A 144,179-nucleotide genomic window follows, 5' to 3' on the forward strand; every position below is an offset into this window, starting at 1 on the left:
CTCCAACTCCATAACTAATTCTCTGCACAACAACTAATGTCTCTCTACAATGTATACTTGATCACATCGCTGTTGTCCCTAAGACACTTAAAGAATTTCCATTGATTAATGGATAAAGTTTAAGTTCCTTAGAGTGGCATATAAATACCTTTATGTCTGATACAGTCCTCCTTCATATCTAATTTCTCTTCATTCTCAGGCACATCTTTTACTCTAATAAATATATATTATACTTCTTCAGCATTTTGTACCTTTATTCACCTTGGTCTCTGTAAGATCTCTTCTTCTACATCTAACTTCTCTTCACTCTCAACCTCATATTTTATACTCTAATCTATAATAATAAATGTGTAATATGCTAATTAGACCAGAGGTCCTTCTAGTCTTCCTTCCAGATGACCTTCGAACGAAACTGGGGTTGTGAGGAAAGCCTGAGTCCTGGGTGCCTCCGGGCAGCCAGAGGGAAGTCCGGGTCCCGGGTGCCAGAAGGAAGCCGGTGCCGGCAGCCAGGGGAAGGAAGGCCTACTCTTGCAGAAATTTTGTGCATCGGGCCTCTAGTAACTATAATAATATTCCTTTAACATTTTGTGCCTTCATCCACCTTGATCCCACCCATCTTTTTTTTCTTGGCTAATCCTTATTCATTCTTCAAGATGTTGTTTTCTTCTGAGAGTCATACATTAACCTAATGTTGGACTAAATGTTTCTCCATGCTCACAAAATACCAAATGTATAACCAAATTGTCCTTACTACTTATGACAATACATTATGTGTCAGTCTTAGCCACTATTTAAGTGTCTCTATTTTATCTTATTCTATTTTTTTTTATGTTTAATGTCTAGTTTAGTGCCTGGCATGTAGTAGGTGCTTAGAAAGTGTTTCCTGATATAAATTGAGAGGTGTTGTGAACATTACTTTCATGGGGCATGACTTAAATTTTGAGGTTCCTCATAATTGCACCTTGTTAATAATTTTACAATTGTTTGCTTCATTCATTTCTGAGGCTTACTGGGTAAGGGTAAGGAAGAGAATAAGACATGTCTCAATCTGAAGGAATTTACAAGTGTAATCAGGATGTAAAATATTTGATAGTCATTAGTTAATTACATATATTGCATGTTTCATAAATACACATACATAATTTATGATTTTGTATGCATTAGTATTGTATATACATTCAAAGATGCTTAAGATTACTAATGGTATACCAGGTATTATGATAGACACTGAGTATTTGAAAACTAATAAGACATGATCCTTCCCCTCAAGGAGTTTGCAATCTAGTTTGGGAGTGAACTGAGGAGCAATCAGAAATGTACAGTGCAGTGTGATGAATGCTTTATGTGTCAGGCCATGTGCTGGGCACCAGGAGTACACATGAATGAGAGAGTGCTCCTTTCCTTGTGCAGCTCACACAGAACTATCACAATGGATGGAGCATCCAGTTCAGGCCAAAAGAATCAGAGAAGGTAGAAATGAGTTTAAGTTGAGAAGTGGACAAAGATTTCATGCAGGATATGGAGTTTGACATTAAAGTGAAATGGGTTATGGTAGACTCATCAAGACAAAATAAAAATCGCTTAGGATAGATAAAATATAATTGTAATTAAATCACAGTACATATTTTTATTTCCATTCCTTTATGTAAAAGAGAAGAAAAAACCCTAAATTTTTTGTTGCTCTAGCTATTTTAACTAGTTCTTTCCTTTCATTCACAGTCAAGTTTCATAAGTGAAGTTTATCTATGAAAATTATGCATGATATTAAAAGAGTAGTTGAAGCAATATAAACAATTCATTATTGGAAAACACTGACTTCTTTCTGAGAAAATTTATGCTGCAATTTCTCTTATTTACCTGTGTTTCAGAAAGCAAATACCTTTATACTCCCCCACTGACAATAACTTGAATAGGATAAGAAGAGAAAGATAGCACCCCACACATTAATGATACACTATCAACATTCAATTGTGTTTCCACTTCTCAGTTAGACTTTTATTGGGTTCTGGTTCCCTAAAAGTTTATAATATTTTACATAAGAAAATATCAAAGTATCATATGACATTAGGTCATCTTCCATCTAATCAGTGAGAATAGTATTTTAATTTCTATGAAATTAATAAGCATTGAGGATCTCCAGTTTAAATGATTTTGAAAATTGAACCAGAAAGCAATAATCTGAATATCAAAATGGAAAATGGCCCTTTTGCTCACTTAGAAATTATTTAAGCATAACTCAGATTGCCAGTGGCTCCCAATGGTTAGGTACATAACCTTGAGAGCAATGTTAATGCTACATTCAATGTAGGAGGATTACACTGCTTTGAAAAGTTCTTCTTTTCTGAGAGTAAAGCCACATTGTTGTTGAATTATGTTTTCTTGCTTATTTGGCCCCCCAGGAACAAATGGCACACATGTTTATAAAAAGGCTGACTGAGCCCTGGCGTGTTTGGCTCAGTGGCTAGAGCGTTGGCCTGCGGACTGAAGGGTCCCAGGTTCCATTCCAGTCAAGGGCATGTACCTTGGTTGCAGGCACATCCCCAGCAGGGGGTGTGCAGGAGGCAACTGATCAATGTTTATAATTCTCTATCCCTCTCCCTTCCTCTCTGTAAGAAATCAATAAAATATATTTTTTTCTGAAAAAAGCTGACCGAGGTAAGTGATGTGTTTGTGGTGATAGAGTAGAGAGAAACAAACTGGCCAGAGCAGACTCTGAGGTGAGGGCATCAGTGAAGCATGTCCCAAATTACCAAAAGAGAGAGCAACACTTTTGGTACATTTTCTAGGTTTGAAATGTCACTCTATCTTTAAAAAAAAAAATTATTTTATTTTATTTTTTGAAATCATTTTCACAATTCATTTCATTTTATTTTTTCATTTTATTTTTGGTGTTGACACTATTACAGATGTTCCCATTGCCACTCCCCACCCCTTCCCCTTTCCTCTCCCCCACCCCCCGCCCTTTGCCCATCTCCCCCCAGCCCCCACCCCCTTCCCTCTGGCCATTACCTCACTGTTGTCTGTGTCCATGGGCTGTGCAAATATGTTCTGTGACTAATCCTTTCACCTTCTTTTATCCAGTCCGCCTCCCCCCTCCCTTCTGACAGCTGTCAGACTGTTCCAGGTATCTATGCCTCTGTTTCTATTTTGTTCATCAGTTTATTTTGTCCATTAGATTCCAGATATAAGTGTGATCATATCTTTTTTTTTAATAAAATAGAATGGTGAAATTATCCAGGAAATACAGTTTATTGTTGGCCTTCTCCATCTCGCAAAAACATTCACAGGTATTTGCTCTAGAAGATTTTGAAAAGGCTTTGGCCTCTTTCAGCCTAGCAGACATACTATGATTGCAATTATGACTAATTTTTAGAAGCTATTTCAGACCTATTAAGCAAGCAGAAGGCAATGATTAACTGGCTTCCCTTCCCTAGGCCTGTTCAATAAATGTAAAGAGCTCCTGAGGACAATTCAAAAGGAAAACCATGCTCCGATTCAGCTTCTTAGCACTGAGTGACTGTACCTGATTTCATGCTGGGGCTTATGTAACAATGCCCTGCTGATCATATGAGCTAGTGGCAAACCACGGTATCTCACTGAGCTGCACCTCATACAGTGACATCTTATAACACAGAATATCAACAGAGGAAAAGAAATCTTCCCAATTTTTGTGATTATAGGGATTTTTAAGTAAAATTCATAATCACCACCTTCATTATTATTGCTTCTACCAAGTGAAAATGACTATTATAGCAAGTATATGTCATGCCACTGCTTCGGTGCGCCAAAATGAAGAACAATATAATAAAGAGGCAACAATAGTGCTCCCATTCTAACAAATGGTAGACTAGAACAACTTCTTAAGCCTTCCATCAGAAAGTACTTAGAAGTGCCAAATAAATTATGACAAATTTTAGGTATAACTAAGTTTTAAAATAAAAAAAGGAGTCCCCAGTGACAAAATCAATGGGGAAATGCAAGTCAGGACATCAAGCACACCCTGGCACTGAGACAGGGAGAAGAGGCTTAAAATAGTGGTGGACATGGTGCTATAGAATAGGAGGAAGTTAAAGAGGTTATTATAGTTCATAACAGCTAGGAAATTGGGTTTGAATTCCCAATATAGATAAAGCATAACCTAAGTAAGGCAGAGAGTTGTACAATGAGAGCCCTCTACATATACTTGGAATTAGTAAGGGGTTGTCATAAACGAGGAGCATAACAATGATGAGTTCAGCGTCTGGTTTGGGAAAGATGGTACTGAAGCAGTGCTCTCACAGATACCTATCAACACGGAATGAGTCACACAAAAGAGGTGTACTTAGGGCATTGAAGAGAACATAAAAGTTGGTAGATTGTAGAGGAGAGGTGAAATTTTGGAGAGAATGATATCAAGTGAGTTACTTATTCTTGTAGTATTTAGTGGGGCAGCTAGAACACCATTAAAAAGCTTTCAGTTTTTCTGGGACAAAGAACTAAGGGATGAGTTTGGGGCAACTTCCTCTGCTGGAAAACCAGGAAAGAACCCCATAAGAGAGAGAACAAGAAAGAGGGAGCCCCAAATCTGTGTATAAATTCTGCTCCCAAATCTGGCTAACGTCCAAATCACAGATGGGTAGGAACAGGCTCCAGCAAAGGAGAATGTTATGAACCTGCAAAAGGCTCAGGAAGGACCTTGAGGTGAATACACATTGAACAGGCTAGAAAAAGCATAGCAAAGCTGATCAGAACTGAACTAGAATTTAGACCCCACCCTCGCCCGCCCAATCACAGACAATTCCTTGATTAGCAAATACATGGGACAGATACCAAGCAGCTTAGCAATGACTTAAACAACCGAACTAACATTGGAACCACCACTAACACCGAAAGGCAAGGCAGTACTTATAGTCATAACTGAATCTAACGTTAGCCTTACATTGCTGAGAGGATTTTAACAGAACTCAGAAGCATAGCATTCAAAATGTCCAGGGTAAGATATGAAATTACTCAATCTATCAAGAACCAGAAAACGTCTGAGACTCAAATGTTGGGAAGCTATAGGAACATCACTACGCGCGTATGTTTCTTTTGAGAATGCAAATTGTTATCAACACCACATGGAGCAATCTGGTGATTTGAGATTAAGGTTAACTATGGCTATAACCTATGAATGAGAAATTTAACTTTTATGTGTGTTCCTTGGAGAAACTAGAGTAAATGTGATTAGAAAGCATGTGCAAGTATGTATTAAAATAAAATAATTCTAATGGATGAAAAAGTGGAAACAATTTAGCTTCATGGGATATAATGACAGGGAATTTTAAAATACAAAATGACTGCATATTGTTAATGGTTACCTACAAAACAGTTTAAAGATGTGATTAGAGCCAAACCGGTTTGGCTCAGTGGATAGAGCGTTGGCCTGCGGACTGAAAGGTCCCAGGTTCAATTCCGGTCAAGGGCATGTACCTTGGTTGTGGGCACATCCCCAGTAGGAGATGTGCAGGAGGCAGCTGATTGATGTTTCTCTCTCATCGATGTTTCTAACTCTCTATCCCTCTCCCTGCCTCTCTGTAAAAAAAATCAATAAAATATATTTAAAAAAATGTGATTAGAAATGATAAACTAAAAATCATGATAGTAATTGCATTGAAGGAGGAGGGAATACGGTAAGAGTATAACAGTGTCTGTGTTGCTAAGGTTTTGTGTTTGATTGTTTTTAAATAAGTAGACCAGAAGCAAAGAAAAGTTAATTTTCAAAAAGAAAGGAAATACCACAGTTTCTTATAACTCCTATTTAGACATTTTTATACTCCTTTTTACCCAGTGGTATTTGTTGTGGTAGTTAACTGATTTATCTATGGATAATGAAACAAAGGGAACAAAAATGCTCTCACACATATCCCCTGCTTTTAGCCATCATTCTTAGGCTAGGCGAGAACCTGATTGGAATGTATATACTTAGGTTCTTCCTAATTTTCTATGAGTTGTTGTATGACTCAGAATCTCTGCTTTCCAATTTCTGACACCTGATTTCAACACTAAGGTTTCTTCTTATTATTAAATGTTTATTATGGAAAGTATTATATATGCTCCCTATTCTTCCCCATTGACCCCTTCTTTCCTATCCCTGTCCCCCACCCCAGGCCTTCACAACCATATTGTCTGTGTGCATGGGTTATGCATATATGCATACAAGTTCTTTGGTTGATCTCTTCCCACCCACCTCAGTCTTCCCTCTGAGATTCCACAGTCTCTGACTAGCTGATTTCCCTTAGCATAATACTCTCCAGGTCCCTTCATTCTGCCACAAAGGGTAAGAGATCTTTCTTTCTTGTGGCTGCATAGTATTCCATGGTGTAAACATGCCACAGCTCTTTTATCCATTCATCTACTGATGGGCACTTTGGCTGTTTCCAGATTTTAGCTATTGTAAATTGAGCTGCTATGAAAACAGGGGTGCATATATTCTTCTGATTGGTGTTTCGGGTCTCCTAGGATATATTCCTAGAAGTGGGATCACTGGGTCAAATGGGAGTTCCATTTTTAATTTTTTGAGGAAACTCCGTACTATTGTCCATAATGGCTGCACCAGTCTACATTCGCACCAGCAGTGTGCTGGGATTCCCTTTCCTCCACATGCTCACCAACACTTGTCATTTGTTGATTTGTTGATGATAGTCATTCTGATAGGTGTGAGGTGATACCTCATTGTCATTTTCATTTGTATCTCTCTGATGTTCAGTGATTTTGAGCATTTTTTTTCAAATGTCTCTTGACCATCTGTATGTCCTCTTTGGAGAAGTGTTTATTTAGGTCCATTGACCATTTTTTAATTGGATTGTTTGTCTTCCTTTTGTTAAGTTGTATGAGTTCCTAGTGTGTTTTGGATAATAAACCTTTATCTGATGTATCATTGCCAAATATGTTCTCCCATACAGTGGGCTCCCTTTTCATTTTGTTGATGGTTTCTTTTGCTCTGCAGAAGCTTTTGATTTTGATGTAGTGACATTTGTGTATTTTCTCCTTAGTTTCCTTTGCCATAGGAGATGTATCCATAAACATATTGCTATGAGAGATGCCTGAGATTTTGTTGCCTATTCAATATAATCCTTATTAAAATACAAATGGCTTACTTCACAGATCGTGAACAAATACTCCAAAAATTTATATGGAACCAAAAAAGACTCCCAGAGCCCTAGCAATATTGAGAAAGAAAAACAAAGTTGGAAGGATCAAAATATCTGATATCAAGTTATATTTATTACAAAGCCACTGTAATCAAAACAGCTTGGTACCTGCACAAAAACAAGCATATAGATCAATGGAACAGAAAAGAGACCCTAGAAATTGACCCAAGCAATTACATTCAATTATTACTTAACAAAGGAGGCAAGAGCATACAATGGAGTCAAGACAATCTCTTCAATAAATGGTGATGGGAATATTGGACAGATACATGCAAAAAAATGAAACTGGACCACCAACTTACACCATACACAAAAATAAACTCAAAATGGATACAATAATTAAATGTAAGTCATTAAACCATAACAATTCCTAAAATTTCTTCTTTTAATGCGACAATGGCTTCACCAGGGCTAGAACTGCCATGTTAGAGATGTTATAATTTTCATTCTCCCATGCATGCTTTCAAACATTTTAGGGCATAAGTGAGCATCATTAGAATGCCTTTTCTTGCTCTTCTAAAGCAGTTCACGTTAATTGTGGAAGAGCTCTATAAACCAAGCAGTCAAAAATAGAATGTTATAGTGCAATGCTAGGCAACAATTGAAAATAATGACATGGAAATATGTTCCCAAATACTACTAGGTAAAGAAAGAGTTTTCAAATCCGTAGGATGATCCCAGTGACATAAAATTATGTTAAAGTTAACAATAATTTTAAGTACATGCATGTATAGACACTTATTTCTCCAGGGTAGGAGTAGAAGAAAACTAGGTTTATCAAAATGTTAACGGTGTTTATAACCAGTTAATGGAATCCATGGGCACATTTTTTTTTCCTTACTGTATTGTCTGTTTTGCAATGGATGTTTTTCTTTTGTAATTTATAATGTTCAGCTTCAGACTGAAGGCAATTAATTTAGATAAAATAAAACATCAGAAATAGTTTTTTTAAGTGCCCACTTTCTAGAAAATTTGAGGGAAAGTTGAAGTGCAATCTCATTACATTTATGGCTGATTCAAAAATAGTTCAATTTAATTTTATTTCCAAATTTGTAACTGAATTTGATTTTGAAAGGAATGCATATTCCAGCCTTTGTGATCATCACTTTTAGTACAAACATAATATAAAATTTTATTTCAATTTTAGTTCTGCAGTCAAAGTCTAGGCTAGAGTGCTTCTTTTATTTTCTAGAGTATTTCTAAGATTAGAGGATCCAGATGACTTCTTTGCAAGAGGAATGATTGTACTTTCCTCTATTTGTAATATCAACAAAGTAGTATTTTTGTGGGTACTAATCACATGGAATTAAAAAAGGAAAACATTTTATTACAATATAAAGAGAACTTACCTACCACTCTGTCCCCAAGTAACAAATAATCAAAAGTATTTGCTTAAGAAACAGGGAATTTGTAAAATATTTACTCTTCAGCATTTGGGGTATACTTATCTCGAGTATTTTGATGCCATTTGCCAAGAAGGAGACTGAGAACACAAATATGCTTGCTACTATGATATTTTTCTCATTCATTTCCTGCTTAGCTTTCTCATCTATTATGCATTGGATTGACTTTTTTGGTACTTTAATAGAAGGGCAGTTCCCAGAGTTTTTTTCTAAGTTTCTAAAAATGAATAAAGTGTCAAACTATGAACCCATGTTTCTATATAAATAAGGTGTTTATCTTACACCCAAAATATGAACCAAAAATATGGAATTCTAAGTAGCATGTCATTTGGACATGGGTAGGTACAATCTCTGAGTCTCTGTGATTCACACAGTTGTGTTATTATGACTTGAAAACAATACAACTTGAGTTAATAAAAAGGTCTGGTGAAGAATTATTCAGTTAGTCTAATTTGGCATTTTTTCAACTCTATTTCTCTGTACACATTTTGTTTATTTAAAGGTGTGCTGGAATTTTTTTTAGACTGCTGTTTCCCAGATTGGTTAAGATACTTATGGAATCATGAGAGCCTGTGCTGTAGCTGTTCCCTTTTTCTGCATAGTTCTTCATCCAGGTATCTGCTTTGATAACTTCTTCACCAAGTTCAAGTCTTTGCTCAATGTTTACCTTCTCCATATAGCTTTTCTTAGAGACCTTAATTAATTCTGCAAACTCCCTCTACTAACATTTTCTCCCCATTCTCATTCTCCTAATTTCCCTTATTTTCATCTATGTTTTCCTATTCCCATAGCAGCTCTCAACTTCTACCAAACTATATAATTTACTTATTTCTTATATTTGCTGTCAAATGTATATTTCTTCCTCTTAGAATGCAAGACCTAAAGAGCAAGAATCTTTGTCTAACTTGTTCAATAATGAATCTCATGTACTGAAAATGCTTCCTGGCACATCCTATCTAAAAAAAGAGCAACATGGTAATTGGCGTACGACCGCTACCCTTCCCATTGGCTAATCAGGTTGATATGCAAATTAACTGCCAGCCAAGATGGCGGCCAGCAGCCAGGCAGCTTGAAACTAACATGAGGCTTGCTTGCTTCAGTGATGGAGGTTTCCAACGTTCCCGCCTGCCGCTGCAGGCCTCTGAGCCTGCAGTTTAAGAAACTATGTAACAAATATAGAAGCTAAACAAAACCTCAGAAACCTCCTTAGCCGCTGGCTTCAGCCAGCAGGATCGCGACATTGTAAACAAAGTCCAGAAACCTACTTTCAGCAGCGGAGGCCTAAGAGCTGGAGCCAAGCTTCAAAGCTAAAGCTGGCCCAGAATAAAAACAAAAAACGAAAAAAAGGAGAGGTTGGGAGCTTCAGTCACCCCCAGCCTGAAAACAGCCCTCAGCCCCTCACCCAGACTGGCCAGGCACCGCAGTGAGGACCCGCAACCTGAAGGGTGTGTGACCAGCTGCAAACAGCCATCATCCCCTCACCCAGGCTGGCCAGGCACCCCAGTGGGGACCCCCACCCTGATCTAGGACACCCTTCAGGCCAACCAACCGGCACCCACCTGTGCACCAGGCCTCTACCCTATATATTAAAAGGGAAATATGCCTCCCAGCACCGGGATCAGTGTGACAGGGGGCGGCGCCCAAACCCCCTGATCGCCCTGCGGCTCTGTGTGTGACAGGGGGTGGGGCCACAACCTCCCTATCTTCCCTGCTCTGTTCATAACAGGGGAAGGCGCCCCAACCCCTTGATCAGCCCTGTTCTGTGCCTGATAGGGGGGAGCTCCCCAACCCCCTGATCACCCTGTGGCTCTGTGTGTGACAGGGTGTTGCACCCCAACCCCTTGATAGACCCTGCTATGTGTGTGACGGGGTAGAGCCATAACCTCCCCATCGGCCCTGCCCTGTGTGTGACAGCGGCGGCGCCCCAACGCCCTGATCCACTCTGCTCTGTGTGTGACACTGGGCAGTGTCCAAACTCCCCTATTGGCTGTACTCTGTGAGTGACAAGGGGGAGCTCCTCAACCCCCTGATAGGCCCTGCTATGTACGTTACAGGGGTGAGCTCCCCACCCCCCTGATGGGCCCTGCTCTGTGAGTGACAGGGGGCAGCGCCCCAACCCCCTGATCAACCCTGCTCTGTGGGTGATAAAGTGTGGCGCCCCAACCGCCCCCCACGGGCCCTGCTCTGTGTGTGATGGGGTAGAGCCATAACCTCCCCATAGGCCCTGCCCTGAGTGTTACAGGGTGTGGCGCCGCAACCCCCTGATCCGCCCTGCTCTGTGTGTGACAGCGGGAGGTGCCCCAACTCTCCTATCAGCCCTACTCTGTGAGTGACGGGGGAGCTTCTCAACCCCCTGACAGGCCCCGCTCCTTGCGTGACAGTGGGGAGCTACCCAACCCCCTGATGGGCCCTGCTCTGTGCTTGACAGTTGGGAGCTCTCCAACCCCCTGATCCACCCTGCTCTGAGCGTGACCCCCAACCCCCCTGATGGGCCCTGCTCCGTGAGTGACAGGGGGCAGCACCCCAAACCCCTGATTGGCCCTGCTCTGTGCGTGATAGGGGGTGGCGCCGCAACCTCCCCATAGACCCTGCCTTGAGTGTGACAGAATGCGGTGCCCCAATCCCCCAATCGGCCCTACCCTGAGCGTGACTGAGGGTGGCATCACAACCTCCGGATCCACCCTGCTCTGTGCATAACAGGGGGCGGCGCCCCAACTCCCCAATCAGTCCTGCTCTGAGCCCAACCAGGGGCTGCACCTAGGGATTGGGCCTGCCCTCTGCCACCCGAGAGCAGGCCTAAGCAAGCAGGTCATTATCTCCTGAGGGGTCCCAGACTATGAGAGGGCACAGGCCAGGCTGAGGGACCCCCCCCTCCCCCCCGAGTGCACAAATTTTTGTGCACCGGGCCTCTAGTCCTATATAATAAAAGCCTACTATGCAAATCAAACAAATTGCAGAATGACTCTTGGAATGACCAGTCACTATGACATGCACTGACCAACAGGGGGCAGACACTCAACACAGGAGCTGCCCCCAGATCACAAGCCCCAGGCCAGCCACAGTGGGTGCCAGCAGGCCCCCCCTAATCACCCTGTGGGGGGACAGGGCTAGTGGGCAGGCGGTGCCAGGTGGGCCAAGGTGGGTGCCAGTTTGCCCCCACCAAGATCGCCCCACCGGTCACCCCACAGATCAGTCCTAATTGCTGGCCAGTCCTAGGGACCCTACCCATGCACAAATTTCATGCATCGGGCCTCTAGTATATATATTATTTTTTAAAATAAAATGATATTTCAATGAAATGTCAGATGATTTTATTGTTTTAGGAAATTATGTAATATAGCATACCCTACTGTAACTCAACTTCAAATAATATTTCCTGATATATTCACTGAACAAAGACACTACCGTTACCCCAGCACACATGAATTCGGTGATGGACAGGTTACTGCTTAGGCATCTGAATATATCAGTGGTCATATTACAGTCAGTGGTCATTTTTAGCAAGATTTCCTTCTTTGCTGTAGAGACACAGGTCTTTTACAAAGGAATATTTTAACCTAAACGTGCTTCTCAACTCCAACACATAGCCTGATAAGTTATGCCCTCTCTACTGTAGATATATAGCTGCAAGAATGAGGGAAAGAAGGAACTATAACACAGTCATGACTTTTTATTTCAAAAAGTTAGAAACCAGAGAGGCATGAAGGCCCCTATTTGAAGATGTTCTTTTACAGCATCTTACAGTTATGTGAGAAATTAATGCAACAGAAATGGAGTGAGAATAAAAGATCTAATCAAGCCAGAGATCCTTCACAGGGTATTCCTACTATCTCAAGCGGCTGAGTGAATGAGTTGTGTCCAAGTGGCCGTCATTCAAGAAAATCTCAAAGAATGACCCAGCATTGCAGAACATGTATTTGGCTGGCTCCAGCTAGCTAGTCTAAGCCATAATAGAAGGCTCTCCCATCTGAGTGCTGCTCAGGATGATGGATGGTGTGTAAGTGCAGCCTGATTAGTGTCTTGGGATGAACAGGGAGCTAATGCAGGAGAGTCAGCGGTTTGTAAACCTATTACCCACATCTTGGATGAATCTGACCTTTGCAGAGCCAGTGTAGATGACAGTACAATACATAACTCTAAGGAAAGTTTGTACTTCAGTTTGAATAAAATTTTAATGATGAACCAATAGCAGAATCTATAAGTATCCATACATAGCTTTTCTGTCTTTGATGTTTTGTATTTGGCTAGGACTGCATATTTCACAGATGTATAGAAAAAAATATATATATTATTTGGGTACCCAATTTTTTTTTTCTTCGAATACATATTGCTGTCCCTGGCTAGGTAGCTCAGTTGGTGAGAGCATCATCCTGAAACACGAGGTTGTGGGTTCAATATCTGGGCAGGGCACATATAAGAAACAACCAATGAATGCATAAATAAGTGGAACAGCAAATCAATGTTTCTTTCTCTTCTCTCTCTCTCTCTCTCTCTCTCTCTCTCTCTCTCTCTCTCTCTCCCCCTCTCTCACTCTCTCTCTGTCTAAATCAATCAATCAATTAAAAATTTAGAAAGAATACTTATTCCTGTATTTGTGTATGTGTGCATGTATCAAATACTTCAAATAAATAAATCTTAACAAAAGTAGAGCTCTGTTAAGTTGTACAATTTAATTGTCAGTAACCATCTTGAGGTCTATTTCTTGGGTTAAAAACACATTTTCTTTTTAAGCCTTTGAAGTAAGTCCTCCCACTGAGCAGAGAGGCAGTGCAACATAGTTGTTAACAGCATAGTGTTAAGTGGAGTCAGCAGTCTGCTGTTCTGAAGCTAGCTTCACCACTTTCCAGCTGCATGACCATGGCCCATTACTAGCCAAATTGTCACTCTTCCTCCATCACAAAGGGAGAATACTTCACAGAGCTCTTGTGAAGGTTCAGGTGATAATATATATTTTAGGAAGTTTAGTGCTTTTCCTCCACATTCTTAGTATCCTTTGTCATTTCGCTGGGTTCTTCCCTCTAAGCTCATACCAAAGTCAGGGTAGATGGTTCTTCATTGCTATGGTTGAAAAAATACTAAAAAAGTAATGGTAAATCCACACACCTATACATGATATCTTCACCTATGAATTTGCAATTGCCTCCTTTTTTATTCCGAAGCATCCCACTCTGAAATGGCTTAATTCACTTCATTTTTTTTCACTTTGTAAAAAATTATTACTCTTCCCCCTCCCCTTTGGTATTTTGTATTTTCTAGGATTACATATTGAATGCATAAATGTTGCTGAGATAAAAGGAAACCAACTTTGGGATTGATAAAGTGGCTCCAGGAAGGATAGCACAGGGTAAGCACTACACAAATCTCAGTAAGGTGTTGGTCCCTGTCACCTGTCACTTCTGCACACGTTTGGAAGTTCCTTGAGTCCATTTCACTGCCGGGGTCCAACCCCAGTGGGTCCAGGGGTCCCCAAAGGTGTAGACGGAGTCGGCGAAGAAGGAAGGACACGGAGACAGGGTTCAGTTGATCAGCAGCCTAGCCAGGATCTCCAGCCAAGTTCTGGTCTCGATTTCCAGAGAGGTTCTGCTTCGGATCTCCAGAGAGGTTCTGTAGCCATGTTCCCTCGCTAGGTTCTCCAGTCAGGTTCTGTCCAGGCTCTCCAGTCAGGTTCAGTGTCCAGGTTCCAGTCAGGTTCTCCTGCCAATCTCTGTAGTCAGGTTTAGTCCAGGATCCCTTGCCATGTTCTCCCGCTAGGCTCTGTCTCTAGGCTCCTACTAGGTTCTGTCTTCTCAATTCTGTTCTAAGTTCTGAGTCTTTCTGTCTTGTTACAACTGTATTTATACCAGTTGATTCAATCCTATCAATCTCTATTACAAAGGTTAGGGCATTTCTTATCTCCATTCCAGGGAGAAAAGATTATGTAGTTTAAGCATGATTGTTCGTAGTTAAAGGGATTAATTACCCGCCTGGCACTTAGTTGAGGGGTTTTATTCCCTCCCTAACTTCAGGGGAAAATCCCTACCTGGGGATTCAACCTTTCTCGGAGAGGTGACTTTGGTTAAAACACAGCGCCAAGAAGGTGAGCAAACATATTAAGAACCGTATGCCATATATGCCAGGTCCCTTAAAACAGCAAGGATGGACCAGCTCCCGGCATTTCACTATTTCATGTCTCTTCTACTGGCTCACACCATCCCATGGCCTCTCTCTTCATGGAGGGCTGTTCAAAGCTACTTACCCAGCTAACTTAGCTCATTTACTGTTCTCCACCAATAGCTTCTTGCCTGCTATCATCCCCACCTCTACCCCCACACTCTATAGAAGAGATCACTTCCTCTATTCTGCTCAACTTATTTTAAGCATCCTTCTAACATGATTCTTCCAGCATGACTTTACCTGCTGTCTTTGTTCCCAAGATGCCAGATCCCAGCGTCCACTGCCACAAGCAGGGTCTCATCCTCTAGGAGTCAATCTCCGCTGGATGTTTCCCACCACAGAGCTTCACTGCCAGATGGAGGGTCAGCTTCTCCTGCCCTGGTCCTCATCTAATTCCAGGGAGTCAGCTGCAATGAACAATGTGTGTGTTTACTACATCTGAAACAGAATACCATAAAGATTTGGTATCAAATACCTGAATGTGCACCCTAACTTTACCAACTTGCCTTTTGATTATTACTTACTACCTGATTTTGAGCAAGTTGTTTCTCTGTGCCTCTATTGTCTCATGTCTGAAATGAGATCATCTAAGAATCCTTGTAAGGCTATTATAAAGTTTACTAGAGGCCCGGTGCACAAAAATTTGTGCACTGGCGGGGGTGGGGGGTGGGGGGTGGTGTCCCTCAGCCCCACTTGTGTCCTCTCACAGCCTGGGACCCATCGGGAGATAACGACCTGCTGCCTTAGGCCCACTCCCAGGTGGCAGAGGCAGGCCCAATCCCTAGGTGCCTGCCCCGCAGCTCCTGGTCGGGCTCAGATCAGGGCCGATTGGGGAGTTGGGGCGCCTCTCCCTGTCACATACAGAGTAGGGCCGATCAGGGGGTTGGGGAGCTCCCCCCTGCCATGCACAGAGCAGGGCCAATCAGGGGGTTGGGGAGCTCCACCCTGTCACCCACACAGCAGGGCCGATCAGGGTGTTGGGGAGCTCCCCCCTGTCATGCACAGAGCAGGGCTGATCAGGAGGTTGTGATGCCACCCTTAGTCACGCTCAGGGTAGGGCAGATTGGCAGGTTGGGGCACTGCCCCCTGTCACACTCAAATCAGGGTCTATGGGGAGGTTGGGGCACCGCCCCTTTCACCCACAGAGCAGGGCTGATCAGGGGGTTGGGGCACTCCCCCCTGTCACACTCAGGGCAGGTCCAAAGGGGAGGTCGCAGCTCCACCCTGTCACGCACAGAGTAGGGCCTATGGCGGGGGGGTTGGGGTGCCGCACCCTGTCACACACAGAGCAGGGCCAATCATGGGGTTAGGGAGCTCCCCCCTATCAGGCACAAAGCAGGGCTCATCATGGGGTTGGGGTGCCTTCCCCTGTCATGAACAGAGCAGGGCTGATAGGGAGGTTCTGGCCCCGTGCCCTGTCACACACAGAACCTCAGGATGATCAGGGGGTTTGGGTGCTGCCCCATGTCACACTACTCCAGCGGCCAGGAGGCCTCTCAGCTCCGCTGATCCCGGTGCTGGGAGGCATATTACCCTTTTACTATATAGGATAGAGGCCTGATGCACGGGTGGGGGCCAGCTGGTTTGCCCTGAAGGGTGTCCTGGATCAGGGTGGGGGTCCTGGGGTGCCTGGCCAGCCTGGGTGAGGGGTTGATGGCTGTTTGCTGCTGGTCACACCCCCTTCAGGGTGGGGGTCCCCACTGGGGTGCTGGCCAGTCTGGGTGAGGGGCTGAGGGCCGTTTTCAGGCTGGCGGGTGACTGAAGCTCCCAACCTCTCCTTTTTTCCTTTTTTTAAAAATTCTTGGATTTATTTACCTTCTGTGGTTGTCACTGGAGCTGAGAGCCAGCTTTAGCTGTGAGACCTCAGGTGCTGAAAGCAGGTTTCTGGCTTTGTTTACCTACTGTTTTTGAAACTTTGTTGCGACTCCAGCTCTGAGATCCCAGCTGACTGAATGCAGGTTTCTGGGGTTTTGTTTAGCCTCTATATTTGTAACAATGTTTCTTAGACAACAGCTCAGAGCTGGGCTGCGGCAGGCGGGGAATGTGGGCTTCCTCTGTCACTGGAGCAAGCAGGCCTCCTGTTCCCATCAGTAGCCTGGCTGCTGGCTGCCATCTTGGCTGGCAGTTAATTTGCATATCGCCCTGATTAGCCAATGGGAAGGGTAGCGAAGGTATGGCTAATTACCATGTTTCTCTTTTATTATATAGGAAGTTAGATATCCATGTGCTTGAGCAAAACCTGGCACATAGGAAGCACTCTATCATTATTAGTTCTCATTATATTTAAATAATAATAAAAACAAACAGAAAACTCTAACAGTCAATAGATCCATTTTCTTTATTTAAAGTGTCCTAAGAAAGGCTGGCCAACATGAATGACATTTCTCCTTTCATAAACAAGTTAATGGGAAGGTTTATTATTGATACGGAATTTTTGGACTAGAACACACGGTGTTCCCCTGGAATGGGACCCAGATTCTTTGTCCGTAGGAGTCAAAGAATGAATCCACGGACAGAGGGTAGTATAGCAAAGGTGGAGATTTATTGAAGAACAAGTACAAACTCCTCCATTGGGAGAGGGAAAGAGTTCACAGAATGGACTCCCACGTGGAGAGGGGACAGGGGTCCCACTGAGTCCCTTTCCCTATGGCTTATAAAGGCTGCAATCCCCTCTGATTGGTCACTATTCCCTTAGGCTGGATACTATAGTAACTCCTGGGCTCAGAGGAGGAACCCCCCTTCCTCATTGTTTTCCTATTCCCTTTGGGCTTTCTTTTTCTTCCTGTGGATGAGGGGCTTCCTTCTCTTTATTTTGGAAATATAGACCTTTTGCTATTCCCAGCTCCCTCATTCTATGGACATGTACCTGCTGCAGCTTTTCAGCTTCCCTATTCTATGGAAATATATCTTCTCCTGCATTGCAATCCTGTGCTTCCTCCATGGTCCTCTTAATTTCCTCAATTTTCCTTTTCACCTCCCAAAATTCCTGTTTCATTATAATTAAATTTGGTTTGAGAACTGGCTCTAAAAGGCTTCTCTCCTGTAGTAATTCTACCCGAATCTCACCTTATAAGAAAGAGATTATGCATCTGCTGGGGAGGAAAAGTCCATATGATATGGATTTTCTCTTTATCTTTCGAAAGGTAAATAATTCCCTTTGAGACACAGCTCTGTAGGCCAATACCAATTTGCATCTCTCTCTCATATGAATTTCCTTGCTTCTCGGGGTTTGAACTCTTCTAAACCTTGGTGCAGTGTTTTAACCAAGCTTCTCTACAACACAAATTGCCTTCACTGCTATTTGATCATAGAGTCAAGGAAAAGCAGCATCTATGGACCCAGAGGAAATATTTCTCCAACCTTAAGGGGTTGACTTTTCACTAATTGGCTAATTCATTTTTTGTCCTTTCACTTCAACTGTCATGGGATCAAATCTATTGGAAGTATATTTGTTTGACTCACCAAAGAATGTGAACTTTTCCTGCTCCTTTATCTTTTTCATGTAAATTGAAAATGAATGTCCAGTTACCAAAATTACAGCTCATTCGAGGTTATATTTACTATGCTGAACTATTTTAGCAGTACCTCTAGTTAAATTGGAAATTGGAAAATTGTGCTGTTAAGGGGATTTTCAGGCACAGTTAATAATTCAGCTACCTGCACACCTGGGCAAAATAAATAGCTTGCCGACTGCTTGTTGGAAAAGTCACTGCCAATTATATTATTTGAAACTTTAAATGTACCCGCTCCTCCCCCCTAACCCCCCCCCCCCCTCCACACACACACACACACCAAAATGTTGGAATTATCTGTAGGAAAGCAGGGAACTGCTACAGCATTATTTCATTACTTATCATGCATTTGCTTCTTAAAGTTTGGTACTTAGTGTTTTTTTAAGAAGGAAGAAAATAAAGGAAGCATACCCATTACTATGGTTATTTCCCTTCAATTCCAAACCCTGCAGGAATTCTAATACCAGATATTAGATGAGAAGGAATTCTGCTCTACGCTTTAAGCACAACTAAACAAATTACCTCAAATATCTCTTTAGTAGGAATTCCAAAGAACCAGGTTAATGGTCAGCATTGATGTTTAACAACTAATTTCTTTTGTTTACTTTTTTGAGGACCTATTTTGTGAGAGGCACTGTTCTAATCAGTTGCATACACAGTGAATATAACTGTTAAAGATTTTGCCCTTGAAAATGGGATTCCACTGCAGGAATGGGGATGGGGAAGGGCAGGGAAACAGACAATGTCATAAATTTGCTTAAAAATATTTTTATTGATTTCAGAGAAGAAGGGAGAGGGAGGGAAAGAAACATCAATGATGAGAGAGACTCATGGATCAGCTGCCTCCTGCACGCCTCCCACTGGGGATCCAGCCTGCAACCTGGGCATGTGCCCTGACCCTGAATCAAACCGTGACCTCCTGGTTCATGGGTCGACACTCAACCACTGAGCCACGCCGGCCGGGTCAATATGATAAATGTAATAAGTAGTTATCTTGGTATGTTAGAAAGTGATATATTCTATTGGAAAAGGAGATTGAGAAAAAGTGAGTCCAGAGGAGGGGAAGAGGGTACAGTTTAGAATGGTAAGGGTGAAATGGTAATGCTGTAGAAATGGTGCATGACATGCCCATGAGGGGAGGTGGAGGAGTGGCAAGAGTGAAGCTATATAGCTCTGTTTTCAGCATGGAAGAACTGTCTAGTTATTAAAAATACATCTTCTTCTCCAGAGGCAGAGAAGCATTGATCAGACTGTCCTCAGAGGGAAGGTAGGGGAGGGTGGGGGAAGGGGGAGAGATCAACCAAAGGACTTGTATGCATGCATATAAGCCTAACCAATGCACACAAACATCGGGGCCTGGGGGGGGGCAGTGAGGGCATGAGTAGCGGGAGTGTGCGGGGGGCAATGGGGCAATAAGGACACATATGTAATACCTTAATCAATTAAAAAACAACAACATCTTATTCTCCCCTTCTCCCAACATCTGAGGGCAATTCCTGGACTCTTCTCTCAGTGTGGAGGTGAAATAAATTATACAAAGATACTGTCCAGGCTTTCAGATCCTATAAGTTCCTGCCTAATTTAAGCTCCTGGGGATAGTATGTTTCCCATTAGCTGTCCCAATCCACAGCGGCTGGAGGAAGAAAGCATGGAGTGTGATACGCAGTTCAGTTCAATAAGCACTTATTAGTACCTTTTATTTGCCTAGAACAGCTTTACTCAGTTTACGTGAGAGAAAGATGCAGAAGTTCTTAGGAAGCCTTCAGCTGTGCTGGAAGACAAACCACAGGCCCATGAATATCTGTACACGCATGTAAGGTGATGCTGCACCAATGTTGTGTACAGACTCACGTGTGAAAGGGAAATATCACCGTGCCCTGGACCCACGCCTGACTTTTCTGGAAAAGTGAGGCCAAGGTTAGACCTTTGTAAGCTTGAGTGTGGTGAGAACGCCAGTGGAGGCCATTGGAGAAGGGACAACAGCCTTCCATGAAGACAAGGAGGCTCCTGGGATAGTTAGTTAAAGCGGAGAAGTCTGTCCGGGATTCAGGATGAAGAGCCATTAGCCAATAGACTAACGTAAGGATCTCCACATTCCCATCTTAGATGGGGGCGTGGGGGTGGGGGGTGGGCACCCAGTGAGACACACAGTTGCAGCAAGACCTAGAGCTGGACTGGAGGAGCCCAGTGACAGAAGTGATTCTCTTGCCTAGCGCCTAAGGAAGGAAAATGGAGACTAAAGGTACCATCTCCAAAAACAGAAAGGCGCCTTCCTTTCTTCAATGGCATGGGCAGGTCCTACCCGTCAAAAAGGATGGCTTCACTTTGTTGTTGTTATAATCATGGACTTTGGACTCCAGTCAGGGACAAATTTAAATACCAGGGGTTCCTCTGGAAGGGAAATAGAAACAAAAAATGCAAAGCTGCTAGAACAAGGCTACCACAGGATACCCCTTTACCAGTCCGCAGGCCCGGGGTGCTCAGCAGTGGAGCTGCCTACACCCAGTTCCTGTGGGCAACTCCAGAAGCTGGTCAGTCTGGGCCAGCGAAGGTCAACCCCAAGCAGCTACCTTGGTGCAGGAGTAAACTGAGAATTGGGGAAGGAGTGGGGTGGGTCTTGGGGTTGACAGTCTTGGGCTCTTTCCACTGGTCCCCCAGGTCATCATGCCCTCATCTAGACTCACCCCATCCCACCCCACCTCACCCCCAGGCTTTGGACAGACCCTTCCTACCCAAGGCTCCCAAAAGCACAACCTCCCCCCTCCTCCCCCCAACAACCCCCCTCCCTCCCCCACCACCTCCCCCTGCCTGCCCCCTCCCAGGGGCCGCTAAGACCTGGAGAGGTGGAATTGCTTTTGGAAACCCAGGGCCAGGGCAGCGCAGGGCATGCTCATTCTGCCGCAGCATCTGCTGCTGCTCGCGCTCAACTGCCTTGCCACTGGCTTGGGGGCTGGCGCGGGAGCCACTGGCCTCGCTGCCAACTGCTGCGGGGCTTCCAGAAGGCAGAGCGCCAACCACCTCTGAGCACCAGTCCCCCGCCCCGCTCCGCCCCGCTCAGCAACCGCCTCCCACTCCCCGTCCTCTGGAGGCGCTGCTGGGCGGCTGTCTGCTGGAGCCTCACCGGCTCTGCCATCCCCAGCCCAGGACCTGCGAGTGAAGCCAGAGCCCGGAGCCGCTCTGGCGCGGGCCCTTGCCTGTCGCTTTTTTCCTGAAGTGGGGCCCTGGCGGAGTTCCTCCTCCGCCTCTCCCTGCAAACGCCATGCGGAGCGCCATGGGCTTCCTGGCGCTGTGCCTGCTCCTCTGTCTTCACGCTGCAGGTGAGGGGCTGCCGGGCAGAGCTGGGGAGGAGGCAGGGGAAAAGGCACAGGCTCAGGGACTCTAGGAGCAGCCTGCTGGGCAAAGGAAGCCTTAGGAAGGCCAGGCGGGACCCTGCTGGCGGGGAAGGGGTGAGGGAGGGAGGCATGCACCTGTTGGAAGCCCAGGGCCGAAAACTGAATGTGAACTCAGCCCTTGATTTTCCGTTATCTCCTATGAGTAATAGGGAACATGTGCCCTCTGAATACAGGTCTGCCTCCCTCCACTCCATCTAGGCCTCCTGGTCCTATTTCTAGGCTATGCACTTGCCTGCCAATTTCTTCAGGAGACAGACAAGCCATCCTGCAGGAGTCACCTTTTCTACTGCAGCGGTTACATCCCTAAGTCTCTTGGTTTAGCTGAGAGCTCAGAGGGATGCATTGGCTGTAACCTGAGGGACCACAGTGTAGCCCCAAAGATGGAAATACATGGTTCACGGGAAGGATGCCGCCCCAGGCTCCTTTGGCCCTGGCCCTTGTCACTCGCATTTTCTAAACCAATAAGAGGAAGGAAAGGTTTGAAACAGGACCCTGTCGTCTCTTTCAGCATCATGGTCAGACTATATGGCAGAGAGGTTTTAGGAGCCTTACTGTGGCAGCAGTGTTCCCTGCAGTAGTCCTGTAGCAGCCAAAGACTAGGTGTTGTCCCTGAGTTTGCTTGTCATCCAACCACGCATATACATTCATTCCTTCAACTGACATTTATTGATTATGCACTGTGTTCCAGGGTAATGGATAATGGTTGTGAAATGATAGTTCTTGTGGTATCTTTTAAAAAGAGCGGGTGAGTCTTTTTCTATGTTTACAATAATGAGGGTCAAATATGGTACTTTCCTATTTCTAGCTACTGCTATTTTAATGTACTGTGAATCTCTTGATCAAGGAATGTATAGGAACATTAAGTCTATAATTAAGTACACAGGTTAATTGTCATAATTATGATGTGATGTTGTGGAAACTTACATGGTTCTTTGGTACCTTTTGAAAACTAGAAATAGCTACGACTTGGTCATTAAATTATTTGCAAACAACTGTAGTGAATCCTTTTATTACCACATACATTTCTTTAATGTTAAAATATGAGATGAAAATATACACATTGGGCTGTTACTATTGTATTCATGTTTAGTGATAGCACTAATACAAACATTCTCTACCATAAAAAAGCACCTCAATTTTTACCAAGTTTAGAAATGATTTAGCTGATCTATCAAAAATATCAGTGTGGTTATTTTTAAAACTAATGTATAAACAATTCTAAAGATCACATTTAATATATTTTGAGAAGTTTATACCTTAAAAGTTATAAATAAACTTAAAAGTAAGCAGGTGGGAAACATTTCTACTTTTATTAGAGATCAACATTCTGGATGAGGTAAATAGAGGACTTTTATTCATCAAAAGAGTAATCTGGAAGTCTATACTACTAGGTTCTGTACCACCTGGAGCTCAGCTAAAGGGGCTGTATTACTAGTGACAAACAAACCCATCTATACTTTGACTTCTTAATTTGAAAAAAAAAAAATTATTCAACCAATTTGAATTTAATAAAAGCAATGAATTAAAGAGCTATTTTTATATTTCAGTTGCAAGATGCTTTATAGAAATTAATTATAATCATGTTTAATATAGTTCTTTCAATCGGTGTTTTTCACAGAAGATTGCAAGTTTAATATTGTAGTTGGCTTGCCAGATTCATTTTGAATGCATTTTAATTTTGAACAGCAATTTTTGGGTCACAAGCTGTCACCAGATTAAAATTCATCACATTTATCTAATAACATTGTTAGGACTTTTCATAGAACTCAAACAGACACAGATTTCTTGATCTAAGCTCCTGTGTATGTGGATCATAAGAAAGTGAGTGGGTGGCAGCTTCAAAGATCAAGAAGTCCCTGATTTCTCTATTTGTTGAATGTCTGAGTTTGTTTCTTTAACAGAAGGCTCTCTTCTGAGGATACAAGTGGGCTTTATATAGAAGGGAAATGAGTGCTATGTATTCAGGACTCTTTAACTGAAAAGCTAATTGATGCAATTTGGTTCTGCCCAGGATACCAGAAACTATTTCATGTTGGCAGAACTGATGACATGTTAGAACGCTTTAGGGATGGGAGAAATTGGCTGACAGGATGCAAATGCTCTTCTTAGCTACACCAGGAACTGTTGACTTTGATATAGTCCTTCTCGTAATGATAAGGTGGCAAGATGTTTTCAACTGGAGCGCCAACTCTATTTGGACGTGATTTTCTGAGTCCCTATGCAAAAACAAATTTTTACAAAGATCCTGACCCTCTTTGAGTTCTGATTGCCTCAATGGGGCTAAGTATTGGGGTCTGTTTGTAATGTCTAAGGCAGTGGTTCTCAACCTTCCTAATGCCGCGACCCTTTAATACAGTTCCTCATGTTGTGGTGACCCCCAATTTCATTGTTACAAATTGAACATAATTAAAGGATAGTGATTAATCACAAAAACAATATGTGATTAGTTATGTGCTTTCCGATGGTCTTAGGCGACCCCTGTGAAAGGGTTGTTCGACCCCCAAAAGGAGTTGCGACCCACAGGTTGAGAACCGCTGGTCTAAGGGTCCAGAAAGAGGATGTTGACTACAATGCTGTGGAGTTATCATCTCCGGATAAGATAATCCTAACAAATTACTGAGAGCATGGAGTCAACTCTACCCATGCCCCTGATTTTCATAGATGCCCTTAACAAGAAAAGTTGCAGCTACTGTCCTGCCAACTGCTTAATATGCAGGTGAGAAAACTAAGATCCAGTCAATGGTAGACAGTAAAGTGTTTAGTTTAAATAGTAAAATGCTATTTAACAGCATAATAAGGATGAAAACCCAGGTTTCAAGATCTGTGACTGCATACTTATAGAATCATACACTGGTTCTGATAGGTGTGACCAACATTGAGTTACCGGTGACAAATTACTTTTAACTAACTCTCCTCATTCTTTACTCGTTCTGTGAACCAATGTAATAATACATTAACTCCAGCTGAAAAGACCTCTTCAAGAGCATTCAAGAAGGCAACTAAAGCTACCCCAATAAACTAGATCCACAGGTAGCTTATTTTCTTCAGTGCTTGTTCTCTGTCTTTGCCCAAAGAACCATGTTCTGTTTCAGGAGATATTTATTTGGTAGTATTTTAGTTGCAAAGGAGTTAAGGTCTCGTGATATCTTAAAAATTCCCATGTGAAAGCTTTATTTATTTATTTTTTTAGTGACTTTTTCACTTAAAAAAAACCCACAGATACAGAACTCATTTCATTGTTTTACTCCTCTTCTGGTTCTAGAAAAGGTTGTTTCAAATTTCCACGTTGTTCTCACTATCAGCCTTTCTGGAGGGCACAAAGATGACCTTCAGTGTATTTTCTGAAGATGCCACTTCATTCTCAGAGAAATGCATAGTCAGTTTCTCTCTTCTTTGAGAGGAGGGTTTCTATGATGGAACCAGGCAGATTGGGGAGGTCATTTGTAGAAGCATCACCTTCAAAAGAACGGGTGGACTGATAGGAAAATTGTAGGTTATTCTTCAAGATTAAGATGTCTTTTCTCAATGAAGAGTCCCTTAAAATTACAGAATCAGTTTTTCCTGTTCAAAATAAGTCAATACAGTCCTTCTAATGGCCCAGGTCCTACTGTGTTCTCTCTCCCCATTATCTCTCTGATATTATCTCTCACTACTCTCCTCTTTTTTGTTACTCTCCTGCTTTTTTTTTTTGTTGGCTACCTCCTATGTTTTGCTTCTTCTTTGCCTGAAACACTTTTCCTCCAGGTTTTTTTCCATTGGCTTAATCCTTCAATTTCAGTCTTTACTCAAAGTGAGGCCCTCAGTGACTCTCCCATTTAATATTTCACACTCCCCCCTCCCCAAAATTCCAATATTCCTTCATACTTTTCTTTTTTCCCCTGATGTCTTTTACCACCTACAACACCCAATATTTACTTATTTGTTGTGTTTATTGTGGCTCCCCTTCTACCCATTAAAATATAAGCTCCTGAAGGCACAGGTATTTGTCTATTTCATGTACTACTGTATTGCATATTCTGCCCAGCCTACCATCTGGTAGCAGAGCTAGTGTAAAAGCTACCAAAGATTAAATAAATACATTGAATAAATAAAGACAGCACAGGGATATTTCTGGTCTCTTCTTTTTGCATTTAAATTCTTCTTGGCACCTATACAGGACACTTAAGCCACTTCCAGAATGAACTTCCACGTGACTTATTTATCCCAAACTCAAGTTGTTCCCCAGGAGCCTTGCATGCCCAGGGACATAATATCTCCAACAGACTTTGCTGTGATTGTGAACTCAAGGGCAACAGGGAGGGACTTGCAAGAGACCACAAATACTCATCAACTCAGTGGCAAAGCCCTTCAAACTGATTGCCAGATGCACAGCCCAAATGCCTGGCTGGTTGGTTACATTTTCACTTCTCAGGAAAATGCCTTATAGTAGAGGAATGTCTATAGCAACATGAAAGTGTTCATGTAGCTAACTGACAAGGAGGATTTCAGGCCCTGGGGCAAACATGTCTGTCTTTGGCACTTAAGGCATGAGGTATTTGTACATTGGAGATCACACATTCCTAGTACAATGGAGTTGCATATTCTGTTGGAGGTCACACTCTGACAAGCATCTTATAAAAATTTTGGGATGCATCATCTATATCAGTATCTTTTCTTTGTTTCTCATCTGGTTTTTTACCAACTGTAATCTTTATCCTGTCATCCTACTTTTGAACATAAGTAAGATGACCAGCTATTATCTTCTTCTTACAAATAAATATTTGTGGCATTTATCTAATTTGATCACTTTCTGAGTTTTGAAAACCCTCCTCTCTGATTTCCATGCATAGCCACTGCTTCCTAGCATTTCCAGCATTACTCACTAGCCACACCCAACTCCTCAGTTCCGACTTTTAGGTCGGCCTCGCCTCAAAGTATTATTTAATGGTTAGTGCTCTCTAGAATTTATGTATCCTTGGTATTTTCATCTTCTTTCTCTATACAGTCTTCCTGGATAATTACATTCAGACCTACAGACCAAAGATTCCTAAACTATATTTCCATCTTAGATATTCTCCTGAACTCCAGTTCTATAATTACAGCTACACAGGAGTCATGGAATATCCCACAAGCATCTTATATCCAATTGTTAATGCTCAGCACTTCCCATCACAATTGCTCTTATTTCCATGTTTTCTATCATTGTAACACCAGAATCCCCCAAAGTAACTAATTCTGTACTCTTCCTTTGCTCCTTTCATTCAAAAGATCACCAAGTCTTCTCACCAAGTCTAATCCGTTCTCATGCCCACATTACTGCCTTAGGATGGGTCCTTTTTTCTCATATAGTATCTTACTATAACCTACTATCAAATCCATCCTTCATCATATCTGAGGTGAAGCTTTAAAAAGCATACTTTTTAATATCATATTCTCTCTTTGTAAATATTATTAATACAGCTATTTCCTTTTCTCATAGAATGAAGCCTAAACTCATTTTCATGGCAAACTCTTTCACCATCACATCTTTCCTAACTCCATCCTTATTTCTTGTCATCATGTCCTCCTCTGCACACTATTATCATCTGAGATCAAATTTCTTTAGATTTGCCATGCCTCTCATCCTTGTCACAGACTGATCCAGCTATATCAAATACCCATATTCTACTTCTTTTTCAAGGTAACTCTTTATCCAATTTCAAATCTTGGCCAGGCATTGCCTACTATAAGAACCCTTCCTTTGACACCCACCTCATTCAAGTAGCTTTCCTATGTTTTCTTTTGGGGCCCTTCATATTCCTCTATTAATGTATTTAACCTGTATATTGAAACTTTTGAAGGCAATAACAGAATTGTAGCTTTTATCTCCATATACCCATTCCCTAGAACTATTCTTGTTACCTAGAACACCATCCAAAAATGTTCAATGAATGAATAAATGTATTCAAGATGTATTTGGCAAAATAAATTATAATAAACTAGACGTCCAGTGCACGAAATTGTGCATCGGTAGTGTCTCTAGTGATTGCCGGCTGCCGGCCAGGGCCTCCCTTCCCCAGCTGCCTGTGCCGGCCAGGACCTTCCTTCATTCCACGCCAACCCCCTGGTGGTCAGCACACGTCATAGTGAGTGATCAAACTCCTGGTCGGTCAGACTCCCAAGGAGACACTTTTGTATATTAGGCTTTCCTATATATAGATTATTTTATGTTGATAAAGGGATTATATCTCATTTTCATGATTATGAAAAGTAAAATTAACTTTACTGCTGCTCTTTCCATCCAACTTACATTTGCTGGTTACAAAGAAGTGGGAATGGGACAGAAAACTTCCATTTAGAAATAGTCTCTAAGATAAATTTGTGTTCCATGGGCACAATGCTAGTTGTAGTGGAGTTGTGTGTTGAACTCCTCCTAGACAGAGAGATATACTTATATGATTTTCTACTATTATTTCAGGATAGAAATGAGGTAAATGCTCTTATTTAAAAAGATTAAACAATTAGATAAAGTATAATGAGGTATGTAATTAGATATCTATATACTAAGGAATAGATCCAAAAGTCCTAACCCTGATTATTGATTATTATCCACTAGAGGCCAGTGCACGAATTTGTGCACCAATGTTGTCCCTCGGCCTGGCCTGTGGGATCGGGCTAGAACTGGTTCTCTGACATCCCCCGAGGGGTCCCGGATTGTGAGAGGGTGCAGGCCAGACTGAGGGACCTCACCGGTGCACGATTGGAGCTGAGGAGAGACGTGGGAGCTTGGCCAGCTGGAGAGGGACCACAGGAGGGATCCAGGGCATGTCCATCCTGTCTCACTCAGTTCCAATTAGCCAGACCCCAGCAGCAAGCTAACCTACCAGTCAGAGCGTCTGTCCCCTGGTGGTCAATACACGTCATAGCAAGCAGTTGAGTGGCCTTAGCATATCATTAGCATATTACGCTTTGATTACTTGAACGGACAACCAGATGCTTAGCATATTAGGCTTTTATTATATTATTATTATATAATAACAAACATGAGCCCCTTATACATTCACAATCAGGTGGGGGTGTGAGATAGTGGGTTTAATAAATCAAGATGATAGAAATCTAACCCTGCCTTGCTCCCCAAAATTTATAGAAAATTTATGAGTATTTGGATGGTTGTATAGTTTCTTTCTCTTTTTTATGTATAGACAAAGTTTTTATAGAACCATTAAGTTTTTGGATCCCACACATTTTTCTTATGGGGGACATGCTTATACCTGAAGAATGGAGACTGGTTTATGAATTATAAAACGCCACTTTTATGAGATTATGGGATCACACATCAAAAGCCCATTTATTGCCATTAGTATTAATGATAACATGGGTGTTATGTTTTATGGTAAGTTTATTGCTAAACCTTTTAAAAGCTATTTGTAAAGTCAAAAAAAAAAGAAAAACATTTTTTCCTTTAAAAGGGGATTTTGGCCTAGAAGTGCATTCCTCATCTTCAAAGCACTTACAAACACTGACACACTTAGCGTAGAAGATTTTAATAGCTTTGAAGAAAACTATTTAATGGTAAAATATGATTTTATGATCAACTTTCCTAATGCTTATTCACAAAATAATGTGACTGTGAGTGTCATTATTGTAATAGTATTTGCCAAAGAATGAAAATTAGCAAATTTATAGTGAATATTAGCACTTTCCATTTAAGTCATTTTTACTCATAATGACTATCTAGACTTTCCTCATAATCAAATCTCATTCCATTTCAATACATTAAGATGTTTATGTCCACTAAAATTGCAGCAGAATGGACCAACAACAAAGCAAAACTATTTTTTTACATGAAGCAACAGTCTAGACAATATTTTTTAATTGCACTGAAATAAATACCACATTTAGTGTTCCTCAAATTCTTTTCCCAATACTTTAGTTAAAAGCTCCATTTAAACATGATGTTAATAGACCCCGAGAGATGGAAGCATGGAACAGACTGTTGAATCTCAGAGGGAAAATGGGGAGGGTGGATGGGCAGGAAGAGATCAATCAAAGAAGTTGTATGCATTTATGCATAACCCCTGGACACAGACAATAGGGTGGTGAGGGCCTGGGTAGGGGGCGGGGTTGGCTAGAAGAAGTCAATGGGGGAAGCAGAGAGACATATGTAATACTTTCAACACTAAAGATTTTAAAAACAAACAAATAAATAAGCATGGTGTCTAGCATCTTATCTTTAGCAAATCCCTATTTAAATGAATGTGAAATACAATGTTTCCTGGTGTTTACCTGATGGTCTGTGAAGATGTGCACATAAGTACATTTACATAAATGCCATAAATCTGAATGATCTAGTTCCTATCGTACTTTGTGGCTTAGCAAGTTGTCCAGACTTGTCTGAGGAACCACCTCCCTAATTAGTCTCTCTAGGGACCCACACAGTGTGAGCAGTTCCTGCACGTGGCGGGCCTGCAGCGCAGATGCCCAGGCCTCCTGTGGGCTCACCGCTCTGGCAGTGCTTCTCCTCTGCTGACCAGCTGACTTTCTCCTGCTCACTCTGTGCAGCCCATGGAGCTTCCGGATCACTGGGCTCCAGGTTCACCTGGGAGGCTGCATGTGGTGCTGTGAACACTGAGGAAACAGGGCCATTTGAATGTTAAGGGAGGGGCATGGAGACAGGAAGACCCTACATTGGGGATGGTCAAACACAGCTTCAAGCTGTCCATGGAACTACTAATCCCTCCCCAATATCCAGGCCCAGCTACCCAGCTGCACCTGATTGGCCAAGACTCTTCTGGAATTCTGAGTTTATCTCAGGGGACCTATTATGTAGAACCCCAGTCTGACTCTGGTGGAGACTCAAGTCCATCAGAAAACTAAGAATTCAATTGTGGAAACTATTCCATGGTGGTGCCCTCGTCTATGCAAATCCAAGTTCACAGTCAGGCAGCTGTTTCAGTGCCTCTAAATCAGTGGTTCTCAACCTGTGGGTCACGACCCCTTTGGGGGTCGAACGACCCTTTAACAGGGGTCACCTAAATACATCCTGCTTATCATATATTTACATTATGATTCATAACAGTAGCAAAATTACAGTTACGAAGTAGCAACAAAAATAATTTAATGGTTGGGGGTTACCACAACATGAGGAACTGTATTAAAGGATCGCGGCATTAGGAAGCTTGAGAACCACTGCTCTAAATAGTCCCCAGCAGTTAAGAAGCTCCTTAGGGGAATTCTCAGGGCCATGGCTCTCTCTGGATACCTCCAGAGCATCAGGATTTCCCATCAGATGTCCACTGGTTACTTCTGAGTGATTTGCTTCCACAAACTGGAAATGCCTGATATTTAGAGTGCTTAAATTATAAATATAACTGTGCTGTTTGTTACTCTAAACCTGAGCACTAAATGAAGCTATGAAAATATAATAACAGGATCTCCTTTCAAGATACACATTGGATTTAGAGTGGTGACAAATAGATTTCATTAAAGGAAATGAAGGGAAATATAAATGGGTATTTCCTAAATCCCTATGATGTTTTAAACTCTATACCAGGTGCTTCTATAAGATAATCATTTCACACTTTAGGATAGAAAGTATGTTCTGAAATGACATGCTTGTTCTTTAGAAACAGCAAAAATATCCTCTACCTCATGTAGCATAGTAAAAAAACAATCAATCAAAAACAACAACGACGACAATTTGGCTCTATAATCTGACTACCTGGGTTTGAATCCCAACTCTGCTATTTACTGCTTAAATTCTCCCTTTCCTTAACTTAAAAAGAAGTAACTTTAAAGCCTTCTTTTGTAAAGAGTTCTTGCTACTAAAATGAAATTGGCATGCACTCATTTTTTACTAGTAGAACCTTCGCCTTATAAATTACAAATGTTCAGGCATAATTAGCAAGTTTCTCTTGGAGAGGGTAAATTCTGTCTTCCAAACTGAGGTATATCCTTCCTATATAATAAAAGGGTAATATGCTAATCAACTGAATGGCGGAACGACCGGTTGCTATGATGCGTACTGACCACTAGGTGGCAGACGCTCAGCACAGGAGTTGCCCCCTGGTGGTCAGTGCACTCCCAAAGGGGAAGCACTGCTCAGCCACAAGACTGGGTGATGGCTGGTGAGCACAGCAGCCTGCCTCTGCAGCAGCACTAAGGATGTCCTACTACTGGCTCAGGCCCGCTCCCCGCCATCTGTTGGACATCCGCCAAGGGCTCCTGGACTGCAAAAGGGCACAGGCCAGGCTGAGGGGACTGCCCCCCCAAGTGTACAAATATTTTGCACTGGGCCTCTAGTAAGAGAATAAAGTACTCTAATACTTAAGAGGCCCTGCAGTCATGCTCAGCCCTTCATCTCTCAGTCTCAGGGCTCAGGTAGGATTTGCTGTTTCAATATAATTCCTAATCTTATGAGAATTATTCATAAAGCCAACACTTCTTTTTCTTTGTCTTGCATCTAGAGCCCACTCTACAAACTATCTGAATTGACAACATCCAATGGGCCACACTGTGCCACTTCGGTTGCTGGATTCTCTCCATGTCCACAGACACCATGAAAACTGTGTGTTGCTTGGTTTGTGGACTCCAGTGTGAAGACCGTGCTCACATACCTTGTGTGTGTGTGTGTGTGTGTGTGTGTGTGTGTGTGTGTGTGTGTGGCAGGGAGGGCTGTGCTTCATGAAATCAGGTGTGCATTCTGGGAATCAAGCATCCTGTGCTCGCTTGAGTTAAGTTCTGCTGAGTCAGCATAAATTCCCAATGGATGCAGGGTCCATGCCTCTAGTCTAGGCCTGTCCTGTGTGTACCTGAAGCAAAAGTGCCCTGGTCCCTATACTTCACCCTGCAGCATCAGCTCCACCTGCTGGAAGCCCCTCCCCTCCCCCTGCCCCAACCAACCCCGCCCACCCAGACTCTGGTCTTGAAGGTTGCCCTCTGGAACTGTGTGCTCAGGCTGATCCTCCATTTCCAACTTTCTCCTTCCTCTCCACCCCAGTGAAAGAGTGTAGTTCTGGCTTCCCATTGCAGAGCAGTCTGTTTTCAACTGGCTACATTTTAGAAAAGATGTGAGAAACTGATCTACTCCAGAGAAGTAGCTGCTAACTGCATGGTCCTTCCCTAGCAATGTTGTTCATTTTGCCAGGGAATTATGAGTGTAGAAGTGTTGACCTGAAGGGCCTCCCTCCGGTTTCTCAATGCAGGCAAAGGAGAACAAGGCAGGGACCTCTTCCAGTGGCCTCTGGGACCGCCTTCCTCACCCTCCTCCTGCTCTGATGTCTGGGAGTTTATGTTTCTGTAGTATCATTACTGTGGCAATATTTTCATTCTTTCTATATTGTAATGTTCATTATGCTTTGTGTTAATATAATTACTCATCTATTTATGAGAATTATTCTTAAAGCCAACACTTTTTCTTGCCCAGCCAGTATAAAATAACAGAAATGATTTAAATCTCTATAGCTATTTGTAAATAATAACATCTCAGCTGTTTGCATAATAATAGCTGATGTGTAGAAATTCAGTTGTACACATGTACGGCTTTACTACTCAGTAAGTGCATGGGGAACTCAATTCTATGATTTCTGCAGAGGTTAGCATTTCTCCGCTTTCTTGCCATAGGATCATTTTTCTCCACTTCCCCGAGGGCATATCCTGCTGGAGGTCTTCTCTTAATGGCCTCGTAGAGTCTAGGAGACAGTAGCATTTACTCCTGTCAACTTCTCCTCCAGCATCCTTAGACTCAGTGCTTCAGGAACTGGGGGCAGCTGACAGCTTCTGCCTGCACCGACCTATCTCACTTCCTTCAGCAATCTGGGGCCACTGGTCTTAACCCCACCTCCTTTTCATAGCTATGTCTAGTCACATTGTCCCACAGGATGCTGTCCTAACTGTATTATGTTCCATCCTGGCACATATATCTACCAAATGAAAAATAACTCAATTAAAGCCGGGCAAAAATCAGGAAACGTGAAACCCTTTCATTGTAATTTTACCCCAGCACAGAGCACACAGCGGAGTTTTCCTGTCAATTCTGTGACTCCCAGATAGTTTTCCACTGTGCTGCTCAGCTTTCAATCGGTGGGATAAATAGGAAGGAATAAGGGATGCCTAGAGTAGCAGGCGTAGGAGCCACAGTTTCTAACGGAATATTTAGAAAACTAGGGGCCCGGTGCATGAAATTCGTGCACTGGGTGTGTGTGTGGGGAGGGGAGTGTCCCTCAGCCCAGCCTGCCCCCTCTCACATACTGGGAGCCCTCAGGCGTTGACCCCCATCACCCTCCAATCGCAGGATCGGCCCCTTGCCCAGGCCTGACGCCTCCGCCAGAGGTTTCAGGCTTATACAGGGGACCCCCATCTCCCCCTGAGCACTGGCTCTGGCCCCCACCCAGGCCTGAGGCCTCTGGCCCAAGAATCATGCCTGGGCAGGGGACCGCCATCTCCCTCTGATCGCTTGCTCCACCCCCCGCCCAAGCCTGACGCCTCTGACCCAGGCTTCAGGCCTGGGCAAGGGGACCATCATATCCCCCCAATCCCCGGCTCCGCCCCCCGCCCAGGCCTGATGCCTCGGCCAGAGGAGTTGACCCTTATCACCCTCTGATCACCAATCACCGGATCAGCCCCTTGACCAGGCCTGAGGCCTCCGGCAGAGGTGTCAGGCTTTGGCAGGGGACCCCCAGCTCCCCGTGGTTCCAGGCTCCGCCCCTGCCCAGGCCTAATGCCTCTGGCCTAGGCGTCCGGCCCGGGCAGCAGGGATCCGCAGCTGCAGTGGCCCCGCGATTGTGGGCTCCGCTTTAGGCCCAGGCAAGGGACCCCTAGCTCCCGGGACTGCCAGCTTAGACCGTGCCCAGCTCCCATCGCTGGCTCCACCCCTACTTCCTGCTATCACTGGCCAGGGCGGCAAAGGCACCTGATTCTCCGATCATGGCTGGGGGGCAGGGCAAAGGCGGCCCCAAGGCCGCCTTTGCCCTGCCCCCCAGCTCTTAGCTCCCCCCTGGGTTTCCGATCACTGTCAGTGGCAGGGGGCTTCTTCCTGCTTTCCCTTTCACCTCCCTGCATTGTGCCTACATATGCAAATTAACCGCCATCTTGTTGGCAGTTAACTGCCAATCTTAGTTGGCAGTTAACTGCCAATCATAGTTGGCAGTTAACTGCCAATCATAGTTGGCAGTTAATTTGCATATAGCCCTGATTAGCCAATGAAAAGGGTATCGTCGTACGCCAATTACCATTTTTCTCTTTTATTAGATAGGATGGGGCCTATTAATATCAAAGAATATGCAGGAAATGTTACAAGATGCCTTAATTAAAATCATTCCTTCTTCTTGCAGGACTCAGGTCCTCGCCTAGATAGAGGAAAATGGAGCTAGTTCTATAAAAATAGACTAATGACTTTGGTGTTGATTTATGTTTATTGTAAATATACTAGACACATCACTGGCCAAACATGTGCAGCATTTAAATAGTACTAGGGAATGACACTGCACCTCCACATGGGATTGCGTTTTCACATCTTGTGACCAGTGCATCAATTAGATTTTAGGAAAAACACTCCTCGAAGAAGCTGTTCTTTCAATACAAGCTTCTCCAAGTCTTTTTGGGGAGGGCCATGATTACAATTTTTGTAAATTCAATCATTGTTATCTTGTAAAGACCCTCATTTTATTATTTTAATATTTTTTAACTTTTTTATGACAATAAATGGTTGGAATATGATTTTTTTTCTTTGTCATATTGCTTGTTTGGTGTCAGGATATAAAACAAAACGAATGTGTGTACATACAAGTACAGACATATACGTTGGAACATAATTCAGGCACACACACTGAATTTTATAAAACTGGTTTTATAGAGAGAGAGCCATAATGGAATTTTTCCCAACACTGATGTAGGTTACTATTAAGATCAGTAGGAATGAGCAAGTTCTACCTGGGAGGTTATGCTAACAGACCTCATTTGCACATCTTAGGAAGGCTGGAGTGTTTATCTGGAAGATTCCCTGTAATTTCTGTGGGTACTTTTAATTGGAGATTAGTACTGATGACCTCTTAGGTTACTGATACCAAAAGATACAGAAAAACTGGAAGAATCTATACTAATAAAAGCCTAGGTGGCCCTCAGGCCCTTGCACCCTTACATCATCACAAGATGGCTGGCAGGGAGGACAGTTGTGGGCTATCAGGCTGGCAGGGGAGGGCAGTTGGGGGTGAACAGGCCAGCAGGGGAGGGCAGTTGGGAGCAAACAGGCTGGCAGGGCAGGACAGTTGGGGGCCATCAGGCAGGCAGTCAGGCGTGCAGTTAGAAGCCAGCAGTCCCGGATTGTAAGAGGGATGTCCAACTGCCAGTTTAGGCCTAATTCTGGTCCCAGATTGGAGAGGGTGCAGGTTAGGCTGAGCAACACCCTATCCCTCTCGCCCTCCCCCCCCCCCACCTCCAGTGCATGAATTTCATGCACCAGGTCTCTAGTAGTATTAATATTATCCCCCTTACATCCAAGGATGTCACTGCTGGAGATCCCTGCTCCTGGGAGTCCAGAAGGGTCTTTCCTTGTACTTAAGGAAAAACTTGCCTTTTTAGGAAAATAATCAGTACCATGTGAAGCCTAAGTGAATCAGGGCTTATTTTTTACTGAAGTGCATTTCTAATCTAGTGATATGTAAGAGTAACCTTCATTTTCTGATGAAAAAAAAAAAAAGCTTGCTAGTAATCTTCCCGGGTTCAGTGACTGGTACTCCTCCCCATTTCTAAGGCCTGTGGTGTGCCGTACACTGTGTTTAACTACAAAGGAGATGAGACATACCTTTATTTAGTCATTTATCATGTAAATATTTTTTGGATACCTATTGTTTTTTGGGAATCTATTTGTGCTGGATGCTTTTGTAGGAGTGAGTCAGAGACAGACTAAGCCTCCTGTAGCTTATACTCCAATGGGGAAAAAAGATAATCAAATACGTAAATAAGATGCTTATAGATCGCTAGAGGTCTGGTGCACAAAAGTCATGCACTCTTGTGGGAGGGGGGGTCCCTCAGCCTTGCCAGCGCCCTCTTGCAGTCCGGGAGCTCTTGGGGGGTGGCTAACTGCCTGTAGAGGGACCCATGGGGAACGTGTCTACGCTGGCAATCCTTAGTGCTGCCGTGGAGGCGGGAGAGGCTCCAGCCACTGCTGCTGCGCTCTCTAGCTGTGAGTCCGGCTTTTGGCTGAGAGGCGCTCGCACTGTGGGAGCACACTGGCCACCAGGGGGCAGCTCCTGTGTTGAGCGCCTGTCCCCTGGTAGTCAGTGAACATTATAATGACCAGTTAGTTGTTCCACTGCTCAGTCTATTTGCATATTAGCCTTTTATGCCTGTGGCATCTGGCCAAAGCCAGCTCTTCAACGTCCCCTGAGGGGTTCTGGATTGCAAGAGGGCGCAGGCTAGGCCAAGGGACCCCACTGATGCATGATTGGGGCTGGAGAGGGACACGGGAGGTTGACCAGCTGGAGAGGGACTGCAGGAGGGCTCCAGGGCATGTCTGGCCTGTCTTGCTCAGTGGCAATCAGCCAGACCCCCGCAGCAAGCTCACCTACTGGTCCGAGCATCTGCCCCCTGATGGTCAGTGCTTGTCATTGAGACCTGGTTGACAGGTCAACTGTCTCCCCCTGGTGGTCAGTGCGTGTCATAGTGAGTGGTTGAGTGGCCTTATCATATCATTAACATATTACTTTTTTAAAAAAATATATATTTTATTGATTTTTTACAGAGAGGAAGGGAGAGAGATAGTTAGAAACATCGATGAGAGAGAAACATCGATCCGCTGCCTCCTGCACATCTTCCACTGGGGATGTGCCCACAACCCAGGTAGATACCCTTGACCGGAATCGAACCTGGGACCTTTCAGTCCGCAGGCTGACGCTCTATCCACTGAGCCAAACCGGTTTTGGCTAACACATTACATTTTGATTGGTTGAACAAATTACCGGATGACCCGCCACTTAGCATATTAGGCTTTTATTATATAGGATAGTAAATGCCATGAAGGTGATTTAAAAGGGCCATGCCCAAGAAGGTATTGGGGTTGGGGGTAGTGCTAGTTTAGGCAGGATTATTAGGGGTGACATCCAGAGAAAATGGGAGTTTTAGTCAAGATCTGAACCAGGAGAAGAAGCCCATGAAAACTTGATGTAAAACACATTCTCGACAGGGGTAAGAACAAAGGCCAAGGCTCTGAGAAAGGAATAAACTCAGCATGCTCACAGAAAAGAAAGCGGGCCAATGGGACTGGAAGGTGGTGAATCAAGGGGAGAGGAGGTAAGGATCGGATTCTATAGGGGCTTGAGGAGTATGGCAAGGATTTTAGATTTTCTTCTGGACCCAATGCAAGTCCCTGGAAAGTTCCAGGAAGAGGATTGACATGATCTGGAGCACAGGACCAATGAACTAAAAGTGTTTTGGAATCATTCATGTCCCTGAGCATTCCTATCACCAGTTTATTGTCTAACCAACAGTCTGGGCACATGAACTGAAAAGGCTTATGTGTGCTTATGGGATCAATAGGACAGAATATCTCAAGTCAGAAATGTTTGGAGAAAACCTAGGATGAATGTTCACCCTGTCTGATTATGCTTAGCCTTCTTCATCTTGTCATGGGGAATAAAAAGCCTGGATTCTTTGGTCTGTCTGATTTAGAGGGGGTGTTTCTTCAGTGTTATCAAATAGGAATTTGAAGGACTTCCCAAAGGAGTTGGGAGCAGATGACACAGCAGGGCTCTTAAACACGTTTTTATCAGTGTCACCACCATTGTGAACAATGGGTTGAGAGTTCACCCCTTCCCACTCCTCTCACCTTCTCCATCATCACTGTTCCTTTGCACCTCACTCTTTCTCTTTCACACCCTATTAGCACTCTATTACAGTTGAGGAAAGGTGTTAACCCAAATTTCATCTTTCTTCTCAGTAGTAACCCAGGATGTGGGTAACACTGGTATTTCTCTCTCCTACCCCTTCCTTTCCCTCTTTCCTTTCCCCCCTGTTTCTTCCCCTTCCTTTCCCTCCTCTCTCCCAACTCCTTTTCTAGTAGAAGCCCACCCAGCACTTCAGAAAGTCCCACACCACAAATGTTTAACATCCACTAAGGTAGAGAAACAGTTTCTGAAAAGAAGATTGATAATTTTTTTTTCTGGATCATCAAGTTTATTAGAAAGTTTGGGAGAACCAAATACTTTAATAAGAAGTCCCACAAACATGGGAGCCAAGGAGCAGGGGAGGAAAGGGACCCATGAAAAAGTCCAGTCTCTGAAGTTTCAGTGGGGGCTGAGAAGTGGACTCTCAGAGAGAGCGGCTTCTCCTCTTGACCAGCAGGGGACGCCAAGCAGTCTTCCAAGCTCAGCAGGCATTCTTGAAATGATGCTTACCAAGACACCACCTGGATACCCTTTTTTTTTTTTTTTTTTTTTTTTTTTAACCACCCACACCACCCTTTACTTACCCCAGCTTCTGCTGCAGAAGCAGGACCTAGAATAGGGCTCCAGAGAGGGGTTTTCATTTGAAACTTGCCTGGTTTGCACTCCAAAGCGCTGAAATGCAGTCATTACCTGGGAACAGGGCTCTGGGTAGCATTGGGGGATCTCTGGGTCGCTGCCTCCTAGACTGTGCTGGGGAACCACTGGGTTTCCACCTCTCAAACAGCCTCAGGGGACAGCTGGGTCACTGCCTCCCAAACAGCGACGGGGAACGCTGAGTCATCGCCTCCCTGACAGCGTCGGGGGACCACTGGGTCGCCATCTCTTGGACAGCGTCGGGGGACCTCTGAATCGCCTTCTCTTGAACAGCGCCGGAGGAATTCTGGGTCCCCTTCTCTTGGACAGCATCAGCGGACAACTGGATCGCCTTCTCTTGGAGAGCCTGAGGGGACCGCGGGGTCACCTTCTCTTGAACAGCTTTAGGGGAACATTGGGTCGCATTCTCTTGGACAGCATCGGGGGACATCTGGATCGACTTCTCTTGAACAGCATCAGGGGACCTCTGGATCGCCTTCTCATGAACAGCGTCGGGGGACCTCTGGATCGCCTTCTCTTGAACAGCGTCAGGGGACCTCTGGGTCCCCTTCTATTGGGCAGTGTTGGGGGACCTCTGGATCGCCTTCTCTTGAACAGCGTCAGGGGACCTCGGGATCGCCTTCTCTTGAACAGCGTCGGGGGACCTCTGGATCGCCTTCTCTTGAACAGCGTCGGGGGACGTCTGGATCGCCTTCTCTTGAACAGCCTCGGGGGACCTCTGGATAGCCTTCTCTTGAACAGCATCAGGGGACCTCTGGGTCCCCTTCTATTGGGCAGCTTCGGGGGACCTCTGGATCGCCTTCTCTTGAACAGCGTCGGGGGACCTCTGGGTCGTCTTCTCTTGAACAGCTTCAGGGGACCTCTGGATCGCCTTCTCCTGAGCAGCATCAGGGGACCTCTGGGTCCCCTTCTATTGGGCAGCTTCGGGGGACCTCTGGATCGCCTTCTCATGAACAGCGTCTGGGGACCTCTGGATCGCCTTCTCTTGAACAGCGTCTGGGGACCTCTGGATCGCCTTCTCTTGAACAGCGTCAGGGGACCTCTGGATTGCCTTCTCTTGAACTGTGTCGGGGGCCACTGGGTCTTCTACTTTGGACAGCGTCGGGGGACCGCTGGGTTGTCATGTCCTGGACAGCATCAGGGGACCTCTGGATCGCCTTCTCTTGGAGACCGTGAGGGGACCGCGGGGTCACCTTCTATTGGTCAGCATCTGGGGAACACTGGGTCGCCCTCTCTTGAACAGCGTCAGGGAACGCTGGATCGCCTTCTCTTGAACAGCTTTTGGGGAACATTGGGTCGCCTTCTCTTGAACAGAACAGGGGAATTCTGGATCGCCTTCTCTTAGACAGTGTTGGGGGTCCGCTAGGTTGTCTTCTCTGGACAGCATTGGGGGACATCTGGATCGCCTTCTCTTGAACAGCTTCGGGGGACCTCTGGATCGCCTTCTCTTGAACAACGTCGGGGGACCTCTGGATCGCCTTCTCTTGAACAACGTCGGGGGACCTCTGGATCGCCTTCTCTTGAACAACGTCGGGGGACCTCTGGATCGCCTTCTCTTGAACAGCTTCGGGGGACCTCTGGATTGCCTTCTCTTGAACAACGTCGGGGGACTGCTGGGTCGCTGCCTCCTGGACTTTGTTGGGGTATCGCTGGCTCTTGGCCACTCAGACTTTGTTGGGGGAGGCCTGGAGCACAGCCAGCCAGACTGCAGCAGAGAAGTTCCGTGTCTCGGCCTGCTGGGCAGTGTTCTTCAATGAACCTTGTGCCCGGTGTTGGTGCTGATAGTGAGCCAAGGTCATGGTCCTCTTGGATGCATCCTTTCAGCCCTTCGCACGCCTCCATCCTTGGCTGCACCACGTGCTCTCACCTGGCACAGGCTGCCTTTATTTCTGGTGCCACTGGCCCCGAGCTGGTTACATCCATCCTGTGGCTCAGCTCCCAGATCACGTGCATGGCCTTCCTGGAGCTCCGCACCTGCACCTTTGAGGTAACTGTTGTCTCACCTTCACCGTCAAAAATTTTTAATTTTACATGGGTTGGACTTTCGTCCTTCTAAAACCTTTCTTCTTCTTGGGTGACCCACAGCAAGTCCATTTTGAAATGAATCTCCAGGCCCTCCTAACCCACCCAGGCCGGCCCTGGCTGTGTCCAGAGGGAGAGACTGGGCTGCCCCCATCACCCTGCCCATTGTGGAGACCGCTTTCATGGGCGGCTCCCCCTTTGGCTCCACCCGTGATGATGGTGCTCAAGACTGGGCTGCGGGTATCTGTCCTGAACGCAGTGCATTTGATTGGGGGAGTGGTGGTTATAGCTTCCATGCTGGATGGGGGAGTGGTCGCGTTCGACCCCGGGCAGTCTGTGTCTTCGGAATCCTCCTCAGCCTGCCCAGTGTGGAGGCCGCGTTCATGGGAAATTTCCCCTTGGTCTCTACCCCTGCTGATTGTGCTCCTGTGGCTTTTGTTGCCCATGGTGGTGGATCCCACAGAGCCAAGATTTAGCACTGGGCTGGGGGTAGCTGTCCTGAACTCAGGGCGGTCGGCTGGGGGAGTGGTGGATATGGATTCCACCAGGCTGCTTGTGGGAGTGGTTGCGTTCGACCCCGGGCAGTCTATTTCTTTGCTCTCCTCCTCAGCCTGCCCAGTGTGGAGGCCGCGTTCATGGGCGGCTCCCCCTCTGGCTCTACCCCTGCTGATGGTGTTTCTGTGGCTTTTGTTGCGCATGGTCGGGGAGCCCCCACGGCCGCGCTTCAGGACTGGGCTGGGGGTAGCTGTCCTGAACTCAGGGGGGCCGGCTGGGGGAGTGGTGGGTATGGTTTCCACCAGGCTGCCTGGGGGAGTGGTCACGTTCGACCCCAGGTAGTCTAGGTCATTGCTCTCCTCCTCAGCCTGCCCAGTGTGGAGGCCCAGTTCATGGGCAGCTCCCCCTGGGGCTCCCCGGCTGCTGATAATGCTGCTGCTGCGGCTGTTGCGCATGGCGGGGGAGCCCTCAGAGCCGCGCTGCAGCACTGGGCTGGGGGTAGCTGTCATGAACTCAATGGGGTCGGCTGGGGGAGTGGTGGATATGGTTTCCACCAGGTTGGGTGGGGGAGTGGTCACCTTAGACCCCGGGCTGTCTATGGGATTGGAAGGTTGTTCTGTTTTTCCTTCAAATGACTCACCCACCTCCTGGCTGGAGAAAATCCTCCTGGCCTCAAGGGAGGGGTAGGGCCTTACCCGGATGGTGCGGCCGGGCATCTTGGTCTGGGTCTCCCTCAGGATCCTGTATGTCCCCATCACTTTATTAAATGTCCTCTGCTTCACTGAATGCTCGATCTCTTCCTGGTTGAAGCCCAGGTCCAGCATCATTTCTGTGACGCGGGGGTCCAAGTCCTCCTGGGGTGGCTCGATGTAGGGCCGCAGCGGCTCCTCCTCCTGGCCCATGTTGAGCCAGGGGTCCTCCATGACCTCTTCCATGGTCGGCCTCTGGTTGGGGTCCACAGTAATTAGTCGTTTTAAAAAACTTTGACCTTTCCTGCTCAGGAAGTGCGGCACTTCGAACTTCCCCGCCAGGATCTTCTCCCTCTGCCTCACAATGTTGGCTCCCTTGAATGGCAACTTTCCCGTCACCGTTTTGTACAACGTCACCCCCAAGCTCCAGATGTCCGCTTTGCAGCCGTCGTAGTCTTGATGTTTGAAGATCTCGGGGGCCATGTAGTAGATGGTGCCGCAGAAGGTGCTCAGATTTTGGCCCTTCGTTTCTTTGGCAAAACCGAAGTCGGCCAGTTTCATGAGGCCATTAGTCTCTAATAAGATGTTGGCGGGCTTCAGGTCCCGGTGGGCGATGCCCCTGTGGTGGCAATACTGGAGCGCAGACACCAGCTGCCGGAACGCAGCGCGCGCTTCTTGCTCCGTCATGCGGCCATAGGTCTCCAGGTACTCTCCTAGGTCCCCTCCCCTCACGTGCTCCATCACCAAGTAAACCTTGTCCTGGGTGGCAATTACTTCAAATAATGAAGTGATGTTAGGATGATTTAAGGTTTGGAGGCAATGGGCTTCTTGAGGGAACTCAGGACAGCCCTTCCGACTAATCCCTTTTATAACCACCTCCGTGGTAGTTGGCACATGCCGGGCCAAGCTCACCATGGCCCCGGCTCCCTTGCTGATTGTTCGTTGGAGCACATAGTCACCAAGGAAGCGCAACTGGTTGACGGGAGGGGTTGAAACCTCAGAAGAGGAAGTTGCCCAGTCAGACGACATGGCAGCTCTAAGGCGTCCAAGTCCAACAGGTCACCGCAAGCAGCTTCCTGGGCTATAACGGACGAAATCCTCGGCCCAGACAGGGCCTTATATAGGAGTGGTTTGCAATTCCGTCACAGTGGCGCCTTATGAGGTCAGAGCAACAAATGGACCAATCACGGATGGGGAGTGGTTAGCAATTACATCACAATGGTGCCTTATGAAGTCAGTACAAGAAATGGACCAATCACGGCTGGGGATAAACCATAGTGGTTTTCTCACTTTTTGGTCTCATGACCCTTATACTTTGGGAACAAACAAAGGACACACACTTTTGTTTGTGTGGGATATTAGATTGAAATTTTATTAAAAATAAAGCGTGATAAGATGCGTGCACGAGGAAAATCTGACTTATTCTCATGCTTCACTTCTCAGTTCAGATATCCCTGATCCATCCATTCCTACCTGCCTCACTCAGGCCATCACACTTGTCATCTTCATAGCACTGACCACAGTGGGGCTGAGCCTTCTTTACTGTCTGCCTTTCCCATGAAGGGAAGAGCATGACTATAGTGTTCCCTGAATCTAGCACTGTGTGTGGTCACAAAATAAGTGTTTAATAAATGTTTGTTCACTGGATTAACAGAAGAGCTTGTGGTAACAGAGGAAAATATGGCCAAATGTTTAATCAAAGGGATTCATAAAAACGTTTTAAAAAATAGTTATGTTCGGTCCTCACTCAGCTTTGGGGGCAGATAACATGGGACAGAGGAGGGCTGAAGTCTGGGTTTCCAGGTGTGTGGTTGCTTTGTGAGACTGAGGAAAAGCCAGCTGGTAGGAGCCTCGCTGTAAAGATTAAAGAAGATGATTCGTCCTTCCACTGGTACTTGATAAGGATGCAATAAGGTTGGACCTGCAGTAAGGCTGCAAAGTGTTTTTACCTTTTAAATATCCATTTCTAGGTGACACAAAAGGCTTCTCTGGATGAAAGGATGTCTGCAGAGGTGCAAAGGGTGGGGTAATATGCTGGGGCAAATTCTACCCTTTATGGAGGCAGAGAGGGAGCAGGCAGGCTTGAGGACACTGGAGGAGCCTCTGGCACATTCTATTTCAAACTCATCTTCTAAGAAAAATCCTTACTTTCCGTACATTGAGTGTTTTAATCACATGTATGTTATTCAAGTAATCATTTCCTTTAACACTTCCCTCCTAAAGTCTCAGCTTTGTATAAAGGGACTCCTTAGAGGGATTATCAGCCTGTGATCTTCTCCCACTAGAACACTTTAGTTTGTTCATTTTTACCTTACTGCAGTGATGCTCAGCTCTTAAACATGATAGTTTCTGAGCTGACTGGGACCCAAATGGGGGACGTTTCATCAATTCTAGACAGATGTTTACAAGTTACAGTCAGAGATTACAATAAGCTCGGGAAGGAAAAGAGAAAATTTCAAAGAAAGTTGCCAGTGTTGACTTAATTATATCTATTTATAAAATTGTATTAATAGTTACTTAAATAATATCAACAGAATAGAATATTTTCTTAGCATAATGATCTCTTTCAGCAAGGTAAATACAGACTCAAAGATAAGACATTTAATGTAAAACTGTCAAGGGAGAATTCAAGCTCAAAAAAAAAATGAAAGAAATGGGCAATGATTTTTTTCAATATGCTACATCAATTATAGGCTTCTGATTGTGCCCAAATGAGCATATAGCTTTTTTATGTTTTCACTTTTTATTCCTTTTTACTTTCTTTTGTTTGCTTGTGTTTTTTTCCCATTGACCCCCTCCTCCCCACACCTCCCCTCCACAGCCTTCACCACACCATTGTCTGTGTCCATGGGCTATGCATATATGCATATAAGTTCTCCGGTTAATCTCTCCCCTCCCAACCCCAACCCCCACCTTCCCTCTGAAATTCATCAGTCTGTTCCATGGTTCAATGTCTCTGGATCTATTTTGTTCATCAGATTATTTTGTTCATTAGTTTCCACATATGAGCGAGATAATGTGATAATTCTCTTTCTCAGACTGGCTTATTTTGCTTAGCATAATGCTCTCCAGGTCCATCCATGCTGTTGCAAAGGGTAATAGTTCCTTCTTTTCATAGCACCATAGTATTCCATTGTGTAGATGGACCACAGGTTTTTTATCCACTCATCTGCTGATGGGCACTTGAGCTGTTTCCAGATCTTAGCTGTTATAAATTGTGCTGCTATGAACATAGGGCTGCATATATTTTTTTCTGATTGGTGTTTCAGGTCTCTTAGGATATGTTCCTAGAAGTGGGATCGCTGGGTCAAATGGGATTTGGTCTCCAGACAGAGCCCAGCCCTCCACCAACTTGGCCACTTAGACAATTGAACTACAGCCCATTCGCTGAATACCACAACCACGTCCTAAAAGACCGCAAGGGCATCCCCTTTCTGACTAGTCCTGCCCTCCTTGGTCCTCTCTGAGCTTCTGGCCTTGCCTTCTGGCCTCTGAGACCTCTGTGTGGTCTCACCTCTCCCAGGCAAGGATCTGGCCCCTGCTCAGGCAGCCACCTCCTCCCATAGCTGGGGTCAGGCACTGTTCTCTCCCAGGGAGTGCAGTCTTTGCTCCTGCTGCGTCCCATTGTGGGACCTATAAGGAAGGAGATGAAGCTTCAAGGTTAGCAAAGAGAGTTAGGTGGGAAGTACAATAAGTGGGAGGTGTAAAATAGTAATACTAACATAAGATAAATACAGGGCTCTGTGGGAATACGGGGAAGGGAGCTGATAATGCTGCCACTGGGTCAGAGATAGGTCCAGGACAGTTTTTCTGCTAATCACTTTCTCCAGTTTCTAAGAGAAACAATGGTCAGTGAGGCCGGATACTACAACTTGAAAGAGTATTAACAGCAGTATCCAGGTTTTCAGGGAGTTGAGTTTTCTGCCCTGTTTGCGGGTCAGTTTTAGAATGTGCTACAGCAGCTCACCATCCATTTCTTTCATTGTTATAACTGCATGTATGCAATTGCAGCAATACCTCTGCTGTGTCATTCTCTTTCTAGGTTAACAGACAGTCTTAAACCTCTGGATAACCCTACATTCCAAATACTTTGTTTTTTTTGTTTTTTGTTTTTAAATAAGCCAAGTATGTGTGTGTGTGTGTGTGTGTGTGTGTTCTTTGCATTGCAGGAGATAAGTCAAATGGAGAGAAAATTGGGGAAAAAGGAGGTGAACCCAAAATATTTTTACTTGATTTTTTTAAAAATTGGGCTTTAGGGGAAAGGTATTATGCCCAAGGATAAAACACACACCCACAAAATTGATCTAAAGAAAGATCAAGCCCCATGTCCTTAATTTTATTGGCATTATGCTCTAATCAACCAATGAATTAAGAGATGAAAGGACATTTCAATCAATTGTGGTCACAATGAAGTCAATGCCTTTTTCTGCAGTGGCAGTTTTCTAAATGCCAAAGAGCATTTTAAAATGATTTTGTTGAGATTACTTATTGGCAATTCTGCCTTGGTATCCGTGGAGGGAGTCATTTAATTCCCGTCCTCTGCGTTCATTCAGATGGTGTCTGGAAGGTAGGAGGAGCTATTTATACACACGTGCACTGGGAGGGAAGGGGCTCCACAACTCACCATCTAACTGCATGCAGAATCCTGGCATCGCTTGCTTTATCCTCTGCTGCGTACTGTGCCACCACACGTCTGCTACCAGGCACACGAAATTATGAATAAACGAAGAGTTGGCTCAGCCTCCACAGTGCATGACAAATGTTTTTCATGAACATTCAATTCATTTGTTTCTAATTTGAGAGAAAAGTAACCTCGTTTATGGCATTAATTTCCACTTGTCTTCCTCCCAGCAGCATAGATTGTTTATTTCTCTGATGCAGAAAAGCATAACTCTCTTGTTTGTCAGTTTTGCAAACTCTGTACATTTCCTAGGGAAACCTTTGCTGTCTTTACCACTCACTTGTACGGATTCCAGTGGGTGATTCAAATCTGTTCAAGTTTCATGCCACTGTCTGTTTCTTGTTCTCCAGGTTCAGGTAAAGTATTGCCTCTTCCAGGCGGCCTTTCCTTTGCATGTCCTGCAGTGCCTCAGCAAACCGAGCCTGGTATACAGTGGTGCTCACTGACTGCTTAGTGAATAATGGAGAGCTTCCTGGAATGTTAAGATTGATTTTTCTATCAGTATTTGAAATTTTATACAGTAACCAGAGAAATAAGCCATGTGGACAAATATTTTCCTTACTTACATTAATATAGTCCCCCCCCCCCCCTTACCAAGTAAGGTCTCACTGCACTAGCCTCAATGCCAATCCTGAACTATGCCAAACTTGCTTATTGTGTCAGGACCAATGCATTAAAAGAAATAATCACTTTCAATATATTTTGCATTTAAATGAACACTGTTGATAAATACTGAAATATCTCTTGAAGGATGGGCTATCTTTTTGGAGGGAACAGGCCTGTTTGGACAGTGACCTGGTATTTTTCTTAATCAGTCCTTTTTGATCTGGTGTTTACTTTGGACTTGTTAAAGTAAAAACTTTTTTGACACTTGTTAACGTGATGAGGAAGACTTTATTCAGGACTGTATTTCGATATAAGGCAAGACTGTTGCAATAGAGGAGAAAGACCAGACTCAACTCCAAATATAGCCAAGACAGCTGGGGATTTATAGCCAACAAGCAGGATGAGGGGTCAGTGGATGGAAATTAATAAGAGGAGACATCAAAGGGAGGGGATTCTTGCTAAACCTATTTAACAGGATTCTTGCTGAAGGCAGGCCAAGGACTAATATGTCAAACACAGGAGATGAGATCATTGGTCACATATCAAGGGAGATCACATATCAAGGGTGAGGATTCTCTCTAAACTGATTTAAGATTCTTGCTCAAACTGGACTTGGCAGGCTGAGGACCGAACGAGGCCGAAGTCTAGTAGTAAACAGTGCTCAGAGGAACCTGTCTACAGTTTGGCCAATGAAAGAGTCTTTGTCTACAGTCATTTTCTTGGCCTATTGAGCACCACTGTGTACCAAACCGACAGAACAGAGTGGTGTCTAATGGTGGTTTCGGAGCAGGGCACTCATTATGGCTTAAATTGCAGCTGTCAAGCATTGTTGTTGATTTTGTATAAATGTACTCACCCCTCCCTATGTCCTGCGTGCAGCCAGGTTGCTTGCATAGAAGCTGTTTTGTTTTTCTGATGCTATTTCAAGCTGTTGTTAATATTCTTTAATCCAACTATAAATACACCTTTTGATTCTTTTTCATTTTTAGCTTAAAATTTCAAAAAAAAATTGATGCACTTGGTTCACATTTCACAAAATCAGATGGTCTCTTCTTGCGCGTAGTTTAGACTGGATGCAGAGACTATCTTCGAATAGTTCCACAACGGAGAAAGTGTACACATTTATATTATTGGAGTATTTAATTCTAAAGCCACTGTATAAACAAGTTTTACCAAAAGCAACATATGTAAAGGCAATGTATACTCAGCTATTCTCCCCTTTCTGATTCTCTGTATTCCTCTCATTCCAGGGCTGCCTCCAGTTCTTTCATTCCATGCCCTTAATTGACCTTCACTTTCATACTCAACTCCCTTCTAGACTATCATAAAGAGAAAAGACCTGAAGGATTCCACCAGAAAGTGACTTAGAGATCTACCTCTTTCAAGTCATGTGCATTCTAGAGTAGTTATATCAGGCAATGTGGAATGAACTGAAGTGAAATCTTTTTTGAGCAATTGGAGATTATCAGCAGCCCCTTAAATCATAGCTCATTGGCAAAACCTAGTTGTGATTATGACTCTACTTATGACCCTGACCATAAATATTTTTTAAAACATATTGGCCAATGCCTAGTTTTTTCTATTTATTCTTCCTTTTCTGTAGAAGACTGTGAGCTCCTTAAAGTCAGGGTTCATGCTTCCTCACTTGTGTATTCACTACACAGCTATCTTATTCAATTTGTTTGTTGAATTATAAGCTTCAATAAGGCCCCTAACGTCTCTCTCATTCAAAAGTAAAAAAAGGACAAATTATCTAAAATTGTTCTTTAGTTTGCCATGATTTATTTTAGTAAAGAGATCAGTAGGGTATTTTCATTATTATTATTTTCTTTTCTGAAAATATATTTAATATAAATACCTTAACATTTATTTAATATTTGTTACTTTTCAGGCAATTTGATATAGATTATCAATAGACTATTTATAAGGTAGAATGAAATAAGCCTCCAAGGCAACATGAGAGCTATGAACCAACTATAACTCAAATCATTGTATAAGTAGAGAAACTCCAAAATCTTAAATCATATCAGCCTTATTCTATATAGCTCCCTTCCAGATTATTGATTTCAATCTTTATTTGTAACTTTATTTACAAATAATGTCAGGCTACCTAAGAAGGACAAGAATAGTACTATCATATACCCTTCACCTAGTTTCCCCTGTTATTAATACTTAACATTGGCTTTGTCATCCTCTCTCTCTTCTCTCTCTCCCTCCCTCCTTTCCTCTCTCTTGCATTCTCTTTCCCTCTCCTTATCCCTTTCTAGATAGATGATAGATAAATAGCTATCGAGGTAGTTTTGTGTGTCCTATCTCACAAATTCACATTCTCATGGGTGAAGAAAGGTAATTAAAGACATTAAACTAACAAGAAAAGATAATTCCAGACAGACAGCTATAAATGATTTAGAGCAAATATATTGAGTGGCACGTTAAGGTGTGTGTATGTCAAATATAACTCTTGTTGACAAATATATCTCTAGAGGTACGCACATCTCCTTTCTTAGTGAATGTGATACTGTATGAACAACAGCCCGCTTTGAACCAATCATTCTGAACTGGCATTTCCTTTGGAGGCACTCTCAATCTTTCTTCAGCCTATTGAGCCTCACTGTGTACCTATACAATAGAATAGTGTCATGCTGATGGCTATTTCTTGAGAAGGTAATTCATCATGGTTAAGCTTTAGAAGCCAACAAAATATATTAAAATTTTTGAATCATTGAGAATAAATTGCAGACATGTTGACTCTTTACCCCTAAATAGTTCAGTGTATGGTCCTTAAGGAATATTCCCTTTCTCACTCATAGAATGATTATTAATATCATAAAAATACCATTGCTACTATTACCTAGCATATAGACGAATTCATGGACAAACAGCCCTATAATGTCCTTTACAGCAAAAGGAAAAATGAAAGAAAGAAAGAAAGAAAGAAAGAAAGAAAGAAAGAAAGAAAGAAAGAAAGAAAGAAAGAAAGGAAGAAAGAAAGGAAGGAAGGAAACGTGCAGGCTAATGATTATTTTGTTTTACTTGGAACACTAGAACAGAAGGTCTACGAATATTTTATTGTTACATTGTTTTTCAGATACTTTAAGCATATTAAATTATTTTTTGAAAATAAGTACATATGCTAAATTTTGACACATTGCACCCCACATGCTCATAATATGTGCAGCCTGCTGGATTCATTTTCATGTGGAACTTAAGGTTTCTCCTGCTCCCTCTATTGAATTAAAAGTATCACATCCACTTAGCAGTACTAGTAGTAATGAGGAAGTACTTTAGCACTGTTCTGGATAAGATAAGATGTTAATCAACTGTGATCATTCATAGTGACTTATCTATGAGCATTGCAATATCCATAGAAATAAATCCAGGAGCTGAAACTAATGAAATACTTCTGTTATCGGTGGAAGTGGAGTCCTTGGGGTGCCATGAGAAAAGGAATTTCCTGAGGCCCCCACAGGAGGATGGGGTTTCATGGAAAGCTTTACTGATGATGTAAAATTAAGGGTGTGCCACTCCCAGGTCCCACCTCTGTCCGTCCCACCATGGAAGAAGTCCAATCTTGTCTTCAGCAGGGCCAGAATCAAAGCCACTGCTCACTGTTTCTGCCTCATATTAAAGTCCAGTCCAATCCAGCCTCTGGCTAGCTTAGCTTGTTCCCAGCCGCAGTCCATTGTGTGTGGGGTTCGCACAGCCTTGGGCCATGAGGCTACTTAAGGCCACATTGCTATGGAGAGAGAAAGGGCTAGCGCACAGGCGAGTGTGGGTCACAGAACAAGGGTGAGCAAGAGTGAACAAGAGCCAGCGAGAGAGAAAGCTCCTTTGGCCATTTTAACCAAAGCTTTTGCACACTTCTGAGGGGGTCCAACCCCTAGTCAGTCCATTGTAACCCAGGCTAGACTGGCAGGCAAGCACCTCCCCTGCATCACTCCAACTTCTACTGCCATGTACCTATTTCCCCTTTTGTTCTAGCCCTTCCCCCAGTGATCTGTAAGGAATGGGCCCGTGGTTGGTTCCCTGGGGAGCATAAAGCTGTAGCTTTCTGGTGAAGCTGCCCAGATGACCATGATTATAATGCTTGTCCTCATCTTTGCTCTCTTCCTATTATTAATAGTAACTAACTAATTATAATGATAACACTGCACCTATTCATAATCATGTATGCATCATACATTTCTTTATTGATTTTGTAAAACTCAGACATTATAACTTGGAAATTGAAAAACAGTGTTTATGTCAAAAATAGTTTTTGTTTAAATTTTTAAAAATAAATATTACACTTACCTTTTAATTTTGGTGTCTTACATAAGTTTCTATGAAAAAGGGGTTCTGTTTATAATGACATTCTAAAACAACTTAACTATGTCTGTGCTCTTCAAATGTTTTCTGGTCATACACCCAAAGTTTAAAAAATTGTTATATTCCCTCATGTGTATATGCTATCTTACTTATATAACAAATATCTACTAGTGTACTCATATTTTATATTCATTATGAAACTTATCCCTCCCCCCAAAAAATGCCAAAAAATATCCCAAAGAATGATGTAAAAATAAATATAAATAAAAATTCTCACAATTTCTGTCTTGACTGCATTGGATCATCTTATATACCCCCTTGAGGTTCTTGTCCCATGATTTTCAGTACTTCAAGTATGAGCTACTTTCTGCTTTGTTATCTGTTTCAGGTTATTGATTTATGGTGATGACTACTCTTATACTATACAGAGACTTGTTTAAAGGTCTTTTTATTTGAGACATGCTCACTCATTTTCATATACACCTACACAAAGGTCATTTCCCTTGGGGAGTGCTCCTTCATTCCATATTTGTTTGTAAATATTTGTGCACCATTGCATGACTGTTACATTTTTACTTGTCATAAAATTTTAGATAAGAAGCTTCAGGGAACATTTGTGATAGTGATAAGGAATGATGAATCAAAGAGGTGACTGAACAGAAAACTGTTTTTACCACAAGCATTACCACCCACCACCTGCTCCTAGAAAATGATTTCACACATTGAGAAGATAAAGAAAACTCTGGAAAGAGCATTTTTCTAAATTAGCTGTAATTTCATGTGATAAGGAAGTAAGAAAGACACAGCTAAAACCTACATATGTGTATATGTGTCTGTCAAGCATTTGCAAAATTGTTTAAGCCCTAGCAATCATAAGGTAACTAAGGTATTAGATCTTGGAGGGCAGGGCTCATGTTGTTCATTCTTTTTTTTTTTTTAAATATATTTTATTGATTTTTTGCAGAGAGGAAGGAAGAAGGATAGAGAGTCAGAAACATCAATTAGAGAGAAACATCGATCAGCTGCCTCCTGCACACCTCCTACTGGGGATGTGCCCGCAACCAAGGTACATGCCCTTGACTAGAATCGAACCTGGAACCCTTCAGTCCACAGGCTGACACTCTATCCACTGAGCCAAACCAGTCAGGGCAGTGTTGTTCATTCTTATGTGTTGTAATGTGCTTTTTCAGAAACCGGAGCTCAACTGTTTGTTGAATGAATGTTAGTGGATTAATGAATGAATGAGAATTTATACCTTTTCCCCAGATTCAGTACAAGTAATTTTGGTTATGACTAGCAACCTGAATTGCTTAGTACATATAAACTACCAAAAGTTCTGTATGCTCTTGGAAGTCTCAGTTTTCATGGTGCTAAATCTTCACTCCATTATATATAGTTTCATATATTTGCACTTCCCTGAAACTCTATGTTAATAGAAACTCAATTATTACAGTCTGACTTCTGACATTTTTAAACAGTTTTGTCTATGGGGTGCTGTATTATGGTTTTGTTCCCATTTTTCCTACATTAGGTATATTGACCTTCCTGCATATGTTGTTATGATTTTCATTAAACTGGCAACATATATTATTTCTTTAAATATTTTTTTCTCATTGCTCAACTTCTCCCCCCCCTGAACGCCCCCCCCCCCCAGACACACACACTTCAGAGAATCCAATTACATCCTATATAATAAAAGCCTAATATGCTAAGTGTCAGGTTGTCTGGTTGGCTGTTCAAACAATCAAAGCCTAATATGCTAATGATGTTAAGGCCACTCAACTGCTTGCTATGACATACACTGACCACCAGGGGGCAGACAGTCAACCAGTCATTATGACGTGCACTGACCACCAGGGGGAAGATGCTCTGACCAATAGGTTAGCTTGCTGCTGGGGTCCTGACAATCAGGACTGAGCAAGAGGGGCTGGACACACCCTGGAGACCTCCTGTGGTCCCTCCCCGGCTGGCCAACCTCACACATCCCTCCCTGGCCTCGATTGTGCACTGGTGGTGTCCCTCGGACTGGCCTGCACCATCTCGCAATCTGGGACTCCTCGGGGGATGTTGGAGAGCCAGTTTCAGCCCGAGCCCACAGGGGGAGTGCCACCCAGCCAGAAGCCAGGCTCATGGCTGGTGAGTGTAGCGGCGGTGGCAGGAGCCTCTCATAGCAGCACTAAAACTGTCCAACTGATGGCTTAGGGAGTGGGCCTAAGCCATCAGTCAGACATCCCCTAGGGCTCCCAGACTGGGAGAGGGCGCAGGCCAGGAGGGCTGAGGGACCTCTCTCCCCTCCGCCCCCTAACCCCCAGAACATGAATTTCATGCACTGGGACTCTAGTATATATATATAGTAGGCCATTTGACATTGTCCCACAACCAACTGAGGCTCTGTTCATTGTTTTCCTATCTTTTTTCTCCATGTGTTTTATTTGGGATAATTTCTATTGCTATGTCTTTAAACGCTCTAATCTACTCTTCTGTCTCATCTAATCTGCTGTCAATCCCATCCACTGTATTTTCTATCCTAGATAATATAATTTTTATCTCTAGTAGTGAAACTTGGGTCTTTTTTCATATCTTCAGTATGTCTTCTTAGAATGCTCATACTTTATCTTCTTGAGCATATCATTGTAATAACTCCTTTAATTTCTTTGTGTATTAAGTCTATATCTGTCATTTCTGTATCTGTTTCTTTTTTAATTTTTCTCTCCAATACGGATTACACATACTGCCTCTTTGTATGCCTGGAGATATTTTTTATTGATAACAAAAAAAAATATTCATATATTTTGTCTGGTTTTTTATTTGTTCTGGACTTTGGGAACTTTAACTGTGTGGGTGCTGGGTATTTTTGTATTCCTTACATATTTTAAGCTTTAAGTTTCTTTGTTAAATTCCCAAGTAGTTAACTTACAAACAGTTTGGTTCTCTAGAGACTTGTGTTCAAGACTTTGTCGATTCCTTCAAGACTTTATTAGGTGGCATCAGAGTAGTGTTTAATCTAAGTCAGAGGCCATCAAACTATAGCCTGCAGGCCAAATCTGACCCACTGTGGTTTTTATGTCTTGAGGGCACCACTGGAGCACTGTGAGTCACAAAGACAAAACTGAGACTTCTTCCTCCACTCCCAGAGCCTGTCACCCCACTGTTCAGACCTAGCATGGGTTGCCACATACAGGTTAGAGACCTCACTGTTGGCAACTGCTGAGCTTCAAGCTGTAGAATCTTAGTCTATGAGTCAGCAACTTATCAAGTCAAAACAATGGAAGTACTTACAAAACAAGGAAAAAACCTCCTTACCCTACTCACCACGTGACAGGGGGAGGGGCGGGGAGATAGGCTATCCATGTGGGCATGTTTTATGCCTAATTGCCACTTGCTGGAGACATTCTTGATAGGAAAGCACTGGCTTCAGGAGTAAGGTCTGGCCAGCATGTGGAAAGGGGAGAGTAATGTTATGGATCAAATGTTTGTGCCTCCCCCTCCTCCCAAAGTCTAATCTCCTTGGCCTTTTTGAATTCTAAACCCAGAGATTTCTCTGGGCTCCATTCAGGTTCTCCTCTCCCCAGTCAACAAGCTGAGATACTGGTGAGCCGCCCCCTTACTGCAGCGGTTCTCAACCTGTGGGTCGCGACCCCTTTGCGGGTCGAACGACCCTTTCACAGGGGTCGCCTAAGACCATCAGAAAACACATATATAATTACATATTGTTTTTGTGATTAATCACTATGCTTTCATTATGTTCAATTTGTAACAATGAAAATACATCCTGAGTATCAGATATATACATTACGATTCATAACAGTAGCAAAATGACAGTTATGAAATAGCAACGAAAATAATTTTATGGTTGGGGGTCACCACAACATGAGGAACTGTATTAAAGGGTCGCGGCATTAGGAAGGTTGAGTACCAGTGCCTTAATGGATTCCTTCTCTCAGGGATCACTGCCCTATGCTACCTGTTGTCCAATGTCCGCAAACCATTGTTGCATAGATTTTGTCTGGTTTTTTATTTGTTTCAGGTAGGAGGGTGAATCAATCCCATTTACTCCATGATGCTTGGAAGTGTAATTTTTTTACTTTTCAAAGTTGAAGAAACAAAATATCCATGGGATTTAAAAGTTTGATAAGTTCAAAGGAGACAGGAGCTGGATTTTGACAGAGATTTCTAGTAGGTTTAAGTTCTGTTTTGACAAGAAAGTAAAATGTCTGCCTTGAGACAAGCAGAGTTTTCAGAAGATTTCCCAAAGGACTTGTGATGGGTCAATAGCAAAATTATCCTTTGTCCCCTAGAAGGCTTTGTCAAGAGGGTTTAGTTTTCATTTCATCCTAAGGGGGTTTTGTACATTGTGGAAGGAAAATAGGTCAAGAAGACGGCAGCCCATTAGCCAATGCCATGAGCAGGATGATGGAATTGTGTGCTTAGGCAAAAAGATGAAGAGGTCAGTTCCTGCTGCATATATTAAACAGCTAGGGCATCACATATCATAGCAAAAGAAGTGTTGGCAAAAGCACTGGTTCTCAATCATGATTCTGAGACAATCCAAAGTGCAACAAATGATCTCAAAAAAATGTACCAAAATTCTCTCTCCCAGATGCTACAACTTAAAATTAATTTGCTACCCAAACATTGATTTTTCAGATAAAAAGATGGTCTAACCCGGGGTCGGCAAACTGCGGCTCGTGAGCCACATGTGGCTCTTTGGCCCCTTGAGTGTGGCTCTTCCTAAGCCTTAGGAGTACCCTAATTAAGTTAATAACAATGTACCTACCTATATAGTTTAATTTTAAAAAATTTGGCTCTCAAACGACATTTCAATCGTTGTACTATTGACATTTGGCTCTGTTGACTAATGAGTTTGCCGACCACTGGTCTAAACAATCAAGTAATTAAACTAGAGGTTGATTTTAAAGAACCAGAAAGGGAGAGGGTGTAATTTTCTTATTGCTGACTATTCAGTTAAATTTCTTTTAAATATATATATATATATATATATATATATATATATATATATAATTGATTTTTTACAGAGAGGATGGGAGAAGGAGAGGGATAGAGAGCTAGAAACATCTATAAGAGAAACATTGATTCAGCTGCCTCCTGCACACCCCCTACTGGGGATGTGCCTGCAACCAAGTTACATGGCCTTGACCGGAATCTAACCTCTGACCCTTCAGTCCACTAAGACAAACCAGTTAGGGCTATTCAGATAAATTTTAAATCTGTCCATGATTTATGAAATTGGAAGCACATCAGCAATAATAATACAAAACCCATTTAGTTTTATCTATAAGAAGAGCACTTTTGTGAAGGGCATGCTTCTCTTCCCCCTAAGATAATAAATATCCTTCTGAGAGAAAACACACAGAATTGATTCTCAAGTTACTATCTGAGTTCATTGTGACAGATTGCCAAGGGAAAAGAAAGCTTATTTTCTTCTTGTCATTAATAGTTAATTGTTATTGCACTTTCTCAGATGGGAGATGTGGGTTAGGGAAATCATATCCAACCTTTCTAAAAGTGCTGCAATATTATTAGAGGTGATCACGCAGCAGCAAAATAAACCTATTCTTTGGGGGACTAAATGGACTTGGCCTATAGATTTTTCCTTCTCCCTTTTTTTACAGCACCTTAGAGAATCACTCACTTTCATAAGGAGTCCATCTGGAGTAGTAAGTCAGTGTTAATGTTTCATGAAAGCTTTCCAGAAAACTTACATTGATGTACCTGTAATGCCTGCCTTTGGAGGGTAATGTGGGTGCCCGTGGTGATGCTTTATGCATTACTGAAATGTTTCTTTCACTCGCTCTACTGCCTGGTCTCTTGTGCCATTGTATTGACACTTAGAACAACATCTAACAGTACTATGAGCTCCTCTTTTAATCTGACACCTCTGGGATTTTTGGCTTCCCTAATTGGAAAGAAGAAGAGAAGAAAGGTGTCAAGAAGGTCAACTGGTGAAGAGAAAAAGCAGAATTTTAAACTGTCTTTAAACACAGTAGAAAGACAAAGAGATCTTTTTGACAATCCCTAGCAATTGGACAATGCATCTTAAAGGTTCTTGACTGAAGTAAAGTAAGCTAAAATGCTAAAACGAAGTAATGTCTTAGAAACAAGAAAATCTTGATGTAAATATTAGTAAATGCTAAATGAAACCATTAAAATTTTGCTTTATTTGCAGCTTTTGGATCAGGCAAAGTCTCTCCTTCACAGGGCAATGTAATGGCTAATGCTCTGGCACTAGAGTTGGGTCTTATGTTCACTGATTACAGCTATCTGACCTTGTGCAAGTCTTTGACCTCTCTGCTCTTCATCTGTTATTTCCTCATTGGCAGAGTGGACATGGTAATGGAACCTGCTGCATAGGGGTAAGGGGAAGTCAGTGAACTAGTGTATGCAAAGGATGCAATAAATGCTTGTATTACTCTTAATACTCCTAAATATCCAGTACAAGCTACATTTGTTTCAATTATCTGGAAATAGGCAAGGAAAGTGACTTGGAGACCAGAATTGCCCAGGTTGACAGGCTAAGATTTCTGCTGTATTTTGCATGGAAGTCAACCTCTATTTAAAAGTATTGTTTGATTGGGAGCACTTATTTAACAGCTACAGCATTTATTTTTGAGCATTTTGTTGGCAGGGGTGTTTTCCTCCCCCCAAAACCACCGAAGTTTATTAGAAAATGAATATTTCAACTTAATCTTTCAGACTATGAATATAATCTGTATATTCATTTTCCCTTTTTTAAGTTTTTTTTAAAATTTTATTTTATTGTTTAAAGTATTACAAATAAAGGGTGTCCCAAAATTCACCCGATGTACTTTTGATAGAAAACACATGTTTATAATTAAAAATTGTAAATTTTGTATTGATTCATAAAGTATACAGTATAGGGTTATGTATGAAATAGCATATCAGGTAAATGGCCTCCACGGCTTTGCTGGCACATACGCACTCTTTTGTTGAAATTTTCCATGACCGAAATGCGGCTGCTCAGGCAATAACAGTTAATGGTGCTGGCTATCGCGACATGATAAACCAGTTTTTTGTGCCGTGGAGGCCATTTACCTGATATGCTATTCCATACGTAACCCTATACTTTATGAATCAATAAAGAACTTACAATTTTTAATTATAAACCTGTGTTTTCTAACAAAATTACTTCCTCCGTGAATTTTGGGACACCTTTTAATGTCTCCTTTTTCCCCCCATTGACCTTAAAAATTTCACATTTTGGAACATGGTTACTGAACTTCTGACATGAAATCCAAACAAAATGAAGGTGAGTGTATCAGTTTGTAGGCACCTATCAATTCATAATAATGTCTCATGAAAATATTATTACAGAAGAGCCTCTTGTCAATATTGTATTGGCTCAGAAACTTGTTGTGTCTATCAGATGTAAGGATCTCTAACATCAATGCTGAGGATACCCTTTTCATCTGTGTTTTATTGTTATGAAGTGTTACTATAGTGAATCTTCATCTTCCTGTCCTCACTGTCACTGAGAAATCACAGTGATGCCCAAGGACACACTGATTTTTTGTTAGATGCTTCATTGCATATTCACGAATGTGCACTGCCCTTTAGGAGAACAAGCAGTTAGATCCTAGTTAATGCTGACAAGATAAGCGGTCATGGAATTGCCATAATGCACTTCAATTAGGTTTGATTTTCTTACCTGTGAGGTCTTAAAGCTAATTGACTCAGAGAGCTTTTGTCTTCCTGTGAAAGATAGACACTTAAGTATGCTATTTGTTAAGCAAAGAGAAATATGCCTGGCACTGAGATTTTCTTTGTCATTTACAATGCTAGATACATTCCCCCCAGGGCATTCTCATTCTAGTTGAGAAACTACTTAAATTCCAAACACATTTATCAGAGAAATGTTTTCTCAGTAAACATTTCTAGGCAACATTAGTTTGTGGTATAGATTTCATACTTATTATATATAAGAGCAGCAGCATTGCATTAATTCAATATTCAAGCAAGTGGTGCTTTAAATCCTATACTTAAGGAATTGTTAAAAAATTAGGTGGTCATTCTAAGGAGATTAAAGCATACTGACTGACCTTATACCATTGATTTTTGCATATACCTAGAAAATAAAGGGGGGAACCTCTGTGGAAACAATATTATGTCTACATTCTTAAAGACTGTATATTTTTTAAAATATGTTTTATTGATTTTTGAGAGAGGACGAGAAAAAGAGAGATAGAAACTTCAATGAGAAACATTGATCAGCTGCCTCCTGCATGCCCCCCACTGGGGATCGAGTCCACAACTCAAGCATGTGCTCTGACCAGGAACTGAGATGACCTTTTGGTGCATGGGACGATCCTCAACCACTGAGCACACTGGCCAGGCAAGACTAGCTATTTTTAATGCTACTACTCAAAGTTAGAAAACATATTGGACAGTTCCACCATTTGGTATTGGATCACTGACTTCTACAAAATAAATTCCAGAGACTGTAAGTGCTTTGAATCCTCCCATTCAACCATAGCAATTATTTACTAATTTTAGATGAAGTCTTTATTGGGACAGAACTACTGAAAATAACTTCAGGGTGGATCCTTAAGCAGATGCTTACCTAGCTGTATTTGCAGGGGAACAGCCCAAGCAAGAGTGGTAGTGAAACATGATGAGAAGTCCAGCTGTTTTTGATTAACAGCTGCCACTTGTTTATCTCTTCCTTGTGTGATACCTTACAAAAACAAATGACTAATACACCTTCTCTTCCAAAGTTCACCCAAGTAATGTGGAAATTGGCTCACTAACATTGCATTCGGCTTTGTCCAGATGAGACACTATAACAAGGAAAAATGTTAAAACCTAAAAACGGGTTGCACAGAATATCTTTAAAAAAATACAGCTTTGAGTAGTGCTTACATGTTGTTCTCCCTCTTAGTTGATCACATTGATGGATGAGACCATACTCAGTCAATTCAGAATTTATTAAAAGTTCAGGCAGTAAAAAAAGTAAATACGAAGATCAAGATATTTAAAATATTCCATCCAAGAATTTAAAGTATGTTGAACCAAACATTAATAATCTGCTGGTAAAGATAAGCAAGTAAACTGTATCCATTATGACTGCCTTCATCAGCAAGAAACAGAAAATTCCATTAACAGAGGCTCATGCAATAAATAATTTTAACTTCCCACATGGAAGAAGTCTGTAGATGAGCAATCTCAGTCAGATGCAGTATTTCAACAGCATTTCATCCCTTGGCTATGCCACCCTTGGCTTGTGCCTTCTAGCTTTGTGCTTCCCACCTCATGGCTACAAAGTAGCTGCCACATATCTGAGCATCATGTTCATTTTCAAAGCAGAAATGAGAAATGTAGGAAAGAGGCCTCTGTGATCCACCTTCAGCATAGTCAAGTTTGAGAGAAAACTGACAGCATGAGGCCAGTTGGTTACTGAATTTGCCCAGGGCAAAGAGGATGTAGGGAGGAGGGGAGAGGGTATAAAAACAAAGAATCCTGTACATGACCAATAACAGGTTTTCCAGGAAGATCCACCCACCACAGCTAGACAAAGGGAGGTAAAGACAACTAGCAAAGGCCTCCTCCCATTTTTTAAAATAACCCAATAGGAGAAAATAAGACCTGGGAAAGGTATGGGGGAAACTGTTAACCCCATAGTACTCAGCCCATGAGGAACCGGGGGAGGGATTCTTGCACACGAGGAATAAATAGCCTGTGATCACTGCTCCGTGTAAGCCTGTTCCACCGGACACCCACTTTTGCAAGACCACATTACAAGTCTCACTGTCGCCATACTTCTGTCTCTGAGACCATTATTTGAATTCAGACAGGTGACCATTTCTCACAAGCAAGAGGCAGAGAGCTACTCTCTGGTGCCTGTATCTTCTATAAGGAAGCATAAACTTCCCTATAAATGCCCTACATACATGTCGGAATTGTACCATGTGACCACACGTACCTGGAAGGAAGGCTGCAGAAATGAGTATTTCGTTTTTCCAACCCCTGCGTGGGAAGCGGCAAAAAAGAAAAAAGGGAGTTGCCAATTGCTGTTGTCAGTCTCCCAATAATAGCTCCACGTATATCAACCAAGCAAGGCAGAAAGCAAATCAGCTGTAGGAGAGGAAAAGGACAGTTGCTGATTTGGGTTAAGGACACCATGGAAGTAGTACTTAGGCTGGGATTTTAAGCATAAACAAGATTTAATAGACGAGTTGGGGGCTACAGAACAATCCAGAACATGAGAAGCAAAGGAAAGACAAGGGGGTATAAAATTACATGGCATGTTGGAGAATGAGCAAATAGTAGTATGGTATGTTTAGATATCAGAGAATTGTATAAATGTGCTGGTAGGGAAGCTGTGTGCGGAGAACTTACATAGGAATTTTGAGATTCATTTATTGAGGACTTTTATTGCTGTGCTAAATAGCTTAACTTTCCACGGTTTTCCAACCACTGGAATCAAAATCAAACTCCATAGCCTGGCAATTGAGGCTCTGGAGAAATGTAAATGCACCTAGCCTGAATTGCTTGTTCATCCTTTTCTATCACTACCCCCCATACATATGTCAGTACCTTTAGCCAAACTCGATTTTTTTATCATACACACACCCACAACACACACACACACACACACACACATACACCACCCTCTTTGTATGTACAATGCCTCCTGTTATGGTTCCTGCAGTGTTCTCCCCATACTTTCCAAACTGAGGTTCTGTCCATCAAAGCCCTTCCCAATGGAGGTGGAGTGGAATCATCTCTGATCACCTCACCTCTCATTTGAACTATTATAGTATTTTAAATATGATTGTCCTTTGTCGGGAAGGGTGAACGGAGACAAACCAAACTCCTACTCCAGATTCAAAGCCTGGAAAGACCAATGACTCGGTCTCAGTTCAAGGTGTCTTTCTTCTCAGATGACTCCCAAACAAGCAGTCAAGCAGTGCCAGGATGTACATAGGGTTAGGAGGCAAGTGAGTGGACATAGTGCCCACTGTCTCCCTTGTCCCTCATGAAGTCATATTAGTAATTGGTGGTCAACTCATGCCATGGGGGTATGAAATGTTAGCAAATCTGAGGAGGCCACAGCCACAGGTTCAGTGCCTACACTGGGCCAGGGGATGGACAATAGGCAAGTCAGGGTTTGTCCATTACCATGTAAAGAATTTTTTGCTTCAGTATAATTACATTCCACTTTCAATTTCTGACCAAGATCTACAGATACAATCTTACCACATTTATTTTTCCAATTTTAGAAGATTTATGTATATATTTTAGACATTGTAACATAGAGGATTAGCAGCATAGGTTCTGGAGTCAGACCCCCAGAATTGAAATCTCAACTCCACCACAAGTTATGTGATCTTGAAGTAATGCACCTCAGTTTCCTCATCTATACAATGGGAACATTCAAAGTTTCCACCCTCCTTGGTTTGTTGTGAGAATTAAAGCCAGTGTCTCAGATTACTTACTGTTGTTTGTCAAATGTAGATCTTTTAGGGCAAAGACTGTATCATTCATGTTTTCTACTATCATCTTTAAAACTTGCTATGTGCACAGTAAATATTTGAAAAAATAAATGAATTTATTTATAATTGATTTCAGTGTTTCATGGCTCTAGAAATAAAAGCAACCAATGACACAGGGCAGCAGTAGAAATTTATAATGAATGGGCTCATCTCAAACAGAAAAGCATTCATCCCATGAAAAGGCAGCCAGCTCCACACCACTGGGGTGGAAACACATATTTTACAACCTCCCTGGAGGGCAATTTGACAAAATTATCAAAAGTACTTTGAAAAATCATGGATTTGGACCCATTCTAATTCCATAAATGCTAAGAAAGTGACACAAAGAATGTTACAGGATAAAATGGAAACAACGTAAGTCTCCACTGATAAGGATTATTTAAATTATAATAAAATATTTATATTATAATAAGATAAACTCATATTTTAACAGAGAAAATGGCATCATACATTAAGTGAAAACAAAAGGATAACATTGTACAGCGTTATAAACCTATTTCTTCTAAAAAATAATAAGAATAAGAATATATAACATCTTCTTTGTATTCTAGAAAATAAGCCTGGAGAGAGATACATAAAATATTGCTGGTCACCTTTTAATGAAAAGGTGAACAATCTTCATATTTTTTAAAAAAATTTCACAATGACTCAAAAACAAAAAAGTGAGCTTTCATGTAGAAAGAGCAATCATCTTGAGACTTCAGCTTTGACAAACACTAGTGCACAGGCCTGTGGTTCCAGCTGGTTCACACATCTGTCAAGGCTGTCAACAGTCTGTCCCTGGGTGTGTAGGCAGTGGGGCGTATTGTGGAAGCAGGGTACTAAGAAGCAGGCTGGTTCTGATCCCATTTCTGTTGTTAACTTCCTGTGTGGCCTTGGGCAAACTTGCTGCAATTGTAAAGAGCCGTATGGACATTCATATCAATATTGCTCTCTAATGTGGGTAGGTTAAGTGACTAGATCAGGGGTCTTCAAATGCTAAAACAAATAGCCCTAATCAACCTAAGCATAAAGAGCTTAACAAGAATGAAATACCCATAGTTATGCGTGTCCCACCCACCCAACACCCCCCCCCCCACACACACACACACCTGTGTGCACACAACCAAGACTAGAGGGAGGCAAAAAAGACGCCGAGGGCACAAAATGTAGGAGGCATTCACTCTCAGGGTCATGCAAGTAGACTATCTAATTTTAATGTCATTTCCAATCCCATTTCTAATCCCCCAAATGCCAAATATTTCATTTTATCTCAACCCTGAGTGAGTGCCCCCTTCTAGTTAACACCCTACACGCCTCTTCCCCAGCCCCTGGCATGCACATGAGTGCACACACGCAGGCACAGTTTGGCAGCAGCGAGGAAGAGGGATGGCAGATAGCTCTCTAGAGGGGTTGTCAAGGCGATAATGTTTCTTTATTGAATATGTGGAAATGACCTGCTTGCACGTAGAAAGAAGAAACTGCTCTGCCTACTGATAGGTGTTTGAGAATAATAGAAAATCGCTCTTTACGCAGACATGATCTTTTCCTGATTTTACTTCTACGTGACTTCATTGTTTCTTCATGGACATTGTTGTCTTAGCATCACCCCAGCCTTCCACATTAGAGTCCACAGGATCTGGATAGAAAGTTCCTATCCAGTGGTCCAGTGAAATCTTCCCGGTATCTTCTTACCACCAACTTCAAGCCTCACATATTTGTGGAGTACCTGTTGGACCCTGTCTACTTCAATTGATTGCTTCTTGGTGTTTCCACTTAGATCTAGTATCAAACTCTGGCACTTGAACTTGCTATTGACCTGGCACCTTCCAAGGGTGCTTCCTGTAGTTATTGCCTAGCTGTTCTCATGTCTATGATCTGAAAGTGCTACCTCTCCATGCCCAGAGTTGGCCGTTGGACTCCACTAGCCAGCAGGAGGTGCTGTAGGAATTCTGAGGATGAGACAGCAATCAACATGACTGTTGTTTTTGGCACATTGGCCAGCAGCAATTGCTTCAGTGACAAAATAGCTTGACCCCAACTCAAAATCTAAGATATGATATCCCTTTTAAATTTTGGGTTTGAAGACAAAATTAACAGTTTAGGCTGTTAATTTTGGCTTTTACTCTCTGAAGGAATGTAACATAAACCAAATGTATTCGCATGATAATTCACCCAAACACTGAATCATTCTTATGAGTTGAAGTAGGTCGTTCTGACATATGTAGACCAAAAGTTACCTTCATATTGCAATTTCAGGCCTAATGTTTCTTTAAATAAGGAATTTTCAAGCCACCATATTGGAAGAAATTTTATTTTGTGCTGAAACCAGTTGTAGTACTTCATTATGATCTCACAGAATCATATACTGAAAAGATGTATTTCAAAATATAGACACTAATTATAAATGTTGCAAGCAAAGAGAAAGGATTCCTGGCATGGAAATCTGAAAACCTGGGTCTAAACGCAGGTATCCCAGTAGCTGTGTGACCTCAGATGAGAAGCTGTCCTGCTCTGAGTTTGGCAAACCATGTTTATATTGAGAGAGATAGGAAAACATGAACTGTAATATCCCATTGCTTTAATATGCTTTGTTTATAAATGATTAACTAACAGATATTTGCAAAAAGTATAACAGTATCTTGGAAGTAATTAGAAATTATTGCCCCATCACTGCCATTAATATACAAAGCCATTTTGACCGTTGTATCATATATCAAATTCCCATAACTATACGTCAATTAAAATCTCACAAAATAAGGTTTCTACACAGATCTTCACAATATAATTTGCTCACCATTGCCTAAAACGAGTAAATGAAGCAGAAGTTTATGAATCATGAAAGGACATCTGTGAAAATGTTACTCTTTATGAAGTTGTGTTAACAGATTATGTTTGTAAAGACAGCTGTTTTAAGCTAGTGTTGCTTCTATTTTATGAGTAATTCAATCATTCTTTTAGTACTATTATTCATTTTAATGAGAACTCCATGTAATCTAATATTATTTTTCTTAGCTAACAGATAAGGGAACTAAAAGTGAGTGACAATTATTTGAATTGCACAAGTATTGCATTCACCAATGTGGACAAAATACAAACTGACTCATGTATGTTTCCAATAAATATTCTCTCAATTTGGTAACCACAATTCAATCTTCTACACCACACCATCTGTTTAAAGTTTCTACAAGTACAAGGAGAACGTAGGAAGTATGCAATCATAATATATTTGAAAAAATCTGTACATATATATGTATATATTATGAGAGAGAAAGATGATTTATTAGAAAGGATCGGCATACACAGTTATGGAGGTTAAGATGTCCCAAGATCTGCAGTTGGTAAGCTGGAGACCCAGAAGAACCAATGGTTCCAGTATGAGTCTAAAGGCCTGAGAACCAGAAGAGCCAATAGTGTAAATTCTAGCTCAAATCCTAAGGCTGAAGAAGACCAATGTCTCAGTGTGTGGATAAATAAACAGAGAGAGCAAATTCTCTCTTACTCAGCCTGTCTATTCTATTCAAACCTGCAACAAATTGGATGAGGCCCACCCACATTAAGCAGGGCAATGTGCTTTACTCAATCAATTCAAATGTTAATCTCACCCAGAAGCATCCTCACAGACACACACAGAATAATGTTCAACTAAATATCTGGGCATCCGTGGCCCAATCAAACTGACAAATACAATGAACCATCACAATGGTCCTTAAGACTGTGGAATTTAACTCTATCCACTTAAAGCTAAGAAAGCTGTATGCAGAGATATAAAGTGACTGCCTAACCAGTACAATTAGTGTGAGATCCAGGATCATAACCTAAATATTTACATTTTATGCTGTTTCATTATCACATTTATGATGTTTCATTATTACATTATATTTTTATTAGATTCTGATTCTGTATGCCAGAGTAATTCTTTTTAAAAACTGCCATTAAAACTAATTCAAACATGATCCTCTGCGTGTTGATGAATTCCACTTGTTCATGTGTGTCTTTGTGTGTGTATGTGTGTAGAGGTGGAGAATGTTCATGACTAATAGACATGTATCTTGAGAAAGTCATTAATACTCTTGATCCACAGTTTCCTCTTTAGCAGATGAGAATAATAATTGCATCTATCCCATCAGTTTGTTGCAAAGATTAATTAGATCAATGTGTTCAGGGTAAGCACTTAGAGTGACTGGAGCATAGCATGTGTTAACTTATTATTATTACTATTAATATTATTACTGATATAAAACCTAATAGGTTAAATTTCTCCTTATTCTTCACCCTTAACCTCATCCTCTTCTGCCCTAATCATTGGCTTAGTGCAATGATGGCGAACCTTTTGAGCTCGTCGTGTCCGCATTTTGAAAAACCCTAACTTAACTCTGGTGCCGTGTCACATACAGAACTTTTTTGATATTTGAAACCATAGTAAAACAAAGACTTATATTTTTGATATTTATTTTATATATTTAAATGTCATTTCACAAAACAAAATCAACCAAAAAAATGAGTTTGCGTGTCACCTCTGACACGTGTGTCATAGGTTCGCCATCACTGGCCTAGTGTGTGAGTTGGTTCCTATCTCTCTTCAATACTGTATCTCACTCTGTAAGTCCGCAGAGATTTCACAATCAAGCTTTACAGCACAGCGCAGAAAGGAGAACAGTGTGTCTGCAATGTAATGGGAAAGTGGTTTAGACAAACTGGAAGAAATAGGCAGAATCCAGGTTATACACCTCAGATACTTTATTATTACTATTCTTGTTAGGTTTGGGGTTTCTGCTTTAGCAAAACAGCCCAACCAATGTGTGCGTCCACATGCACTACAGTCTTACACTGTGCAATCCAGCAGCATATTTCAACATGGGTGTCATGTTTCCAGGTGCTCGCCGTACCTCCGGGTAGACAGGATGTTAGAGAGATCAGAATTCTTTACACTCTCTCCTATCGTTGTGACTATTGGCTTCTCTGGAATCATCTGCTACACAGTTATTTACAAGGAGCTGCTGATTCAAACTCCTGGGGGCACGGCCCTGCGGCTCTCTCTGAGATTCTGCCCCATGCCCTGTGCCGCTAGGTGGCAGAGTGCTAGAGACGTGGATTATTCTGGGTGCGAGTTTACGTACCAGGACTTGGACTGAGCTTATTTTATGAAAATCCACCTCTTCTTTGAAATGATTGCTACATCAAACATTTGAAGTCCTTTTTTATTTCTAGTCAATAAGGATATTTCCTGACATTTATTTCTCAGAAACAATTGACTTTTTGTTACCAAGCAAAACTTTGAAATACATAGGAAACATAAACATATCCATTTGAACATACATGGCCATGGTGTGAGAAATCAGTACTATAACATCTCCAATGACAAAGACATAGAAATATCACACCTGGACATTATTTATTGTAAGAAGTACATATAAGTGTTCTTCATGGTTCTCAACCTCTTTGAAACATCATTTTGCAATATATAAAGGTATATATTTCAGAGGGAATACACATGTGATACTTAGACGGCAATCAGAATCTTTAACTTGTGATAAGAAATTAAGAACAACGTACCCAAGCAGTTATAAAATAATGCATGGTGTGGTGTTATGTCTAGGTTTCAGTGCATTTTATTTAATACTAGAAGCCCAGTGCACAAAATTCATGGCAGGTATGGTCCCTAGGCCTGGCCTGCAATCAAGGCAATCTTCCCCAGCTGCCCACAGCTGGCCCCACCCTTGGCCAAAACCCACCCCTTGTGCCCCATTCACCATCAGGCGATTGGAGCCTGCCAGCCAGGGAAAGAGGCCAAGAGGTGGTCGGTGCGCCTCATAGTGACTGGTCCAGCAGTCGTTCTGCTGTTAGGGTCAATTTGCATATTACCCTTTATTATATAGGATAGGTGTATATAACATACATTTGACAATGTGTATATATATTTAAGGTAAGACACAGACTTACCCTGCATCACTAAATGGTGTAATTTTGTCTGTAGGTACACTGGAGGGGTCTTTGAAGGAAAGAGTAATGTGCAAACAGTGGTCAGGGAAAAACCTGGGCCTTAGACTCCTGATGGAAGGATCAGGTGCTCTTAAAAGTGCATTGGGATGACCATGCCTGAGTAAAGCCTGGGACTGGATATCTATTTCCTAGAGAAAGAGTATGGATGGAAAATACACAATCTCCAGGAAAGTAACCTAATGGAAGACGGAACACATTCTCATTTCCTTTGGAGAAAAGCTACAAGAATATAATACCACAAAAGCTAAAAGGGGAATGTTTCAAGGAGGAAAGAGTGGTTAACGGTGCCAAACAGCTGCTGAGAATTAGATGAGTAGACACAGTGTCTATTGGACCTGGCAAGACAGAGGCCATTGGTAATGACCTTTACAAGATTGGTTTCTTTCAGGTGTTGGGATCTGTGTCAGATGAGAGTGGTTGAAGAGTGACATTGACGTAAGGATGAGACAGAGACTATAGATAATTTGCGTGAAAATATTTTTTGTGATGGGGAACAAAGAAATGGACATTCAATAGAGAGAGATGTGGCCTCTCTGAAGGCTTAATTTTCAAGATGGCTTATGCATATTGGAAGTTTGTAGGAATCATCCGATGGTGAGGAAGGAACTGATGATGCAGAGGACAGAAGAGGAAGGAAATTTTTGAGATGAGGTCAGGGAATGGGAGCGTAAATGGAGGGACTTGCTTTTGATAAGAGCAGGAAAGAACTGTGGAGGCAGAGACGGTGCTTTAATAACCATTGCATGCCAAACATATACAGAGCTTGGTATATATTAGAAGCTCAATAAATATTTGTTGAGTGGCCCAAGTAAACATCCACTTCAAGCCTGTGAAACAAGACAAGCAGCAGGCCCAAAGAAAGAGTGAGGAGCAGGCAAGAGCAAAGAAAGGAACAGGAGTTATTCATACTCCTTTCGAGTTATTGCTTATTTTACTGGTACCTGTTCTTTATGATCCTGATCGGCTTAGTTAAATTTTTTTATTCAAACTGGAATCTCTTATATGTGAAGACACAGCCTATTTAGCATTTAGTCAATTTACTGGTTAGTTTACTTAGTGTCTATTGTGATTGCCTACCAATGTAAATTCTTAATTGGTAGAGAATTCTTGTGTTTGTGTTTTCTACCTTGTGTTCTATATTTGTATTTTCCACCGTGGTAATTCATTTTCATATCAATGGCAGGAGTCTAGTAAATTTGTTTTCATTATTATTTTCAGCACTGAAAAAATTAATTATATTAAGCCAAAACACATAATTTACAAATCACATCTCTATTTTGCCTTAAAGGAGCAAATTGGCACTTGGTAAGCCCTAATTCATAGTCATAGAGCCAGTGTTTGTTTATAAGCCTAGGAAAGCTTTAATGCCAAAAAAAAAAGTCTGTATACTCTGGTGAGATTCACATAAACTCACTTTTATTTTGCCTATGTCCAGTTGTTCAGGTAAAATGGAAGACAGCTGATTTATTATTAAAAATCTACTAAATGCATTTTGAACCTATGGACACAATACAATATTTTGAAGAGTTGTTATTTAGCAATTGCCTTCCTCAAAATACACAACAGCTGGCAGCACTCAAAAATTGAACCCCATAAAGAGATCACATCAAATAAGATATATTTGATATCAAAAATATTTAAGATTTTTAAAAAAATATATTTTTATTGATTTCAGAGAGAAAGGGAGAGGGAGAGCGACATAGAAGCATGAATGATGAGAGAGAGAATCACTGATTGGCTGCCTCCTGCCTTCCCCCTATTGAGGATTGAGCCCACAACCAGGGCATGTGCCCTTGACTGGAATCGAGCCTGGGACTCTTCATACCCTAGGCAGACGCTCTATCCACTGAGCCAAACTAGGTAGGGCAAGATGTTTACGAGTTTTTTTATATATATATCAAGAATGATTCTACTGATGTTAATAAATCATGAAACTTTGTTTTTGGAGTACAGAAAATAATAAATTTTGAGGCTTTCATATTTCTTTAATGTAATACAAACAAATTATATATACACTATGATGAAGTATATGACTAATGAATGATGCTATTATATTTTATCAAATGATAATATAAAATTGAAAAATAATATACTCAGAAGAATTCTGATGACTTAATAACAAATATGAATTTATTCTTACATGCCGGGAGCCGGTCCATCCTTGCTGTTTCAAGGGACCTGGCATATATGGCATACGGTTCTTAATATGTTTGCTCACCTTCTTTGGCGCTGTGTTTTAACCAAAGTCACCTCTCTGAGAAAGGTTGAATCCCCAGGTAGGGATTTTCCCCCGAAGTTAGGGAGGGAATAAAACCCCTCAACTAAGTGCCAGGCGGGTAATTAATCCCTTTAACTACGAACAATCATGCTTAAACTACATAATCTTTTCTCCCTGGAATGGAGATAAGAAACGCCCTAACCTTTGTAATAGAGATTGATAGGATTGAATCAACGGGTATAAATACAGTTGTAACAAGACAGAAACACTCAGAACTTAGAACAGAATCAAGAAGACAGAACCTACACGGAGCCTAGAGACAGAAGAACTTTGCTGGAGAGAGCATGCCCGAGGATCCTGGAGAGGGACTGGCCTCGGAGCCTAGAGACAGAGCCTAGCGGGAGAACATGGCAAGGGATCCTGGACTGAACCTGACTACAGAGATTGGCAGGAGAAACTGACTGGAACCTGGACACTGAACCTGACTGGAGAGCCTGGACAGAACCTGGCTGGAGAACCTAGCGAGGAACATGGCTACAGAACCTCACTGGAGATCCGAAGCAGAACCTCTCTGGAGATCCAGACCAGAACTTGGCTGGAGATCCGGGCTAGAGATCCTGGCTAGGCTGCTGATCAACTGAACACTGTCTCCGTGTCATTCCCTCTTCGCCGACTCCGTCCACACCTTTGGGGACCCCTGGACCCGCTGGGGCTGGACCCCAGCACTTACATATCTGATGAATGTAACATTTTATTCTAGAGTTATTGTGAAATTTTTATCATGGATTGTTGGGAAGTCATCAAAGATTGATCTCATCTCCCTTTATTCCGTTATGAAGCTCTTTCAACATCCTGATTATTTGCTTTGAAATCCAAAATCAATTGAACTTTCTGCAGACTCTGAGTGATACTTTATAATAGCCATCATATTTAGAAAGAATTTCAACCTCACACATAAGACATTTAATTTCATTTAATCCAGGAGATGTAACAAAAGAACCCTACCCCCACCCCCAAGGAAGGGTCATTTAAAAATGAGGCCTGAATGGTGAGAAAAAGTGAGGCAACTGAAAAGTGATAAAGAGAAAAGCATGTTGGAGTATATGGCAACCCCAAAGTCAAAAGAAACCAATATTGCTCTAGCCATGCCAGCGTGGTGATAAGACTAGCATTGGAGTCAACATATTTTTTTTTTTTTAATTTTGCAAAACATGCAGGAGAAAAGTCTCCTAGGCTTCCTCCCTGGAGTTACCTGGCCTGGGGTAAGTTTGCCCCAAAATTGTCACAGCTGTTGGCAGGGTTGATGTCTGCCTGTGTCTGTATCGAGTTTTCCAGGTTTGATGTGAATGCCACTGATTCCTGAATGGAGGACACTGTTCTCTGACAGCTGTGGAGTCTCCTCTTTCAGCTCCCAAGTGTCCTGATTAGCCTGATCCCTCCATGGGAAGCTCCGCTCTGTATAGCACCAAAGGAAGAGGGTTCCTCTCATACCTTTCTCTGTCATCCTTGTAGGATCCTTGGTTATCTGTGTGCCCAAAATTATATTTTAGTTTTCTTTTATTTTTTAAATTTCAGGCTTGATTTCCTGAGGGTTCTGGTACAAGCCTAGACCTGCATCCCTCTTTCCTCCTCTTCCATTTCAGTTGAGTCCATGGTAATCAAATCCCTCTTTTGAGACCCAACCTTCATTACTCTTAGCACAGGTTTCTTCCTAAGAAGCTCCATAGTCTCTCATGAAAATAGAAATATAGTTACTTCTAGCTGGGAATTCTTCTAGTCATGCCAGATTTCCTGAATCCCCAGGTGGACACACCAATATTTCAAGCCATGGTCATTCTCATATTAGTTCTATATTTCTGTCAGCTGAGCTTCCCAACAAACATCTTTCACAAGAGATTTTTCAATAATGTGATTATATGTGGTTTTTAAAAAGGCCATGTTTGATTCCAGAACCTCCACCTGGTGCCTATAAGGTGAAATAGAGACAACACATCTGGCTGAACACTCATCTCCCTTATCCCCTCAAACAGTGTAAATAGTTCAGTAATAAGGAAATATAACTATCTTGTAGGTATTTTAGGAGTTAGTGTTAATTTCAGTGTTAATCTTTATCTAAACAAGATATATTATGGACAATTTCGCCAAGAGACGAAGCATCATATTCTACACTAAGCCGAGTGGATCTAGCCTGTGCTTGCCTCCAACACAACAGCCGCATGACATAAGAGAGCATAATGAATTTACAGGAAGAAGGCCTGGTTATGAGCCCTGGTTCTGCCACTTATTGGCTGTCATTTTGAATTTCAGTTTCCTTATCTGTGAAGTAGATCCAAAAATATCTGCCCAGTTTCCTAATGACAACATAATGAATGGCAACATTTACTTACTGGATGCTAAGTTCCAGGCAACGTGCAAAACATCTTAGAAGCTATATCTTAATCCCTTCAACAACCCTTCAAGGTGGGTACCAAACATTGACCTTGAACAAAAAACCTCTGCAGCTTCATTTGTAATTGCCCAAATTTGAAAGTAACCAAGATATCCTTCAATAAGTGAGGGGCTAAATAAATTTGCGTTCATCCAGACAATGGAATATGATTAAATGCTAAACAGAAATGACCTATCAAGTCACAAAAGACATGGAAGAAACTTAAATTCATATTATTAAGTGAAAGAAGCCAATATGGAAAAGCTACATTCTTCGTGATTCCAACTATATAACAACCTGAAAAGGGTAAACTTTAGAGACATTAAAAATGTCATTGAAGGATGAATAGATGGAGCACAGAGGATTTATAGAGAAGTGAACATATTCTATGATATTCTAATGATAGACATATATCATTATATTTGCCCAAACCCATAGAATGTACTACCCCAAAAGTGAACCCTAATGCAAATTATGGACTTTACGTGGTTATAATGTGTCAGTGTAGATTCATTCATCAATTATAACCAATTTGCCCTATCTGGTTTGACTCAGTGGATAGAGCATCGGCCTGTGGACTCAAGGGTCCCAGGTTCAATTCCGGTCAAGGGCATGTACCTTGGTTGCGGGCACATCCCCAGTAGTGGGTGTGCAGGAGGCAACTGATCGATGTTTCTCTCTCATTGATGTTTCTAACTCTGTATCCCTCTCCTTTCCTCTCTGTAAAAAATCAATAAAATATATTTTTTTAAAAATTATAACAAATTTACCACTCTGGTGGGAGATATTGACAATGGGGGAAGCTATGCATGTGTGGAGACAAGAGGTATGTGGAAAATCTCTGTACCTTCCACTCAATTTTTCTGTGAGCCTAAAATTGTTCTAGAAAATACTGACCTTGATAGAGGTTAAGTAACTAACCCAAAGTCATATAGCTATTAAACGGAACAGCTATAATTCAGACCCAGCCCATCTCACTCTGAATTGTTGCACTTAACTGGTGTACTATCCTGAGTGGGAGCTAATGTTCAGATGTTCAGGAATGGTGTTAGCTCTGAAATCACTGCGGTTATTTTGCTCTGAGATAGGTGGCTGAAACCAGTTGCTTCTCAAGAACAGTAACTGCATTCTCTGTAACTGCCACCTGGTATCATTTCCCTGATATATACACTGATTTTATATTTTAAAAATCTATAACGTTTTCTTCAAAAGCCATTATTCACTATTATTTTAATGTCTCTGTACCACTTTACAGATGTGAACATATTTATATGGTTATAAAGTATACATTATTGCATTATGTATGCCAACTATACATCTTTGCATTATGTTTATTTCAAATAAGCACAGGGGACTTGAACAGGAGTGGCCCATGGGTGGAAAGCAAAACTAAGAAAGCATGGCAGCCTGCAAGCCAGGTGAGGAAAGACTATCAGGGAGAGGCATCCTTTTCAGTCACCTCCCCTGGATGTACCAGAATTTACTTCTCTTTCTACACTGGTGTTCATTTAAGTTGCTTCTGATTTTTAACTACAGTGTTGTCAATAAAAGCTTTGGATCTATTTTTTTTAATTCATTGCAATTGTTTCATTAAGATAAATTTCCAGGTGGGAATTATTGGGTCAAAGATCATGAACATTTTTAAGATTCTTGACAGTACTCCATTGCTTAAAAAAACAACAACATCAATTTACCAGGCCAGTAGTAATGTATAAATGATTAAGTTATGCTGCTGCCTTGCTAGAGTTATGACATATATCTTGAGGCCATAGTTCATGAAATCTGGGCAGTATTTCCACTACTTTTATTCTAACAGACTACTAGCTCCTTAAAGACAGAGATCATGTTTAATTACCTTCGTTCCCTCCTATTTTTTCAGAGCAAATATTTTACTAGCTATAATAATTACAGCATCATTTATCTGAAATCCCTCTTTATTAAATCAACATGGTGTGCATATGCTATAGGGGGGTTGGGTCATCAATTATAGAATTAAACAAACTTATATTTGAATCCCGGATTCATTCCTTGGACTTTGCTTAAAACACTTTCATTTCCCATCAGTAAAAAGCTGAATCCTATCTCTGCTTTCTAAATCGTGGTGAGGGTTGAACTATCTATCGAATCCCTAACACAGAGTAGGTACATTTTGAAGGAAATAGTGGAACTTTTATGACTTTATATCTATCATAAAATACCTTGTGGATATATAATTTTTTAAGACAGAAAGAAAAAAAAATCCGTCATGAAACATATCTATAACCCATGTAGTTCTTCTCATCTTACAGTTTTGCTAACTACCATAAAATATGTTCCCCATGAATTTCAATTCTAGTAAACTGTTGAAACAGTAAGCACCTTGGGTATCTCTTGGGAACACATAGGCTGCTACAGTAGACCTGGGATCAGCAGTGTCTCTAGAAATAGTACCAGGCAGTCACCCCCAGGTGAGTAAATGAGGCTTTGTCTCAGCGCTCCAGCTTAGAAAGCTTTATGATTAGCCCGGTTTGCTATGGTGAGGAAATAATACAAAGGACAGTACAAATGGAAGGCAAACTCATCACAAAATCCTGTCAATTTCCAAACAGGTAAGAGAAAATTTTTTATGATATAAACAATGCGAGTTTAGGAGACTGATGTCTGCGTCTGTTCATGTGCGTATATAAAGTGAGTCAGCAGAGATTCATTATGATATCTAGGGAAACAGCCTCAAAGTATGAAATTAAAAGAAAATGTCATGCAATAAATTCAAAATCTCTAAACCATAAAGAGCCTACCAGAAGTTTCTCGCAAAATTTATATCCATCCTAAACAGAATAGAATTCCAAATATATCCACTTGGCCAGAACTGAAAATTTTCATAAAACATAGTGGTGGAGAAGTTGTCATCTTTGTTTTGTTTGGTCTAGTTCCCGTACTGACCTTGGGGGAAAGATGACCACTTTCATTTGTGATAACTAGGAAGGGAAAGGAGAGGTTATGGTGGACTAAGTCACTCATTCTAGACATTATTTTGATAACACATCTTGGGGACCCTGCCTTTGCATTCAGACTTCACTAAAAGACTAGTCAGTATCTTCCATTGTAATCGGATGTGGGGGACCGTAAATGAAAGTTGGTGGCATGAGACATCCCTGAACTAGTTCCCAGCCAGGGACTTCAGCTTTGTTGTTTTCCACCAGTAAACCAAGAACCTCCTTATTGAAGCATGCTGTCCTCATAAGCATTGTGGCTCTCATTAAGAATTATGTATGAATTCATTAGTTAATTTGTATGGAAAGTGCTATCCTCGGGTGAAAAACCTCACAAAATGTTTAGTTCACTTAAGTTTATTTTAAAAAAAATATTTTGTTTCCCTCTGTGTTCTAGGCATTGTGTGAAGTCACGGGCATACAAAGAATAAAAAAAGAAGTCAGTTTGTGCGTTAAAAATAATATCATGGTTCTGGTGTTGGTACAAAGTTATAGGTAATTCGGATTTTATCTGTGGTCGGCGATGATGAATAACAATGTCAAAAAGAGTGCATCTGGTGTTTTCATTCATCTTAATAATAAAATTGGATTAACTTCCTGTCTGATTCAATATTGCAGAAAACAGTAATCAAGATGGCCCAAATAGATTTTCGAGAACCAAGATGGCGGCATAGGTAAACACCGGAGATTGCTGCCTCGCATAACCACTTCCAAAATACAACTAAAAGACGGAACGGACATCACCCAGAACCACAGGAAGGCTGGCTGAGGGGAAATTCTTCAACTAGAAGGAAAGAGAACAGCATACCGAGACTCAGAGGAGGCGCTGTGCAGAAAATACATAGGTGCGGAGGTGCGCGCGTGGGGCGGGCTGGCGGCTGAGGGCATGGTTGTCTGTTTCAATCGGGAGGGAGTCTCAGGCTCTGAGCTCCAGTTCTGGGCGAGTCTCTAGGGACCCAGACTCAAACGGGAGAATCAAGACTGTCTGGCATAGGTCTGAACTCGAGGGCAGCTTTCTCTCCGAGGTTTGCAGCGGTTGCTGGGACTCTGAGAGGCAGAGCCTCTGAGGACGGGACTGAGAGCAGCCATAACTGCTTGCTCCACCCGCCCTGTTGATCTTGTGGGACCTGCCCCGCCCAAGCCCTGCACAGAGGCATTTTCTGGATAGCCTCAGGCAAAGGCTAGATTAGCACCTCCCCAGAGGACAGAAGTTCTCTCACTGCAGACAGAGCTGATTCTCACCACAGCTAGTTGGCCTGGAAGTCAAATCCCCCCCAGTATTACCTACAACAATCAAGGCTTAACTACAACAAGACTGCACACAAAGACCACTATGGGATGCACCAAGAAAGCATAAAAAATGCGGAGACAAAGAAACAGGACACAAATGTCAATGGAGGATATAGAATTCAGAACCGCACTTTTAAGGTTTTTCAATAAATATCTAGAAACTGCCGATAAACTTAATGAGATCTACAAGAAATCTAATGAGACCCTTGATGTTGTGATAAAGAACCAACTAGAAATTAAGCATACACTGACTGAAATAAAGAATATTATACAGACTCCCAACAGCAGACCAGAGGAGTGCAAGAATCAAGTCAAAGATTTGAAATGCGAAGAAGCAAAAAACACCCAACTGGGAAAGCAAAATGAAAAAAGAATCCAAAAATACGAAGATAGTGTAAGGAGCCTCTGGGACAGCTTCAAGCGTATTCCGAATTATAGGGGTGCCAGAAGATGAGAGAGAGCAAGATATTGAAAACCTATTTGAAGAAATAATGACAGAACACTTCCCCTACCTGGTGAAAGAAATAGACTTCCAAGTCCAGGAAGCACAGAGAACCCCAAACAAAAGGAATCCAAAGAGGACCACACCAAGACACATCATAATTAAAATGCCAAGAGCAAAAGACAAAGAGAGAATCTTCAAAGCAGCAAGAGAAAGCAACTCAGTTACCTACAAGGGAATACCCATACGACTGTCAGCTGATTTCTCAACAGAAACTTTGCAGGCCAGAAGGGAGTGGCAAAAAATATTCAAAGTGATGAATACCAAGAAGCTACAACCAAGATTACTTTATCCAGCAAAGCTATCATTCAGAATTGAAGGTCAGATAAAGAGCTTCACAGATAAGGAAAAGCTAAAGGAGTTCATCACCACCAAACCAGTATTATATGAAATGCTGAAAGGTATCCTTTAAGAAGAGGAAGAAGAAGAAGGTAAAGATACAAATTATGAACAACAAATATGCATCTAACAACAAGTGAATCTAAGAACCAAGTGAATAAATAATCTGATGAACAGAATGAACTGGTAATTATATATATATAGTTATATATATAATCAGGGACATAGAAAGGGAATGGACTGACTATTCTTGGGGGGAAAAGTGGTGTGAGAGATGTGGGAGGAGACTGGACAAATACCGTGCACTTATGGATGAGGACAGTGGGTGGGGAGTGAGGGCGGAGGGTGGGGTGGGAAATGGGAGGAGGGGAGTTAAGGGTGGGGGGAAGAGGAACAAATGTAATAATCTGAACAATAAAGATTTATTTATTTTTTTTTAAAAAAAAGATGGCCCAAGTAAATCATTTGATTCAAGAAGTCAATCTCTATTTACCATAAAATATAGGGCTGCCAGAATTTTTTTTAGCATGTTTGCAGTGTGAAACATGAGCAAATAATAATCCCAAATGATACCTTGGCAATAATTTCAAAGTGGGATTTTAGGATTTAACAGCAAAATTTTAGACTAAAGTGAAATAAAAGTTTTCAGTGATGTTATTTTCATGTCCAGTGGGTATATCCTTTGTAATTGGAAGAATCTTAAGAAAGATGTTGTTTGTCAATTTTGTTCACCCAAATATCTTTCTGTACAGCTTCCAAAATCTTACATTTATTTATTTAAAGTAGGAGCGTGAATTACTAATTTGACAATTGATGCTGGATTATGTTGTATGAAATTAGCCATTTCTATAGTGAGCTGTAACAGGAGGAATTAGCTATATATTATCTCCTTTGTTTTCTGATCAATCCATGTACTTCTATCTAAAATCTAATAATTAGATAAGAGATATAGCAATCCTAATATCATGGCAACAATCATGCTCACAGAAAAACAAGAGTATACTGGGAGGATTGGCAAGTAATAACAGGATGGAATTGGCACAGTCACGCTGTGCATTAAAGCTATGCTGCAGACGACATTACTAAAGAGTCTTTTCAGGAAATGAGATGGTTCTCAGAGCGCTAATCACTAAAATAACACATTGTGGAAGATTGTGTGCTTATTATTCTTCTCCTTCTGCAAATGAATAAAACCACAAGAACACTGACAAAGACTTAGTCCACTTTCTGTATTTATTCCTTTTTAGTTACACAGAAAATTGTTAATTCTCACTAGGATAGAAAAGTCAAGATTCCCAAGAATAAAAGTTGAAAGGACACTGAATCATGGAGTTTTTATTTTCACCTCAAAAACACATGCCAATAGACTCATTTCATTTTATCATGTTTCTTGAAGAACTGGGCAGTTTACCAGAAGAGTGGAACACAGAATCCTACTACAGCCATCGAAGTGAAACATAATCTATGTCATGGAGAGAATCGAAATAAACTAAATTTATAACTTCCTTCCATGGAGCGTTAGACTCCAAACCACCCTTGTGATGGACTGTTTCAGAGCCTGTGGTCTTCCTGCCGCCCCACAGCTCAGGTGTTTTCATGGAAAGAGTTGAAATTCCCAGAAGAATATATTCCTGTAGATTGAGTTTAAGTACATAAACATAAAAGGGTGCCATCTCCTTCTTTTATCCATATCTAGGGCCTATGAGAATGGTTGATTTCTTCATTGTTTAAGTAGAATTTATATATTGATGGCTTGGGACAATCTCCGTTTCTGACCAGAGAAAGCTAATTGCTTTGGTTATGACTTTACCCTTGGACATCTGTTTCCAGGCCTCCCTAAACACCACTGAGTTTAGTTTGGTCGCAATTCTTAGTGGATAGGCAGATGTCTTCTCTCCTTTCAGGAAAGCTGCATGAGCGAAGTGGTTAGGGCTGTGATGATTAGAGCTTGTTGTCTTGGTCAGGCTGGATGGAAAAACCTGAATTTGTCTGACCTCATTTTTCAGGCAGCATTCGCCTGAGCGGTGGGCTTTGTCCATGCAGGGTTTCTGCCTGGCCCCAATTCCTGTCTTTTTTGATTCAGGCTTTGGGCTGCTGTGTTCTGCCGCCAGCATGAAAAATGCTGAAGAAAAGGAAGGGGGAGGAATAATTGATGGGAGACTGACACACGACACAGGAATGAGAATAACAGAGAAGAAATAGCAGTACAAGGGAGAAAACATAATCAGGGGAGATGAATGTGGAAATTTCTGTTGACTTGTACATATAATAAGGAGTCTTGAAAACGCTGTGAAAAGCAAGTAACTTGCTATTATATTTGTTTAGTGTACCCAGGATAATATCTGTTTGTGGTTGAATCATGATTTTTTCCCCTCCTGTAACTGAAAATCTTTATATTAAACCTCTACTTTCTTCTACTTTATACATAGACATGTTTGTTTTATAAAAAATGTTTTTACAGGTATAAATGGACACAAAGGCACAAAGCATAAGAATGGTAGCATCATGAAAGTATATAGAGTGTTATTTTATAACTTATGGAAACCCCATCTCCTCCAATGATTTTGTACCCAGAAAAGTTAAGACCTTCGCTGTTTCATGATCCTAAGCCTGGGGCTTAGTCCAAATTATATAGAATTGAGACTGTATAAAAGTTCTTTATTTACTTGCTAAATATTAGGAGTCTTAAAAGACAAAAGAGGCGGTGTTTTACAAAAACTGTTATTAGGGGATATTAAGAGGAACGCTAATTAAGAAGAAACATTAAAATAGAGATGAGAAATTAATGAAATGAAGAAAACTAGGTTATAACAAGTTTTTAAATGAGTAGGATCTAAGCTAACTCACTAAATTTAACTCTGTTTCAATCTTAATATTTAATTTGTAGTCATAGAGGGGGAAAAAGGTAAAAGACAATGAATATGAATTTAATTCAATATCTAAAGAGTCCTCTGTAGTGTTTGAGATTTGGATTCACCCAGCCGTGGTGTGAAGGGCACGGCAGGGAGTAAATGGCAGCAGAGGCTCTGAAATCAAAGAACATGCTTAAAATGTGTCATCTTGATCTTCAGCCTCAAATGTATATTCTCTCCAAAAAGTATATCACTTCAGCAAAACAGAATTGTTCTAGCCTTTGCTTTTTTCACTGACCTGGATTTCCTGATTGGTTTTGGGCTGAAACTCCTTGATAGGTGTAACAATCAGTGAGAGTAAACACTGGAGACTCAATCAGGCCACTCTTTAGTGTCTCGATGTTATTACTGTTCTAGCAAATAAGTAAAGGGCTTTCATTTAATCAACAAAGTAGCTACTCAGTCTCCCTTGGTACTGAACATGCAGAGAAGTAGGTCGTTTAATTCCTTGTTTTTGACATTGATATGGAGTAAATTCACATCTACAAGCAAAGGTTAGGGAGGACTTTTTATCTGCCAGTTAGAGCAGTGTTATGTCTAATAAGTCATGTGGTCCTCAGAAGGCCCATGAAAGCGCTGCAGTTATCATCCCCATTGGACAAATGAAGAAAACGGGGCTCAGAGAGAGTTAATCATTTGACCAAATCCACTCAGCCCAGGATTAAATCCAAGTCTTTCTTATTCACTAACCCAGGCTCTTAACTGTTCCATTACAGTATGGCAACGTTTTCTTACTTGGTATTTGCTTACCTACTTGCATTTCCAAACACACAAACACAATTATTTTATGTTGTATTCGGTCTCCCTAGCACTTAGAAAACAGAGCTGGCAAAAACTTTTAAAGGTGTTAGTCCAAAAAAATGTTTTAAAAAATGTATAAGTTCATAACTAATGAAGCTCCTGAAAATCTATCTCCCCTATCCACAAGGTCATACCTTTCCAAACAAGAAATTTAGATAACTTTTCCTAATCACTACCAATATTCATTCAGCTTCCTTATGAATTATTTTAATTAATTAGCTGATCAATTGATTTAGAGGTTCATACCCACGCAGAACAAGGATATGAAATAACTCATGAAGTTGCAATTGCTTTCAAAATGTCTCCTAACATTATTCTGACCAAAATTCTAATATTGTTATTGTATGTGTTAAAAGGGATAGCTTATCACAGTGAAGGGGTCTTAAGAAGAAAGATTGTCATCTGGAGTGCTACTGCTATAGTATAAAGGTCAAAGTTCTTACTCATTTTTCTCTCTATTTACAATCTTTTCTTCTTTTGTTCTCAATAAAAATTAGTCTTGGTGTTCTTCATTATGCACTCACTTCTTAACTCCCTAAAAGCCTCAATATACACAATAACATGCTAATTTTAGTTTATGAATATCAATTGTGCTAACCCTTACAAACTCATTAGATAATCCATAGACAGTAAAAGAAAGTCTATGGAATTGTACATCATGGGCCCATATTGGTATCAAATGAACTTGCACTTTCAAGCGAGGTCTGAGGACTCAGTCTCCCAATGGACTGAGGACCACATTTTGAGAATTACTACTCGAAGGCCACCAATTATTTCTCATCGACACATCCAACAGCCTGTTCTTGGTCTGCAGTTGTCTTAACCTTCAGCAGCATCTGGCAGTGTTGGCAAACCTCTTCTGACAACTCTACTCCTGACTTGCATACCACCACACATCTTGACTCCCCTCTGACCCTTCTACCTCTGTAGATAGCCATGCCAAAATCAAGGCCAACTAACAAGAAAAGTTTTCAGCCTTTTTGCCTTTTGCGCCCAAATGAGGGGAGCGTACTGTCTGGCTTTGTGGTGACGTGTGCTGGTGTTTGAGCAGGCCAAGAAGTAGCATGCCTCTCCTCCCTGCCTGGAACAACAGAGGAAGCAGACCTGTGGGATAAAAGTGTCAGCGTCATTGCTGAGAGAGCTGCTGGAGATGTGACTTGGGAGCATTACAAATGACTCCCAGGACTGCCACTCCTTCAACAGATGGACCCACCAGTCACAGGAACACTGGTCACCTGTGAGCTCCCATGCAAGACAGATCATATGCTTCTCCCAGGCAGGCAGACCCCAAAAGGAAGCACAGAGTTACTCCTGCCCGCGTTTGTCATTCCAAAAGCACCAGTTATACTAGTCACTTCTCCTGTCCTGGGGAGAGTGAGAAGGGGAAGAATCCAGGAATATTTCTGCATTGGAGCTGCCACCACACAGAATAAACAAATAGTTTTCTCCTAATATCATGGAAAGAGGAAAGCCATAGACATATGATCATGATCGCATCACATTAGAATGAATAATTATTGGTATAAAGTATATATTTAATATATATGTGCGTGTGTACATTATATCACCTATGTATTAGAAAATAGCTAACACTATAACCTCCACAATGTTATCTGAGGGTGATAGGATAAACTATTATGGATAATATTTATTTCTTTTTTCTAATTCTTTATATTTTCTAAATCTTTTATTAGGAGCAAATTTAATTTTTATAAAGATTAATTTTTAAACTCTCAAATTGGTTATAACATACAGACACCAATGCTGGTTAAGTTTGACTTCAATTTACAATCAATATAGCACACTACTGCCCTGGGTTTTCTCAGTGGTTAGAGCACCAGGCCGCCCACTGAAAGGTCTCTGACTTGATTCTCCATCAAGAGCAAGTACGTGGGTTGCAGATTAGATCCTCAGTCCAATCAGGGGATTTGTGAGAGGCAACCAATTGATGTGTCTCTCACATCTCTCTCTCTCTCTCTCTCTCTCTCTCTCTCTCTCTCTCTCCCTCTCTCTCTCTCCCCTCTCCCCCTACTTCCATTCTACATTCAATAAAAAATCAATGGAAAAAGTTTCCTCAAGTGAGGATTAACAACAAATTTTATATATATATATATCTATATATATATATATATATATATATATATATATATATATATATATATATATATATATATTATATAAACTAGTATATATATATATACTAGAGCCTGGTGCACAAAAATTTGTGCACTCGGGGGGAAGGAGGGGGTCTCTCAGCCTGGCATGTGCCCTCTCCCAGTCTGGGACCCCTGGGGGGTAAGGACCTTCTGGCTTAGCAACTGCTCCCAGGTGGCAGAGGGCAGGCCCAATCCCTAGGTGCAGCCCCTGGTCGGGCTCAGAGCAGGGCCGATTGGGGAGTTGGGGCGCCGCCCCTGTCATGCACAGAGCAGGGGGGATTGGGAGGTTGCAATGCCACCCTCAGTCATGCTCAGGGTAGGGCTGATTGGGGGGTTGGGGCACCGCCCCCTGTCACACTCAAGGCAGGGTGGATGGGGAGGTTGCCCTGGACCTGCAGCAGCCCGGCCCCCAGCAGCGGGGGAAGGATGGCTCTGAGGGGATCAAGAAGGAATTGAGTGACCTGCAGAGCGATCCTCCTCCGCAGTGGCCCGCAAGCCTGTGGGGATGATTGGTTCTGCCGGCAGGCCACCAGCACCACCCAAATGACAGTCCTTACCAAGGAGGCATTTCTTCCGGAACATCCACTTTCCCACAGACTATCCATTCAAACCCCAAAGGTTGCTTTCGCGACCAAAATTTACAACCCCGCCCCCCTCACCCCGCAGCATCCACAGCAAAGGCGGCCTCTGTCTCTGTCCTGCAGTCCCACTGGTCTCCATCACTGAAGTGCCTGGAGTGCTCTTACCCACCTGCTCCCTGCTCTGCGAGCCTAGCCCTGAGGACCCTCTGGCGCCAGAGGCAGTCACACCTCCAAGGCCAGCCAGAGAAGCACAACCAACTGGCGAGTGCACACAGACATACGCTGTGTGAGTGCCTCGGAGGCTGCACAGGGGACACTGCGCAAGAGAAGCTGAGCCCCTGGCTGAGCCTCCCATCGGGCATCATCTCTTCCAGGAGCGAATGATGGTCCCACCCTCTCCCGCCGCAGCCTGTTGGCACCGCGTGGTCCGCGTGGCTTTGCCACTGTCTCATCCTGACGCCAAAGCGATAGTCTCCCTTAGATCCACAGCTCCTCGCTGCACTGGACTCAGTCCCTCCACCGGACTCACTGCTGGACTCGCGGAGGACAGTTTGCTGTCACCTCCGCTACCCCGCCTCACTCATGGCGGCATCACTGGCCGTGGCACCACACAGCCTGGCCCTCGCCCTCTGGGACTCAGTGCCAACCTGGGCGTCCAGGGCAGCGCGGGCAGGCTCTCCTCACGTCCTGCCTGCCATAAACCATATCCCAAGGAGGCTCAGCTCATCCCAGGAGGCTCCAGGGAATTGGAGAGTGTCCCTCACACCGAGAGGCAGCAAACAATGTCGGGATGGAAAGCACGGAGCACCCAGGAGATGAGCGGCTTTTCAGAAGCAGGACCTGGGAGACTGGGGTTTTGCCTCTCCATGGGAAGAGGTTTTTCACCGCCTCCCTCCCCCGAGGGAGCCGGCACTAAGTCCAGTGCGTGCCGCCCACAGACCAGAGCACAGGGGCAGGGAGAGACTTTTACATGTAAATAGAATATAATTCACGCATAACCCTAAAAATAAAAAGTCTGGAATCTGTAGACTTTAAGGCCATACCACGTGGCAGGAACTGTCAACCCAAAGAAATATCCAGGTGAAGTTTAACTTTAAAGATAAATATTTCAATGAGATTGCAGGCAAAAAAGAAAGTTATCTTCAAGACAGGCTAGCCTCAGGCTAGAGTGTTTTTCATAGCAACTTTCAATGTCACAAGGCACCGGAATAATAGCAGCAGCATTCAAAGGTAAAAAATAAAAAATAACGATTGAATCAAGAATTCAATATCTGGCCAAGGCGTTATTTATTGTCAAAGGCACCATAAACGCATTCTCAAACATATAACAACTCAGAAAATAGAGCACTCCTGAGCCCTACTTGAGAAAATACTTTTTGATAATGAAATTCAGCTAAATGTTAAGAGACGTGTCACAATAAAAGATTCGGTAATGGTGACAGCCTTCAAAAAAAGAAAAAAAGAAAGAAAAAAGACTGATCATGAGCACTGGACCATTTGGACATATAACTGACACTATCAAACGTTAGAAATTATACTCAAAGAAATCAGTCATCAGTATAAATAATGCTAACACAACCCCAATGTCTTAGTGACTTAATTTAAGAAAAATTTAACTCATACCACTGTTTAATGAGTGGGTGGGCAGGGACTCTCCTTTATGCAGTCATGCAGGGTCTAAGCACCTTCCTTTGTGTGGCTCTGTCATTTTTAACAGAATCATGGCATCACCCGGGAACCATCCAGCCCGCAGGCAGAGGAAAGAGAGAAAGAGGAGACCAGGCACCTTCTTTAACTGCCTCGACTGAAAATGCCATTTTACTTTTACTTGCATTCATTGATGAGAAATATTAGAAAGCTCCACCTAGACATAAACAGGCTGAGTTTCCAGGAGGAGACAATATTTCGGTGAGTGGTCTCTGTTACACAGAATATAATGTGAATGTAAAACATAACAATAGAAAAAATAAAATAATTATTAAAACTGGGAAGTGATGATGAGGTTGGTTGCTAAGAAATGTACATTTTCTCATTTTTCATAGTAGGTAAGAAGTTACAAACTTTCTAAAGCTTATAAATTAAGAAATAACCATTTTTATATATAATCATATAATATTTAATATTATAAATATAGACACTGGAAGAAAAAATGTAGAACAACAACAAGGACAAAAGACCATATAGCAAAAGATAGAAAACGAAAAGAGGAAAAACACAAATAAAATGAGATAACAAATGAAATAAGATAACAGTACAATTTATATCACTTAAGGTAATAAGAGTGAATGGGATAAGCTAACCAATTAACAGTAAGGAAGTCTGGCCAGTGTGGCTCAGTGGTTGAGGGTTGACCCAAGTAGTCACTGGTTCAATTCCCAGTCAGGGCACATGCCTGGGTTCAATCCCCAGAAAAGGGTGTGCAGAAGGCAGAGACAGATGTTTCTAATCTCTCTATCCCTTTTTCTTCCTCTCTCTAAAAATCAATCAAAGCATATATTTTTAAAAAGCAAGGAATTGTCAGATAAGAATCAAAACATGATATTTGACAATAGTATATATTATACGTATGGAACTATAGCCCAGATCCGACATAATAAAAGGCTAATATGCAAATCAAATGGCAGAATTACCTGTTGCTATGAGGCACACTGACCACCAGGGGGCAGATGCTCAATGTAGGAGCTGCCCCCTGGTGGTCAGTGTGCTCCCACAGGGGTAGCACTGCTCAGACAGAAGCCAGGCTCATGGCTGGTGAGTGCAGGGGCAGTGGTGGGCAGGCCTGGCTGAGAGGCAGGCCTGGCTGAGAGACACGCCCTCCCCCCTGCCAAGTGCACAATTTTCATGCACTGGGCCTCGAGTATGTTAATAAGTGGGGAAGCAAGTTGTGGAACAATTTGTATAGTTTGATCCTATTGTATTTAATAGTAATGTACATGATGTATAACATGCACATATTATTTGTATATAATTTATACACAGACAACATTTGGAAACATCCACAAGAAATAACTGTGCTATTTCTGGGGACTGGAATAAAGGGTGAGGAGAGAACAAGTACACTTTCACTTTTTAACTATATCTCTCTATCTTACATTTTTTGAAATAAGTATGAAGTTTCTATTACAAAAATTTAAACAAAGTTAACTGAAGTGAAATTCAGAGTGCTATTGGAGAACTGAAAGATGCAAACACAGGAGGGGCCAAGAAACACGGAAGGCTGGCAGAGTGGTCTTTGAGCTGAAAGAAGGAAGGTGCCAGCCCATGACCTCCAGGTGCACTGACACCATGTTGAATACACCTTAGGAGCCAAAGTACAATGTACATGGTGGAAGGGCTGGAGGTGAGACTGGAAGGAACCAAGCAGTTAGAATCTTCCATTAGAAAATGAGATTTCCTCAAAGTACTTGAAGCAGAGGAGTGACTTGAGTGGGCTAGCATTTTTCACAGATTACGATGGTGTCCATTCGGGGAATGATTTAAAGACCACAGTCCAGATAAACATGATGGCGGCCTAAGATGGTGGCAATACAGATGAAGGGAAGTTGGATTCACATTCAAGAGATATTTAGGCAGAACTTGATAATTAATGGGATGTCATGATGGTGGGGTGACACAGAAGGAAAAGAGTCAACATGACTTCCCAATATGGTACTTCAGGGGCAAAGTGGGGGGATATGGAGGATATCTGTAATACTGTCAACAGTAAAAATCATAGTAAAATAAAATACAGGATTTCGAAGTAAATTTGTGGATGAGGAGAGGGAAAATGTAAGCTCAGTTTGGGTAATATTGGGTTTGCAGTATGGGACGTTCAGGTAGAGGGAAGCAGGTGTAAGACTCTGGAAAAGGTGGGTATGTGAAATATGGAAATAAAAATCACTAGTTTGTAAGTAATAGCAGAGGACAATGCAGAGAATTATAAGAAGGGACTGAGTGATGGTATAAATGCCTCCCACGAGTCACGGTTTTCTACAAGCTTCAAAGACATAAACAGAAACGTTTGCTTTTATTCCTGGAGATCACTTGCCAATGTAACTGCTTACCAAGAATGGTGTCAGAGCCCTGGCTGGTTGGGCTCAGTGGATAGAGCATCAGCCTGCAGACTCAAGAGTCTCAGATTCATTTCCAGTCAAGGGCACATGCCTTGGTTGTGGGCTCGATCCCCAATAAGGGGTGTGCAGGAGGCAGCCGATAAATGATTGTCTCTCATCATTGATGTTTCTATCTCCCTCTCCATCTCCGTTCCTCTCTGAAATCAATAAAATATATATATATATATATATATATATATATATATATATATATATATATATATATATATATATATATATATTTAAAAAAAGAATGGAGTCGGAGATTCCAGACAGCAAAGAGGACACAATAAAGCGAGAGGTGGGTGGAATCCTCCAGACAGGCTTTGGTCCTGAAGGAACCTGAGTTATTTTTTGTCTCTTGGGAATTGAGACTGGAATTCTCTCAGGGGCTTCGAGGCCATCTCTTTAGGAAGAGCGATGGCCATTTGGCCTTCCTCCCCAAAACTGGGCCCCTGGGTGTGGCCTCACCCTTCCTCAGGATAACCAGATGGCAGTCCAGGCTGTCCAATAACATCAAGGAGGAGATAACATTCAGAAACCTGCCCCACCCCCGGGCAAAAATAATTCAGCCATCCTTGCAAAACAAATAGCTAAAAGCCAACCACATGTTTAGGATTTAAACAAGCTGGTACCTAAATTCAAATGCTACGTTGTAATCCGTTGCATCAGATTGATTCATATCTAAGACTCATAGGTTTCAGCTACGTTAGTGGACAGTCTGATGACCAAGAAAGTCGTATTGCGAAGTGGCACTTCCTTTGTTGTGAGGAGCAGGGATGAGGGAAAGGACGAAGGCCCCAGGTAAAAGAAATTGACTCAGGAACCTCATAACAAGGCAGAGGCCCAAACAATTTAAATAGAGATGGAGTTTTCAATCTTTATTATGTTTAATCTTTTCCTGTATGTTCATATATTTGTAATATCAATAAAAACACTCAATTGTTCTTGGATAGTAACTACTTTATTTACTACTGTTAAGTGGCTTAGCATTTGCCTTGAGAAAGAGAATTTTAATCTCTTTGAAATTAAAAATTTTCATCACTCTATGTTAGGTGATAGAAATAACCGAATGAGTTGGCTATTCAGACTATGTATCTTTCACTGGGGTTTGGTAACTTGAAAGTGGTAACACTGTAGATATTGTCATGGAACTTTATATTCTATCTCAGTCGTTACAACTTCACATCATAGGATGAGGAGAAGCTGCGAATTTCTAGTGTCTAGCCAGAAGCATATATCCTGACTACAGCAAACTGTATACTTTTATTTTCTCTGAAATAAAATTCTCTTTGTCTAGAGTCCTTTCTCTCTCTCTTTTTTTAATAGCACTCATGTAAAATGTCTGGCACTTATTAGGCCCTCAAATATACACTTTCCTGTCTGTATTATAATTTACCATCACTATTTCATGGGGAACAATCAGGAATACCTGCACTGTGGAGTCAATCCAGCTTTTCACAGGCAAACAGAGAACTGAGGCAAATTATTCAAATGTTTTGATGCAATCAAGCAGACGATTGCGGTTTAAACTAACGGCTTCACCTTGCTTATTCACTTTAGTTAGGTAATCTAAAGTTCTGTTTCAAATAAACGGCTTTTATTTTTTTCACACAGTTTCCTTTCTTTTCCTTTGTAAATTCTAAACTTGAGTTCCCATTTCACTTCTATTTACCGTGCACTCTGAGGAACTTAGACTTGAATGCTGTTTCCACAGTAACAAGCCTCCGGATGATCACGGCCCTGGAATTGAGTCCTCAAGTGTGTACACAAGCCCTCGACTCTCAGTACCCAGCACAGACCATTGGCTCAGATTTTGCCCGTGGGGATCAGGGACAGTCCCTGCCTGCTCACCCTGCCTGGCAAACACTGCTGGGAGCAGAGGCCCATGGTTCCTCAGCCGGGTTTGTGTGACTGAGGAAACCCTCTTTGCCTGGCACAAGAAGGAGAGTAAACAGTCTCAACTACAATGTCCCAGATCTAGTGTAGCTTCTGCAGCCTCGCGGAGCTGAAAGTCAGCTGTTGGATGAAAAGGAGCTTCTGTTTCTCAGAGCTACCCGGTGGACTGAATTTTTCTAATCTCTTGGGTTTTCCAGGTGGATGCATAAAGCATGCTTAAAAGCATAGTGTTTTTCTCTTCTCTGCATTTCCAAATCCTACTTACCCTTCAGGGTTGAGCTCATCTGATTTTCTGTATTAAATTATGTTGCTATTGGGAACATCGTTAGACTATTGAAAAGTACAAAAATACAGATAATAATATAGCAAACAATTGTGTACTATTAGGTAGTATCACATATATGTAATTTATTTCAGAGAGGAAGAGAGAGATGGAAACATCAATGATGAGAAAATCATTGATCGGCTGCCTCCTGCATGCCCCCCCACTGGGAATTAAGGCCGCAACCTGGGCATGTGCCCTTGACCTGAATCGAACCCCGGACTCTCCAATCTGTAGGCTGGTGCTCTATCCCCTGAGCCAAAGTGGCTACAGCTATTAGACAGTTTTTATTTACTAAAAATGTGTCACTGATAGTGTTGCTTTTGAAGTAGCTTTTCTACCGATTCCCAACAGGATTCTTTCCCCCTCTCTCCAGAAGCAAAGCGTATCTCTTACTTGGGCAGTCAGGTAGAGTTTTTGAGTGGTGTGCCCTTTTCTGGAACGCAAATTTTCCCAAGCAGCCCAGTTTCAGCTCTAACATGACCAAACCCTATGACCCCTTCCCCATGGAAGCATGAGAAGATCCTACGGCACAGGGCACTCTGGAGCTTCAGCCGGGTCCACCATGTCTACTGTAACCACTAGCCCTCTTCTGACCTCCCCAGCTCCCTCTGATTCTTGTAGCATTAAGCATTAGGTCCAGTTTCCAGTCACTTATTTTGTACCAACTTTATGGATAGAAAATGTATTGTTTCCTAAGAAGATAATAAAATCTTGAAGCAGTATCATTCTCCTTTTAGGTCTAATTGGGAGAAAGCCCTTGTAAAAGTTCTTATCCTAGAGTACTTTACACTGTAAGCCAATCTCCCCATCAGAGAAGTGTATACATAGAAGTGTGTCTAAATTTATAGAAAAAAATGATGCTGCAGCCATCCAACAGTTATTGATAACCTACTATGATCCAGTTTATGAATTAAGCACTATACACATATAATAAATGCATAAAGATTTATAACTGCATTATTAAAAATAAAAAATAAGCAAGAAGTATTACAACTGATACCACAAAAATATAAAGGATTATAAGAGACTAGTAGGAACAATTATATGTGAACAAATTGGACAACCTATAAATAATGGATAAATTCCTAGAAACATACAATTTACCGTATGTGAATTATGAAGAAATAGAAAGTCTGACCCCAAATTGATTCATAGTAAGGAGATTGAATCAATAATCAAAAACTTCCTAATAAACAAAGTCCAGGACCAGATGGTTTCCTTGGTGAATTCTACCAAACATTCAAAAACAAAGTTAATACTAATCTTTTTCAAATTCTTATAAAAAAGAGAAGAGCAGGGAACTCTTCTAAACTCACTTTATGAAGCCAGCATTACCCTGATATAAAAACCAGACAAGGATGTCACCAGAAAAGAAAATTACAGGTCACTATCCCGGATGAACATAGATGCAAAAATCCTCAACAAAAAATATTAGCAAACTAAATTCAACAATAGAGTAAAAGGATGTTATACCATCCCTGGTCAGTTGTTCAGTTGGTTGGAGCATTGTCCCATATACCAAAAGGTTGCAGGTTCAATTCCTGGTCAGGGCACATACCTAGGTTTTGGGTTCAATCCCAAGTCAGGAAGTTTATAGGAGGCAACCAATTGATGTTTTCTTCTCTCTCTCTCTTCCTCTCTCTCCCCCTTCCTCTCTCTCTAAAAATCAATAAAACTATATATTCAGCTGAGGATAATAAAAAACATGTTACACCATGATCAAGTAGGACTTATTACAGAGTTGCAAAGATGGTTCAACATCTGCAAATCAGTCAATGTTATATACGACATTAACAAAATTAAGGATAAAAATCATATGTCATGTCAATAAATGTAGAAAAAGCATTTGACAAAATTCAACATTTATGAAAAACTCAACAAAGAGGGTTTAGGGGGAACAAACCTCAGCATAATAAAGGTCATATATGACAGATCCACAGCTAACATTATATTCAACTAGAGGCCCAGTGTATGAAATTCTTGCACAGGTGAGGTCCCTAGGCCTGGCCTGTGATCAGAGCCAATCAGGTTCCCTGCCTCCCTGCCTCTTCCTTCCCTTGTCACCACTTCATGGTTCCCCACCTTCCCCCTCCTCCTTTCAGCGTCTGCCACCTGTTCCCTGTCCCAGCCCAGGCTTGGCCCTGATTGGGCAATTGGGACCTGCTAGCCTGGGGGAGGGGACCACCACCACCAAGGCGGGTGGGCAGTGGGCTGATCAGGGCCTGCCGGCCAGGGGAAAAACAAGGGGAGGGACCCAGGAGGTTGGCTTCCAGCCCCAAGAAGGGAGATGGCCCTCGGCCCCCCTGGGAAAGGGGATGCATCTGCCGCCACCAACCCCTGGTTCCCCATCCCAGCCCCAGGCCCAGCCACAATCAGGGCCTGCTGGTCTGGGGAACCAGAAGGCTGGCCAGTAGGCCCCGTTGGCAATCGGGACCTGTGGGCTGGGAGCAGCTCTGCGTTGACCATCTGCCCCCTTGTGTTCAGTGTGCATCATAGTGACCTGTTGTTCCAGTCATTCTGGTTGTTCTGTCGTAACAGTTGCTTAGGCTTTTATATATACTGGAATAGATGATGAAAAGAATGAGACTGTTTAAACATAAATACACCAGAGGCCCAGTGCACAAAATTTTGTGCACTCAGGGGGATCCCTCAGCCCAGCCTGTGCCCTCTCGCAGTCTGGGACCCCTCAGGGGATGACCACCTGCTGGCATAGGACAGCTCCCCGGGGAATTGGGCCTAAGCTGGCAGTCAGACATCCCTCTGGCAGCCCAGGAGCCCACGGGGGATGTCCACTTGCCAGGGGGAGCAGGCCTAAGCTGCAGTCAGTCATCCTTAGCGCTGCTGAGGAGGTGGGAGAGGCTCCCACCACCACCGCTGTACTGGCAGCTGTCAGCCTGGCTTGTGGCTGAGCAGAGCTCCCCCTGTGGGAGCGCACTGAGCACCAGGGGGCAGCTCCTGCATTGAACGTCTGCCCCCTGGTGGTCAGTGTGTGTCATAGTGACCAGTCATTCCCAGTCATTCTGCTGTTAGGGTCAGTTGGCCTATTACCATTTTATTATATAGGATAGAGGCCTGGTGCATGGGTGGGGGCCGGCTGGTTTTCCCTGAAGGTTGTTTGCAGGCTGGCCACGGCCCCCAGCCACCCATGCTCCCAGTGGAGGCTGGCAGAAAGCAGGTATCTGGGATTTATTTATCTTCTATAATTGAAACTTTGTTGCCTTTAGCGGAGGCCACAGCTGGCCAGGCCAGGTGGGAAGCTTGGCTTCCTAAATTGCCGGGGCAACCTGGCATCCTGCTTGCTCCAGCTCCGTGGCTGCCGGCCGCCATCTTGGTTGGGTTAATTTGCATATAGTCACTCTTATTGGCTGGTGGGCATGGCTAGGGGCATATCAGGGGTGCGGTCAATTGGTATGTTTCTCTTTTATTAGATTAGATTTTTACTCCCTACCCCAGAGCAGAAAGAGATGGACAGAAGCAGGTAACTTCTAGAAGAGAATAAAGTATTTTGTACTTTGATGGAGTTTAAAGGATGGGTGCCCAGTAGACCCATCCTGGTAGAGGGGCTTAATCATCATGGTGGGAGCATTTGCCCAATCCTATGTGAATCCCGATAGGTAGTCCTAAGGCCAACATGGGGTTAGCTTCACTTCATTCCCAATATGTTCAAAGAAAAATCTCATACTGAAAACAATTTTAAGAACAGAGAGAGAGAAAGAGAGAGAGAGACAGAGAGAGAGAGAGAGAGAGAGAGAGAGAGAGTGAGCTCTGCAATTTTAAGAACAGAGAGAGAGAGAAAGGGAGGGAGAGAGAGAGAGAGAGAGAGAGAGAGAGAGCGAGCGCTCTGGCTGGATAGCTCTCAGTTGGTTAGCACGTTATTCCATTATGCCAAAGTTGTGGGTTTGATCCCCAGTCAGGGCACATACAAGAAACAACCAATGAATGCATAAATAAGTGGAACCAATGAATGCATAAATAAGTGGAATTGATGTCTCTCTCCTCTCTCTCTTTCTCATAAATTAAAAACATTTTAAAAGAAGAGAGAGAGAGAGGCAGAGAGAGAGAGAGAGAGAAGAAAGAGGAGAGAGAGAGATCAATATCATTCTATGGAATTTGTCAACCTCAAAAATTAAAATCCCAAAGCAGATGACCTTGACTCTTGAAACTGTCTGTGACTCTGGTTTGAAAATTATTTATAAAAATTGCCGAAACCGGTTTGGCTCAGTGGATAGAGCGTCAGCCTGAGGACTGAAAGGTCCCGGGTTCGATTCCGGTCAAGGGCATGTACCTGGGTTGCGGGCACATCCCCAGTAGGAGATGTGCAGGAGGCAGCTGATCGATATTTCTCTCTCATCGATGTTTCTAACTCTCTATCTCTCTCCCTTCCTCTCTGTAAAAAATAAATAAAATATATTTAAAAAAAAATAAAATAAAAATAGAAGTAATGTGTTCTTTCAAAACAGAGGGACACATATTTAGAAAACTTCCCTGTCCAGGAATTTTTCATGGTTAGGTATTCTGGGCTGGAGCAAGCTATAAAGTTCATGCCAGAGAGTTTAATAATGTAATGGCTTTATTAAAACAAAGTCAAACTATCACACAACCTCTCAGCTTTTTTATGACCACAGGCTAAAATAATGCTCTTGTCATAAACTGCTGCATTAAGTTTGGAAAATTGTTCAGGCATATAGTTCATAACAAAACAAATAGAAAGAAGCAACACAGCTTACAAAAGACTCTTTGACCTTCCTTGATGTAAAGAAATAAGGTTGAATAACAACCCCAGCTTGCCATGTTCTCTATTGATAAGGCTGCCATGTAACAGACAACTGACTTGGCAAACTGAACAGGACAGCCTTGTGGGTTCCATCAGTTTGTGGGTCAGATAGCTTCGTTGTGCTCTCCATTGGCTAATCATCTCCCCCTGGTATACCGTTGGATGGAGACACAGGAATAATATGTAAAAAATCAAATCCGTTTCTACTACTGGAAAATCAAATATAAATGTCCTCAAGATGTATAATCCACACTGGTTGAAGGCTGGTTGGTAGCATTGTCTTCTTGTACAAATATTAGCAAAAATAAAATGACTTATCAAAAAATTTCATAAATGGAAATACAAATGAATCTAGATCACTGTTTTCTTAAGTAAAACATAAATCCAGATTATCTGTATCATAGCATGTGGAAGAACTCACAGGAAGATACCTCAGATTCAGTTCAACACATTTTTTAATGTTACCACATGAGCAAACGAAGATAACATTTATAGCTTTTCTACTGGTGGTAGAGCCTCATAAGTTGGCTTCAATTAAGCATCACTCCCACCCTTAAAAGTCTTTTCTTAACTCGAAGACTTCATAAATGCATACATATACAGTTTTAATTTGAATTCAGAATAGGTTCTTGGAAGAAAATGTCATACGTTTTTTTTGTAATTGTATGAGTAACACTTCACTGAAGATGGAATATAAAACTTGTAAGTGGAACAAACAGAAGTCCAGGTACAGTTTTAAGTTTAGAGCTACAGTTAACTGCCACTTTTGCTTCCCTAAGGAAGTTACTAAGGGATTACTAAGCACATTGGGTTACCAGTCTATGAAGCATTTACCCCGAATGGTGAAAGTATATGGAAACTTAGATCTGTGTTGAAATAGGTGTGAAATCACAGCACTTTGAAAATGTTGTGATTGATCCCATTGAGTTCAATGGGCCATGAGGAAAAGTCACATTCAGAATGATTAATGAAAACAGGGTGGAACTCAGGAAGCTTCAAAAAAAGAGAGAAATTGCTTCATCCTCCAAGGCAGCCATGTTCTCTGATTTTCCTTTAAAAGTGAGTAAAGCAAAGCAAATCGCCTGTTTCCCAAACTGGTCAGTCTGGGCCAGCGAAGGTCAACCCCCAGCAGCTACCTTGGTGCAGGAGTAAACAGAGAATTGGGGAAGGAGTGGGGTGGGTCTTGGGGTTGACAGTCTTGGGCTCTTTCCACTGGTCCCCCAGGTCATCATGCCCTCATCTAGACTCACCCCATCCCACCCCACCTCACCCCCAGGCTTTGGACACACCCTTCCTACCCAGGGCTCCCAAAAGGACAACCCCCCCCCCCCCTCCAACAGCCCTCACCCCCCCTCCCCCACCACCGCCCCTAGCCTGCCCCCTCCCAGGGGCCGGTAAGACCTGGAGAGGTGGAATTCCATTTGGAAACCACAGGCCAGGGCAGCACCGGGCATGCTCAGTAGCCACAGTGTCTGCTGCTGCTCTCGCCACAACCGCCTTGCCGCGGGCTTGGGGGCTGGCGGGGGAGCCACCCGCCCTCGCTGCCAAGGGCTGCGGGGCTTCCAGAAGGCCGAGCGCCAACCGCCTCCGAGCACCGGGCCCCCGCCCCGCTCCGCCCCGCTCAGCAACCGCCTCCCACTCCCCGTCCTCTGCCTGCGCGGAAGGAGGCGCTGCTGGGCGGCTGTCTGCGGGCGTCGCACCAGCTCTGCCATCCCCAGCCCGGGACCTGCGAGTGAAGCTGGAGCCCGGAGCCGCTCTGGTGCGGCCCTTGCTGGTCGCTTTTTTCCTGACGTGGGGCCCTGGCGGAGTTCCTCCTCCGCCTCTCCCTGCAAACGCCATGCAGAGAGCCGTGGGCTTCCCTGCGCTGTGCCTGCTCCTTGGTCTTCAGGCTGCAGGTGAGGGGCTGCGGGGCAGAGCTGGGGAGGAGGCGGGGGAAACCGCCCAGGCTCAGGGACTCCAGGAGCAGCCTGCTGGGCACAGGAAGCCTTAGGAAGGCCAGGCGGGACCCTGCTGGCGGGAAGGGGTGAGGGAGGGAGGCATGCACCTGTTGGAAGCTGGGGCCGAAAACTGAAGGTGAACTCAGCCCTTGATTTTTCGTTACCTCTTATGAGTAATAGGGAACATGTGCCCTCTGAATACAGGTCTGCCTCCCTCCCCTCCATCTAGACCTCCTGGTCCTATTTCTAGGCTATGCACTTGCCTGCCAATTTCTTCAGGAGACAGACAAGCCATCCTGCAGGAGTCACCTTTTCTACTGCAGCGGTTACATCCCTAAGGTCTCTTGGTTTAGCTGAGAGCTCAGAGGGATGCATTGGCTGTAACCTGAGGGACCACAGTGTAGCCCCAAAGATGGAAATACATGGTTCACGGGAAGGATGCCGCCCCAGGCTCCTTTGGCCCTGGCCCTTGTCACTCGCATTTTCTAAACCAGTAAGAGGAAGGAAAGGTTTGAAACAGGACCCTGTCGTCTCTTTCAGCATCATGGTCAGACTATATGGCAGAAAGGTTTTAGGAGCCCTATTGCGGCGGCAGTGGTCCGTGCAGTAGTCCTGTAGCAGCCAAAGACTAGGTGTTGTCCCTGAGTTTGCTTGTCATCCAATCACGCATATTCATTCATTCTTTCTACTGACATTTATTGATTATGCACTGTGTTCCAGGGTAATGGATAATGGTTGTGAAATGATAGTTCTTGTGGTATCTTTTAAAAAGAGCGGGTGAGTCTTTTTCTATGTTTACACTAATGAGGGTGAAATATGGTACTTTCCTATTTCTAGCTACTGTGAATCTCTTGATCAAGGAATGTATAGGAACATTCAATCTATAACTAAGTACACATGTTAATTGTTATAATTATGATGTGGTGTTGTGGAAACTTACATCGTTCTTTGGTACCTTTTGAAAACTAGAAATAGCTACGACTGGGTCATTAAATTATTTGCAAACAACTGTAATGAATCCTTTTATTACCACATACAATTCTTTAACGTTAAAATATGAGATGAAAATATACACATTGGGCTGTTACTATTGTATTCATGTTTAATGATAACACTAATACAAACATTCTCTACCATAAAAAAGCACCTCAATTTTTACCAAGTTTAGAAATGATTTAGCTGATCTATCAAAAATATCAGTGTGGTTATTTTTAAAACTAATGTATAAACAGTTCTAAAGATCACATTTAATATATTTTGGGTAATTTATACCATAAAAGTTATAAATAAACTTAAAAGTAAGCAGGTGGGAAACATTTCTACATTTATAATAGAGAAACATTCTGGATGAGGTAAATAGAGGACTTTTATTCATCAAAAGAGTAATTTGGAAGTCTATACTACTAGGTTCTGTACCACCTGGAGCTCAGCTAAAGGGGGTGTATTACTAATGACAAACCAATCCATCTATACTTTGACTTCTTAATTTGCAAAAAAAAAGATTATTCAACCAATTTGAATTTAATAAAAGCAATGAATTAAAGAGCTATTTTTATATTTCAGTTGCAAGATGCTATATAGAAATTAATTATATTCATGTTTAATATAGTTCTTTCAATCGGTGTTTTTTCACAGCAGATTGCAAGTTTAATATTGTAGTTGGCTTGCCAGATTCATTTTGAATGCATTTTAGTTTTGAACAGCAATTTTTGGGTCACAAGCTGTCACCAGATTAAAATTCATCACATTTATCTAATAACATTGTTAGGACTTTTCATAGAACTCAAACAGACACAGATTTCTTGATCTAAGCTCCTGTGTATGTGGATCATAAGAAAGTGAGTGGGTGGCAGCTTCAAAGATCAAGAAGTCCCTGATTTCTCTATTTGTTGAATGTCTGAGTTTGTTTCTTTTACAGAAGGCTCTCTTTACAGGATACAAGTGGGCTTTATATAGAAGGGAAATGAGTGCTATGTATTCAGGACTCTTTAACTGAAAAACTAATTGATGCAATTTGGTTTTGCCCAGGATACCAGAAACTACTTCATGTTGGCAGAACTGATGACATGTTAGAACGCTTTAGGGATGGGAGAAATTGGCTGACAGGATGCAAATGCTCTTCTTAGCTACACCAGGAACTGCTGACTTTGATATAGTCCTTCTCCTTATGATAAGGTGGCAAGTTGTTTTCAACTTGAGCGCCAACTCTATTAGGTCATGATTGTCTGAGTTCCTATGCAAAAACAAATTTTTACAAAGATCCTGACCCTCTTTGAGTTCTGATTGCCTCAATGGGGCTAAGTATTGGGGTCTGTTTGTAATGTCTAAGGCAGTGGTTCTCAACCTTCCTAATGCCGCGACCCTTTAATACAGTTCCTCATGTTGTGGTGACCCCCAATTTCATTGTTACAAATTGAACATAATTAAAGGATAGTGATTAATCACAAAAACAATATGTGATTAGTTATGTGCTTTCCGATGGTCTTAGGCGACCCCTGTGAAAGGGTTGTTCGACCCCCAAAAGGAGTTGCGACCCACAGGTTGAGAACCGCTGGTCTAAGGGTCCAGAAAGAGGATGTTGACTACAATGCTGTGGAGTTATCATCTCCGGATAAGATAATCCTAACAAATTACTGAGAGCATGGAGTCAACTCTACCTATGCCCCTGATTTTCATAGATGCCCTTAACAAGAAAAGTTGCAGCTACTGTCCTGCCAACTGCTTAATATGCAGGTGAGAAAACTAAGATCCAGTCAATGGTAGACAGTAAAGTATTTAGTTTAAATAGTAAAATGCTATTTAACAGCATAATAAGGATGAAAACCCAGGTTTCAAGATCTGTGACTGCATACTTATAGAATCATACACTGGTTCTGATAGGTGTGACCAACATTGAGTTACCGGTGACAAATTACTTTTAACTAACTCTCCTCATTCTTTTCATTCTTTACTCGTACTGTGAACCAATGTCATATATTAACTCCAGCTGAAGAGACCTCTTCAAGAGCATTCAAGAAGGCAACTAAAAGCTACCCCAATAAACTAGATGTACAGGTAGCTTATTTTCTTCAGTGCTTGTTCTCTGTCTTTGCCCAAAGAACCATGTTCTGTTTCAGGAGATATTTATTTGGTAGTATTTTAGTTACAAAGGTGTTGAGGTCTTACGATATCTTAAAAATTCCCATGTGAAAGCTTTATTTATTTATTTATTTTAGTGAATATTTCACTTAAAAAAACCCACAGATACAGAACTGATTTCATTGTTTTCCTCCTCTTCTGGTTCTAGAAAAGGTTCTTTCAAATTTCCACGTTGTTCTCACTATCAGCCTTTCTGGAGGGCACAAAGATGACCTTCAGTGTATTTTCTGAAGATGCCACTTCATTCTCAGAGAAATGCATAGTCAGTTTCTCTCTTCTTTGAGAAGGAGGGTTTCTATGATGGAACCAGGCAGATTGGGGAGGTCATTTGTAGAAGCATCACCTTCAAAAGAACGGGTGGACTGATAGGAAAATTGTAGGTTATTCTTTAAGATTAAGATGTCTTTTCTCAATGAAGAGTCCCTTAAAATTACAGAATCAGATTTCCTGTTCAAAATAACTCAATACAGTCCTTCTAATGGCCCAGGTCCTACTGTGTTCTCTCTCCCCATTATCTCTCTGATATTATCTCTCACTACTCTCCTCTTTTTTGTTACTCTCCTGCATTTTTTTGTTGGCTACCTCGTATGCTTTGCTTCTTCTTTGCCTGAAACACTTTTCCTCCAGGTTTTTTTCCATTGGCTTAATCCTTCAATTTCAGTCTTTACTCAAAGTGAGGCCCTCACTGACTCTCCAATTTAATATTTCACACTCCCCCCTCCCCAAAATTCCAATATCCCTTCATACTTTTCTTTTTTCCCCTGATGTCTTTTACCACCTACAACACCCAATATTTACTTATTTGTTGTGTTTATTGTGGCTCCCCTTCTACCCATTAAAATATAAGCTCCTGAAGGCACAGGTATTTGTCTATTTCATGTACTACTGTATTGCATATTCTGCCCAGCCTACCATCTGGCAGCAGAGCTAGTGTTAAAGCTACCAAAGATTAAATAAATACATTGAATACATAAAGACAGCACAGGGATATTTCTGGTCTCTTCTTTTTGCATTTAAATTCTTCTTGGCACCTACGCAAGACACTTAAGCCACTTCCAGAATGAACTTCCACGTGACTTATTTATCCCAAACTCAAGTTGTTCCCCAGGAGCCTTGCATGCCCAGGGACATAATATCTCCAACAGACTTTGCTATGATTATGAACTGAAGGGCAACAGGGAGGGACTTGCAAGAGACCACAATTACTGATCAACTCAGTGGCAAAGCCCTTCAAACTGATTGCCAGATGCACAGCCCAAATGCCTGGCTGGTTGGTTACATTTTCACTTCTCAGGAAAATGCCTTATAGTAGAGGAATGTCTATAGCAACATGAAAGTGTTCATGTAGCTAACTGACAAGGAGGATTTCAGGCCCTGGGGCAAACATGTCTGTCTTTGGCACTTAAGGCATTAGGTTTTTGTACATTGGAGATCACACATTCCTAGCACAATGGAGATGCATACTCTGTTGGAGGTCACACTCTGACAAGCATCTTATAAAAATTTTGGGATGCATCATCCATATCAGTATCTTTTCTTTGTTTCTCATCTGGTTCTTTACCAACTCTAATCTTTATCCTGTCATCCTACTTTTGAACATAAGTAAGATGACCAGCTATTATCTTCTTCTTACAAATAAATATTTGTGGCATTTATCTAATTTGATCACTTTCTGAGTTTTGAAAACCCTCCTCTCTGATTTCCATGCATAGCCACTGCTTCCTAGCATTTCCAGCATTACTCACTAGCCACACCCAACTCCTCAGTTCCGACTTTTAGGTCGGCCTCGCCTCCAAGTATTATTTAATGGTCAGTGCACGCTAGAATTTATGAATCCTTGGTATTTTCTTCTTTTTTCTCTATACAGTCTCCCTGGATAATTACATTCAGACCTACAGACCAAAGATTCCTAAACTATATTTCCATCTGAGATATTCTCCTGAACTCCAGTTCTATAATTACAACTACACAGGAGTCGTGCAATATCCCACAAGCATCTTATATCCAATTGTTAATACTCAGCACTTCCCATCACAATTGCTCTTATTTCCATTTTTTTTATCATTGTAACACCAGAATCCCCCAAAGTAACTAATTCTGTACTCTTCCTTGGCTCCTTTCATTCAAAAGATCACCAAGTCTTCTCACCAAGTCTAATCCGTTCTCATGCCCACGTTACTGCCTTAGGATGGGTCCTTTTTTCTCATATAGTATCTTACTATAACCTACTATCAAATCCATCCTTCATCATATCTGAGGTGAAGCTCTAAAAAGCATACTTTTTAATATCATATTCTCTCTTTGTAAAAATTATTAATACAGCTATTGCCTTTTCTCATAGAATGAAGCCCAAACTCATTTTCATGGCAAACTCTTTCACCATCACATCTTTCCTAACTCCATCCTTATTTCCTGTCATCATGTCCTCCTCTGCACACTATTATCATCTGAGATCAAATTTCTTTAGATTTGCCATACCTCTCATCCTTGTCACAGACTGATCCAGCTATATTAAATACCCATATTCTACTTCTTTTTCAAGGTAACTCTTTTTCCAATTTCAAATCTTGGCCAGGCATTGCCTACTGTAAGAACCTTTCCTTTGACACCCACCTCATTCAAGTAGCTTTCCTAGGTTTTCCTTTGGGGCCCTTCATATTCCTCTATTAATGTATTTAACCTGAATATTGAAACTTTTGAAGGCAATAACAGAATTGTAGCTTTTATCTCCATATACCCATTCCCTAGAACTATTCTTGTTACCTAGAACACCATCCAAAAATGTTCAATGAATGAATAAATGTATTCAAGATGTAGTTGGCAAAATAAATTATAATAAACTAGAGGTCCAGTGCACGAAATTGTGCATGGGTAGGGTCTCTAGTGACTGCCGGCTGCCGGCCAGGGCCTCCCTTCCCCAGCTGCTGGCTGCTGGCCAGGGCCTTCCTTCATTCCACACCAACCCCCTGGTGGTCAGCACACATCATAGTGAGTGATCAACCTCCTGGTCGGTTGGACTCCCAAGGGGACACATTTGTATATTAGGCTTTCCTATATATAGATTATTTTATGTTGATAAAGGGATTATATCTCATTTTCATGATTATAAAAAGTAAAATTAACTTTACTGCTGCTCTTTCGATCCAACTTACATTTGCTGGTTACAAAGAAGTGGGAATGGTACAGAAAACTTCCATTTGGACATAGTCTCTAGGATAAATTTGTGTTCCATGGGCACAATGCTAGTTGTAGTGGAATTGTGTGTTGAACTCGTCCTAGACAGAGAGATATTCCTATATGATTTATATAGGAATATATAAATATATAGGCCCGTGCACCAGGCCTCTATCCTATATAGTAAAAGGGTAATATGCCTCCCAGCACCGGGATCAACGGAGCCGCTAGGCCTCCTGGCACTGGGAACAGCGTGACAGGGGGCAGCGTCCAAACCCCCTGATCGCCCTTCGGCTCTCTTGTGACAGGGAGAGGGGCCACAACCTCCCATTCCACCCTGATCTGTTCCTGACAGGGGTAGTCGCCCCAACCCCCTGATCGCCCTGCGACTCTGTGTGTGACAGGGTGTGGTGCCCCAACCCCCCCCTACCCCCCACGGGCCCTGCTCTGTGTGTGATGGGGTAGAGCCATAACCTCCCCATCGGCCTTGCCCTGAGTGTGACAGTGGCGGCGCTCCAACCCCCTGATCGGCCCTGCTCTGTGTGTGATGGGGTAGAGCCATAACCTCCCCATCGGCCTTGCCCTGAGTGTGACAGTGGCGGTGCCCCAATGCACTGATCGGCCCTGCTCTGTGGGTGATAGAGGGCAGCACCCCAACCGCCCCCCATGGACCCTGATCTATGTGTGACGAGGTCGAGCCATAACCTCCCCATTGGCCCTGCCCTGAGTTTGGCAGAGTGCGGTGCCCCAACCCCCTGATCTGCCCTGCTCTGTGTGTAACAGGGGGGCGGTGCCCCAACTCCCCTATCAGCCCTGCTCTGTGCATGACTGGGGGTAGCTCCCCAACCCCTTGATCGACCCTTCTCTATGCATGACAGGGTACGGAGCCCCAACCCCGCTGATGGGCCCTGCTCTGTGCATGACAGGGGGCAGTGCCCCAACCCCCTGATGGGCGCTGCTCTGTGCGTGATAGGGTTCAGTGCCCCAACCCGCTGATGGGCCCTGCTCTGTGCATGACAGGGGGTGGCGCCACAACCTCCCCATCTACCCTGCCTTGAGTGTGACAGGGGGCAGTGCCCCAACCCCCTAATCGGCCCTACCCTGAGCGTGACTGAGGGTGGCATCGCATCCTCCCGATCCGCCCTGCTCTTTGCATGACAGGGGAAGGAGCCCCAACTCCCCAATCGGCCCTGCTCTGAGCCCGACCAGGGCTGCACCTAGGGATTGGGCCTGCCTTCTGCCACCTGGGAGCAGGCCTAAACCAGCAGGTCGTTATCTCCCGAAGGGTCCCAGACTGTGAGAGGGCACAGGCCGGGCTGAGGAATCCTCCCCCCCCCACGAGTGCACAAATTTTTGTGCACCGAGCCTCTAGTGAATTATAAAAAGCCACTTTTATGAGATTATGGGATCACACATCAAAAGCCCATTTTTTGCCATTAGTATTAATGATAACATGGGTGTTATGTCTTATGGTAAGTTTATTGCTAAACCTTTTAAAAGCTATTTGTAAAGTCAAAAGATAGAAAAACATTTTTTCCTTTAAAAGGGGATTTTGGCCTAGAAGTGCCTTCCTCATCTTCAAAGCACTTACAAACGCTGACACACTCAGTGTAGAAGATTTTAATAGCTTTGAAGAAAACTATTTAATTGTAAAATATGATTTTATGATCAACTTTCCTAATGCTTATTCACAAAATAATGTGACTGTGAGTGTCATTATTGTAATAGTATTTGCCACAGAATGACAATTAGCAAATTTATAGTGAATATTAGCCGCCTGGTTTGCCCTGGAGGGCGTCCTGGATCAGGGTGGGGGTCCCCACTGGGGTGCCTGGCCAGTCTGGGTGAGGGGCTGAGGGCTGTTTTCAGACTGGGACTGAAGCTCCCAACTGCTCCTTTTTTTCTTTATTTTTTCTTTTTTATTCTGGGCCAGCTTTAGACTGGCTCCAGCTCTGAGTCTTCTGCTTCTGAAAGCAGGTATCTGGTTTGTTTCGGTTCTACAATCGAAACTCTGTATCAACTCCAGCTCTGAGATCCCAGCTCCCTGAAAGCTGGTTTCTGGGGGGTTTTTTTTAGCTTCTATTTGTTACTATGTTTCTTAAACTGCAGGCTGAGAGGCCGGTAAGGCAGGCGGGGAACGTTGCAGTCCTCCGTCACTGAAGCAAGCAAGCCTCATGTTCAGTTTAAGCTTCCTGGCTGCTGGCCGACATCTTGGCTGACAGCTAATTTGCATATTGCCCCTGATTATCCAATGGGAAGGGTAGTGGTCGTACACCAATTACCATGTTTCTCTTTTATTAGATAAGGATATGTTCATTATGCTTTGTGTTAATATAATTCCTCATCTATTTATGAGAATTATTCATAAAGCCAACACTTCTTTTTCTTTGTCTTGCCGAGCCACTATAAAATAACAGAAATGATTTAAATCTCTATAGCTATTTGTAAATAATAACATCTTAGCTGTTTGCATAATAATAACTGATGTGTAGAAATTCAGTTGTACACATGTACAGCTTTACTACTCAGTAAGTGCACGCTCAATTCTACGATTTCTGCAGAGGTTAACATTTCTCCGCTTTCTTGCCATAGGATCATTTTTCTCCACTTCCCCGAGGGCATATCTTGATGGAGGTCTTCTCTTAATGGCCGCATAGAGTTTAGAAGACAGTAGCATTTACTCCTGCCAACTTCTCCTCGAGCATCCTTAGACTCAGTGCTTCAGGAACTGGGGGCAGCTGACAGCTTCTGTCTTCACCGACCTATCTCACTTCCTTCAGCAATCTGGGGCCAGTGGTCTTAACCCCACCTCCTTTTCATGGCTATGTCTAGTCACATTGTCCCACAGGATGCTGTCCTAACTGCATTATGTTCCATCCTGGCACATATATCTACCAAATGAAAAATAACTCAATTAAAGCCAGGCAAAAATCAGGAAACGTGAAACCCTTTCATTGTAATTTTACCCCAGCACAGAGCACACAGCGGAGTTTTCATGTCGATTCTGTGACTCCCAGATAGTTTTCCGCTGCACTGCTCAGCTTTCAATCAGTGGGATAAATAGGAAGGAATAGGGATGCCTAGAGTAGCAGGCGTAGGAGCCACAGTTTCTAACAGAATATTTAGAAAATGGGGCCTATTAATATCAAAGAATATGCAGGAAATGTTACAAGATGCCTTAATTATAATCATTCCTTATTCCTGCAGGACTCAGGTCCTTGCCTAGATAGAGGAAAATGGAGCTAGTTCTATAAAAATAGGCTAATGACTTTGGTGTTGATTTATGTTTATTGTAAATATACTAGACACATCACTGGCCAAACATGTGCAGCATTTAAATAGTACTAGAGAATGACACAGCACCTCCTCATGGGATTGTGTTTTCACATCTTGTGACCAGTGCATCAATTAGATTTTAGGAAAAACACTCCTCAAAGAAGCTGTTCTTTCAATACAAGCTTCTCCAAGTCTTTTTGGGGGAGGGCCATGATTACAATTTTAGTAAATACAATAATTGTTATCTTGTAAAGGCCCTCATTTTATTTTAATATTTTTTTTAACTTTTTTATGACAATAAATGGTTTAAAGATGATTTTTTTTGTCATATTGCTTGTTTGGTGTCAGGATATAAAACAAAATGAATGTGTGTACATACAAGTACAGACATAAACGTTGGAACATAATTCAGGCACATAAATGAATTTTATAAAACTGGTTTTATAGAGAGAACCATAATGGAATTTTTCCAAACACTGATGTAGGTTACTATTAAGATCAGTAGGAATGAGCAAGTTCTACCTGTGAGGTTATGCTAACAGACCTCATTTGCACATCTTAGGAAGGCTGGAGTGTTTATCTGGAAGATTCCCTGTAATTTCTGTGGGTACTTTTAACTGGAGATTAGTACTGATGACCTCTTAGGTTACTGATACCAAAACATTCAGAAAAACTGGAAGAATCTATACTAATAAAAGCCTAGGTGGCCCTCGGGCCCTTGTACCCTTACATCATCACAAGATGGCTGACAGGGAGGACAGTTGGGGGCAATCAGGCTGGCAGGGGAGGGCAGTTGGGGGCGATCAGGCAGGCAGGCTAGCGGTTAGAAGCCAGCAGTCCCAGATTCTGAGAGGGATGTCCGACTGCCAGTTTAGGCCCAATCCTGGTCCCAGATTGGAGAGGGTGCAGGCTGGGCTGAGGGACACCCTCTCCGTCCCCCCGCCCCCCCCCCCCCCTCGCCCATCCAGTGCATGAATTTCATGCACCGAGTCTCAATTAGTATTAATATTAGCACCGTTACATCCAAGGATATCACTGCTGGCGAACTCCAGGTGTTCTCTTAAGTCCCCTCCCCTCACGTGCTTCATCTCCAAGTAAAACTTGTCCTGGTGGCAATGACCTCAAATAATGTCGTTTGGGTGATTAAAGCTCTGAAGACAATGGGCTTCTTGAGGGAAGTCAGGATAGCCCTTCAGATGGATTTTTTTATAACCACCTCAGTGGCAGTTGGCACATGCCAGGCCAAGCACACCTTAATCCTAGGCACCCTTGCAGATGGTTCGCCAGAGCACTAAGCACCAACGAAGCACAGCTGGATGATGGGAGGGGTTGCAAAGTGAGAAGAGGAGGTTGCCAAGTCAGAAGACATGGCAACTCCCAAATTACAAAACAAAACAAAAAAAATGGTTTCCACCAGGCTGGGTGGGGGAGTGGTCGCTTTGACCCCGGGCAGTCTAGTTCTTCAGACTCCTCCTCAGCCTACCCAGTGTGGAGGCCGCGTTCACGGGTGGCACCCCCTCCCACTCTGTACCTGATGGTGAATCTGCGACTTCTGTTGAGATTCCTGGGGGAGCCCCCAGGGCCGCGCTTCAAGACTGGGCTTGGGGTAGCTGTCACCAACACAGGGGGCTCAACTGGGGGAGTGGTGGATATGGTTTCCACCAGGTCGGGTGGGGAAGTGGTCACATTCGACCCTGGGCAGTCTAGGTAATGGAAGGCTGTTCAGTCTTCTCACTCATTGACTGACCCACCTCCTGGCGGGAGAAAATGCTCCTGGCCTCAAGGGAGGGGTAGGGCCTTACCCGGATGGTGCGGCCGGGCATCATAGACTCCGTCACTCTTAGGATCCCATATGTCGCCATCACTCTGTCGAACGTTCCGCTGTGTCACTGACTTGGTAGATCTCTTCCTGCTTGAAGCCCAGGTCCAGCATCATTGCTGTGACACTGGGGTCCGAGTCCCCCTGGGGCGGCTCAGTGTGGGGCCACAGCGACTCCTCCTCCTGGCCCATGTTGAGCCAGGGATCCTCCATGACCTCTTCCATGGTCCACCTCTGGATAGGGTCCACTGTCAGTAACCTGTTTAAAAAAATTTGCCTTGCCTGCTCAGGCAGTGCGGCACTTCGAACTTCCCCGCCAGGATCTTCTCCCTCTGTCCTACAAAGTAGGTCCCCCGGAACCGTACCTTTCCCGTCACCATCTTGTACAATGTCACCCCTAAGCTTCAGATGTTGCTTTGTAGCCGTAGTAGTTTGTCTCTTCAAGATCTCGGGGGCCATGTAGTAGATTGCCCCTCAGAAGGTGCTCAGTTCTTTGCCTCTTGCTTCTTTTGCGAAAACGAAGTCAGTAAGTTTGATGTTTCTGTTTGTATCTACCAGAATGTTGGTGGGCTTCAGGTCCCGGTGGGCAAGGCCCCTGTGGTGGCAGTACTGGAGCGCGGACACCAGCTGCAGGAAAGCCGCGCTAAAACCTTTCTTTTTGGTGGGAGACTCGCAACATGTAAATTGTCATAGGAAACTCAAGGCCCTTCTAACCCTCCCCGGGCTGGCCCTCGCTGTGGCCAAAGGGAGAGACTGGCCTGCCCCCATTGGCCTGCTCAGTGTGGAGGCCGCATTCATGGGCGGCTCCCCTTGGGGCCCCACCGCTGACGATGGTGCTCCTGTGGCTACTGTTGTGCATCGTGAAGGAGCCCTCAGGTGCGCGCTTGAGGACTGGTCTGTGGGTAGCAGTCCTGATCTCAGCGGGGTTGATTGGGGAATGGTGGGAATGGCTTCCAGGCTGGGTGGTGGTGTGGTCGATTTCGACCCAGGCAGTCTTTGTCTTCGGTCTCCTCCGCATATGCCCAGTGTGAAGGCCACATCCATGGGCGGCTCCGCAGTGGTCTCCACCTCTGCTGATAGTGCTGCCGTTGAGGATCCTTTTGCACATTGTGGGGGAGCACAGAGGGACGCACTTCAGGACTGGGCTGCGGGTAGCTGTCCTGAACTCAGGGGTGTCGGCTGGGGGAGTGGTGGGTATGGTCTCCACCAGGTCGTGTGGGGAGTGTTCACCTTAGACTCTGAAAATGCTCCTGGCCTCAAGGGAGGGGTAGGCCCTTACCCAGATAGTGCGGCCAGGCATCTTGGTCTCCATCATTCATAGGATCCTTCCGGTGTCCAACCCCAGCAGTTCCAGGGGTTCAGGGATCCCCAAAGTTGTGGACGGAGTTGGCGAAGAAGGAAGGACACAGAGACAGTGTTCAGTTGATTAGCAGCCTAGCCAGGATCTCCAGCCAGGATCTCCAGCCAAGTTCTGGTCTGGATCTCCAGAGAGGTTCAGCTTCGGATCTCCAGCCAGCTTCTGTGGCCATTTTCCCTCGCTAGGTTCTCCAGCCAGTTTCTGTCCAGGTTCTCCAGCCTGGTTCAGTCACCAGGTTCTAGTCAGGTTCTCTTGCCAATTTCTGTAGTCAGGTTCAGTCCAGGATCTTATGCCATGTTCTCTCCAGGGAAGTTCTTCTGTCTCTAGAGAACGTTCTGTGTAGGTTCTGTGTTCTGAATTCTGTCCCTTGCTGTCTTGTTGCATCTGTATTTATACCAGTTGATTCCAATCCTATCAATCTATATTCCAAATGTTAGGGTGTTTCTTATCTCCATTCCAGGGAGTAAAGATTATGTAGCTTAAGCATGATTATTTGTAGTTAAAGTGATTAACTACCGGCCTGGCACTTAGTTAAGGAGTTTCATCCCCTCCCTAACTTCAGGGAAAAATCCCTACCTGGGGAAACAACCTTTCTCGGAGAGGTGACCTTGGTTAAAACACACAGCGCTAAGGGGAGCAAACATATTAAGAACAGTATGCTATATACGCCAGTTCCCTTGAAACATATGCTGTGCAGATGTTTCTATCCTGCAGCGACTGTGTCAAGCAGCAAGGATGGACCGGCTTCTGGCAAATTCCCCCTTTTTTATTGTTTAAATGATAGCGCATGGAAATCAGTGGCCACCTCTCAGATTGGGCCATTTAAGACTCGGAAGAAGACTGGCAAGCAATGACAGTGAGCATAACTATAAACATAGTGGATGGAGCACACAAGGAGCCCCATTCCTGTAGAAGTTTGCCAGCCTCTTCAGTCAAGGGATTTCAGCTGTCCTCAAGTTGTTGGTTTGATTGTCTTTGTTGGTCTAGGTAGCGGGCGGCGTCACTGGCGACAACAGGCTTCCCGAAGCATCAGCAAGTTGAAGGGCTGCATCAAAGGGTCCATCAGGGCCGTGGTTGATGGTGGTGTCGATGTCCAAGGAGGAGTAAGCTGTGCCCTCTGGGTCAGCTGATATGGAAGATGTAGGGTAGTAGAGAGAAAAAGAAGAGAAAGCAAAAGAACTACAAGGCATGGAAGTGTTTAGAAAAAAGAGGGAGAAGAAAGGGGAGAAGGCAGCATCCTGACACAGCCCTTTCCTTCAGCTTCCCCTTTCCCTGTGGTCCAAGGTAGAAATGGGAAACAAGTGCTGTTGCAGTGAGAGGGCAGCTGCTTTCAGCCAGTCTCTGTCTTTACCTGGGTCCCGATCTGAGCTGGGCGTGGGAAGCGGGAAGCAGCCATGGGGACAGGAGACCTTCCTCAGAAGGGGCGAGTGTTCAAGCCCCTGAACCATTGGGGGGGTGAGGATCTGTGCCCCACCTCTGTTGAACCCCAAGTTCTCTCCTACTGCCCCCCGACTGTGCCTGTCTTAGGTTGCCCCACCCTGTGGGGTCTTACCCGTCTTTGACTACCAGCCATCTCTGGGCCAAGTAGGGTGATGTGAGGTTCAGTTCTGTCTCCTTAGTAGCCTATGTCCCTCTGGCCTCCATGCCCAGCAACTGCCTTGGGATCCCCTTTCCTGCTGGCGGGGCCCCAGCATTGATCACATATCTTGGGGAACCCAGGTTTCTTCTCCAGGGAGGGCCCAGCTCATGCTATTGGGTGACAGACAGATCCATGGTACCAGCCACCATGAGGCTTCAACCTCAGCATGAAGAGAGAGCTCAGGCAATAGCTATGGGAAATTGCATTGTAAGAAGAGGGTCCTTCTTGGCACAAGGGTAAGAAGGGCCAATACAGGACAAAGGAGAGTCCCGAAACAGGGTTTTCTCAGCCCACGACGTCAGGCTCTTGGCACAAGACAACTCCATGTATGGGGCATATACCAAGCATCCCTAGTCACGGCATAAAAGGGAGGTGCCCTTCCTGGAACAGTAGGGTAGGGAGATTCTAGAAGAGGCTGCGTTCAGGAAAGAAGGAGAAAGGCCAAAGAACCAGCAAACAAGTAGTTAGATTTTAAAAAAGGAAAAAGGAAAGGAGATGTGGGGCAAAGCTGGGACATGTGTAAAGACAAAAAGGAGGCACATGTGATCCTCCCAATGGACAGATTGTTCCAGCTCAGGGCTGCACATCTGCTGCAGACGGGCACTGGTCAGGTGTGCCATGATGAGGCAGAGATGGCGGGCGGTGAGACATAAGGTCGGACTAGACGGTCTGGAATCCACACAGGTGAGTCTGCGTCCTGTGGAAATATACAAGCATATCCTCTCCCCCAGGTTAAAAGTACATCAGGTCCCTTCCAGGCTCCTGTAAGCAAGTATCTCCATTTGACGAGGGCTTTAGGTTTAGTTAGATCAGGGTTCCAATGCCTGTACATGGGGAATTTCCCTCAGAATCTACATTTAGTATATTAATTACAAATAGAGTATGTTGTAGAACATGATGAGGAGAGGAATATTTAAACTCATTTTCTTGTAATATTTTGTAACAGGAGTAAATCAAACACCGCTGGGGCTATATAATAGAACTCTCATTTGAGATAAGATATCTCTTCCCCATAATGTAAAGGGGATAGTTGTAATTACATAGGGACAGAATGTTCCTGAATGTTGATCTTCATCAGCCCAAGTTAAAATCTGAGAACTCTTTTTTACATTAGATGCCTTGCCTAGTCCTACTAGGGAAGTGGAGGTGGTGTGCGTGGGCCATGAAGAGGGCCAATCCTTCCCTGCTATGCAGGAAACATCTGCTCCTGTACCCAATAGACCTTCAATTGGTTTTCCCTGAATTTGTAAAATTTTTGTAGGTCTAGTAGCATGGATTTCTTGTATCCAAAATGCTGCATCACTAGATCCAAAGCCTCCGGCCCCTCTAGTTTTCTGGGTAACAGCTGTCCCTATTTTATGTATTGGTAACAGGAGTAATTGGGCAATTCTCTGGTTGGGCTGAATCTGTATAGTTGTGGTGGGTGGGGAAAGTAAAATCTGTATTTCTCCTGTGTAGTCTGCATCAACAACTCCTGGGATGACTAAGATCCCCTGTAATGAGGTGGAGCTCCGTCCTAATATTAAACCTACAGTTCCCTCAGGCAGCGGCCCAGACACTCCTGTAGGAATGGCTGCTACTGGCGAGTCTGGGGTTAGTATTGCATGGGTGGTTGAGTGGAGGTCCAATCCTGCACTGCCTGGGGTTGCCCTGAAGAGGTCACTGACTGATCGAAATTTGCAGAGGGGTTGAAGGTTGATGCCCCTATTATTGCAGGGGCCTGGGGCTGGCCCCTTCTCAAGTTTCCCAATTGAGGTGATGGGATATAACCTCCTTGGGAGCTATTTGTAGAGTTTAAAGGCTGACCATTTTTATGGTATTTTGATCTACATTCCTTTGCCCAATGGAATCCTTTCTGACATCGGGGACAAACGGTTTTTGGAGGATTAATATTATTGCCTAATGTATTTCCAGGCTGTCGAGGAGCTTGCCATCTGGCCTGAGTATTATTATTTTTATTTGGGCATTCTCTGCTAAAGTGCCCAGATAAGCCACAAGAGTAGCAGTTCATATTTCCTTTATTACCTGTATTATTGCTGGCTTGTCCTATACCCTGTACATATTGAGGGTATGTCTCCCCTTTGAGAGCTGCAGCTATAGCTACACCCTGTATAAATGCTGGACATACATCAGCACACTGTTTTATAAAATCATTTATAGTTCCTGTTCTGCAAATCGGCCTTAATAAAGCCTGACAGGTATTATTAGCATTTTCAAAAGCCAGTTGTTTGATTAGGATATCGGCTGCCTCTTTGTTATTGATTACTCTCTTGACTGCCTGTATGAGGCGAGAAAGGAAATCCTGATATGGTTCCTCGACCTTCTGTTTAACCTCTGTAAGGGTGGTTGTTTTTCCTGCTGTATAAGGTAGGGATTTCCAGGCATTTACTGCACAACTGGTTACTTTAGTAAGTGCCTCTGTGGGCATATTCATTTGCTCCTGAGCCGTGTTAAAATCACCTTCTCCTAATATCATGTCTAGGGTTATTCCTTTTCTGGTTTTTTTGCTAGTGGCTACAGCTTTCTTAGCAAGATCATCATATTCAGTTTTCCATAATAAGTAATCGCCGCCTGAGAGACAGGCTTTACAAACCTGTGACCAATCATAAGGAGACATCCATTTACTGGCTAGGGTTTCTACCAAGGTTTGTGTGTAAGGAGTTAGAGGTCCATATTCAGAGCAGGCCAACTTTAATTCTTTAAGTACTTTGTAAGGTATAGGCTCCCAGGTGGGGTTTCCGTCCCCACCAGACTCATTCTCATATGCAACTGGGAAGCAGAGTGAGAATTCAAGATCTCCATTAGCTTCAGCTTCTCTTATCGCCCTTTGAAATTTAGACACGGAACTCATAGGAGCCACAGGCTTCCTTTCTAATTTGGGGAGCCTGTTTTGAATGGGAGGACCTCTCTCCTCTCTACTGACTGGAAATGACCAATGGTCATGTTTATGATATGTATTCTCCTCCCGATCAGTAGACAGAGCTAAATTGCTTTTAGATTGAGCTGAAGACAATAATGATGCATCCTCTCTGGGTGGAGCCGAGGGACTATTTAAATTTTGAGAAAGTTCAACCGTTTTTGCCTCTGGTGCCAAGGTGTCACAGATTGAATTCCAGAGGGAAAAGACATTTGGCAGGACCTTCTCCGATCCATGGTAGCTATAATAGTTCTTTAATTGCTTTCCTACTTTAGTCCAAGTTTCTAAATTGACAGTTCCATCCTCAGGAAGCCATTGACATACGTCTTCTATAAAACTTTCTGTCTGACTGGGAGTAACCTTAACTCCTCTGATAGCAAGCATATGCGTTAAAAGATTAATACAGAGTCTTTTTTCTTTAGACTCAGTATGACCCATCCTGTCAATCTAAGTTCTGTACTAACTACACGCTTAACCTACTTGGGGGGGGGGGGGTCTGCAGCACCCTACGGTGCAGTCCTATCCGTCCCAAGTATGGGGGGACTTACCGAAGGGTCCCTGTTCGGGCTCCAGATGCTGGGGTCCAACCCCAGCAGGTCCAGGTTCTCCAAAGGCGTAGACGGAGTCGGCGAAGAAGGAATGACACAGAGACAGCGTTCAGTTGATCAGCAGCCTAGCCAGAATCTCCAGCCAAGCTCTGGTCTGGATCTCCAGAGAGGTTCTGCTGTTTATTGTCTTGTTACATCTGTATTTATACCAGTTGATTTTAATCCTGGCAATTTCTATTACAAAGCTAAGGGCGTTTCTTATCTCCATTCCAGGGAGTAAAGATTATGTAGCTTAAGCATAATTGTTTGTAGTTAAATTGATTAACTACCCTCCTGTCACTTAGTTAAGGAGTTTCATCCCCTCCCAAACTTCAGAGAAAAATCCCTACCTGGGGAAACAACCTTTCTAAGAGAGGTGACCTTGGTTAAAACACACAGCCCTAAGGGGAGCAAACATATTAAGAACAGTATGCTATATACGCCAGGTCCATTGAAACATATGCTGTGCAGATGTTTCTATCCTGCAGCGACTGTGTCAAGCAGCAAGGATGGACTGGCTTCCGGCAGGATCCGGTATGTCCCCATCACTCTGTCAAACGTTCCGCTGTGTCACTGACACCTAGATGTCTTCCCGCTTGAAACCCAGGTCCAGCATCATTGCTGTGATGCTGGGGTTCCAAGTCCCCCTGGGGCAGATTAGTGTGGGGCTACAGCGACTCCTGCTTCTGGCCCATGTTGAGCCAGGGATCCTCCATGACCTCTTCCATGGTAAGCCTCTGGATAGGGTCCACTGTCAGTAACCTGTTTAAAATAATTTGGGTTGCCTGCTCAGGAAGTGCGGCATTTCCAACTTCCCCGCCAGGATCTTCTCCCTCTGTCCTACAAACTAGGCCCCCAGGAACCACACCTTTCCCGTCACCATCTTGTACAATGTCGCCCCTAAGCTCCAGACGTCGCTTTGGAGCCGTAGTAGTCTTGTCTCTTCAAGATCTCGGGGGCCATGTAGTAGATTGCCCCTCAGAAGGTGCTCAGTTCTTTGCCTTTAGCTTCTTTTCCAAAAACCCAGTCAGCAAGTGTGATGTTTCTGTTTGCATCTACCAGAATGTTGGCGGGCTTCAGGTCCCGGTGGGGAAGGCCCCTGTGGTGGCAGTACTGGAGCTAGGACACCAGCTGCAGGAAAGCGGCACTAAAACCCTTATTTTTGGTGGGAGACCCGCAACATGTAAATTGTCATAGGAAACTCAAGGCCCTTCTCACCCTCCCCGTGCTGGCCCTCGCTGTGGCCAAAGGGAGAGACTGGCCTGCCCCCATTGGCCTGCCCAGTGTGGAGGACGCATTCATGGGCGGCTCCCCTTGGGGCCACACCCCTGATGATGGTACTCCTGTGGCTACTGTTGTGCATCCATAAGGAGCCCTCAGGTCCGCACTTCAGGAGTGGGCTGGGGGTAGCTGTCGTGATCTCAGTGGGGTTGATTGGGGAATGGGGGGAATGGCTTCATGGATGGTTGGCGGTGTGGTCGCGTTGGACCCAGGCAGTCTAGGTCTTTCGTCTCCTCCGCATATGCAAACTGTCAAGGCCACATTCATGGGCGGCTCCCGCTTGGTCTCCCCCTCTGCTGATAGTGCTGCCGTTGAGGATCCTTTTGCACATTGTGCCAGAGCGCCGAGGGACGCACTTCAGGACTGGGCTGGGGGTAGCTGTCCTGCACTCAGGTGTGTCGCCTGGGGGAGCGGTGTGTATGGTCTACACCAGGTCGTGTGGGGAGTGCTCACCTTCGACCCTGAAAATGCTCCTGGCCTCAAGGGACGGGTAGCTCCATACCCCGATAGTGCGGCCAGGCATCTTGGTCCCCATCATTCATAGGATCCGGTATGTCCCCATCACTCTGTCGAACGTTCCACTGTGTCACTGACTGCTTGATCTGTTTACACTTGAAGCCCAGGTCCAGAATCATTGCTGTGACGCGGGGGTTCCTAGCCCCCCTGGAGCGGCTCAGTGTGGGGCCACAGCGACTCCTCCTCCTGGCCCATGTTGAGCCAGGGATCCTCCATGACGTCTTGCATGGTCCGCCTCTGGATAGGTTCCACTGTCAGTAACCTGTTTAAAAAAATTTGCCTTGCCTGCTCAGGCAGTGCAGCACTTCGAACTTCCCCGCCAGGATCTTCTCCCTCTGTCCTACAAACTAGGCCCCCCGGAACCGCACCATTCCCGTCCCCATCTTGTAAAATGTCGACCCTAAGCTCCAGATGTGGCTTTGTAGCCTTACTAGTCTTCTCTCTTCAAGATCTCGGGGGCCATGTAGTAGATTGCCCCTCAGAAGGTGCTCAGTTCTTTGCCTTTCGCTTCTTTTCCGAAAACCCAGTCAGCAAGTGTGATGTTTCTGTTTGCATCTACCAGAATGTTGGCGGGCTTCATGTCCCGGTGGGGAAGGCCCCTGTGGTGGCAGTACTGGAGCGCGGACACCAGCTGCAGGAAAGCGGCGCTAAATCCCTTATTTTTGGTGGGAGACCCGCAACATGTAAATTGTCATAGGAAACTCAAGGCCCTTCTAACCCTCCCCGGGCTGGCCCACGCTGTGGCCAAAGGGAGAGACAGGCCTGCCCCCATTGGCCTGCTCAGTGTGGAGGCCGCATTCATGGGCGGCTCCCTTTGGGGCCCCATCCCTGATGATGGTGCTCCTGTGGCTACTGTTGTGCATCTTCAAGGAGCCCTCAGGTTTGCGCTTGAGGACTGGTCTGGGGGTAGCTGTCCTGATCTCAGTGGGGTTGATTGGGGAATGGTGGGAATGGCTTCCAGGCTGGGTGGTGGTGTGGTCGATTTCGACCCAGGCAGTCTATGTCTTTGGTCTGCTCCCAATATGCCCAGTGTGAAGGCCACATTCATGGGCGGCTCCCCATTGGTCTCCACCTCTGCTGATAGTGCTGTTGTTGAGGATACTTTTGCACATTGTGGCGGAGCACCGAGGAACGCACTTCAGGACTGGGCTGGGGTTAGCTGTCCTGCACTCAGGGGTGTTGGCTGGGGGAGCGGTGTGTATGGTCTACACCAGGTCGTGTGGGGAGTGGTCACCTTCGACCCTGAAAATGCTCCTGGCCTCAAGGGACGGGTAGCTCCATACCCCGATAGTGCGGCCAGGCATCTTGGTCCCCATCATTCATAGGATCCGGTATGTCCCCATCACTCTGTCGAACGTTCCACTGTGTCAGTGACTGCTTGATCTGTTTCCGCTTGAAGCCCAGGTCCAGAATCATTGCTGTGACGCGGGGGTTCCTAGCCCCCCTGGCGCGGCTCAGTGTGGGGCCACAGCGATTCCTCCTCCTGGCCCACGTTGAGCCAGGGATCCTCCATGACGTCTTGCATGGTCCGCCTCTGGATAGGTTCCACTGTCAGTAACCTGTTTAAAAAAATTTGCCTTGCCTGCTCAGGCAGTGCGGCACTTCGAACTTCCCCGCCAGGATCTTCTCCCTCTGTCATACAAACTAGGCCCCCCGGAACCTCACCTTTCCCGTCCCCATCTTGTAAAATGTCGACCCTCAGCTCCAGATGTCACTTTGTAGCCGTAGTAGTCTTGTCTCTTTGAGATCTCGGGCCATTTAGTAGATTGCCCCTCAGAAGTTGCTCAGTTCTTTGCCTTTCGCTTCTTTTCCGAAAACCCAGTCAGCAAGTGTGATGTTTCTGTTTGCATCTACCAGAATGTTGGAGGGCTTCAGGTCCCGGTGGGGAAGGCCCCTGTGGTGGCAGTACTGGAGCGCGGACACCAGCTGCAGGAAAGCGGCGCTAAAAGCCTTATTTTTGGTGGGAGACCCGCAACATGTAAATTGTCATAGGAAACTCAAGGCCCTTCTAACCCTCCCCGGGCTGGCCCACGCTGTGGCCAAAGGGAGAGACAGGCCTGCCCCCACTGGCCTGCTCAGTGTGGAGGCCGCATTCATGGGCGGCTCCCTTTGGGGCCCCATCCCTGATGATGCTGCTCCTGTGGCTCCTGTTGTGCATCTTCAAGGAGCCCTCAGGTCTGCGCTTGAGGACTGGTCTGGGGGTAGCTGTCCTGGTCTCAGTGGGTTTGATTGGTGAATGGTGGGTTTGGCTTCCAGGCTGGGTGGGAGTGTGGTCTATTTCGACCCAGACAGTCTATGTCTTTGGTCTGCTCCCAATATGCCCAGTGTGAAGGCCACATTCATGGGCGGCTCCCCATTGGTCTCCACCTCTGCTGATAGTGCTGTTGTTGAGGATAATTTTGCACATTGTGGCGGAGCACCGAGGAATGCACTTCAGGACTGGGCTGGGGTTAGCTGTCCTGCACTCAGGGGTGTTGGCTGGGGGAGCGGTGTGTATGGTCTACACCAGGTCGTGTGGGGAGTGGTCACCTTCGACCCTGAAAATGCTCCTGGCCTCAAGGGACGGGTAGCTCCATACCCCGATAGTGCGGCCAGGCATCTTGGTCCCCATCATTCATAGGATCCGGTATGTCCCCATCACTCTGTCGAACGTTCCACTGTGTCAGTGACTGCTTGATCTGTTTCCGCTTGAAGCCCAGGTCCAGAATCATTGCTGTGACGCGGGGGTTCCTAGCCCCCCTGGCGCGGCTCAGTGTGGGGCCACAGCGATTCCTCCTCCTGGCCCACGTTGAGCCAGGGATCCTCCATGACGTCTTGCATGGTCCGCCTCTGGATAGGTTCCACTGTCGGTAACCTGTTTAAAAAAATTTGCCTTGCCTGCTCAGGCAGTGCGGCACTTCGAACTTCCCCGCCAGGATCTTCTCCCTCTGTCATACAAACTAGGCCCCCCGGAACCTCACCTTTCCCGTCCCCATCTTGTAAAATGTCGACCCTCAGCTCCAGATGTTGCTTTGTTGCCATAGTAGTCTTGTCTCTTTGAGATCTCGGGCCATTTAGTAGATTTCCCCTCAGAAGTTGCTCAGTTCTTTGCCTTTCGCTTCTTTTCCGAAAACCCAGTCAGCAAGTGTGATGTTTCTGTTTGTATCTACCAGAATGTTGGCGGGCTTCATGTCCCGGTGGGGAAGGCCCCTGTGGTGGCAGTACTGGAGCGCGGACACCAGCTGCAGGAAAGCGGCGCTAAAACCCTTATTTTTGGTGGGAGACCCGCAACATGTAAATTGTCATAGGAAACTCAAGGCCCTTCTAACCCTCCCCGGGCTGGCCCTCGCTGTGGCCAAAGGGAGAGACTGGCCTGCCCCCATTGGCCTGCTCAGTGTGGAGGCCGCATTCATGGGCGGCTCCCTTTGGGGCCCCATCCCTGATGATGGTGCTCCTGTGGCTACTGTTGTGCATCTTCAAGGAGCCCTCAGGTTTGCGCTTGAGGACTGGTCTGGGGGTAGCTGTCCTGATCTCAGTGGGGTTGATTGGGGAATGGTGGGAATGGCTTCCAGGCTGGGTGGTGGTGTGGTCGATTTCGACCCAGGCAGTCTATGTCTTTGGTCTGCTCCCAATATGCCCAGTGTGAAGGCCACATTCATGGGCGGCTCCCCATTGGTCTCCACCTCTGCTGATAGTGCTGTTGTTGAGGATACTTTTGCACATTGTGGCGGAGCACCGAGGAACGCACTTCAGGACCGGGCTGGGGTTAGCTGTCCTGCACTCAGGGGTGTTGGCTGGGGGAGCGGTGTGTATGGTCTACACCAGGTCGTGTGGGGAGTGGTCACCTTCGACCCTGAAAATGCTCCTGGCCTCAAGGGACGGGTAGCTCCATACCCCGATAGTGCGGCCAGGCATCTTGGTCCCCATCATTCATAGGATCCGGTATGTCCCCATCACTCTGTCGAACGTTCCACTGTGTCAGTGACTGCTTGATCTGTTTCCGCTTGAAGCCCAGGCCCAGAATCATTGCTGTGACGCGGGGGTTCCTAGCCCCCCTGGCGCGGCTCAGTGTGGGGCCACAGCGATTCCTCCTCCTGGCCCACGTTGAGCCAGGGATCCTCCATGACGTCTTGCATGGTCCGCCTCTGGATAGGTTCCACTGTCGGTAACCTGTTTAAAAAAATTTGCCTTGCCTGCTCAGGCAGTGCGGCACTTCGAACTTCCCCGCCAGGATCTTCTCCCTCTGTCCTACAAACTAGGCCCCCCGGAACCTCACCTTTCCCGTCCCCATCTTGTAAAATGTCGACCCTAAGCTCCAGATGTCGCTTTGTTGCCATAGTAGTCTTGTCTCTTTGAGATCTCGGGCCATTTAGTAGATTGCCCCTCAGAAGTTGCTCAGTTCTTTGCCTTTCGCTTCTTTTCCGAAAACCCAGTCAGCAAGTGTGATGTTTCTGTTTGTATCTACCAGAATGTTGGCGGGCTTCATGTCCCGGTGGGGAAGGCCCCTGTGGTGGCAGTACTGGAGCGCGGACACCAGCCGCAGGAAAGCGGCGCTAAAACCCTTATTTTTGGTGGGAGACCCGCAACATGTAAATTGTCATAGGAAACTCAAGGCCCTTCTAACCCTCCCCGGGCTGGCCCACGCTGTGGCCAAAGGGAGAGACAGGCCTGCCCCCATTGGCCTGCTCAGTGTGGAGGCCGCATTCATGGGCGGCTCCCTTTGGGGCCCCATCCCTGATGATGGTGCTCCGGTGGCTCCTGTTGTGCATCTTCAAGGAGCCCTCAGGTCTGCGCTTGAGGACTGGTCTGGGGGTAGCTGTCCTGGTCTCAGTGGGTTTGATTGGTGAATGGTGGGTTTGGCTTCCAGGCTGGGTGGGAGTGTGGTCTATTTCGACCCAGACAGTCTATGTCTTTGGTCTGCTCCCAATATGCCCAGTGTGAAGGCCACATTCATGGGCGGCTCCCCATTGGGGTCCACCTCTGCTGATAGTGCTGTTGTTGAGGATACTTTTGCACATTGTGGCGGAGCACCGAGGAACGCACTTCAGGACTGGGCTGGGGGTAGCTGTCCTGCACTCAGGTGTGTCGCCTGGGGGAGCGGTGTGTATGGTCTACACCAGGTCGTGTGGGGAGTGGTCACCTTCGACCCTGAAAATGCTCCTGGCCTCAAGGGACGGGTAGCTCCATACCCCGATAGTGCGGCCAGGCATCTTGGTCCCCATCATTCATAGGATCCGGTATGTCCCCATCACTCTGTCGAACGTTCCACTGTGTCAGTGACTGCTTGATCTGTTTCCGCTTGAAGCCCAGGTCCAGAATCATTGCTGTGACGCGGGGGTTCCTAGCCCCCCTGGCGCGGCTCAGTGTGGGGCCACAGCGATTCCTCCTCCTGGCCCACGTTGAGCCAGGGATCCTCCATGACGTCTTGCATGGTCCGCCTCTGGATAGGTTCCACTGTCAGTAACCTGTTTAAAAAAATTTGCCTTGCCTGCTCAGGCAGTGCGGCACTTCGAACTTCCCCGCCAGGATCTTCTCCCTCTGTCATACAAACTAGGCCCCCGGGAACCTCACCTTTCCCGTCACCATCTTGTAAAATGTCGACCCTCAGCTCCAGATGTCACTTTGTATCCGTAGTAGTCTTGTCTCTTCAAGATCTTGGGGGCCATTTAGTAGATTGCCCCTCAGAAGGTACTCAGTTCTTTGCCTTTCGCTTCTTTTCCGAAAACCCAGTCAGCAAGTGTGATGTTTCTGTTTGTATCTACCAGAATGTTGGCGGGCTTCATGTCGTGGTGGGGAAGGCCCCTGTGGTGGCAGTACTGGAGCGCGGACCCCAGCTGCAGGAAAGCGGCGCTAAATCCCTTATTTTTGGTGGGAGACCCGCAACATGTAAATTGTCATAGGAAACTCAAGGCCCTTCTAACCCTCCCCGGGATGGCCCTCGCTGTGGCCAAAGGGAGAGACTGGCCTGCCCCCATTGGCCTGCTCAGTGTGGAGGCCGCATTCATGGGCGGCTCCCTTTGGGGTCCCATCCCTGATGATGGTGCTCCTGTGGCTACTGTTGTGCATCTTCAAGGAGCCCTCAGGTCTGCGCTTGAGGTCTGGTCTGGGGGTAGCTGTCCTGATCTCAGTGGGGTTGATTGGGGAATGGTGGGAATGGCTTCCAGGCTGGGTGGTGGTGTGGTCGATTTCGACCCAGGCAGTCTATGTCTTTGGTCTGCTCTCAATATGCCCAGTGTGAAGGCCACATTCATGCGCGGCTCCCCATAGGTCTCCACCTCTGCTGATAGTGCTGCCGTTGAGGATCCTTTTGCACATTGTGGGGGAGCACGGAGGGATGCACTTCAGGACTGGGCTGGGCGTAGCTGTCCTGAACTCAGGGGTGTCAGCTGGGGGAGCGGCGTGTATGGTCTACACCAGGTCGTGTGGGGAGTGGTCACCTTCGACCCTGAAAATGCTCCTGGCCTCAAGGGACGGGTAGGCCCTTACCCAGATAGTGCGGCCAGGCATCTTGGTCTCCATCATTCATAGGATCTGGTATGTCCCCATCACTCTGTCGAACGTTCCACTGTGTCACTGACTGCTTGATCTGTTTCCGCTTGAAGCCCAGGTCCAGAATCATTGCTGTGACGCGGGGGTTCCTAGCCCCCCTGACGCGGCTCAGTATGGGGCCACAGCGACTCCTCCTCCTGGCCCACGTTGAGCCAGGGATCCTCCATGATGTCTTGAATGGTCCGCCTCTGGATAGGGTCCACTGTCAGTAACCTGTTTAAAAAAATTTGCCTTGCCTGCTCAGGCAGTGCGGCACTTCGAACTTCCCCGCCAGGATCTTCTCGCTCTGTCCTACAAACTAGGCCCCCCGGAACCTCACCTTTCCCGTCCCCATCTTGTAAAATGTCGACCCTAAGCTCCAGATGTCGCTTTGTAGCCATAGTAGTCTTGTCTCTTCAAGATCTCGGGGGCCATGTAGTAGATTGCCCTCAGAAGTTGCTCAGTTCTTTGCCTTTCGCTTCTTTTCCGAAAACCCAGTCAGCAAGTGTGATGTTTCTGTTTGCATCTACCAGAATGTTGGCGGGCTTCAGGTCCCGGTGGGGAAGGCCCCTGTGGTGGCAGTACTGGAGTGCGGACACCAGCTGCAGGAAAGCGGCGCTAAATCCCTTATTTTTGGTGGGAGACCCGCAACATGTAAATTGTCATCGGAAACTCAAGGCTCTTCTAACCCTCCCCGGGCTGGCCCTCGCTGTGGCCAAAGGGAGAGACTGGCCTGCCCCCATTGGCCTGCCCAGTGTGGAGGCCGCATTCATGGGCAGCTCCCTTTGGGGCCCCATCCCTTATGATGGTGATCCTGTGGCTAATGTTGTGCATCTTCAAGGAGCCCTCAGGTGCGCGCTTGAGGACTGGTCTGGGGGTAGCTGTCCTGGTCTCAGTGGGGTTGATTGGGGAATGGTGGGTTTGGCTTCCAGGCTGAGTGGGGGTGTGGTCGATTTTGACCCAGGCAGTCTATGTCTTTGGTCTGCTCTCAATATGCCCAGTGTGAAGGCCACATTCATGCTCGGCTCCCCATAGGTCTCCACCTCTGCTGATAGTGCTGCCGTTGAGGATCCTTTTGCACATTGTGGGGGAGCACGGAGGGACGCACTTCAGGACTGGGCTGGGCGTAACTGTCCTGAACTCAGGTGTGTCGGCTGGGGGAGCGGCGTGTATGGTCTACACCAGGTCGTGTGGGGAGTGGTCACCTTCGACCCTGAAAATGTCCTGGCCTCAAGGGACGGGTAGCTCCATACCCCGATAGTGCGGCCAGGCATCTTGGTCCCCATCATTCATAGGATCCGGTATGTCCCCATCACTCTGTCGAACGTTCCACTGTGTCACTGACTGCTTGATATGTTTCCGCTTGAAGCCCAGGTCCAGAATCATTGCTGTGACGCGGGGGTTCCTAGCCCCCCTGACGCGGCTCAGTATGGGGCCACAGCGACTCCTCCTCCTGGCCCACGTTGAGCCAGGGATCCTCCATGATGTCTTGCATGGTCCGCCTCTGGATAGGGTCCACTGTCAGTAACCTGTTTAAAAAAATTTGCCTTGCCTGCTCAGGCAGTGCGGCACTTCGAACTTCCCCGCCAGGATCTTCTCGCTCTGTCCTACAAACTAGGCCCCCCGGAACCTCACCTTTCCCGTCCCCATCTTGTAAAATGTCGACCCTAAGCTCCAGATGTCGCTTTGTAGCCATAGTAGTCTTGTCTCTTCAAGATCTCGGGGGCCATGTAGTAGATTGCCCTCAGAAGGTGCTCAGTTCTTTGCCTTTCGCTTCTTTTCCGAAAACCCAGTCAGCAAGTGTGATGTTTCTGTTTGCATCTACCAGAATGTTGGCGGGCTTCAGGTCCCGGTGGGGAAGGCCCCTGTGGTGGCAGTACTGGAGTGCGGACACCAGCTGCAGGAAAGCGGCGCTAAATCCCTTATTTTTGGTGGGAGACCCGCAACATGTAAATTGTCACCGGAAACTCAAGGCTCTTCTAACCCTCCCCGGGCTGGCCCTCGCTGTGGCCAAAGGGAGAGACTGGCCTGCCCCCATTGGCCTGCCCAGTGTGGAGGCCGCATTCATGGGCAGCTCCCTTTGGGGCCCCATCCCTTATGATGGTGATCCTGTGGCTAATGTTGTGCATCTTCAAGGAGCCCTCAGGTGCGCGCTTGAGGACTGGTCTGGGGGTAGCTGTCCTGGTCTCAGTGGGGTTGATTGGGGAATGGTGGGTTTGGCTTCCAGGCTGAGGGGGGGTGTGGTCGATTTTGACCCAGGCAGTCTATGTCTTTGGTCTGCTCTCAATATGCCCAGTGTGAAGGCCACATTCATGCTCGGCTCCCCATAGGTCTCCACCTCTGCTGATAGTGCTGCCGTTGAGGATCCTTTTGCACATTGTGGGGGAGCACGGAGGGACGCACTTCAGGACTGGGCTGGGCGTAACTGTCCTGAACTCAGGTGTGTCGGCTGGGGGAGCGGCGTGTATGGTCTACACCAGGTCGTGTGGGGAGTGGTCACCTTCGACCCTGAAAATGTCCTGGCCTCAAGGGACGGGTAGGCCCTTACCCAGATAGTGCGGCCAGGCATCTTGGTCTCCAGCATTCATAGGATCTGGTATGTCCCCATCACTCTGTCGAACGTTCCACTGTGTCACTGGCTGCTTGATCTGTTTCCGCTTGAAGCCCAGGTCCAGAATCATTGCTGTGACGCGGGTGTTCCTAGCCCCCCTGGCGCGGCTCAGTGTGGGGCCACAGCGACTCCTCCTCCTGGCCCATGTTGAGCCAGGGATCCTCCATGACGTCTTCCATGGTCCGCCTCGGGATAGGTTCCACTGTCAGTAACCTGTTTAAAATAATTTGCCTTGCCTGCTCAGGCAGTGCAGCACTTCGAACTTCCCCGCCAGGATCTTCTCCCTCTGTCCTACAAACTAGGCCCCCCGAACCGCACCTTTCCTCTCCCCATCTTGTAAAATGTCGACCCTAAGCTCCAGATGTCGCTTTGTAGCCATAGTAGTCTTGTCTCTTCAAGATCTCTGGGGCCTTGTAGTAGATTGCCCCTCAGAAGGTGCTCAGTTCTTTGCCTTTCGCTTCTTTTCCGAAAACCCAGTCAGCAAGTGTGATGTTTCTGTTTGCATCTACCAGAATGTTGGCGGGCTTCAGGTCCCGGTGGGGAAGGCCCCTGTGGTGGCAGTACTGGCGCGCGGACACCAGCTGCAGGAAAGCGGCGCTAAAACCCTTATTTTTGGTGGGAGACCCGCAACATGTAAATTGTCATAGGAAACTCAAGGCCCTTCTAACACTCCTCGGGCTGGCCCTCGCTGTGGCCAAGGGGAGAGACTGGCCTTCCCCCATTGGCCTGCTCAGTGTGGAGGCCGCATTCATGGGCGGCTCCCTTTGGGGCCCCATCCCTGATGATGGTGCTCCTGTGGCTACTGTTGTGCATCTTCAAGGAGCCCTCAGGTCTCCGCTTGAGGACTGGTCTGGAGGTAGCTGTCCTGATCTCAGTGGGGTTGATTGGGGAATGGTGGGAATGGCTTCCAGGCTGGGTGGTGGTGTGGTCGATTTCGACCCAGGCAGTCTATGTCTTTGGTCTGCTCTCAATATGCCCAGTGTGAAGGCCAAATTCATGGGCGGCTCCCCACAGGTCTCCACCTCTGCTGATAGTGCTGTTGTTGAGGATCCTTTTGCACATTGTGGGGGAGCACCGAGGGACGCACTTCAGGACTGGGCTGGGGGTAGCTGTCCTGAACTCAGGGTTTTCGGCTGGGGGCCCGGTGTGTATGGTCTACACCAGGTCGTGTGGGGATTGGTCACCTTCGACCCTGAAAATGCTCCTGGCCTCAAGGGACGGGTAGGCCCTTACCCAGATAGTGCGGCCAGGCATCTTTGTCTCCATCATTCATAGGATCGAGTATGTCCCCATCACTCTGTCGAACGTTCCACTGTGTCACTGACTGCTTGATCTGTTTCCGCTTGAAGCCCAGGTCCAGAATCATTGCTGTGACGCGGGGGTTCCTAGCCCCCCTGGCGCGGCTCAGTGTGGGGCCACAGCGACTCCTCCTCCTGGCCCATGTTGAGCCGGGGATCCTCCATGACGTCTTGCATGGTCCGCCTCTGGATAGGTTCCACTGTCAGTAACCTGTTTAAAAAAATTTGCCTTGCCTGCTCAGGCAGTGCGGCACTTCGAACTTCCCCGCCAGGATCTTCTCCCTCTGTCCTACAAACTAGGCCCCCTGGAACCGCACCTTTCCCGTCCCCATCTTGTAAAATGTCGAACCTAAGCTCCAGATGTCGCTTTGTTGCCGTAGTAGTCTTGTCTCTTCAAGATCTTGGGGGCCATGTAGTAGATTGCCCCTCAGAAGGTGCTCAGTTCTTTGCCTTTCGCTTCTTTTCCGAAAACCCAGTCAGCAAGTGTGATGTTTCTGTTTGCATCTACCAGAATGTTGGCGGGCTTCAGGTCCCGGTGGGGAAGGCCCCTGTGGTGGCAGTACTGGAGCGCGGACACCAGCTGCAGGAAAGCGGCGCTAAATCCCTTATTTTTGGTGGGAGACCCGCAACATGTAAATTGTCATAGGAAACTCAAGGCCCTTCTAACCCTCCCCGGGCTGGCCCACGCTGTGGCCAAAGGGAGAGACAGGCCTGCCCCCATTGGCCTGCTCAGTGTGGAGGCCGCATTCATGGGCGGCTCCCTTTGGGGCCCCATCCCTGATGATGGTGCTCCTGTGGCTCCTGTTGTGCATCTTCAAGGAGCCCTCAGGTCTGCGCTTGAGGACTGGTCTGGGGGTAGCTGTCCTGGTCTCAGTGGGTTTGATTGGTGAATGGTGGGTTTGGCTTCCAGGCTGGGTGGGAGTGTGGTCTATTTTGACCAAGGCAGTCTATGTCTTTGGTCTGCTCCCAATATGCCCAGTGTGAAGGCCACATTCATGGGCGGCTCCCCATTGGTCTCCACCTCTGCTGATAGTGCTGTTGTTGAGGATACTTTTGCACATTGTGGCAGAGCACCCAAGAACGCACTTCAGGATAGGGCTGGGGTTAGCTGTCCTGAACTCAGGGGTGTTGGCTGGGGGAGCGGTATGTATGGTCTACACCAGGTCGTGTGGGAAGTGGTCACCTTCGACCCTGAAAATGCTCCTGGCCTCAAGGGACGGGTAGGCCCTTACCCCGATAGTGCGGCCAGGCATCTTGGTCTCCATCATTCATAGGATCGGGTATGTCCCCATCACTCTGTCGAACGTTCCACTGTGTCACTGACTGCTTGATCTGTTTCAGCTTGAAGCCCAGGTCCAGAATCATTGCTGTGACTCGGGGGTTGCAAGTCCCCCTGGGGCGGCTCAGTGTAGGGCCACAGCGACTCCTCCTCCTGGCCCATGTTGAGCCTGGAATCCTCCATGACCTCTTCCATGGTCTGCCTCTGGATAGGGTCCACTGTCAGTAACCTGTTTAAAAAAATTTGCCTTGCCTGCTCAGCCAGTGCGGCACTTCGATCTTCCCCGCCAGGATCTTCTCCCTCTGTCCTACAAACTAGGCCCCCCGGAACCGCACCTTTCCCGTCCCCATCTTGTAAAATGTCGACCCTAAGCTCCAGATGTCGCTTTGTAGCCGTAGTAGTCTTGTCTCTTCAAGATCTCGGGGGCCATGTAGTAGATTGCCCCTCAGAAGGTGCTCAGTTCTTTGCCTTTCGCTTCTTTTCCGAAAACCCAGTCAGCAAGTGTGATGTTTCTGTTTGCATCTACCAGAATGTTGGCGGGCTTCATGTCCCGGTGGGGAAGGCCCCTGTGGTGGCAGTACTGGAGCGCGGACACCAGCTGCAGGAAAGCGCCCATAAAACCCTTATGTTTGGTGGTAGACCGGCAACATGTAAATTGTCATAGGAAACTGAAGGCCCTTCTAACCCTCCCCGGGCTGGCCCTCGCTGTGGCCAAAGGGAGAGACTGGCCTGCCCCCATTGGCCTGCCCAGTGTGGAGGCCGCATTCATGGGCAGCTCCCTTTGGGGCCCCATCCCTTATGATGGTGCTCCTGTGGCTACTGTTGTGCATCTTCAAGGAGCCCTCAGGTGCGCGCTTGAGGACTGGTCTGGGGGTAGCTGTCCTGATCTCATTGGGGAATGGTGGGTTTGGCTTCCAGGCTGAGTGGGGGTGTGGTTGATTTCGACCCAGGCAGTCTATGTCTTTAGTCTCCTCACCATATGTCCAGTGTGAAGGCCACATTCATGGGCGGCTCCCCATCGGTCTCCACCTCTGCTGATAGTGCTGCCGTTGAGGATCCTTTTGCACATTGTGGGGGAGCACTGAGGGACGCACTTCAGGGCTGGGCTGGGGGTAGCTGTCCTGAGCTCAGGGGTGTCGGCTGGGGGAGCGGTGGGTATGGTCTCCACCAGGTCGTGTGGGGAGTGGTCACCTTCGACCCTGAAAATGCTCCCGGCCTCAAGGGACGGGTAGGCCCTTACCCAGATAGTGAGGCCAGGCATGTTGGTCTCCATTATTCATAGGATCCGGTATGTCCCCATCACTCTCTTGAACGTTCCGCTGTGTCACTGACTGCTCGATCTCTTCCCTCTTGAAGCCCAGTATCATTGCTGTGACGCGGGGGTTCCAAGTCCCCCTGGGGTGGCTCAGTGTGGGGCCACAGCGACTCCTCCTCCTGGCCCATGTTGAGCCAGGATCCTCCATGGCCGCTTTCATGGGCTGCTCCCCCTGGGTCTCCCCCCTTGCTGATAGTGCCTCTGCTGCGGCTCCTGTTGCACATGGTCGGGGAGCCCCCAAGGCCATGCTTCAGGACTGGGCTGGGGTTAGCTGTCTTGATATTAGGGGGTAGGCTGGGGGAGCGATGGATATGGTTTCCACCAGGTCAGCTGGGGAGTGGTCAGCTTCGACCCTGTGATTTCCAGGGGAATGGAAGGCTCTTCAGTCTTCTCACTCCTTGACTGATTCACAGAAACAGGGGAATCCCCGTGGGTGCAGACAAGGGAGCCTCACAAGCTGGGGCATCTGCATGCACGACTCCAGGGACCTGATTCAGAGACACAGATCCAAGTTTATTGAGAAAGCAGAGCCGTATACAAAGGGGTAAGCAGCCTATGCAATAGGGACACGCTTGCTATGTTAGCCAATGGTCATGAGGGTTGGGGGTAAAAGTAGGTGGCTCCTGGAGATTTGTCAGGTGGGCGTTGCCACTTCCTGGTGTGCCAAGGAAGCATGTTCTATGCCGTGTGCTCATAGTGTTGCTTCGGCCGCAGCCCTGAGACAGAACTCCTCCCGATCTCTGCCCACAACCCACCTCCTGGCTTGAGAAAATGCTCCTGGCCTCAAGGGAGGGATAGGCCATTACCCAGATAGTGCGGCCAGGCATCTTGGTCTCCATCATTCATAGGATCCAGTATGTCCCCATCACTCTGTTGAACGTTCCGCTGTGTCACTGACTGCTGGATCTCTTCCTGCTTGAAGCCCAGGTCTAGCATCATTGCTGTGACTCGGGGGTTGCAAGTCCCCCTGGGGCGGCTCAGTGTAGGGCCACAGCGACTCCTCCTCCTGGCCCATGTTGAGCCTGGAATCCTCCATGACCTCTTCCATGGTCTGCCTCTGGATAGGGTCCACTGTCAGTAACCTGTTTAAAAAAATTTGCCTTGCCTGCTCAGGCAGTGCGGCACTTCGAACTTCCCCGCCAGGATCTTCTCCCTCTGTCATACAAACTAGGCCCCCCGGAACTGCACCTTTCCCGTCACCATCTTGTACAATGTCGCCCCTAAGCTCCAGACGTTCCTTTGTAGCCGTAGTAGTCTTGTCTCTTCAAGATCTCGGGGGCCATGTAGTAGATTGCCCCTCAGAAGGTGCTCAGTTCTTTGTCTTTCGCTTCTTTTCCAAAAACGCAGTCAGCAAGTGTGATGTTTCTGTTTGCATCTACCAGAATGTTGGCAGGCTTCAGCTCCCGGTGGGCAAGGCCCCTGTGGTGGCAGTACTGGATTGCGGACACCAGCTGCAGGAAAGCAGCGCGTGCCTCTAGCTCAGTCATGCGGACCTAGGTCGCCTGGTGCTCTGTGAGGTCCCCTACTCTCACGTGTTATATCGCCAGGTAAAACTTGTCCTTGGTGGCAATCACCTCAAATAATGTCTTCTGGGTGGTTTATGCTCTCAAGACAATAGGTTTTTTGGGCAATTCAGGACAGCCCTTCTGGTTGATGGTTTTATAACCACCTCGGTGGCAGTTGGCACGTGCCGGGCCAAGCTCTCCGTAGCCCAGGATCCCTTGCCGATGGTTTTGCTGAGCACATAATCACCAACGAAGTGCACCTGGATCATGGGAGGGGTTGAAAAGTGAGAAGAGGAGGTTGCCAAGTCAGACATGGTGGCAAAATAACAAAAAAACAAAAAAGAAAATAACAAGCTAACGGACAAAGTCCTCGGCCCAGACAGGGCCTTATATTGGAGTGGTTTGCAATTCCATCTCAATGGTGCCTTATGTGGTCAGTGCAAGTAATGGACCAATCATGGCTGGGGATAAACCATAGTGTTTTTCTCACTTTTTGGCCTCATGACCTTTATACTCTGGGGAAAAACAAAGGACACACACTTTTGTTCATGTGGGATAGTAGATTGATATTTTATTCAAAATGAAACGCGATAAGATGCGTGCGCAAGGTAAATCTGACTTATTCTCATGCTCCAATTCTCAGTTCAGATATCCCTGATCCATCCATTCCTACCTGCCTCACTCAGGCCATCACACTTGTCATCTTCATAGCACTGACCACAGTGGGGCTGAGCCTTCTTTACTGTCTGTCTTTCCCATGAAGGGAAGAGCATGACTATAGTGCTCTCTGAGTGTAGCACAGTGTGTGGTCACAAAATAAGTGTTTAATAAATGTTTGTTCACTGGATTAACAGAAGAGCTTGTGGTAACAGAGGAAAATATGGCCAACTGTTTATTCAATGGGATTCATAAAAACGTTTTAAAAAACAGTTATGTTCGGTCCTCACTCAGCTTTGGGGGCAGATAACATGGGACAGAGGAGGGCTGAAGTCTGGGTTTCCAGGTGTGTGGTTGCTTTGTGAGACTGAGGAAAAGCCAGTTGATAGGAGCCTGGCTGTAAAGATTAAAGAAGATGATTCATCCTTCCACTGGTACTTGCTAAGGATGCAATAAGGTTGGACCTGCAGTAAGGCTGCAAAGTGTTTTTACCTTTTGAATATCCGTTTCTAGGTGACACAAAAGGCTTCTCTGGATGAAAGGATGTCTGCAGAGGTACAAAGGGTGGGCTAATATGCTGGGGCAAATTCTACCCTGTATGGAGGCAGAGAGGGAGCAGGCAGGCTTGAGGACACTGGAGGAGCCTCTGGCACATTCTATTTCAAACTCATCTTCTAAGAAAAATCCTTACTTCCATACTTTGAGTGTTTTAATCACATGTATGTTATTCTCGTCATCATGTTCCTTTAACACTTCCCTCCTAAAGTCTCAGCTTTGTATAAAGGGAATCTTTAGAGGGGTTATTAACCTGTGAGCTTCTCCCACTAGAACACTTTCGTTGTTCATTTTTACCTTACTGCAGTGATGCTCAGCTCTTAAACATGATAGTCTCTGTTGCTGAGCTGACTGGGACCCAAATGAGGGACGTTTCTATGGGTGATAGAGGGCGGTGCCCCAACTACCCCCTGCCCCCTCATGGGCCCTGCTCTGTGTGTGGGGGGGTAGAGCCATAAACTCCCCATCAGCCCTGCCCTGAGTGAGACAGTGGTGGCGCACCAACCCCCTGATTGGCCCTGCTCTGTGGGTGATAGAGGGCGGCGCCCCAACCTGCTGATCCCCCCTGCTCTGTGTGTGACAGGGGACGGTGCCCCAACTCCCCTATCGGACCTACTCTCTGAGTGACAGGGGGAAGCTCCTCAACCCCCTGATGGGCCCTGCTCTGTGTGTAACAGGGAGGAGCTCCCCCACCCCCTGATGGGCCCTGTTCTGTGTGTGATGGGGGAGCTCCCCAACCCCCTGATGGGCCCTGTTCTGTGTGTGATGGGGGAGCTCCCCAACCCCCTGATGGGCCCTGCTCTGTGCATGACAGGGTATGGAGTCCTAACCCCCCTGATGGGCCCTGGGAATACTGGGAAAGGAGCTGATAGTGCTGCCACTGGGTCAGAGATAGGTTCAGGACAGTTTTTCTGCTAATCACTTTCTCTAGTTTCTAAGAGAACCAATGGTCAGCGAGGCCGGATACTATAACATGAAAGAGTATTAACAGCAGTATCCAGGTTTTCAGGGAGTTGAGTTTTCTACCCTGTTTGCGGGTCAGTTTTAGAATGTGCTACAGCAGCTCACCATCCATTTCTTTCATTGTTATAACTGCATGGAAGCAATTGCAGCAATACCTCTGCTGTGTCATTCTCTTTCTAGCTTAACAGACAGTCTTAAACCTCTGGATAATCCTACATTCCAAATACTTTAATTTTTTAAAAAAATAAGCCAAATGTGTGTGTGTGTGTTTGTGTGTGTGTGTGTGTGTGTGTGTGTGTGTGTGTGTGTGTGTGTGTTCTTTGCATTGCAGGAGAAAAGGCAAATGGAGAGAAAATTGGGGGAAAAGGAGGTGAACCCAAAATATTTTTACTTGATTTTTTTAAAAATCTGGCTTTAGGGGAAAGGTATTATGCCCAAGGATAAAACACGCACCCACAAAATTGATCTAAAGAAAGATCAAGCCCCATATCATTAATTTTATTGGCACTACGCTCTAATCAACCAATGAATTAAGAGATGAAAGGACATTTCAATCAATTGTGGTCACAATGAAGTCAATGCTTTTTTCTGTAGTGGCAGTTTTCTAAATGCCAAAGAGCATTTTAAAATGATTTTGTTGAGATTACTTATTGGCAATTCTGCCTTGGTATCCGTGGAGGGAGTCATTTAATTCCCGTCCTCTGCGTTCATTCAGATGGTGTCTGGAAGGTAGGAGGAGCTATTTATACACACGTGCACTGGGAGGGAAGGGGCTCCACAACTCACCATCTAACTGCATGCAGAATCCTGGCATCGCTTGCTTTATCCTCTGCTGCGTACTGTGCCACCACGCGTCTGGTACCAGGCACACGAAATTATGAATAAACGAAGAGTTGGCTCAGCCTCCACAGTGCATGACAAATGTTTTTCATGAACATTCAATTCATTTGTTTCTAATTTGAGAGAAAAGTAACCTCGTTTCTGGCATTAATTTCCACTTGTCTTCCTCCCGGCAGCATGGATTGTTTATTTCTCTGATGCAGAAAAGCATAACTCTCTTGTTTGTCTGTTTTGCAAACTCTGTACATTTCCTAGGGAAACCTTTGCTGTCTTTACCACTCACTTGTACGGATTCCAGTGGGTGATTCAAATCTGTTCAAGTTTCATGCCACTGTCTGTTTCTTGTTCTCCAGGTTCAGGTAAAGTATTGCCTCTTCCAGGCGGCCTTTCCTTTGCATGTCCTGCAGTGCCTCAGCAAACCGAGCCTGGTATACAGTGGTGCTCACTGACTGCTTAGTGAATAATGGAGAGCTTCCTGGAATGTTAAGATTGATTTTTCTATCAGTATTTGAAATGTTATACAGTAACCACAGAAATAAGCCATGTGGACAAATATTTTCCTTACTTAAATTAATATAGATTTTTCCCCCCTTACCAAGTAAGGTCTCACTGCACTAGCCTCAATGCCAATCCTCAACTATGCCAAACTTACGTTTTGTGTCAGAACCAATGCATTAAAAGGAATAATCACTTTCAACATATTTTGCATTGAAATGAACACTGTTGACAAATGCTGAAATATTACCTGAAGGATGGGCTATCTTTTTGGAGGGAACAGGCCTGTTTGGACAGTGGCCTGGAATTTTTCTTAATCAGTCCTTTTTGATCTGGTGTTTACTTTGGACTTGTTAAAGTAAAAACTTTTTTGACACTTGTTAACATGATAAGGAAGACTTTATTCAGGACTGTATTTTGATATAAGGCAAAACTGTTGAAATGGAGGAGAAAGACCAGACTCAACTCCAAATACAACCAAGACAGCTGGGGATTTATAGTCAACAAGCAGAATGAGGGGTCAGTGGATGGAAATTAATAAGAGGAGACATCAAAGGTAGGGGATTCTTGCTAAACCTATTTAACAGGATTGTTGCTGAAGGCAGGCCAAAGACTAATATATCAAAGATGGGAGATGAGATAGATCATTGGTCACATTGTGCTAGGGGGAGGAATTGAAACATGAGAAACTTACTGAATGTGCTGGGAGGAGGGACTGAGGTATGGAAAGGGATTGTGTTAGGGTCAGGGACCGTGGAAGAAAAATTGCTAGATTGTCTTAGAAAAACAATGTGTTATGATATGCTCCAGCCAAGTGTGACTCCGTTTACCTCCCCTTTATACTTATGAACTTGTTATGAACTTCTAAAGAACAGCTAATGAAATGCTTTGTAGTTGGTTTTTTCTTTTTTTTTTTCTAACACTGTGTAGCTTGCAATAAAAGATCTTGCTGCACCCTTGGTTGGGGCCACATGCTGCAAACCTTCCCAGAGGGGGAAGGTGTGGGCTGTGGTCAGCTGGCCAGCTTAATAAAGGCTCTTAAATTTAAATTCTGAGTCGGTGGTCTATATCGCTGAGCCAACCCATAACATTTGGAGGCCCTCAGCGAGATACCCGTCAGGGAAGAGAGGGACCCCTTATTTAGGGCTGGAGCCTCTCCCCCGGCAGGGAGGAGAGGGACCCCTGATTTAAGGCAGGAGGCTCTCCCCCACTTGTCGCCGGGCACTCAGCAAGATACCCCACACCTGTGGAGAATGACTACCAAGGAGGCCTCCAGTCCACCCAAAAACTTTCAATTCGGAAACTGAGCCACCTGGACTCTGGAGAGAGGTAAGAGACCGGTCGTTAAACTGGAATTGGGATGTTCCACAGAAGGACCTATACGGAGGGCCGGACGCAGCGGTACTCCTGGTCCTGACCCGCGGCCATGACGGTGGCAGGGGTCCCTGGTTCGTGCTGCTGTAGGCTGCACTGGGTTTGTCTGTCTGGTGTTTGTTGTCTTGGTATTTGTTGTCAAAAAGTTGTCTGCGTCTGTGTGCACCCTGCTGCAATGTTTTTGAAAAATTTTCAGGAATTCAAGTAGTGAGCTGCAGGTTCCAGGTAACCTTAGGTTGCATTTGTCTGGTTTGTTTTGTCTTTGTTCTTTGTTGTCTTTGTCAAAATGGGTCAGGGTCAGTCATCTTTGTCGACCCCCTATCAGTCAGGCCCACTCCGAGTGAGTGGAAGGGGAGCTTGATCACCTCCCGGGAAGCTATAGAGCTCCCTCAGGAATTGGGAAATTGTTAGGAATTGGGTGGATTGTTTAAACTCTGAGTGAATATCTGGTGAAAGTGTGTGTGGAGGGAGGGAGCCTGCCCTCTCCTCTCCTCTCCTTTATGTGGCTCCACTACTTCGGTTACAGAGTCCGAGTGGGCCCCAACCTGCGGTTCCACGATTCATCATATGGCATAACGGTGACTCACCCCCACATGGAGGTGACCAGGCCAGGGTTTATACGGGTGCACCTTAGCTAAGACGAATCTAAGCTCCCAAGGGACATGGTCAGGCAGGCATATGAGTGAGGATCTGTGAAAACAGGTCACCCCTTCCCTTGTCTGTCTCTCGTCACCCATCATCATGGGGTCGGGAAAAGTAAACCCACTGTTCTCAATCGCATGTTGGAAACAGCTGTTTGTGTGGGACTAGCCAATTTACTACAGAGGAGGGGGACTGGATACAGCTCCAGCCTGGGCTCCTCTACTGAGAAAGTGTTTGAATGCCTTAGTTGCTAATTAACTAGTCTATGTAAAGTGAAAGCTACTGTGATTTATTCTGCTGGTCTGTTGATACGCTTGGCTGAACGTTTAGGCTGGACCGGTAATAGTCTTCAAAAGCCTCTTGCAGCTGCGAGAATTATTTTTCTCAGAGTCTTTTGCTCACTATTAAAGGGGAATCAGCCCACTTAGTTAATAAAGATTTCTGTCTATCAGTTGCTCTTACCTAGGTTGTAAATTTACTGTATTAAACTGAAGTTCTGGGGTAGATTTAAAGGTTATAATGTTAATGCTTTTGATTTACAGCGATTCTGTGAATGGGAGTGGCCCGCTTTCCAGGAGGGGTGGCCGGATGCAGGGTCTTTTGATCTGACCACTGCCTACCGGGTCCATTATGTCATTTACGGCCGCCCAGGGCATCCTGATCAAATTCCTTATATTCAGGTTTGGGTTGACATATTGTCCAAGAAACCCCGGTGGGTGAGGGCTTGCCTCCCGAGGGGAAAATTGGGACAGAGACAGACGATTCTTTTGGCCGGGCCCAGAAGGGAAAGGCTCCCCAGGTCCTTCAGGGACAGCAGGAAGAACCCATTAACTGTCCACCCCCTATAATCCCCCGGCGCCGGATCTGGGTGAGCCCCGGCCTCAAGCCCAGGCCACGCCACCATCTCTTGACCCGGAGCCCCTACCTCCCCCGATGCCAATTGTCTTCCCTCCAGACCCACCGACAGGAGGGGTTTTGTCATCCTTCAACCCCTTCAGTCCATCCCATTCTAGACAGGGACGGCATATGGAGACAGAGAGAGAGGGGGAGAACCTACAGGACCCTGCGATCTGCCAGTCCTGCAGTTCCTATGTTGCCACTAAGGCAGGCAGGCCCTCTATATCTGGGGCCAGAGGGGCAGCCCTCTGGGGATGCAAGGCGGATCGAGGCGCTATTCCCCAGCTCAGACCAGACTGGGGACTGATATCCCCTTCCAGTGCACTCCCTTCGAAGAGGCCTGGTCGCTGCTCTGCCATAAAGGGGACTGGTGGAAAGGAAGACAAGGAAAGCAGGGCCCTGTAACTAATAAACAGGGTTCACAAAAGGGCAAAGAAAAGGGCACTCTCCCTGGACCTGGGAGCCATCAGGACTTTGAAATTCTCCAAGAGAGGAGGAGCCTGACTCAGAGACTGGCCAAAACCTCGTTGGGTTAGGAGGACCGGTGGCTGAATATTGAACTTATAGACTGCAGTTTGCTAGGCAGAGGTCCATGCCCAGTTGTATAGAGGATAAGCTACCTGTATACAGAAAAACAACTTTCTCCTGTGCCAGGATACGTTTTAAGGAAATTAGACAGACTATGTTTATCGCTAGAAAGAACTGGCCACAATGCACAACCCTGACTGTAGCCTGCAGAAAACTGTATAATAGACTCAGATGATGCCTGCATCTTCATGAACATGGCTCCAGAGAGACAAGGACAATTTTGCCTTATGTGGGAAGGTCAAGAGTAAACTTTAGTCATCATTTAGTAAACATTTATCCCTAAAATGTTTGTATAGCCCTACCATATGTCATGTTTAGTAGCAGAAGAATTAGCTGCCTGAAGTGGCCATAGTGCCAATATTATTTTTAATTGTATTAATATGTTGTATTAACCTTTGATTCTCTTACAGGTTTGAATATAGCTGTAGCTGCCAGCAGTTGCTGTAGACTGGTGGTGGTCTACAGTCCTTGGTAGTCTTTGGGAGTAACTGGCAAGTGTCCAGTCTCCCACACTGAGGGCCATTATTATGGCTATGTGTTAGCTATCCTAGAAGGGGGCTATGTAGGGTGAACCTCAAAAGTAGAGTGTGCCTAACTGCTGAGAGGGCAGGTGCCCAACTGGGCAAAGAAGAATACCCATTAGATTTTGGTCTCTATTGAGAGACAGTTGACAGTTAGCAACCTGTATACTGTCTTGCAGGCCTGAGTGACCATGCCCATGTCAGGGGTGGCACAAAACCTCAACTGTAGGAAACTGGGAAGGCCTGTCTAGAACAGAGGGGGTTAGTAAAGTAAGGAATACTGGCCCTCTGTTACAAGAATTACAGACCCTGTGAGGTCCTGTGACATATAAGACCCTATAAGGAAATAAAGCTCCTTTAGTCTGTTCTGAGAGAAGAAATCAAGTAAGCGGAGCCTTACTACAGGGACAGCTATAACTGTCTATTTAAATATAGACGCATTGTAAATTTCTTCTTACCATTAAAAGACAGATTAAAGGATGTGTATCCCTCCAGGAGACCCAACTGAAACCCTTATAGTGAGTGACAGGGGCAAGGAGGCTCTCGATCGGTATCGCCAGACTCTATTGGGGGGCATCCAAGCTGCTGCTCGGAGACCCACAACCCTCTCTAAAGTGACAGTGGCAACCCAGGGGCCTAACCTTGATGCCCCGGAAAATTGGAGGGCTGTCAATGTTGCATTTGTTTCCCAGTCGGCCCCAAATATTAGGAAAAAATTGCAGAAGTTAGAGGGCTTTGAGGAGAAATCAATCTCTAAGTTGGTTGAGGTGGCCCAGAAGGTTTTTAACAATCAGGAGGACCCAATAGCAGGTTTAAACACCGGATGACGAAGGCCCTCCTGGCCATAAATGAGGAAAAAGGCCCAAGGGGCCGGAGAGACAACACGGGCCAAGAAAAGCCTCGCGGGAGAAAAGAAGTCCAACCCAGGCTTGGGAAAAATCAATGTGCATTTTGCAGAAAGGAAGGACATTGGAAAAGGGAGTGCCCTGAGCATGCGGGGGAACCGACGCCCTCCCATACTGGTGGAGGAGGTGGATTGGGGTTGTCAGGGCTCAGCTGGCCCCCAGGAGCCCAGAATGACCCTGACAGGGGGGCCAAAAGGTCGACTTCCTTGTACAACTCATAGCACACACTCAGGCCCTCTGGTGGGGAAAGGGCAAAAGAGTGAACATTTCAGCTTCCTGAAAACAGCTGCCTTGAACCCTGCCACACTCCTCCCAGATGAGAAAGCAGAGGCCCCTTTGCATACTGCGAGGAGACACTGACTACCCTCATTTCCCTCCATGAGGACCTTGTGGACCAGCCCCTGCAGAATTCGGATGAGACCCTGTACACGGACGGAAGCAGCTTCATAGAGGAAGGTACCCTGTATGCGGGGGGGTGGAAGTAGTGACATGAGGAGGAGCCAGGGGAGATCTACAATCTGCCAGAATTAAACAAAAGCCCTGGTGAGCGCCCCGGCACTCGTCCTGCCAGACCTACCCAGAGACTGCAGAGATATATCTCCTCACACTGCCCTTACAGGAGGACACGGGAGCCACCTTAAAGAGGACTCCTGACCTCAGGAGGAAAGGACATTAAAAATGCTCCCGAAATACTCAACCTCCTGGCAGCCACATAGGGGACAAGGAAGTGGCTAAAAGACCAGTAGGGCCCCTAGAAGTTCTCATAGCCCTGCCAGCATGAAGGTTCCCAGAGAAGCCTACTCATCTGCCGGAGGAGAAGAGGCTAGCTGAGAAATAAAGGGCCCGGGAAGGAGAGGCTGGATGGCTAATTCTGCCAGATGGAAGGCCTATAGTGCCAGAAGCCCTGGGGCGAACCATCACTTCCCAGACCCACCAGAGTACCCACCTTGGGGGAACGAGACTATCAGACTTGATTAGAAGGTACCAAGTGTGTGCCTCGGTAAATCAAGGGCCCCCTGTTGTGGCCACACTGGGGCAGCGATTCCGAGGTCAGAACCCCGGAGAACACTGGGAAGTGGACTTCACCGAGATACCAGGAAGACATGGAGGGTATAGGTACCTGCTGGTTTTTATTGATACCTTCTCTGAATGGCCTGAGGCATACCCAACCAAGGCAGAGACAGCACAGGTAGTAGTTAGAAAACTCCTCACTGAAATTGTCCCCCGGTTTGGCCTACCACTATATATGGGGTCCGACGATGGCCCGGCGTTTATCGCCAAAGTTACACAATCCATAGTTAAGGCCCTAAGGGTTACCAAGAAATTGCATTGTTCTTATAGACCACAGAGTTCTAGACAGGTAGAGAGGATAAATCAGACCTTAAAGGAAACATTAACTAAGTTAAAATTAGAGACTGGCGAAAACTGGGTAAGTCTCCTTCCTTTTGCTCTCCTCAGAGCTAGGTACATCCCATGTGTTTGGCAGGCACCACCTCTCCTTCCCCACCTAAGGGAGGAAGATCTTGCCTGGCTGTCTATCCGAAATTTGCTTAAGTCCTTACAGGCTTTGCAGAGCAGCGCCATGTCGGCACAACGGTTGGTGAGAGCCGTACGGGAGGAGGAAGTGCTGAGATCCAGTCCAACACAGCCTGCCTTCTCCCCGGGTGGTCTCATCTGTGTGAAGCGCCATGACCCTAGCAGCCTGGAACCTAGATGGGCTGGACCCTACCAGGTGGTGCTGAGCACTCCAAATGCCATCAAATTCGCAGGAAAGAGGCACTGAAATTGCAACCCCGTCCTCCTCATGCCTCTCGCCTGGTGGACTGACCAATGGGAAGGAGAAGGACGTGGGGACTAAGACACTATGTCAGCGGCCGAGACGCCGGCCAATTCTTCACCATCAAATGCTGGACTCTTCCCCGGCGGCTCGACCCCTACATTGCCAAATGCCTCCTCAGTTTCATATCATAGAGGAGGGCGCTGAATCAAAGATTTGATTCGGGAATAAGACCAGTAGGGAATGTGCTAGGGGGAGGAAATGAAACATGAGAAACTTAATGAATGTGCTGGGAGGAGGGACTGAGGTATGGAAAGGGATTGTGTTAGGGTCAGGGACCGTGGAAGAAAAATTGCTAGATTGGCTTAGAAAAACAATGTGTTATGATATGCTCCAGCCAGGTGTGACTCCGTTTACCTTCCCTTTGTACTTATGAACTTTTTATGGACTTCTAAGGAACAGCTAATGAAATGCTTTGTAGTTGGTTTTTTCTTTTTTTTTCTAACACTGTGTAGCTTGCAATAAAAGATCTTGCTGCACCCTTGGTCGGGACCACATGCTGCAAGCCTTCCCAGAGGGGGAAGGTGCGGGCTGTGGTCAGCTGGCCAGCTTAATAAAGGATCTTAAATTTAAATTCTGAGTCGGTGGTCTATCTCACTGAGCCAACCCATAACAACAAATCAAGGGAGATCACATATCAAGGGTGAGGATTCTCTCTAAACTGATTTAAGATTCTTGCTCAAACTGGACTTGGCAGGCTGAGGACCGAACGAGGCCGAAGCCTAGTAGTAAACAGGGCTCAGAGGAACCTGTCTACAGTTTGTTCAATGAAAGAGTCTTTGTCTACAGTCATTTTCTTGTCCTATTGAGCACCACTGTGTACCAAACCGACAGAACAGAGTGGGGTCTAATGGTGGTTTCTGAGCAGGCCACTCATGGCTTAAATTGCAGCTGTCAAGCATTGTTGTTGATTTTGTATAAATGTACTCACCCCTCCCTACGTCCTGTGTGCAGCCAGTTTGCTTGCACAGAAGCTGTTTTGTTTTTCTGATGCTATTTCAAGCTGTTGTTAATATTCTTTAA

Source organism: Myotis daubentonii, chromosome 2, assembly GCF_963259705.1.
Source record: "Myotis daubentonii chromosome 2, mMyoDau2.1, whole genome shotgun sequence".
Lineage (NCBI taxonomy): Eukaryota > Metazoa > Chordata > Mammalia > Chiroptera > Vespertilionidae > Myotis > Myotis daubentonii.